The 142,146-nt window shown below is 48.5% G+C and overlaps 1 protein-coding gene across 3 annotated transcripts; it reads left to right on the top strand.

Annotated features, from left to right (window-relative positions):
- Positions 1-48,132: 48,132 nt before the first annotated feature.
- On the top strand, positions 48,133-127,849 carry MMP17 (matrix metallopeptidase 17). Of its 3 annotated transcripts, XM_068157391.1 has the most exons (10): positions 48,133-48,731; positions 95,699-95,831; positions 97,714-97,840; positions 107,894-108,177; positions 111,021-111,197; positions 111,992-112,091; positions 114,919-115,001; positions 120,832-120,984; positions 124,676-124,933; positions 126,519-127,849. In XM_068157391.1, the coding sequence occupies exons 1-10, from the start codon at positions 48,603-48,605 to the stop codon at positions 126,845-126,847; spliced, it is 1,773 nt and encodes a 590-aa protein (XP_068013492.1). In that variant the 5' UTR covers positions 48,133-48,602; the 3' UTR covers positions 126,848-127,849. The 3 variants fall into 3 exon arrangements, with proteins under 3 accessions (XP_068013492.1, XP_068013491.1, XP_068013493.1); XM_068157390.1 differs by lacking the exon at positions 48,133-48,731 and having other exon boundaries at positions 95,470-95,831; XM_068157392.1 differs by lacking the exons at positions 48,133-48,731; positions 95,699-95,831 and adding an exon at positions 96,637-97,057.
- Positions 127,850-142,146: the final 14,297 nt, after the last annotated feature.

Raw genomic sequence — 142,146 nt, 5'->3', positions numbered from 1 at the left:
CCATTTCTGGATCACTGCCATACTCTTCTCGGGGGACGTGCTGTGACATGTTTTTTTCTGATAAGGACAAAATGGCTACACATCTAGATCCATGCTGACAAATTCATTTTTCTCTTTAGACTGAGTATTAAATTGTTGATCTCTAATGGAAAATGTGATGACTTCTTGATGATATTTGACAGTGTTATAAATACAGCTGCCTGGTGTGGGGTAAGAGAAAACCCAGTAGGTGTGTTCTGGGTTAGCACAGCGTGCTCTCACAAGCCCCTCTTCCACAGCACAGACAGGAAGGAAAGCCACACAAACAAACCCTCTGAGCTGAGATAAAGAGTTTTGATATTGATTCACCTCAGCCCATGATGATGCAGTGCTGGAGAGGGGCAAATCAACTTCCCAGACAACACAACAGCAGCAGATATGATCTGTTACTTCAATGAAAATTATATCGTTTGGGCACCCAAGCTTTTCCTTGTCCTGTTTATTGTAAGTCAATTCTAAGCATGTATTCTTCCAAGGAGAAGTCCCATACATACTTTACTTGTATTTCCTCTATTAATCATTTGGGGGGGGTTGGTTAGGATTCAGTCCAAAGATGTTTATCTGGAGGTTTAGACTGGATGTTAGGAAGAAATTCTTCATAGAGAGAGTGATTGCCCATTGGAATGGGCTGCCTGGGGAGGTGGTGGAGTTGCCATCACTGGAGGTGTTTAGGAGGAGACTTGATAGGGTGCTTGGTGCCATGGTTTAGTTGATTAGGTGGTGTTCAATTATGGGTTGGATGCAATGATCTCAAAGGTCTCTTCCAACCTGGTCTGGTCGGGTTTGGTCTGGTCTGGTTTGGTTCTGTTCTGTTCTGTTCTGTTCTATTCTATTCTATTCTATTCTATTCTATTCTATTCTATTCTATTCTATTCTATTCTTTTAGGATACGGCAACCTTGATTGTTGAATTCTTGCTTTCATTTGTTATAACAGCTTTTTTTCTTCAGAAATGGTAAAGCTGGGGGGAAAAAAAATTTAATTCTGATCAAGAAGCAGGTCAGAGGGTTTGCCATCAGAAGGGAGGAAACAAAAGTAGCCTCTAATCTCTGCTCCTCCTTTCTGATAATAATCTAGTTCATTTTCTAAGGAAAAAAAAGGAAAGGAGAAGTTCATTTTTTTTAAGGACTGATGAGTGTTTTTCCACCTTGACTCAGGTGGGAAAGAAGACATTTCAGTCAAATGAAATATACCTCTCAAGTGAGAAGATATTTCAGCCTGCAGATACTGCAACAATCAAAAGGGCACTGTCCCCAGGGTTTTGCCCTAGCTTACACACAGGGAAAATTATAGATCACAATACAAGGGGTAAAAGATTTTATCAAAATCTTAAGGAGTTGCCTTTAAAACATGGTAAGATGGATGGAGCCTGCGTTAAAATGGCATTATTGCAGTCCATTTCCAGTAAGCTGTCTACACTGTAAGAGATGCTAGAAAGTTACTTGGCCTTGACCTCACCTAGAAACCTTCTCCCAGTAGATACTCAACACAAGAATGAAAAAGCAACTGCTCCAGAGCTGTATTTCTAGCAGGAAGCCTCTTATTCCTGTGGATTCTTATGGTAAAATATGTGGGATTTAAGTGTAGTGGTATAATAATGACAGACAGAAGAATAAAGGTTCTTTAGATGCCCCAATCGTTTTATATTCCCAGAACAAAACATCTTCTGTATTTGCATAATAAGAAGCCACCAGTTCACTCAGTTGAATCATGAATTGTGCAAGCCTTTGAGTTTGTGAGTTAATAGTTCCTCAGAATTGCCATTGCAAACAGAGAATAGAGATCATTATGCTTTTGTGTGGGGCCCTTATCTGTTTGCGTTCACACTGTCCCTCTCAGTTGTGCTGCAATTTATCAGCTGGAAGATATTTCCAGCTCATATGTGTTCTCTCTGTCAGAGCCCTGAAAGCAGTGACAGACCTTAATGGATCTGACCAGCCTCGCATAGAACCTTCACCCACAGTCTCTGACTGGAGGCTTCATCTCCGCTTGACACCTTCGCTCTGCTAAACTGGCTCCAGGTATGTCCATCTATAGGTCCAGAACAGCCATGCCTGCACCTGATTGTGGACCCTGCTGACCTCCAGGCTGAATTCCTCAGTCGGCCTCTGAGCTTCCTTGCCATCACACACATCTGGTGATCTGGACTCTCATCTAATCCCAGCTGCTGTTCCTGGGCCTGCCCTATTCACTTGAGTACCATGAAGCTGTGTCCAATACGATGAGGTCTTTACTCTGACACCTGCATTATCTTGACAAGCCCCCATCCTTCAGGGGGCAGTTGGCCCTCGCTGCTCCCTGGCTCTTGTTTGTCAAATCTACCTCACTGGCTAACTCAATGTCCAGAGTGACTATGGAATCTGCATCCCTGGAGACAGTCAGAACCTGAATGCACACAGACATGGACACCCTTTTGAGCCCTGAGGGCTTGGATGCAATTATCTCCAGAGGGCTCTGCTAACCTCAGCTATTCTGTTTCATGTTTGCTGACACTCCAAGACTGCCCATCTTAATCATGGTAGAAATGGTTGGGTTTGCTTCCACTCTGCATACTCCAGGTGAAGTTGTTCCTTGTGCCTCTGGAATAGCTTTGCAGAGCTATACAAAATCCAAAGGTGAATCCCCTTTGTTGTACCACAATAGGCAATAGAAGTTGTCTCAAAGACTAAAAAAGGTACAACTGAAGTATCTTGTATTGAACTCCTTTCCACTGATAAAAGGTACATTTAAAGGTGTGATAAAACACTGCAATCTTGGAAACCTCAGAGCTGAACATTGGCAGCTTCCTGAGCCAATTCAAACAGCCCCCTGAACCCACCACATCCCATTGCCAAAAAATTTCTTAGGCTTTAAACCTTCATACCTCACCTAACAGTTTCTCTTCAGTTGCATGTTCTGTTCTTCTTGAATGGGTGCAATCTCATCTGACAGGTTTTAATCAGGAAATGGTAGAAGTTTACAGCCCCAAGCTGTCATTGTGCACAAAACCATTATATGTATCTGCTAATCCTGCAGAAGGAGCGCGTTAAATTCTGTTTGGAACCAATACTGACTAATGCCTTTAATGGTGGGGCACTTGGCAAACATTAAACACATCTTTCACCCGCTCCTAAAGCTATTTCTATTTTAAAGCATTGTAGATAAGGAGACAAAGTGGACAAAGAGTGATATTGTATGTTGAAGTTAAGAGAACGCTGTAAAAATGAGTGAGCTGTGCTGGCAAACCCCATGGCATTTGTCTGGTGTTCCTTAACTGGCAAAGAGGCATTCGCTCTCTTCTGACAACCTAATGATTTTGGTGACACTCTGATAGGTTTTTGAGCATGGGTGCAATAAGCGGTGGTGCAAAGGATGTTTTTATGCCGTGACCGTGAAAATTTGCTGGATTTTAATGCCAGTGCAACTTTGGCAGTGAATGAAGTCTTCTCTCATCAGAGGCAGAAACAACTCTGCTTTTCCTTCCCAGGATAATGACACTTTACATGGAGATGGTAGGCTGAACATGAGCCAGCAGTGTGCCCAGGCAGCCAGGAGGGCCAATGGCATCCTGGCCTGCATCAGGAACAGTGTGGCCAGCAGGAGCAGGGAGGTCATTCTGCCCCTGTACACTGCACTGGTTAGGCCACACCTCGAGTACTGCGTCCAGTTCTGGGCCTCTCAGTTTAGGAAGGATGTTAAATTGCTGGAGTGTGTCCAGAGAAGGGCGACAAAGTTGGTGAGGGGCTTGGAACACAAGCCCTATGAGGAGCGACTGAGGGAAGTGGGGTTGATTAGCCTGGAGAAGAGGAGACTCGGGGTGACCTTATTGTTCTCTACAACTACCTGAAGGGTGGTGTAGACAGGCAGAGGTTGGTCTCTTCTCCCAGGCAACCAGTAGCAGAACAAGAGGACACAGTCTCAGGCTGCGCCAGGGGAGGTTTAGGCTGGAGGTCAGGAGGAAGTTTTACACAGAGAGAGTGATTGCCCATTGGAATGGGCTGCCCGAGGAGGTGGTGGAGTCACCATCACTGGAGGTGTTCATGAGGAGACTTGATAGGGTGCTTGGTTGCATGGTGTAGTTGATTAGGTGGTGTTGGGTGATAGGTTGGACACGATGATCTTGAAGGTCTCTTCCAACCTGGTCTATTCTATTCTATTCTATTCTATTCTATTCTATTCTATTCTATTCTATTCTATTCTCGGCAGTGTGCAGTCAGAGTGCTGCTTGCTTTACAGGAATGATTGAGCTACAGGCCTTCAGAATCCTTGAACTTGCCCCCTTTTTGACAATCATCCAAGCTAAAAGCAGAAGTTATGGCTTGGAAAAGCTCAGAATATGCTTTCTGTAACACCTAAGGTCCTTTTCTTTGCAGAGGGCAAATAGGTTGAATCCCATTTTGCAAGTAGGGGCTTGGTTTAATTGTCTGTGTCTCTGTTTGCAGCAATGAGCAGTTTATTCCTCCTATGGATAAGTGGGTGACATCTCACAGTGAGACAGAAATAGAAACAGCTATTGAGGATGTGCATGGGTGAGAGACCTCTGCTCTATGGGCTGGATGCTCATCATGAGGCAGGGGAGTGCTCCACTTTCCTGCAGCTCAGTTGAGCCTTGCTGTCTTGCCGCACACAGCTTGCTGAAGTTTGCACCATCAGAGGCACTCTGAAATATCCCTGAAAGTTAAGTTTTGTATCTTGCTGACTTCTTAGTGTTTTGCACAAACAGGGTGGACATATTCCAGCCACAAGCAAACACAAGATTTCAGCTGTTCTATAAAGAAAGAATATTCTTTGTCTTTATGCTTTAAGAATATGCAGATACAGTGAATGCTATTATTTATGTTGTGGGAAATCTCCTCCTGTTTGCACAGGAAAAAGAGAAGAGAATATATTCTAAATGCCAATTAAAATAGCGTGCAGAGCTTAAAATGGCACGAGAAGATTCAAATGGGTGTTACAAACTGCTTGTTCAGGTTTGGACAAATGCAGCTTAGATCCCACAGCTGGCATCTTTTGGGAAGTCAGACCACAGTTACATTGGAACCAAGCAGAATAATGTCCAGGTTTGAGAACTGAGTTGTGAAAAAAAAACTGAGTCATAAGAAATTAACAACTTGGCTGAGCCATCATCTAAACAAGGACAGGTGATTCACTTCTCTTGCCACTGGGCTGTAGCTGTGGCTGAAGGTAATGCACATGGCTGCTATTTTTCATGCTTCAAAGTTTACCCTTCCCATTTCACCTTGCTGGAGATCTGCAGAACATATTGTGAAGTCTGAAAATAATAACAAGTTTGGGCAGCCATCAACTGATACCATCAGCTCAGGGAAATGTCTTTGCCTCTTAAAAGGCTGGTGGCCAGGTGTCTCCATACAGCCTCTCTAATTTATTGTTCTATTTCATAGAATCATAGAATGCTTTGGGCTGGGATCTGCTGGATGAAAGCAGCTAGTCCTTGGATGCTTATAAACACTTTTTTTCTTCTGGTGCATGCTTTCTGCTTGATTAGTGACTCATTTATGGCTGGTCCAGTTTCATCTCAGGCCTCTTGAAAGTCCCTGTCTCATGCCAAAATTCACATCATCCTCTGAGGAAAGAGGTAAGCAGCTGTGACCCTGAAGTGCTAAATTTTTTTGTGTTTCTAATAATGAGTATCTCAAAGCTCACTTTGAACTTGATGGCCCACTCAAAACCTATCTTTTCCCAAGATCTCTCATCATGTGAACACTGGAACTTTCCAAACCAAAGTTTTATACCTTTTAGGCCCTTGCTAGTAATGAGTTTTACACTTTAATAAAAGCTCCAGCAATGCAGGGTCTGTCTGCAATTTCTTTATAAAGTCACTGAAGAGTCACTGATTTCATTCAAGCATTGTCAGCAGTACAAAGGCAGCTTCTCAACAGTCTGTATAAAAGAACTGTTACCTTAAGAAACAGCTTCCCATTACTTGTTCTTATATAGTTGCCTTTTCTATCCATGTCACATCCTTTGAGTTCAGCTGAAATCTTGTTCACTCTGTTATAAAAAAGCTTTCAATGCCATTTCCATTGCCTAGACAGAAATTAGCAGTGAGGGAGAAATTGCAGAACCTCCCTGAAAATGCATGATCTTTGCAGAATGGGCTGCTTGTAAATGCCTTCCAAATCCTCCTGTTGTTCATAGCATGGAGGCCAGGGCTGTGAATGATCTGCCAGTAAACAAAAATATGTCAATCACATTTGTTTTTTCCCCACCTTCTTGGAGGGGTATTTCAGTGTTCAGCACATAGCTGAACTCCCTGGAAAGCATTCCAGATGATCACTCATTGTGTCAGATCATGCTGTGGTACACAGACAGGTGGCTATTTGCTGGTGTGCAGCTGTAATTCGAGTTGCATATGCAGGTTTCTCAGGCATGCCTTCAGCCAACGGCAAGAGAAGAGGGAAGTGTTCCATATGTAACAGCCCAAGCAGCATGAAGATAGTGGTTAAGAGGCACCTGCTGGGATGGGGCCACTGGCTGCGCTGCACAGGGCTGGGAGAAGAGGATACGGTGTGGTGCTGTCCTGCTGGCAAGATGCATTGCACAGGTTTTGCCTTCCACTGGAGGTGCTACTGGAGCACGTCTGCTGGTTCCCGTGGCACTAAGCTCTTACATGACTGATGGGACAAATAACTTCAGGACCGTTTGGAGAAAGCAATGCTGACAACCAAAAGATTCAGGAGACTAATTCTTTTAAGAGGGGAGAAAAAGGTAAGGGTTGGATCTTAAAATACTTGAGCCCTGTTCAAAAGGGTGGCTGTAACCACAGCTATCTGGAGACCTGTTTTTATGAAGAAAATGGAACACTGTCGCAGCGAGGTAACATGTCCCTTTCTGGAAAGTCAGCAGCCTCTAAGCAGGGAGGAAGTCAGCCCATGAATAACAAATCAAATGGAGTGGGGTTTATTCTGCCAACTGTTCATGTTATGAAATAACAAGGAAAAATGCTGTAAACAGTGCTGTATCGGAACACTGAATCACCAAATCGAACTTTTCTTTTAATTGGGCTGTCTGGAGGATGAGCCTTTGCAGTGTCTAGAAGTAGCCATGAAAACTCAAAAGGGAGAGAAGGGATATATTAAAGCAGCTGATTTGTAGTGTGGTGCCAGCCTGCCCTTTCCATTCTCCCTATCAACAGAAATCATATAATCTAATTCCTTGCTCTAAAATGGTCTTTGTTATTTGTACATCCAAAGCTAATGGCTTCAGAGTAGAGAGGGGAAAAAAAGGAAGGGGTTGGTGCTCCCACAGAAAATAACCATCTCTTTCCCTCAGAACAGCACAGGGAATTGCTCTGCAAAAATGCCCACCTTCACCAAAAGGAGGGGGAAAGCTCTCTGCTGCCACAGCAAAGAAGGAATTTACCTTTTCTTTAATATTTTAAATTACCTTGCTTAGAGGTTTAGTAACAAAACCTGGTGAGAAGAGGAGCTCTACATTTCAGCATCTCTTATTACCTTGCATAAACCCACGTTCATAGCAAAGTGCAGGAGCTTGATTAGGGGGGACCCTAGGGAACCGGAGCTGGTGTTCACGCATGTGGGCTCAGGGCAATTGCTGCTGCAGGGGGGCTGGAGAATCCTGGGAGTGCTTCCCCTTACTCCCAGCTGGCTGGGCTGTAGCTTTGTTGTTGATTCACATGATGAGGTGTCCAGCTATTTGTGTCATTCAACCCACATCCTGCAACCCCCTTGATGAGGTGTGTGAAGTCCATGTGTCCTTGCAGGAGCACTGCTGGTGGCTGGACAATTTGTGCTGGGAGGCCATAGTGAGCAACAGGGATGTGAAAATGAGAACTAAAGACATTAAGAGGGAGGTTTGGAGATGTCCTGTTGCTCCTCTGTTGGCTGCTAAAGAATTCAAAAGTCTTTCAGGTTTTGAACATGCTGCTGGTCACAGAGATCTGCAGGGAGTGCCTTTAGCAGTGCATTATAGCTTCAGGTTTAATTTATACTCATTATCATTTCTATCTGTGTACAATTTAGCCTAGCATTGTGAATGTTGTTAGCTGCTGGCTTTAATTGTCGTTATTTGTACAAAAATGTTGCTGTTTGATTAATTAAAGCCTGGGCAAGTGCACAGCATCAGGCCTTGGGCTCTTCTACTAATTGCACTGAGCCTTCTCCCTTTTGTTTAATTTGTTGGGCCGAATATTATCAAAAGGCTTTGATAATCAACAGCTGTTCATGAATGTGCCTATCACCTGTCACCATCTTCTCAGCCTGTGTGTTTGCAGACCAGGGGGCTGAAGCATTATCCCCTGTAACACCACATTAATGTGCCAAGCAGGACATCTGAGAGAGGGAAAAAATGTCCTGAAAAACCACTAAGTGGTGTGGTCAGAGCACCAGGCTGGCACTTGGGGGAGTGTGTTCAGATCTCAGCTCTCCAACTGTCCTCTTACATGATCTTATATAGATCAGTTCCATGTGAGAAAAATGGAGGTAATTTTACTTCTTTGCTTTGTTCAGTGGAGCATACCCATGGGCTTAAGGGCACTGTGTTGTTTCTGAGACCTTTGAGCATAGCTCAGAGACGACGAGAAAGCAAAGCTTAAACTGAGCCGAAGAGAGAGAACAAAGTGTGATACTGTGGTTTTAATGCAGGGTTGGTGACTGCTGCTTTCGCCTCTGAGCCCTCTGCATTTGTTGTACGGTACAATGAGGCTAGAACATTCTGCAGGGCACACTGTGATGCAGGCAGTGATCCTACACTGGGGTGTCTGCACCCTTCTTCTGCCAGCACATTGCTCTGTGTTTGGTAAGAGCTTCACAGTATCACTTAGGTTGGAAAGGACCTCGAGGATCATCGAGTCCAACCTATCAACACAGACCCCATGACTAGACCATGGCACCAAGTGCCACGTCCAATCTCCCCTTGAACGCCTCCAGGGTCGATGACTCAGCCACCTCCCTGGGCAACCCGTTCCAATGCCGAATGACTCGCTCGGTGAAGAACTTCCTCCTCACCTCGAGTCTAAACCTCCCCAGGCGCAGCTTGAGACTGTGTCCTCTTGTTCTGGTGCTGGTTGCCTGGGAGAAGAGGCCAACCCCTTCCTGGCTACAACCACCCTTCAGGTAGTTGTAGAGGGCAATGAGGTCACCCCTGAGCCTCCTCTTCTCCAGGCTAAACAATCCCAGCTCCCTCAGCCTCTCCTCATAGGGCTTGTGTTCAAGGCCTCTCCCCAGCCTTGTTGCCCTTCTCTGGACACGCTCAAGTGTTTCAATGTCCTTCTTAAACTGAGGGGCCCAGAACTGGACACAGTACTCAAGGTGCGGCCTAACCAAAGCAGAGTACAGGGGCACTATGACCTCCCTGCTCCTGCTGGCCACACTATTCCTAATGCAGGCCAGGATGCTATTGGCCCTCCTGGCCACCTGGGCACACTGCTGGCTCATATTCAGGCAGCTGTCGATCTGCACCCCCAGGTCCCTCTCTGTTTGGGAGCTCTCCAGCCACTCCGACCCCAGCCTGTAGCTCTGCATGGGATTGCCGTAGCCAAAGTGCAGCACTCGGCACTTGGACTTGTTGAATGCCATCCCATTGGACTCTGCCCATCAGAGGTAGTACTTCCAGTAGTGTGGAGATGGGCTGGGACCTGCTCATGACAGAGATGCTAAGACTTCTCTAACTTTACAAACTGCATTTCCCCCTTTTCTAGACCTTAGAGCTTACTCAAAGTTGCAGCTGCACCAGAGCATTAAAACTGGCTTGGGAGTTAATTTAAGATAGATTAAGTTCTTGACTATTAGAATCTTAACTGTAAATGCACATAATGTAGCACAGCAATTTTCTTTGGGTTGGTGCCTTAAATACCTTCACGTTTAGGCGGTAGCCGAATAACTAATGACTGAAAACTCAAACTTCTGTTTAATAAAACAAGCTCAGGGATGGCATGAAGAAATGTTTCTTGCCTGCTTCCTCCTGATGTGTGTGCTTTTTCTTCTTCCTAGCAGCAAGAGCACTGAAGCCTTCCTTGACTGATGGGTTCATTCAGGACATCTCAGAGGTAGGTAGGCAAGATAACTGTTGACTTAACAGATGATTGTGGTTGATGTGAACTGAAAAGATGAATGCAGAGCTAAAAATTACTTCTCAGATCTTGAAACGTGGAGTTTTCTAGGCTGTAAATAGCCTTAATTTAATACCCACCCACCCCCCCCACCCCCCCAAAAAAAGACCTCCAAAAAAACAGTGAAGCTGAACCTTAGTAATATCTCTTTCTTCAGCAGCAATCAGTCTGTGCTGGGATATTTTTATAATCCTAGCTATTGATCTCCTGAAGAGCTGTTGTGTTTGAAATAATTACTTCAAAGCAAGATTGAAGAAAAAGCCAGATCGTCTTTGCACAAGAGGTTTTTATTTCATCACTTAAATATATGCATTGTAGAAATATCTCCCTCAAAAGAGGTGAAGAGCATTCCCAGCATTCAGGGCTGCCTTTTTTTTTTTTTTCCTTCCCTTGCTCCATCTGCCAGAAGTTTTGCAGCTGGCACAACTCATTAATTCTGTTCAATCTGTGTTCTCTTAAACCAGCAATGAATTTGATCATCAGCGTGCTGGGTTTTGAACATACGGTTTTCTTTTTAATCTGTGCTACTCATTGAGTATTACCCTGCAACACAACCAGCTTTTTCCAGGGCTTTCTCTGGAGGGGCAGTGTAGAAACCACAGCATCTGGATGATGTGGTGGGATCTCCATCTCCTTGGTAGGAAACCGGCTAGCATCAGTAGCACATTGGAGCCTGGTGTTGTGTTTAGCCATTACAGTATCACAGTATCGCCAAGGTTGGAAGAGACCTCAAGGATCATCAAGTCCAACCTGTCACCACAGACCTCATGGCACCAAGTGCCACGTCCAATCTCCACTTGAACACCTCCAGGAACGGTGACTCCACCACCTCCCCGGGCAGCACATTCCAATGACAAATGACTCTCTCAGTGAAGAACTTTCTCCTCACCTCAAGCCTAAACTTCCCCTGGTGCAGCTTGAGGCTGTGTCCTCTTGTTCTGGTGCTGGTTGCCTGGGAGGAGAGACCAATCCCTTCCTGGCTACAACCACCTTTCAGGTAGTTGTAGAGGGCAATGAGGTCACCCCTGAGCCTCCTCTTCTCCAGGCTAAAAAATTCCAGCTCACTCAGCCTCTCCTCATAGGGCTCCTCATTGTTACTAACATCAGCACAAAATCTCTGGTTGTCCTCCAAGCTGCAAGTCTGCCAGGTAGATCAGCAGAAGTAACAGTGGTCTGGTTTTGCAGACTCTTGACTCATGAGAAGCCTGTTAGCATCCAGAAAGCCAGTACTGGGAGATATTGGCCCTAAGAGGGGACAGAAGGAGATGATGCTGTGTGTGAGACACTTGTCAAGCAAGGAACTTGAGTAACCCAGCTCTGTTCTTGGTTGCTGAGTTGTTTTGGTTTTGGTCAAATAGCACTAGGAAGGGACTAGCTCTATCAGCTTCCCAAAGGGAAAATCCTACACTTAGCAAGATGGCCCAGGGCATCAGAACAGACTGGGAAAGAGATTGAATGAGGGAATAATGTGTAACAGGACAGCTAGGAAGTCCAGGAAACACAGACAGGGGTGCAGGGATGGAGAAAAGTTGGAGGGGCAGTAAGAATGAGCAGGAATAGGGAAATCCACCCACTCCTTTGCCTACACTGTGCAAATATTTCTGTAAATGCTAATGAACCAAGAGCAGCTTGCCAGGACCGAACCCCAGTCTTGCAGTCTTAGGTAAACCATGGCTTCTCATGGGGCAATGTGTCTGGATGTGCAACAAGGACTGCAAGGACAGAGATGTCCATGCACAGCCATGGGTGCCAACTCCATGTCATCCTTCCACCCTCCTCTGCCCCATCCTCACTTGCCCACACATGTGTGCACTTGCCTGCTGCAGACTTCTCAGGGAAGCAATTTTCAGTGTGAAATGAAATCCTTGCCTCAAATCACTGCAGACATCTCCATGATCCTTGCCTTCGTGGAAAGCCAGCAGGACACCACATCCACACTACTCCATGCAGCCCTGGTCCATCCTTTGTGTTGTGCTCTCCACTGCTGCAGGAGGAGCCTTCTATGCAGGTGGATTGTTAATGCATTTATTTTACCTGTGCCCTTTTCACACACTCGCCTTATTTTCTGTGTAGCATGGGAAACCAAAGAGGTTCCTTTAAATAATTGTATTCTTTTCTCTCCTAAATGTAGATTAGCTTTTTCTGATGGTTATTATCAAAAGTCATCCTAATTTACATTGCTAATGGCAGGTTTAGTGGCATTTATGCAGCTCTTACTGTCAATGGAGTTAAAAAATGACTGCATGTATGTTATTTCAGAAGCTAGCCCTACCAGGTTCAATTTGCAGCCAGTGGATGCCCTTCTCTTGCCTTCATTGCCAGCTACTCCAGTGGTGTCCCCCAGGGATCAGTGCTGGGCCCTGTCCTCTTCAACATATTCGTTGATGATCTGGATGAAGGGGTAGAGTCAGTCATCAGCAAGTTTGCAGATGACACAAAGTTAGGGGCAGATGTTAGTCAGAGGGTAGAAAGGCTCTGCAGAGGGACCTCGACCGACTGGACAGATGGGCAGAGTCCAATGGGATGGCATTCAACAAGTCCAAGTGCCGAGTGCTGCACTTTGGCTACGGCAATCCCATGCAGAGCTACAGGCTGGGGTCAGAGTGGCTGGAGAGCTCCCAAACAGAGAGGGACCTGGGTGTGCTGATCGACAGCCACCTGAATATGAGCCAGCAGTGTGCCCAGGTGGCCAGGAGGGCCAATAGCATTCTGGCCTGCATTAGGAATAGTGTGGCCAGCAGGAGCAGGGAGGTCATAGTGCCCCTGTACTCTGCTTTGGTTAGGCCGCACCTCGAGTACTGTGTCCAGTTCTGGGCCCCTCAGTTTAAGAAGGACATTGAAACACTTGAGCGTGTCCAGAGATGGGCAACAAGGCTGGGGAGAGGCCTTGAACACAAGCCCTATGAGGAGAGGCTGAGGGAGCTGGGATTGTTTATCCTGGAGAAGAGGAGGCTCAGGGGTGACCTCATTGCCCTCTACAACTACCTGAAAGGTGGTTGTAGCCAAGGAGGGGGTTGGTGTCTTCTCCCAGGCAACCAGCACCAGAACAAGGGGACACAGTCTCAAGCTGCGCCTGGGGAGGTTTAGACTCGAGGTGAGGAGGAAGTTCTTCACCGAGCGAGTCATTCGTCATTGGAACGGGTTGCCCAGGGAGGTGGCTGAGTCATTGAACCTGGAGGCGTTCAAGGGGAGATTGGACGTGGCACTTGGTGCCATGGTCTAGTCATGGGGCCTGTGTTGATAGGTTGGACTCGATGATCCCTGAGGTCCTTTCCAAACTAAGTGATACTGTGATACTGTGATACTCTGTGGCAGCTGGTTAAACCCATGTGCTGCTGGTGATGGTCTTCTTGTTCCAGAACCATTTCAGGAAATCTGAATTGAGTTCTGAGGTTCCACTTCAACAGATTTCCAAAGTACTTTGGGCAAAGCAATCTCTTTGCCCAGCTCCTGTCTGCAAATATGGACTAGTAGGGACTCCTGTCCCATGGCCTTAGCCATGGTAGGTTGACCCTGACCAGCAGGTAAGACCCCCAACTTCCCTTTTTTTCCCTTTCTTTCTTTTTGTTTGTGGGTTTGTTTGATTGGTTGGGTTTGTGGTTTTGTTTGTTTGTTTGCTTACATTTTCTGCATACACAAAGGTCCCTTCATCAATTCCTTTTTACCTAGAGGCACGACCAGCTGGGCAGGATGCAGAGTACATCCTTTTTGTTGCTGGCTGTTGAACAGTTTGTTGTGTTTCCACTTTAAAATCCCAGATAATTAGCTGGAAACTCTGATAATTAGCAAGGAAACTCTAATTTACACAAGATTGCTGAAAAAATGTTACAGTCATTTAAAATTAGATCAGAGCATTTTCTGTCTGGCCTTTCCTGATACCCCCTGGAAATAGTGGAGCCCTGGCTGTTTGCTGAAGACAAGGACCTCTGAGGCTGGTAGAGCATGACCTTTATGCTGCTGGGGCATGTCCTCTTGCCTCAACACACTGGCAATATCTGCACAGCAGGGAAGGGAGGTGGTGGGGGGTGGGGGGTGGAATATGGGAAGTTTTTGATCATATAATTGACTTCTTCATCCTCCCTCTGTGCTAAAACACCTGTGAAAGTGCCTTACATCCTGCTAAAAATAAATAAAAGAGGCAGTCTCTAACACCCAATTATCTGAGGCTGAGGGAAACAGTTGTGATCAAGGTTTTAAAGCAGGCTTCAAATAGGCATCTGAAAATATGTCCAAACTGCAAGTGTCTGCATATGTAGGGTAGAAGGGAATATGGATCACAGTCATTGACTTGAGAGGTGCCCAGGATAATAAAAGAAGTGTTAGCAGATGGGAGATACAAAGGAGGGATGTGGGAAGACCAGATCCTGTGAAGTAGCTGTTGATGGAAATGGAGAAGTGAAAAGTTGTTCTTGGATGGAGATGTGCAAAGGAGTTGCCTAAGGCCACCAGCTTTTAAGCAGGGAAACTGGCATGGCTGGCTGTGAGAGTGGCTTTGCTGTCTCTTGGGGAGGCAGAGAAGGAAACAGGGTGGCTGAAAAGCTTTTTTGTGAAGAAAATTTGGAATTCTCCAAATGTGTTTTTGTTTTCCTCTAGAGCAAACCCAAAACCTTTTTTGCAGCCTCTGTGCTGTGGTAAAGGCAGCCCTGCAGCATGCCCAGCTGCAGCAGAGCCTGGCCCTGTGGGGAAGCCCTTCTTGCTGCAATTGCTATGCATTTGATCAGGAGAAGGCTGATGATGTCTTAGTGATAAAGGTGTTCATCTGATGGGCAATAACCTATCCTGAGCAGAGCTGGGGATCCTAAACCTCCATCTCCTCCCTTGCTGCCTCCCTGCCCTCCCTCCCTGTGCCACCCACCATGGCCAACCTGCCAAGACAGAGGGGTTTTGTTTTGTCAACAACATCTCAGGCAGCCCTTGATATGCTGCAGCAGAAGTGTCTTCAGTGCATCTACACTGTGTGCTGAGATCTGAACCCAAACCTGGGTCTCTCTTTCCTTGACTGTTCCAATGCTTGTGTTTGATTCTGGATGGTGTAGAAGAGACCTCGGCAGGGAACAGTGATGCTTGCAGAGGGCTCTGTGCCAGCAATCACAGGTAAGGGACCTGATGCAGAAAGAGGGTGAGGACACTAAGCTGATGTGCATTCTAACCCAGCATGTCACAGAGAGAGGTTGGGGAGGGAGGGGTTGCTGGTGCTTAATGGACTGTCCTTCAGGAACGTGGTGCTTGCCTCTGGGAGTGCTTGAAGTGAATTAGGCTGTGTGATTTCAGGTTGCTTTTGAGTCAAAGGAAGGTTTTTTGGAGATTCATTCTTTATTTATTGATGTGTTTTCTTTTGCTTCAGAGAAAGCAAAGGAAATTTCCTTTCAGATGGGGGGGGAAAAAGAAACAAACTAATAGAAAAAGAAACCACTTTCCATCTTGCCTGTAAAAAGTGCCTCAGGACTTTTATGAATTCCTTGTTACAAATTGCCAACAAAGTTAATTGGAAGACTGGACAAAGCCCCAGATTTTGTTTTGTTGTTGTTTTCTTTACATGAATTCTTGCTTTTTCTTTGCCTAAGTGCACTCAGAGCCTGTGATATTGAATGTGTCCATGTGCAGAATGAAAATAGATTGTTTCTGGTAAGTCTGGGGGTTTTAAAGAAAAGGAAAATAAAATAACAACAGAAGGCAACCCTGAGTTGCTCAGAATAATTCTGGCATTATAACTTCTTGGCTTAAGGCTGACAGTATCTCAGAGGCAGAAAGAAGATGAAGCATCCCTCCTTCCTCTAGCAAAGCAAATTGGAGTGATAAGCAAAGGCCAGGCTTTGTTGTGTCCTCGACCCCAGCTGGGACTGGAAGTGCCCAGTATTTCATGCTTCCCCCTTGCTAACTGAGGTGAAACTATCCAGGTGCTAGGGATCTATCTCACACTAGCACTGGAAAGCCTTGGTGCCTTTCTGGCATCCAGCACCAGAACAAGAGGGCACAGTCTCAAGCTGTGCCAGGGGAGGTTTAGGCTGGATGTTAGGAAGAAATTCTTCACAGAGAGAGTCATTGGCCATTGGAATGGGCTGCCCAGGGAGGTGGTGGAGTCTCTATCATTGGAGGTGTTTAGGAGGAGACTTGTTGGGGTGCTTGGTGCCATGGTTTAATTGATTAGATGGTGTTGGATGATAGGTTGGATGCGATGATCTTGAAGGTCTCTTCCAATCTGGTCTGGTCTGGTCTGGTCTATTCTATTCTATCCTATTCTATTCTATTCTTTCAGAGCTTCCTGTGCCTGTTTGTGTCTTCACCTCCCCACAGCTGTGTGGTGAATGTATTAACACCTCTGCTGGGAGACCACTGGTTCGTCTTTTGGTCTGACTCTCCCAGTGGTGGAAGATGCAATGATCCATGCTGAGAACAAGCAGGAGGCACCAGGTTTCACCATGTTTTACTGCACAGGAATTGCAAAGGCATGGCAGCTATTATCATTCATTTAGGGGCATGGAGGCTGACTGGATGGAAGTAAGGCACTGAGGTGAAATCTACTCCGTTATTTTCAATAAGGGACATGCAGAGCACAAGCAGGTTGGTATCTTCCACATGATCAGCAAAACAGTGCTGGAATAGCTACTGTAAAATGCCTTGCTTTATTTACAGCAGCTCTGGATGTGCACTCATATAACAAACGCTCCATGTTTAACAAGTGTCCCCACCTGCAGCAAGGCTGATGGCCACAAGCTGCTCACACCACGTCTGGAGGGCTGCAGATGGGGCATAAATTGGTGTTACTCCTCAGCTCTTTCCCTGGCCCAGCCCAAGGATTGTGTAATTTATTTCTTCCTTTGGCAACCAGCTTCCACATAAATAAACCACAGCAAAAATTATCCCTGTCTCCTTCCTGTTACCTGATTAAGGTTCTTAGGGTCAGGATTCTCTCCTAGTAGCCATGTCCTGAATCTGCTGCTGTATGGTCTGGCCTCAGCCAAGCCCTTTCAGGGCTGTTTGTGCAACAATAAATTCAGTCATATGCAGGTTGGCTTGGGGCTGGGTGGTACCATTATATCCCAGTCACATTCCTGAATGGCAGCCAAGGTTCCCTGTCTGGTAAGGAAAAAAAAATATATAGCAGCAAGTTTTATGACTTACTGAGACTCTGGTGAGGGAAGCAAAGTGGAAAGTCTTTCTTAGGGCACGTTCATTTTCATGTGAGTGCATGGCATTTGAAAATCAAAAGGTTATCCATTTTCCTTATCTGCTGGAAAGCATATTGGGTGTGTTTTCTAGCACGAGGGACTCTCTATCTCATCTGCTGCTGTGAACATCGCTGACTGGGCTGACAGCTCACTGACTTGGAGCTGCAGTTCAACAACCAGACCCTACTAATGTGCCCAGCTTGCCCTGAGGTGCTCCTCGCTCCCTCTGCAGAGGTGATGCTGGTGGCAGGGCCTGGATGGGAAAATGCATTTGGAGGGTGAGGGAAAAGAGGAGAAGGACACATGGCAGTAGAAAGGGAGGCAGAGGGTAGGTACCACAGTCCAGCAGCTGAAGGGTTAATGCTCAGCTGCTTTTGTTTTTCATGAAATACCCAAGAAATGAGGAGTTAAAGGAACCAAGCAGTGACTGTACAGTGAGTAGCACTGGCACAGCCAAGTCAGTCGTGCCCCTGGGTTTTTGACTGAGTATGACCACAGCTGTCAGCCAGATGCCAGCAAATGGGAAGAAACATGGGTCTGGTTCTGCCCCTTGAGATGCTGCCCTGAGCCCTGAACTGATGTGGGTGGGGAGCGGGAGCTGGGATGTTGGCAACACAGTGGGATCCAGTGGGACTGGCACAGCTGCTGGCATAAGTGGCATCAGAGAGCATGGGGACAAGATTTCCCAACAGCTGAAAACCTCACAGCAGGGAGCACACCAACTTGTCTTCTCACAGTCTTGAAGAGAGCAGATTCCACCTGCCTTTGCCCACCCTAGGGCTGCAGATCTGAGCAGAGCTGCCTGGGGCACTGCTGTGCACCATCAGCCTCTCATCCTGCTCCCCTCACTAACTGTTATTTAGTTAAACAAAACCTTATACTACAATCTTCCATTAAAAATCCAAGTGCTGACTTCCTCTGCTCTTTGGCTGCTGGGGAAGGAGAAATAGCAGCACCCAGCTTATCTCCCCTCTGCCATCCACTAGACTGGAATGCTCATGCTGGAGAGGGAAGGGAATGGGTCCAACTCTGGTCACACACAGCACTGATGTGTCCTCTTATGGATCTGCTCCTTTATGTCTGGTCTTATGTATCTGGGACAGCTCGACCTGAACTGGACACACCACATTAGCTGTATCGCCTTGTTTGGCATCAGCACGGTTGGATTTTGGTATAACTTCTGCCAGGGCTCTATCATCTGCATGTTCATTACTGGTATTCACCTCCCTGCCACCCAAGCAAGGTGCAAGAGTCCTGTAATCCTTTTCTCTCAGCACATTAGTGTAAAGCCTCATGAATCTCTATTAAATTTGAGAGAGAACATGAAGCTAGTTTGCAGCTGCCTTGTTGATTTTATATTTCCTTTCCTTGTAGTGCTTTGCCATGAAGCTGCAGATTAAATGGCTAATAAGGCATCTGCTCCAAGCAGGAGTCTCAAGATCGTGACAAAACCAGCTTGCATCAGAGTTCAGGTTATTGGCTTTTTTTGCCATCATATAATCATGTTATTAAAATCTTTAGAGATACCTGATTAGAAGTAGTGACTGTTAAAGCCAGCTTAGCTGGCAGAGCACAGGAGCAGGCAGCAGCCAGGACATTGGAGGTACCTCCACAGCTTGGCTGGGTGCTGAAACTCTCCCTGGAAGGTGGCTGGAGCTGTGGGGCTGGGCAACATCTGCAGGTAGAGGACTGCAGAGGAGCAGGTGCCCAGCTGGCTGCTGCTCTTTGCCTAGCATGTGACTGAGCTGAAATCCTTGAAGAAACAGACACTAAAAGGAATGTGAGAGTGCTCCATTCTGGGGTGCCACCTGCAAAAGGCATTGAAACACCTCCTAGTGGCCATTAGGATGAGCAGCTCCCACAGGGAAAGGAACTGCCTCTGGAAGTAGGAGGGAGGCAATGGCTGGGCCAAGGTCAGACTGGTATGCACTGATGAGGTAGCTTTGGGCTTGGGAAGTGGCCGCAGTCCTCTGGCATACTGCATGCTTGAGTGGGAGCATCCAGCAAGGACCTCAGAGCTCTGCACACACATGAGCCCATCTGCCCAGGAGGAGGATGGGGCTCAGTAAGATGAGCTAAGGGCAGAGCTATTACACCAAAAAGGGGGTGACGGGGTTGTTCCAAGCCCCGAGTGCCTCAGCTGTGCACGGAGGCATCGGCAGGAGCAGGCTGGGGCTGTTTGAGGAGGAGCCATCAACAAGCTTCTCGAAGAACAGAAGATGGTCTTATTTTGACTTGGGTGTGGATAATTGATTCTATATTCTTCAATTTTTATTTTTTTTTAATATAGTCCCAGACTTGTCATTTTTACATTAATTTGAAGCCCAAGTTCACACTAATTCAATTAATTCCAGCTATAGCTTGATGGAAGGGCTCTTATCTCCTGTGACTGTGGCCCTCGTTGCTGTGATTAGCAATGCCTTGAAGATAAATTATGGGGTTGTTTTTTTTTCAGTCACTCTGGGCATTTCTTCTGTTGTTCCCAGCTAGAAAGTGTTGCTTATTTGAGGAGGCACAAAATCCCTGCGACCGCTGCCTCGGCTTGCCCAGGAAAAAAAATATGACTTTAAAAAAAGCAGATCTTTTTTTTTCCTTATTAATGAAATGCCCCCCATTTTCAGTAAAACAGCTCTGGCCCACTTTAAGACATTTTCATAATTTTTATTATTATTCTTTTTTTTTTTGTGTTGCTTTCTTTCTAAATGGGAATTTGCTGCAGGTAACAGGCGTCTGGAATGAGGAGGTTGGAGGTACTAATGCACTGAACTGCCATTACAGGCAGAAAGGAGCTCAGCTCAGCTCAGCGCTTCCAGAAATGAGGCCACTTTGGCTTTGCAAGTTAAAAAACCACTGGCAGCAGAGTGGTGATCATCCCATGTGTGCCACAGAGCCTGATTCCGTTCTGCATCGCTGGCAGCTTTGCACAAACCCCTCGTCTTCTGGGCACGTCTGAACTTGGGGGTCCCGTGTGGTGTCCAGCTTTCTCACAGAACCACCAAGGTTGGAAGAGACCTCAAAGATCAGCAAGTCCAACCTGTCACCACAGACCTCATGACTAAACCATGGCACCAAGTGCCACATCCAATCCCCTTCTGAGCACCTCCAGGGATGGTGACTCCACCACCTCCCTGGGCAGCCCATTCCAATGCCTAACAACTCTCTCAGTGAAGAACTTTCTCCTCACCTCAAGCCTAAACTTCCCCTGGCACAGCTTGAGACTGTGTCCTCTTGTTCTGGTGCTGGTTGCCTGGGAGAAGAGACCAACCCCCTCCTGGCCACAACCTCCCTTCAGGTAGTTGTAGACAGCAATAAGGTCTCCTCTGAGCCTCCTCTTCTCCAGGATAAACAATCCCAGCTCACTCAGCCGCTCCTCGTAGGGCTTGTGCTTGAGGCCTCTCCCCAGCCTTGTTGCCCTTCTCTGGACACGTTCAAGTGTTTCAATGCCCTTCCTAAACTGAGGGGCCCAGAACTGGACACAGTACTCAAGGTGTGGCCTAACCAGTGCAGAGTACAGGGGCACAATGACTTCTCTGCTCCTGCCAGCCACACTATTCCTGATGCCTGCCAGGATGCCATTGGCCTTCTTGGCCACTTGGGCACACTGCTGGCTCATGTTCAGGTGGCTACCTGAACCTGTGGAGGTGGTGGAGTCACCATCATTGGAGGTGTTCAGGAGGAGACTTGATGGGGTGCTTGGTGCCATGGTTTAGTTGTTAGGTGGGTTGGATTGGTTGGTGGGTTGGATGTGATGATCTTGAAAGTCTCTTCCAACCTGGTCTGGTCTATTCTATTCTATTCTGTTCTGTTCTGTTCTAACATCCTGGGGATGCTGCTGCAGAGGGCATACAAACGAAAGTACTTCATGGTCGTTCTGGTGATCAAACCTTCATTAGAGTTCACCTTTACCATCTTTTCCCTCTAAATTTTTCAGTATGGTATTCATTAACTGTGATAGATTTAGGCTGTACCTTTAAAATTTTCCACAGATCTTGAACAGAAAGTGTTAGTATATAAGTAAATCACTATTGGGTGTAAAAAAGGAAAATAATGGTAAGTTCTAAACAATCTCATTGGATAGATCATAAACATAAGGCTGGTGTTGTAAGCTAACTCTCTTTGAGGCTTCCTGGCTCTGGGAGACACCAACTTGCTTCAGCTTGGCTTTGCTGACCTTGGCTGCATTCTTTGTTTCGGCTGATGTGGTGGTTTGAGCCTTAACTGGGACTTAAGAGCTCAGATGGGGGCAAGGCTGAGAATCCCTCCCCTGCTCTCTCCTCCTCATTCCCAACAGAGAGGTAAAACAAAAAGAAAGGGAAGGAGCAGATTCACCAAGAAATAATTTGGAGTCGGCTTGGAAGTAGAGAGGTGAAGAGTTTTTCTTTAAAAAATATATATATAAAACAATAACAGGTAAGGTTCACAAGGGCAAGGAACAAGGATGGATGGGAAGGGAAAAAAAAAAAACAAGAATACAAAACCAGTCTCTCTGAGGAGGCACAGAAGCAGTGGGGAGAAGGATCAGGCCCAACCACGTGGCAGAGAAACAGGAAGGCAGCTGCAGTAGCTCTGGTCCAGGGAAGGCAGGAGCCAAGAAGCAAGCTAATGGCTGCAGTGTCCTCCCTTTTATACCCAAGCTGGGCAGGGAGGAAGTGGAACAGACTCAGTTTCCCGGGGGAAAAACACCCTGCAGGGAGGGCAAAGCACTCGCAAGCCCTTCCCACCCTGCTTCCAGAATGGGCGTGAACCCATCACAGCTGAGTATCCTAACAAAACAATTTTCTGCTCTTTCTCTTGTTCCTTTGTGTACAGGGAGGTAAGGACAGGGACAGGGAAGGGGAAGTTATTAGCTCCCCTGTTTTTTGGCCGGGGGGGGCGGTTCTAGTGCTGTTTACAGATTGCAAATACCTGTAAATATATTTAAATATGGTATATTTTGTACGGATTCATTGCATTTCATTGTAGATTGTAGTTTTGCTTGTAAATGCAGCTTTCATTTGCTTCCAGATGAGCTGGGCTGGCAATTTAATGTTGGGGGGTATTTTCAAGTCACCACATGAACTTTTGAATGATCTTTAATAAGCACCCGTGTTTGCTGGGTCTTTGGCTGCGCTGAAATCAAGCTGAAGCGTACGGATCTTTCGCTTCTTTCCTTCCCCACCTCCTCAGGCTTAACGGGCAGCCTCACCTCAAATGTAATGTCGCCAATTTCAGGGATTCATTAGACCCACATTTTTGTAGTAAAGTTAAAATACCATCCAAAGAACTCTGCAAGAGGTTTTGCTGCTCAGTCCTGAGCCTCTAGCACTGCATAAATGAGAAAGACACACGTTTGTACCAGCAAAGACAATTTTGACAGCTCCTGATGGATTGGTGTGATTTGGCACTTTATACTTTTCTCTTTCCTTTTTTTATTCTTTCTTTTCCTTTTTCCCCCAGCAGATGAAATTCACTCTTAGAATTGGGATTTGCTGCGTTAGAAATCATTCCAATGCATAACCATAGCTCCTGCTTTTCAATTTCTCACATAAACACTGAGAGGAGAAGGCTGGTGGGGATGGATTTTTAGGGAGACTTGCCTGCACAGGGGGTCAATCCCTTCTGCTCCACGGCTTTCTACACCTCTTACTCCACTCCAGTTGCTACCACAGATGTCTTCAGACTGATTGTCAGGCCCTGGGTGGGTCAGACAGGTGTATTTTACTCCTGTAAAACTCAGGATAGAAAGGACAGTACTCTTGTTCTCTCAAAGCTAGTCAAACATTCCTGTCTCTGCTTGCTGCATGCCTGAACTCCTCCTCCAGGCTTTTCTTTCCTCTCTTCTTGGAAAGGGAGAGGATTGTTTCCAGGGCATAGGAAATTGTAGGATCATTTCTGAGGATGGGGTTTCTGTTTGCTTTGCCAAGCAACATGGATGTTGGCACCAGGTTCAGAGCCACATCCAACCTGGCCTTAAAATCCTCCAGGGATGAGGCTTCTACAGGGATGAGGCTTCTACCACCTCCCTGGGCAACCTGTTCCAGTGTCTCACCACCCTCATGGTGAAGAATTTCTTCCCAACATCCAATCTGAATTTGCCCATTTCTAGTTTTGTTCCATTCCCCCAAGGCCTATCATTACCTGACACCCTAAAAAGTCCTTCACCAACTTTCTTGTAGCCTCCTTGAGATACTGGAAGGCCACAATTAGGTCTCCTCAGAGCCTTCTCTTCTCCAGACTGAACAGCCCCAACAGACTGAGGGTCTGTCCTCATAGGAGAGGTGCTCCAGCCCTCTGATCATCCTCATGGCCCTTCTCTAGACACACTCCAGCACCTCCAGATGATCCCTCCTCTAATAGGGGCTCCAGAACTGGACGTAGTGCTCCAGAACTGGACGTAGTACTCCAGGTGGGGGTCTCACCAGAGCAGAGTAGAGGGGGAGAATCACCTCCCTTGACCTGCTGGTATGCTTCTCTTGATGCAGCCCAGGATGTGATTTGCTTTACTGGTGGCTCATATTGAGCTTCTCATCCATCAGCTCTTGCAATGTTTTCACTGTGCTCTGACTGTTGTGCTCTGCAAATGCTGTGCATCTGCTTTTGCTGCTTTCTTACTCTGGCTCTCCCAGTTTTACCCATGTGAACACATGCCCATGTTTCTCATGCTGTCCTTAACTCCATGAGACCATTGGTTCCCTGGCTGTCCTCAGTCAAGAGTCTTTGTGCCATAGTCATGTCTCTCCTGAAGCAGGGGTAGATACAAAGTCCAAGATGGAGAGTCACTGCCCTTCCATTCTGCCTTCAAGAAGATTGGTCTTCACCCCTTCCCCTTTGCTCCCATCACGTTAGTGTTAACCACCTTCCACGTCTTGTCCCTTTTGGTTTTAACATGCTCAGATTAACAATGACCATGTGCAGTGAGAGGGAAAGAATACATATATTCCACCTGACTTTGCTAGTGCTGTTCAGGTCAATGGGAAGAAATTTTCCCAGTGATAAAGGAAAAGGCCATTTAAAAATAAAGCTGTGACAGTCCATGCTGCTAGCACATGAACTGAAAGGATGAGTTCATTCTGGGAGTGTTAACTCCCCTCTCAGAATACTTTTTTATCTGCTTCTAGTCACAGCAGGCACATGTTTGGCCCCAGGAGCTCTCAAAGAGGAGGGTGACGTTGGTGACCAAGATGAAGAACAATGGAGGCTGATGGCTGGGTGTGCTCTAAAGCTATTCCAGTTTCCAGGTCTGCCACTGAGCTCTAGGCTGATACCTCATTTTGGGCTAGAGCTGTCCAGATGGGACAAAATGCTCTGAAGGGCTTATCAGGAGCCCCCTTCTCAGCATCAAGAAAAACCACCCACCCAGGCTGGCTGTGTCTCTGAGGTCTGCCTTCAGGTGTGCTGGCCGAGGGAGGGGAGAGCCTTCCTTCACGTTGCAGAAGCAGTTATGAAATGCAGGTGTTAGGAGCCCATCTCTGACACCAGACTTAGGAGAGCAGCTGAATGTTGCAATCTGCTCTCATGCTCCAGCACCAACCAGCTCACTTCTCCCTGCTGGACCAGTGTCTTGTCTGCTCAGGCTCTGCATGGTGGCAATTGCTGGAGCTCTGGGCTTCACAGCAACTAGTGAAGGTCAAGATAAAACCTGTTAGCTCAGTATCTGGTTTGCTTGTCATGACCTGAGCTGACAGGGCTGTCCTGTAGCACAAGGGCTGCTTTGTCACTCCCAGGGTAACGTCCTGGCAGTGTGTGGGAGCAGCGTTGCCTCTGGGCAGCCCAGAGCCTGGACCACTAAGAGCTATAAAACACAGCTCATAAAGCATACTCACCCACCAACTCCCTGGAAAGCCCAGAGAGCAAGAGATTAGATAGACCCTCTCTCACAACTGGACCTGTACAATTAAACTGCACTTTGGCCTCACTACCAGTGCTCAGATTTGCCAGTTAGCTTCCCCAGCTTCACACTGGGAGCAGAGATGCTGCAGTCCCCAGAGCATACACAGGATAACAGAGAATCCAAGAAGATACTTCAGTCTGTGGCCAGCTAGGAATCCTTGAGCTCTCACACAATTAAATGAAACTATACCTGAAGCACCTGAAAGTCTCATCAGGCAGAACCTGTTCACACAGGATTTGCAATTTATGTTACAGTCTTTGAATGTAGCCCATAAACTTTTGGGTATCAGACTGATGATGTATCTGCTCTGAAGATGGTTCAGAAACAACACCATTACATACCATCTCGTCTCTTGCTGCTTTACAGTGGCATTCAATGGGATTTAAATTAGCTTCAGCACTCTAATGGTGTTGCTTTTAAAACAGCAGTGAGACAACTCCCAGGCGCTGATTCTGTAGCTCTGAGGGAAAGCTTTTGCCTGTGTTCAGCAGAAATGCACCGTGTGAGCCATGGCTATAATTTCATTAACAGGATGCTACTCAGCTCCTACTGGCAGTGGGAGCGATGCCACTGTCACTCTCTATAGGAGATTAGCATTAGAATGGGGATCAAGCGTCTTGCCCTGTGTTCACAGGGCTCTGCAGCCTGCAGGAGGCTGAGCTGTTGGGACTTAAGGGCTGGACTCGATGATCTTGGAGGTCTTTTCCAATTGAAACAATTCTATGACTTTCTGATCTCTAGTCCTGTATCTGGTCCACATATGAGGCTTCTCAGAAAAGGCTGAATTCTACACAGCCCCCTATGTGGAGGACACAGCACTGCCATCAGCTGGGGTCTGGGACTTTTGCTGATGTCCTTTGCCCAGGCTCTGGCATCCTGTGCTCAGTGAAGGGTTGCTGCCACTGGAGGGTGTTTTTAATAGGGCATCAATGGGATGCTGTGTGGCAGGTGAGGAGTACCAATGTGCAGTCCATGGCTCATGAGCTTTCCTGAAACCACTGTCCTGTGCAGGGACTTTGCTCGGCAATGCCTGAGGCACGGCTCTTGCAGAACTCAGGAATTCTCCAGCTGGATTTGGGTTGCTTAGAGAGCCAAGAAGCCTAGATTTGCTGTCTGGACTCTTCCAGCATCCTGGAGACTCCCAGGTCCCCTCCAGCCACTTCCTGCCCATGTCTGAGGACTGACTGTGATGTCTGTCACTCAGAGAGGGCAGGAGAGCATCCTGAAGAAAGAGAAGTGGGGTGGTTTCCATACAGAGAAAGCCCTGGATGCTTGCAAAGGAGACTCACAGGTATTGACATTTAACTCCCTGCCTGCTCTGTAGACAGAGAAATGCAGCCCTGGAACACTGGAGCTGTACAAGGCTGACATTTTCAAGAGCTCTGGACACTTCTTGCTCAAATTATCTCTGGCCATGAACACCATGCTGAACACCCGCAGTGTGCATCCTGTGAGAAATCCCAAAGTTTACATTAGCATCACTGATTATTGCAAGTGGGAAAGATGCACAAAGCCTTTGCTCAGCAGGCAGGAGAACTGGGACAGCCTGACCAGAGTGACTCCTTCTCCACAGCCATCAGACCAACAGCTTCCCACAGTCCTGCCAGTGCCAACAGCCAGATCCCAGCCCTGCCACCAGCCTGAGGATACTGAGGACAGCAGTGGGAAGAACAGGTATTGACATCTTCTCTAGCACAACTGCACCAAAACTGCCATGAACCCATCAACAGCAATTGCCACAGGTGCATTTAACCTTCATGTCACTCAAGTGATGGGCACCAGCCCTGCTACTGCAGTGCAGGCTGGAGTATTCTTCTACAATCAAGCATCACCTGAGCATTTTTAGAGAAGCAGCCTGGTCTGTGCATATATCTGTACAAATGTAAGCCCTGTGGGAGCAACAGAACCCCAAGAAGAGATGAGAACACATATGGGTGACAGCAGACCCCAGGCACAAAGCTTTCTGCTCCAGTTTTCTGATTGCTTTTTCAAGCACTCCAAGTTTGAACAAAGTTTCTCTGGGATTTCTCCTGGAACTCCACCGTTTCTCCATCGCTCTGGCACCATTTCAAGTACTTTCATGTGCAGGAAGCCCCAAGGCAGTTGGTTTTACTGAGCAGATTTCTCACCTTACCATTTACTCTCATGGTTCATTTTCTTCAGCTGGTTTTATGCATTTCAGCTCGAAGCACAAGATTTAGCTAAACCTGTTGGTGCCAAGATCCTCACCAGCAGGTTCACCCCAGGCTGAGACTCTCACTGGGGGTGGTTTCTCGGGCTGCAAAACCAGGGCTGAGCTGTCCCTGGACACATTTGCTAACTCAGAATCATAGAACCATAGAATGATTTGGGTTGGAAGGGACCTTTAAAGGTCACCTAGTCCAGTGCCCTCTGCAGTGAGCAGGGACATGCTCCACTCAATCAAGTTGCTATACCAAGTCCAAGAAGCATTCTGGCACCCTGCAAAGGTATTCCTAATATTGCTAAAATAGAGCAGAATATGTGAAAAATAATAGATAATTTCTTGCATGGTCTATTGCCAGACTACAAAAGACATAAATGAAATAGTTCATGTTGTACCTCGTAGAATCATAGAATGGCTTAGGTTGGAAGGGAGCCCAGAGACACAGAATACAGAATTAACCAGGTTGGAAAAGACCTTCGAGATCATTCAGTCCAACTGATCACCCAACACCATCTAATCAACTAAACCATGGCACCAAGTGCCTCATCCAGTCTCTTCTTAAACACTTCTAATGATGGTGACTCCACCACCTCCCTGGGCAGCACATTCCAATGGGCAATCATGCTCTCTGTGAAGGATTTCTTCCTAGCATCCAGCCTAAACCTCCCCTGGAGCAGCTTGAGACTGTGTCCTCTTGTTCTGGTGCTGGTTGCCTGGGAGAAGAGACCAAACCCCACCTGGCTACAACCTCCCTTCAGGTAGTTGTAGACAGCAATAAGGTCTCCTCTTCTCCAGGCTAAGCAACCCCAGCTCCCTCAGCCTCCCCTCATAAGGCTTGTGCTCCAAACCCCTCCCCAGCTTTGTTGCCCTTCTCTGGACACATTCTAGCAACTCAACATCTTTCCTAAACTTAGGGGCCCAGAAATGGACACAGGACTCAAGGTGTGGCCTAACCAGTGCTGAGTACAGGGGCAGAATGACTTCCCTGCTCCTGCTGGCCACACTATTCCCGATCAAGACCAGGATGCTATTGGCCTTCTTGGCCACCTGGGCACACTGCTGCCTCATTTTCAACCAGTACCCCCAGGTCCCTTTCTGCCTGGCCACTCTCCAGCCACTCTGAACCCAGCCTGTAGCATTTTTACTTTCTCCATCCATAAACCACAGTGACCATCCCTTCCCCTCCCACCCACCACACAGTCAGGAGGTCTGCACAGGGAGAATGTAGCCCCAAAAGGATCAGGTTTTAGCCTCATGTGGCCAAGGTGTGCTGCTAAGCATGAGGCCAGCAGAGACCTTGCTCATATTTTTAAGTAATAGAGCCATACATTTGAGCAGAAAATTCCAACTGGTTTAAAGCCTTTGTTGTTGTTGTTGTTGGGTTAGTTTGATTTGGGGTTTTGGTTGATTTGTTTCTTTGTTGGTTGGTTGGGGATTTTTAATTAACAACTCCAAGGATGTTGAAAAGCAGAAGGAAAGAAATTTAGGCCCTTTTACAGCTTCATACAAATTTCAGCAATTTTCTCTAAACACAGCACCAGTCTCTTAATACTCTGCAGGCGAGGACCTGTGCCCTCAGTTAAGGTCTTTCTTAAGCTACATCTGTGGTTTGCATGGCCAGAGGACAAATTTGTGAAGTCTGGGATGTCTGCTTAATATGGAGGAGCTGGGGCTGGGAGGGAGCTCAAGAAGTGTGATGGGGTCCAGCTGCTCAGGAGTAGAGGGAAAAGCTGTGGAGAGATCACAAAAAGGCTCACAGCAAGTGGGATGGCTGCTGTTCTTACAGCATCTCTATCTTGACTGGCTGGATCTTGCCCAAGAGGAGAGAGAAGGCATAAAGGAAACATAGCTTGGAGTTATGGGAGAGCGTGTCTGAGGGACACGGTGCAGGTAAGACTGAACTGTAGGTGTACTGAGTGTGAGGGCTGAGGTGAGAATGAGATGGAAAAGGGTAGAAGTGACCTGGAAGTGCAGTTAGCAAAGAGACCAGAAAGTGAAGTGTCCCTGCTCTTTTAGGGTGGAAATATTTTTTTTCTGGAGCCTCCCTTTAAAGGGAATGACCAATGTTCAAACCAGCATTGCTTTTACAAAAGAAGGTCCTTAAGCACCTAACTCTTTCAGAGAAGCTAAGACCTTTGATGAGTGGTAATGTTTCTCTGTGAACTCTGAACTGGGTTGCAGTGATGTGTTTCTTGTTGTTATCATTTGGTTCTTTCTGGGGTTTGGTTCACTGGATGCTGTAGTGCCTGCAGACCTGCCCCCTGCCCTTTCCCTTGAGCGTTCCAGAGAGGAGTCTCTTCCCTCTCTTGGGCATTCAGGATGCTTCAAATGATATGGATTCTGATTGGGAAGTGGGCAGAAGCGTGCCCTAGGCTGAGGCAACTGGGGCACAGCTCTGTCCAAGCCCAGGGACACTTGGGTGCTGAGAAGTTGCAGAAGCCTCCATGTTTTACCACCATCTCCTTGATCAGTTCTGACTAAACTAGAAAAATCTTATCAAAGCAGCTCTAACTTCTGCCACTGGGTGACTTGCTGCTGCTGCTGTGGGGTCACCCTGGCTGTGTAACTCATTTACTTCCTTCAGCTGCCTTGGAACAGCAAGTGCTATGTCCTGTGTACCAGCCTGGAGTAATTCCCATTCTTTTGCCTTAGGGTGGTAAAGCTCTTGCAGGCTGCTGGGAAATGCTGGGGGGGGGAAGTCAGGCTGGGTTGAGTGCTGGTGGCTCTGGGAGAGCCAGGCTGGAAGCTCTGGAGCAGAGCTGGAGGACTCTTCAGGCTATTCCCTGAGCAGAGCTGAGCAGTGAGGCTGTTGCTGTGTCTGTGCAATTCCTGTGCATAAATCTAGAACAGGATCTGTTTTCCTCTTGTTGGTTACCGGCATGAATAAAAGGAGATTGCTGCTTTTGAAAGAATTTCCAGCCCTTACAAGATGGCAAAGTTGTTCTGTCTCCTTGATTGTGGCTGTAAAGGTGATGGGGGCTGTGAGGAAAAGGAAAAGCCTTGAAGGGGGGAGTGGGAACAGGGGTCGGAAATCAACAGCAGTGAAGCTCTGCAGTTCTTGGTATAGAGCAGGTCTGAGCCTGTCCTGGGATGGGGAATAATCCTGTGCCCCTGGCTTGGTATCCTGGCCAGGGTGAAGATGAAGAGACCCATGTGGAACAGTGCCTTGATAAATCTTTAAGTGGCTTTCTGTATGAGGTGGTGAAAGGTGCTGTAAATCTGTGGTGGCGTTAGTCTGTGAGCACAGACTTGCTGTTTGTTTTCTGATCCTCATAAAGGGCATAAGGCTGGCCTGGAACATCACTTACTGACTTTAAACACTGGTAGGCTCACAACAGGTTCTACAGCAAGTTAGTTCAGAGAGCCTCTCCTTTTTATGGCTTGCACAAGTAAGTGCTGGAACTTCATCTCCCTCTTCTCCCGGTTGCTTCCTGGAAAGAGAACCTGAGTTTTCCTCTGGCTCCATCCCTTCCAGAACAACAGCCCCCAACCTGGGCATGTCCCCAGCCATGAGGAAAAAGCCCTCCTGTGTTCAACCTCTCCTGATGCTGCTCCTGTGTTTCCCGCAGCTGTGTTTCCCATGCTGTCGCTTATTTTTCTGGGAAGCTGTCACCTTCACACCCTGTCTCCTTTCTTCCTTCCTACCTACATAGATTTACTTTTTTTTCTTCTGAGGGGGTCCAGCTAAAGCCAAAGAAGCCTACCCAGGTGGGTCTGATGTGTATGCCTGCCCTCCCCTTCTCTGCTACAACGGTTTGAGACGAGAGAACTTCTGGTGTTGGGACTAGCAATGACTAAACAGGCTGCAGCTGTGTCACTCCTCATCCCAAATTCACAAGAGCTGTGAAGTGGTCTCAAGAGCATCACCTGATGAACTTCAGCCCTGTGGCATTTGAGAAGGCATGAAACCTTTTCTCAGAATGCTTTTGGTTACCTGGCTATAAACCAACCCTGATTCCATTGCTGGGACAGGCTGTCCCTTCTCCTTCCTCTGCAATGCTGCCCATCCTGCCTTCTGGCCACCCTTTTGGTGTGTGCTGGCTAATGGCACAACTTAACGTTGTGGTGTGAGGGTGCAAGCTCTGCTCATGGTTGCTCTTTCCAAGTGCTTCACTTGCTGTCTAGCTGGGAGCAAGGCTGCTGTGACAGATGCAGGTGCCTGGGAGCTCATGGGCTCAGGTGGACACCAGGAAACCTGCTGATCAGCTGGTCCAGAGTATCTGGACACCCCATATTTGCTAGTGTGTGATTTAAGAAGGGGGAAATGACTGTCAGTGGCTAGTTATGGGGCAAACTGTTGGGGGCTGGGTGTTCAGAGATTTCAATTTACCAAGACAGCACTGCCAAAGGAGGCCAATGCTCGCCCTGGTGTTCAGCTCCCAGTATGGGGCTAATCGATCTGACTGGTGAGCAGAACTGCACTGCTCCTTGCATTAAGCAGCACTTCCAAAGCACTGCTCTTCTGAAGCATCCTCAGGGCTCCAGCCAGCCTCCTGCTTGTTATTGTGATGCACAATGGAAATATTCTTGCTTTCTAGTTGGCTGCAGTCAGCCATTTGTGTTTATGGCCCATTTGGGAGGGTGGATGTCTTCTCCCAGCTCGCCTCTTTAACCTCTCTTCAATCTCTTTGGCACATTCAGCAGCTTTTTCCACTACTCACAGGCAATTGCTGCTAAAATTATATATCTTCTACTATAACCTTTTGAAATAAATGGTTCTATTTTAACTGTTAAATCTTCGTAGCTGTCCTTTAAGCGTCAGAATGAAGGAAAAGTGGTTTGTTTTGCAAAATTAATTAAAAGCAGGGGGGGGGAGCACAAGAAATTATGCTTTCTCTGGTTATTGTGGACAGTGGGTTGAATGTTTTTTCTTTTTGCTGGTTTCTATGAATAAAACACTTTATCTGTCAAATTCCCTGTTGATAACAGTGCTGTTTCTTTCTCCCTCCAAGGGAGCACTCTTGGTGCCAAAAGGGTCTTTCCTATCTTTAAAGTCTCTGCAGCAGCCCTTGATGCTCTATTCTTGAAGCAAATATCAGAGCAAAACAGATAGGCAGGACAAGGATAAGTTCAAAAATAGTTTGCTGTGTTGTGAAATACCTGTCCTTAGGCATGTCTCTAGAGCAGGAGGTGTGAGGATGTGATGAATTGCAAATCAGACCTCTTTGGGTCTCTTCTTTTCCAGATAGAGGGTATTTTGAAAGCTAAGGAAATGCTACCTTTCTTTTTCTTTTTATTCCATTGGAAAAGCTTGTCAGAGATACAATGGATTTCCCACATCTAGTATCTGTGTGCAGAGCATAGGATGTGAATGACAAATGTCAGGTCAGCAGCTTATCTTCCCACGGTACCCAGGATGCTCCTGATCCCACAAGAGAGGTATAAAGATCAGTGAAGCTTCAGGGGCACGAGCAAATACTGATTTGAATTAATTGTATTCTGATTCCTGCTTCTTGGATCTTTTTCCTTCAGTGAAGCACAATGTTATCACAGTATATTAGTCGTTGGAAGAGATTGAGTCCAACCCCCCTGCTAAAGCAGGATTGCTTAGGGTAACCCACACAGGAATGCATCCAGGCAGGTTTTGAAAGTCTCCAGAGAAGGAGACTCCATAACCAATTTGGCTAGCCTGTTCCAGTGCTCTGTCACCCTCACTGCAAAGAAGTTTCTCCTCATGTTGAGGTGAGATCTTCTATGTTCAAGCCTGTACATATTGCTCCTTGTCTTATTAGTATGCACCACCAAAAAGAGCTTGGCCCCCTCCGCTTGACACCCACCCCTCAGATATTCAAGTTGAGAATACAGAATTTATATACATTGATGAGATCCCCGCTCAGTCTTCTCTTCTCAAGACTAAACAGCCCCAGGGATGTCAGTCTCTCTTCACAGGGGAGATGCTCAAGTCCCCTAATCATTGTCGTGGCTCTCTGTTGGATTGTCTTCAGCAGTTCTCTGTCTCTCTTGAACTGGGGAGCCCAAAAGTGGATGCAGTATTCCAGGTGTGGTCTCACCAGGACAGAGTAGAGATGCAGAAGAACCTCCCTAGACCTGCTGGACACACTTTTCTAGGCTTATCTAGGTTTGGCTGGTGGTCTTGGTGAAGCAAATGTCCTTTTGGAGTCACTTGAAGCTCATGGAAAGGTGGTCCTTGGCCATAGCGTTGTGTATGTCAGGATTCTTTCAGCAGCTGTTTTGGTTTGGTTTAGTTTGGGGGGTTTTTGTTGTTGTTGCTTTTGTTGGTTGTTTTGGATTTGTTTGTTTGCTTTGGTTTGGGGAGTTGTTTGGTGGTTTATTTTTAAATATTTGTTATGTTTGTTTAGTTCTTCCTATTTGTCCTTTCTGTTGCACAGATCTCTAGCTGCCCTGGCTGTAAGAGACACAAGAGGGCTCCTGGTTAGAATCTTAGAATCAATAATGTTGGAAAAGACCTCAGATATCATCAAGTCCAGCCTGTCACCCAACACCTCCTGACTAACTAAGCCATGGCTTCAAGTGCCATGTCCAGTCCTTTCTTGAACACCTCCAGGGATGGTGACTGCAGCACATTCCAATGGCCAACAACTCTCTCTGTGAAGAACTTTCTCCTCACCTCACTCCTAAACTTCCCCTGCCACAGCTTGAGACTGTGTCCTCTTTTTCTGGTGCTGGTTGCCTGGGAGAAAAGACCAACCCCCACCTGGCTACAACCTCCCTTTAGGTAGCTATAGACAGCAATAAGGTCTCCCCTGAGCCTCCTCTTCTCCAGGCTAAGCAACCCCAGCTCCCTCAGCCTCTCCTCATAGGACATAGGTTGGTGACCCCTGCTGCCATGCAGGATCATGGCAAGGTTGGCTCATCCCAGATGTCCTGCCCTGATCCATTACAGTGAGCAGGTCCCCTCCAGGGGCAAAGCTGGACATGTCTCTGCCCCAGGGCCTGCTGCCCTCTGAGCATCACTCCAGGAGGAAAAAGCCAAGGCCCTGTCTCAGTCATTGTCAGAGTCTACAAAGTGCTGCTGACTTTGGAGCCACAAAGCACATAAACTCCTGTGCTGAACCCCCATTCTGGTACAAATTAAATTACAAATAGTAATAAGCCTAATTGCACCAGACAGCAATTAGTATGGCTTCACCATCAGCAGACAGCCGGCTGGTGCTGGGCAGGGGGAAGCTGCTTCTGTCCCCTGCGAGGGGACTTGTGTGCACTGAGAGCTCCTGGGGAGTGACTATGATGGGATGGAGCGGGGTATTTGGGACAATGTGCATCACTCTGAGGCAGGAGGTGGGTGTTTAAGGTGCTCTGATGCAGCACACCCACCACAGAGCCCCCACACCTGTGTGCATGCTGCTAAGTGGAGGATGATCAAGCACTGGTGTGGATCAGAGCCAGGGTATTTCTTGGAAACGAGTGGATCTGAGCCCCCAGACCTTTAATGCAGCATTCTAAATTCTTTCCCCAGGCACATTACCACATTAACTAAACTCATCTTTTGTCATTTGTCTTTCTCAAGAAGTCTCAGAGAAAGCTGCTGCTGCTGGTAGATCTGGGTGACAGGGGGCTGCTGGCGGTGCCCAATTTCAGCTCAAAGCGGCACCTCCTTATCCACTGCTTTCATCCTGCTCCCAAGCAATGTAGCTGCCCATGCCCAGGACACAACAGGGACGATAATGAGTGGAGTGGGGCAGTTGTGAGCCTCCTGTCCCCTGACAGCTGTCTTCTGAGAGTTCAACGCAAAGAGTTCAAGTCTGAATCATTCAGCTCTGAGGCTTTAGAAACCCCAAACTCAATTGACTGAGGATTTGCAAGAGCTAGACCCTAGCCTCCTCACTCAGGCTTTAATAATGCAGGGAATTAGTGGTAAGGTATTAGACAATTTAAAAATAATAAAACTTCCTCTAGTGAAGCTTAAAAAAAAAAAGTCATTTGATTGTACTTTGATTAAGCACAGAGAGAGGTTGTGTATAAAACATCCCTTTGGACATCTTGCTGCTATAACCACCATAATAAAACTTTGGTTTATGTAACAGCTTGCAATCCATGTAATGCACTTTAGTCTGCAGTGTGGTCACACAGCTGAGCTGTGCTATGATTGCCAGGAGCTGTGGTAATCTGTTATTCTGAGGACACAAGGGGTAAATAAGAGCTTTACAGAAAAGCAGGGAGTCTTTGCAGTAAGACCTTTAATAGAGCAGTGAGATCTTTTGCCTTATATACCTGGGCATCATTGCAAACAGGAAGATTTACTGGTAGCTTCAAGCCAGGAGGTTCATAAGCAATTTATTTCCAAAGCACTGTGCTACTGCATATGTTTGTTCTTGGAGAAGCCCTGAAAGGTTTGTCCTATTTTCTTTATATATATATATTTTAATTTCCAGTTTTGATGCTGCTCTGTCTGCTGCAGCTTCAGCTTCTAATGCAACATGACATGCTTAGGAGCCAGGGAGTAAAAAGGAGTTGTTAGACTTGAATCCTGAGAAATAATTAAGTTGCAAAAGCTGCTCCACAAACCGTGCCTATTTCCCACGCCTCTGATGTACAGAAACATAATCCTGCCAGTCGGAATGGGGCTTTCATTCATCTTTCATCAGTCTGGGCAAGAGTGGAGTAAGAGAAGGATGTTCTGCCTGGGTCTGAGATGTGGAATTGCCTCCTTCCTTCAGGTCTGTGCCTTGAGTTGTCTTCCTCTTCCAACAGCAATGCCTTGCTTTTGGCTTTGATGGAAGTTACCAGGGGAGGGAATAGCCAAAGAAGCAAAAGATGAGTTTTGCCACCAAGATGATGTTTCATAAGAAACATTTGCCTTATTTGCCTGACACTCCCCAGACTATCTTCAAGCAGGGAGGACTGATCAAGCAAGTTAAACTTCCTCAGCAAAACTACATCCAAAGTAAAGTCTAGAGGTGGCTGTGGAGAAAGAAGCCTTGCAAGTATGGATCTGATGCACTGGAATAGCTTTGCTGGAGAGAGGCAGGGTTTTCCCATTAGGGCACTAGCAGGGTAGCTGAGCAGCACTGGCAGCTGTCATTTGGTTGTGCTTAGTTCTGCTAAGGGCCATGTTAACTCTGTGGGCAATGTATTTCCAAGAGATGAATTGTTCCTAGCAAGAAAAAGGCCTGAATTTGCAACACTAGCTCCAAAAATATCCTTGGGCTTTGCTGACATTCCAGAACAGGTTCTGTCGTTGCCAGCTGGATTTTGTGACTAACTGGACCAGAGAAAACTCCTGCACGTGCAGTTTGGTAGGTGTCCAGCTGTGAATTCAAACATGTGGCTCAAACACCCCTTAAAGGTTCTTTGCTTACTGAAGGAAAAGTTGAATTTGAAAATTCAGTCTCCAATCCCATTATATAGGGTAAGCATCTGGGACTGCATCTCTGTGGATGCAACAATGGCCATAGGCTAACAGCTGATTTGCCCTCAGCTCCTGAACCTCATGAAGATCTTAAAGGCAAGAAGATCCAGGTCAGATGAGGAACAGAAGAAATAAAACATGAAAAGACTAGGAAGACCATCAGGAGACTGTTAACTATCCTTTTTCACTAAGGTGGTCAGCCATGTCTGACCTGGTGCTGAGTCTCTTGGTCTGATGGTGGGAACCCCACAGCCTTCCCACATTTACTTCATTATCATCACAGCTTCCCATAATGTTCATCTTGCATCTTCTGTTTTCATGTCCTTTCTGCTTGTCCTGTCTTTACAACCAGTTTCTTTCCTGTCTCCTTTTCAAGGGAAAATGATACCAGAAAAGATGGATAGGTCAGTCTTAAGCCATTTCCCATGATTTCTAGCTCTACAAGAAGTGAGACTCCCAGAACTGGAGGGTGAAGGACACCTGGATTTATCCAGAGTTCAAACTCAAGATTCTCAACGCCTTAAATAGTTGTTGCCCTTCAAGAGGAGCAGCCAGGACTGAGAAGAGAAAACTGAACTTGGCAGGGAACAGGAGATAGCACTACAGTCCAGCCCCATTTCAAGGGACTTCACGGAACTGGCAGGATGCCCATAAGAAGGGTTTGGCAGAAGAAGGAATTTGGGTTAAACCATGAAAAGGAACAGCACAGAGAGCAAAGCAAGGACCACAGATCAGGGCAAGCATCCCTGATGCAACCTGTGGTGTTTGCAGGTGGGGCTACTGCAGCACAGCCTGCAGCTGTGGGCTGCTGAATCGTCACTCACGACTCCCTGATGGAAAAGCATTGCATTAAAAGCCTTTACTGACCTTGCCAGCAAAATCCCCCAGGTGACTGAGCCACAGCTCTAGAAAGGTTGCCAATCAACATGTCAACTGCTGAAAGAAGATTTATGGCTAGATTTAATTGATGAGATGTTATGGCATTATTGAAGTGCCTATCTGCCTCGGTAGGGTGCAGAGTGTGTGTGCCTGTAGAACGGACTGCTGGCTTTTGATGTATGCCTGCAGTGGTCTAACCCCACCCAGCCCAGGGGGAAAGTGAGAAAATAAGTTGGTTGGATAAAGACAGTTTAATAGAACAAGCAAAAGCTGTGTGCACAAGCAAAGCAAGGAATTCATTCACCACTTCCATGGGCAGGCAGGTGTTCAGCCATCTCCAGGACAGCCAGGCAGCACTGTGTGTAGTGGTTACTGGGGAAGACAAAGGCCATTGCTCCAAACATTCCTCTCCAGACTGAGAATCATAGAATGCATCTGCTTGGAAGTGACCCTTGAAGGTCACCTTGTCCAATTCCCCCCTCCCCCTACTGGAATCAGCAGGGACATTCTTAATGAGATTGACTGAGTGGGTTGGGGCTGTTCAGTCTGGAGAATAAAAGGCTCTGAGGAGACCTTATTGTGGCCTTCCAGTATCTGAAGGGAGCCTACAAGAAAGCTGGTGAGGGAGTTTCTAGGGTGTCAGGTAATGATAGGACTAGGGGGAATGGGATAAAAAGTAGAAATGGGTAGATTCAGATTGGATGTTAGGAAGAAGTTCTTCACTATGAGGGTGAGGAGACACTGGAACAGGTTGCCCAGGGAGTGGTGGAATCCTCATCCCTGGAGGTTTTGAAGGCCAGGCTAGATGTGGCTTTGAGCAACCTGATCTAGTGTGAGGTGTCCCTGCCCATGGCAGGGGGTTGGAACTAGATGATCCTTGAGGTCACTTCCAACTCTAACAATTCTATAATTCTAAGATCAGATTGCTCAGGGCCCCATCAAGTTGGACCTTGAATGTCTACAGGGATGAGGCTTCCACCACCTTTCTGGGCAACCTGTTCCAGTATTTCACTATCTTTGCTGTGAAGAACACCCTCCTATGGTATCACCCAAACCCACCCTGTTCTAGTTTAAAACCAATTCCCCTTGTCCTATCATCACAAGCCCTTCTAAACAGTCCTTCACCAGCTTTCTTGTAGTCCCTCTCCAGACATTGAAATGCTGCTATAAGGTCTCCCTGAAGCCATCTCTTCTCCAGGATGAACAACCTCAACTCTCTCAGCCTGTCATTCTAAGAAAGGTGCTTCAGCCCTCTGATCATTTTTGTGGCCTTTGGACTTGTTCATCAGGTCCATATCATTCCTGTGTGGAGGACCCCATAGCCGTGTGACAGGTTAGGCTGTGCCGTTAAGAAAAGGACAGCTGCAGAATTCTCTAGCTGGATGCAGCATTCCAGGTGAGGTCTCACCAGAATAGAGTGGCAGAATCACCTCCCTTGACCTTCTGGCCACACTTCTTTTGATGCAACCCAGAATGCCTTTGGCCTTCTGGAGTGCAAGTGCACACTGCTGGCTCATGTCCAGCATTTGTCACCAGCACCCACCCCTGAACCGTTTTCTGTGAGGCTGCTCTTGCTCTCACCATCCCCCAGCCAGGTTTGGTAACTAATGAGCATGGTGTCATATGCTATAGAATATCCCTTAGGACAGTTGGGTTCAGCTGCCCCTGTTGTGTCCCTTCCCAGCTAGCTGTGCACCCCTAGCCATGAGGGGCAGAAAAGGCCTTGACTCTGTGCAAGCACTGCTCAGCAACAACAAAAACATCCCTGTGCTATCAACACATTTTAAGAGCACAAATCCAAAACACAGCCCATACTGCCTACCCTGAAGAAAATGAACTCCATCCTAGCAAGAACTAGCAGAATGCCACAATCTGCTGTTTTCCTGATTGACAGAAAGCAGCATGTAAGAGCAGGTCAAAGGTTTCATAGCTTTCCTAAGCCAGAGGACAGTGCATTGTGTTTAAATAGTATTAACATGATTTGGTTTCTTTCCTCACTGGAAAGCTCCATCAAATGCTTGTTTGTCGCTTTTAATAGAGGGTTTTTTGGTTTATGTTTGTTTGTTGGGCTGCTTTTTATTAAAGCTACTATGTGCTATTTCTCATTAATTAACCTCTTGACTTCCTGTTGTTGCTTAAACAAGACAGTACATGAAAGGATGTCGATGCTATTAAAAAGCAGATCAAGGATGGGAATGATGCTAGAGAAGAGCCAATTACACTCCAGTTTGCTCTAACACAGCAGTCTGGCCTGTCCCTCTGCCTGCTTCCTTGTTACAAGACCTTGATTGAGGCATTTCTGTGCTGGGGAAGCTTGCAGAAAAGCCAAGTCTGGAGAACATCTGCCTCTTTTGTACTGTTTTATAATTCATGGGTGTTAATGCCTTCAACACTGCTCTGCAAGGAGTATGTGGTGCAGTGGGGAGGCAGCTGTGGCCAGAGTGCAATATGGTGTGTCCTTGTGTTTGTTTGGTGGTAATGTACCTGAAGGGGTTGGTCTCTTCTCCCAGGCAGCCTGTGACAGAGCACAACAAGGACACAGTCTCAAGCTGTGCCAGGGAGGTTTAGGCTGAATGTTAGGAAGAAGTTCTTCACAGAAAGAGTGATTGGCCATTGGAATGGGCTGCCCAGGGAGCTGGTGGAGACCATCGCTGGAGTTGTTTAGGAAGAAACTATGGGGTGCTTGGTACCATGGCTTAGTTGATTAGATAGTGTTGGATGATAGGTTGGACTTGATGATCTCAAAGCTTTTTCCAAGCTGGTTATTTCTATTCTATTCTAACGTGTCTGTGATCTGAGCTGTGGATGTTACAGAGTGGTAAGGGTTGGAAGGGACCTCAGGAGATCACATCCTTCAATGTCTCTGCTCAAAGAGGTTGGTTCAGGTCAGGTTGTGCAGGAACACATCCAGGTGGGCTTTGAAAGACTCCACAAAACAAGACTCCACAACCTGCCCAGGTATCCTTTTGCAGTGCTCCAGCACCCTCAAAGTAAAGTTTTTCTTTAAGTTCAAGTGAAACCTCCTGTGTTCTAATTTGTAGCTGCTGCCTCATGTCCTAGCACTGGGTACCAAAGTCCAAGCTCATCATTGCCGTTACTTCAGTGCCAAGGGACTCCAGCAGCAGATTAAGATGATCTTGTGTTAGGTGCCTTACAAATGTGTAAAAACCAGCTCTCTTACCTAGAAGAACAAAAACTGGGGGGAGAAAAAAGAGCTGTCTTACCCAGGAGAAGATCCAAACCAACGTATGACTGCAGGTAAGGGAGATGAAGGAAACTACAAAATAACATTGCTCAACTTCTTGCAGCATAGTTCATTGGGAAAAATACCCTGGGGAGGATCTTGATCCTAAACAGTACATAGGAGAAGGGAGGATAGGTAGCACGGCTGGCTTGGGTTTGCTTAGGAGGCAAAATCCCCAGGCAGAAGTGGCAGCGTGGAAGAAAGCCTGAGTCTGATTGTTTGAGAGCCTAGCAAACAAAGAGCAGGGCTGGTTTCACTTGGTGCTAAATGAGTAATAAAAGACAAAGCAGGGCCGTCTGTGGAAGCCTTTAAAACTGAGACAAGCAGTTTGTGTCTGATGGGGTACACAGAACTCAGCAGAGCTGCTCACAGAGGAGCAGTCAAAGCAGTGGGCTTGGGAAACAGCCTTTGACAGAGGTACCCGCAGGAGCGTGACTGGCAGGGGAGATAAAAGGGGTTTACAGCAGAGAAACAGCAAGGTGGGGAGAGCTGCAGCTGTGTGGGAAGCCGAGGAAGGCTTCATTTCTCAGGTGTGAAATCAGCACGTTCTAAAACTCAGAGAAGTTAGAGAGGTCTCAACTGTGTTAGTGGACTCAAGTGGGATGAGCTCCGAGGGGAGATGATTAGTTTTGTCTGAGCCTGTGGAGCTGGAGCTGGCACACAGACGTCCAAGAGATGCTGGAGATCATTTGTGCCACTGTGTGATTATGCAGAGAACAAGACTCCTGTGGCCAAAAGCTCTGCAAGCATCTGGAGCTTGCCTCTCTGGAGCCCTGGCCTGAAGGAAAATACTGCTTTCCCCATTCCTTCTAAATTTGGCTTTCCTCCTTTCATAGAATCAATAAGGTTGGAAAAGACCTTCGAGATCATCAAATCCAACCTGTCACCCAACACCTCATGACTACTAGACCATGGCACCAAGTGTCACATCCAATCCCCTCTTGAACACCTCCAGAAACGGTGACTCCACCACCTCCCTGGGCAGCACATTCCAATGGCTAATGACTCTCTCTGTGTAGAACTTTCTTCTCACCTCGAGCCTAAATTTCGCCCGGCACAGCTTGAGACTGTGTCCTCTTGTTCTGGTGCTGGTTGCCTGGGAGAAGAGACCAATCCCCACCTGGCTACAACCTCCTTTCAGGTAGTTGTAGACAGCAATAAGGTCTCCCCTGAGCCTCCTCTTCAGTCTAAACAATCCCAGCTCACTCAGCCTCTCCTCATAGGGCTTAGTGAAGAAATGTCAGCAGGTTGGTTTTTCAACAGCAGAATAGGGGAGCAAAAAAAAAAGCTGTGTAGTCCCAAATCATCTGTAAATGCCCTGCTCCTCTTCTTTTTTACTCTTGAAAAACTATGTAAGGACCTATGAATGTGCTGCCCAGGGAGGTGGTGGAGTCACCACCGTCCCTGGAGGTGTTCAAGAGGGGATTGGAGGTGGCACTTGGTGCCATGGTTTAGTCGTGAGGTCTGTGGTGACAGGTTGGACTTGATGATCTTTGAGGTCACTTCCAACCTGGGTGATTCTGTGAGTCACATACATGTGACAAGGTGTCCTCTACTGGTCCTGCAAAAAGAACTATTTCTTTGTTGTTCATTTGTTAGGGTTGGGGTTTTGTTTGTTTGTTTGTTTGATGGGTTTTGTGGGTTGTGGTTTTTTTCATTTTGTTTTGGGGTTTGTTTGGGGTTTTTTTTTGGGGGGGGGAGCTGTTTGGGGTTCTTTTGTTGTTGGTTGGCTTTTTTATTGTTGTTTGTGGGGGGTTTATTTGTGTGGTTCTGGTTTTGTTATCATTGGCCACTCGTCATTACGTAAAGGAGGCAAGGAAATAAGGAGTTTAAGTTGTGTCAGGAGCAGTTTAGGTTGGACATTAGGAAACAAATATTTCCTGAAAGAGCGCTCAGACGTTGGAACAGGCTGCCCAGGGAGGTGGTGGAATCACCATCCCTGGAGGTGTCAAAAAAAATGAGTAGACATGGCATTTCAGGACATGGTTTAGTGGGAATGGTGGTGTTGGATTGACAGTCAGACTTGATTTATCTCAGAGGTAGTTTCCAACCTTAATTATTTTATGATTTTATGCTATGAATTGCAAGTAAGAAAATTAGATTCTAATAACTGGTTTTCCCATGGCTACCAAAGCTTCTAGGAGAGCAGCAGTATAATATCACAAATGCCCTCATTGCCACACTTCACAGCATAAATTGATACACCACTTGAGCTCAGCAAGAAGCTTGTGCTGTGTCTGTCCCTGGGGAATGCTGCCTGTGCCACCAGAGCAATTGCTCCTGGAGAGAGGCCACCACATCAGCCCAGGCACCCGCCTGCTGCAGCACCACAACTTCTATCTCCATGGCTAATAGGGAAGCAAATTATCATTTCTCAACTTGGCAACCCATGAGCATCTGCAGTGATAAAACAAGGCAGAAGAGATTCTAGAGGATCCACTGATAGGATTCACTGCATATTTAATGCAAAGGGTATTTTCAGTATAGCTGTGTAATTGGGAAATTAAAGTGTCTGAATGTTGTCATACATGCTAATTATACTACACCAAGAGGGGGGAAAAAAAAGTCTTCATCTTGCACACAGCATATACAGTTAGAAGATAACGACATTTTAAATTCATGTTCACCATCTTGCTGCACAAAGGTGAAAATATTTTAAGGAGGTGTTTGGGGATTTTTGTTGTTTGGAATGCACGTGGAAAGAAAACAAACTGAGTTTGTGGGGGGTTGCCAAACACTGACAGTAACAGGAGGGTCAGGGAAATGTGAGCTGAGGAATCAGCTTTATGAGCATTATTTGTTTTGCATCAAAGTTTTGTGCTACAAAGGACTATAGGTACCACAGTAAACAGCTGTCTGCTATGTGTGTCTGATTGCTCTTGCAGCTGATCACAGTTATCTGTATTTTGGTGTAGTGCAAAGCAAATATTTTGGCTAAAACATGTCGAAATGCTGTTTTAACTGAGTCATTCATTTGCAGCAAATGAAGCATAAGAAATGCATTTTGGAAGCTACACTTAACAGAATTAAATTCATCATGCTCTTCCTTCCTTAAATAAATTCTATTCAGCAGCTCACCATGTAACGAATGGCACAAAAACTCCATCGACCCCCGCTATTGCTCTTACAAAATGAGCATGGAGTTAAACCTGTGCCATCAAGGTGGTTTATTTATTTATTGACTGAAAAGGAAAGGGGAGGGGGGGAAATATTTGCAGTTTAGTTTGGTCTAACTAGGTTGTTCATATTGCCTGACTCTGCTCTCTGTAGCTGTAAGGACCACATGGTAGCCATTCGATCTGCCCCGCTATGTTGTGCACAGCTCCCACCTTCCCAGGAAGAGATCTGCTTTTATGACATTCATTTGGTTAGAATGATGTCATTATGATTACTCATATGATTAAAGTTGAGTATACAACAGTCTGAGTTTCAGAGCTTCTCTCATATCTCTTTGGGCCTGGATGATCAAGCAGTGTTGTTTTTTTGAGGAGGAAGTCTCATGCAGTAAAACTAAACTATGAAAGAATCTCTCCCTGCTCTTTGAACATGGTGTGGTTGCAGAGACTTTGGAATTGTAATTTGTGACAGCTTTTGATTAATGTGTGGAAAACTGCCACCTTGTCTTTCAGAAGTGCTTGCTAAAAACACTTATAAATATGTTGGGAATTACTTTGAATAGCTTTAGGGTACAGAAAAAGCATCTACTGCTCCAGTGTATGTTATCATTCACATTGCAGGTTCTTGTAGTGTAAGACTGGCTCTGAGGTGCTGTCACTACCCAGATGCTAGTAACTAATGCCTGGGCAGATGGTAGAACAGAGCAGCCATTGACAACAGCAAAAGCAAAAGGCTGGAAAATTCAGTGGGACCTGGCCACCTAAAAACTCTGATGCTTTTGTGGGGCTGTTTGTTTTCTTTTGAAAATCTCAGACAGATCTGCTAAACTGTTCAACTCCTGCCCTACATGTGGCTCTGCTTCAGTTCCAGTCAGAGGAAGGTGCACAGGCCACAGCCCTGGACTCCAGCCCACAACAAAGCAGTTGAGATGTGAGTGGGGATCCTGAACTGTGAGCTCAGGAGCTTCGTTGAGCAGGACCAAGGATGCTGCCCACCTAAAGCTGTCCCCTAAAGCTGATTGTTCAGGGTCCTGTGTCACCAGGGGAAAGCAACCTGGGAGTGCCCCTGTGCACACCTCTACTTTTGCTACATGTGGAGGGATCAGGGCAGCACCTGGGCATTTAAAGTTACAGACAAAACTGTCCTGACCACCCATGCATTCGAAGGTCCTCTGTGCAGGCAGCAAATTGAGCCCTTGCTAAGTGAGCTCAGTGTTAAAAGCCCCTCTCCAGGGTACCTGCTACCATCTGTCAGGAAGCAACTGGTTCTGAAGGACATTTAAAATTTTGATTTGGGCAGTGCTGCTTTTGAGTCTTGGCTCTCATAATATCTACAGCTACCCTAACATTGCAGTCCTCCCCATTAGGGATTGTTACCAGGAGTGGATGATACAAGACAGTAATGCTTTCTTGTTCCATTAATTTTTGTTTATTTTGTTGGGGTTTTTATGTTGCTTGGGACCATCTGCTCCACCAAAAGCTAATCTACCACAAAGCAGGGTGAAACTCATTCCCGGGATGCTAGAGGCAGGAGGCTATGCAAAGGGGAGCTGGTAGGAATCTGGTCTTCTGCGTGGTGTTCCTCAGTGGGGGATGGAGCTGGCAGCTTTGGTCAAGTCTGCTGCAGCAAAACGTTCTCCAAACGCCCAAAATCACAGCCCTGCCTGTATGTAACACATGGATGTGAGAAACAGCTCTGGGAAAATTATTCTCTTGCAATAGGCAAGTTTTAGTAAATTCTACACTTGGTTAAGATGGGTACAATCAGATTTAATGCCACAGGAAAGAATCGAAAAGGATTAAAGTACATTTGACATGGAACAGCATCTTCCATTTGCCCTGCTGTCAATCTGCTTAAAACACCTGGTCTGACAGAAAACTCTGAAGATTTTGTCCCTGATGTGCTGCTGTGAGAGGATAACCTAGGAGGTGAAGATAGAATAGTAGCATGTGCCCTAAAATCTTGACCCCCCCTGAAGTAAAGAACAAAATTTTTCCACCTGGAATGGGCTCAGCCTTTATCTATGGTCTGACAGCTCACAGGTTGCTGAATCTTTATCCTTTGTTGCCCTCATCTGCAGAATGGGATTAAAGGTCAGAATGGAGCCTGCAACATCTTCCAGAAACACGAGGAAGGTAGCTGAGGTAGCTTTGTTGCTACAGGATGATGTGGCCAGGGCAGGAGAGGTGGAATTGTGGAGGTGGGGTAGGATCAAGCCCAGGAGATGCAGGCTATCCAACACAGGGTCCAGGCTAGTGTGCAAACTGTGCTATGTAGTGTGCCAGAGGGTTTGGGGGGTTTGTTTGGTTTGTGCTGAACAGTTATAAGTGAGTGCAAAACCCCTAGAAAGCATTCCTAGGTGCGGAAGTATTTACGAGTGATAGCCCCAACCCCTTTTCATGTCCTTTTCCGAGGTCATTGAACTTGCAGTGGCAGTTTTCACCACGTCAAGGCTGTCACAGCAGAAGCTGCTCACCCTGCAGGCTTGTCCTAAACTCTGGGATTTTCAGTTGCTGCTGCATGCTCCTCCTAGCCTTGTGCGGCTGTGCTGCCTCTGCCTTCCTCCCGAGGATCGCTTTGATCTGCCCACAGTCATGTCAACTGCCAAGGGAAATGACCCCTAATAAGAAGAGATTCTGGAGGTGCTTAGCAGGAAATTACAAAGTGTGATGTTGCTAAGCAATGCCGGGCTGGCCTGAGTGCCCGGGACAACGCTTCTCCGCTGGAAAACCCGGGGAAGGTCGAGGGGTGTTGAGTGTCTGCTGCTTTCTGCTTAGAGCAGTGGCTCTGAGAGTAAATAACAGTCCTCATCTCATCGAGGCTGGTGTGACGGTTATCAGCAGTGAGTAAGAGATCTCCCCCGAGTGCAGCAGCAGCTGCGGGTCGGGCAGAACAAGGCGTGGGCAGGGGGAGATGTACAAAGGAGGAGCGACTCCTGCAAACAGGAGTTGTATACATGGAGAGAGGGAACCACCCCCCGGGAGCTGGGGGCTCTGCGAGCAGGTGGTCGTGGGTATCTGTCTAAAATTAAATTCGATGGTGAGCAGGAGCTGCCTGGGCGCAGGAGCTCCTGCGTTTCGGACACCTGCTCATTTGGAACCAGTGAATAATTTTTGCTGGGCTTCTTAAGAAACTGAGCTCTGCTTTAGTGAGGCGAAAAGCTCTCCAGCTAACAGTTCCCGAGCTACAACAGGTAGCTGTTGTTGGTGAGGCACTGAGCCCTTTTATCCAGGGCTTTTTTTCCATTCGATTTCTCTGCCGTCAGAGCAGTAATTTCAGCCCAGCTCAAGGGGACACTGCGTAGTGCAAAGTCGCCTGCAGGAAGTGAGGTCTCCCAGTCAATTCTCTTTAACCAGCTCTTCTGAACAAAGATTTTTTTTTCTTTCCTCTTCCACTGCTTTCCTCTAGTCCTGTCTAATATCAAACCTCTCCAGAAGCAGCTACGATTCATTGCAGAAGGTGTCATACCAATGTCCATTGCGATTTTGCCCCAGTAGCATCTAGAAGCAGTTTTTCATCTCTGCCAGTTCCTCATTAATTCCGTGTCTTGTAGACCACTTTTTTTTCTCCTCTCTCTAAAAAGAGAAGAGTATCTTTACAGTTTCCGTATTAAAACTTCTGTAAAGATAATTTCCAAAGCTATTGAGTGTATTAATGTGCTAATAGGAAGTGGGGAACACAGATGCTAAGTATGAAGTACATTTTTATCGTGAACCGGCAGGAGCTGGAGATGTCAGGGTTGTCCCCTGCCATCTGGTCCGTCAGAGCGTGTGGCAGATTCACAGCTCTCATGGGAGGACACGCTGCAGAGGCCATAGGAACCCATTACGCTGTTTATGGGGACAAGCCAGACATTAGTCTGGCTGAGGCTGGCTATCAGTCAGAGATGCACCAAACAGTCTTTTCTACAGCACATTAAAAAACTCGGGAGGATGAGGCTGGTACTTAAAGAAATCGTGATGCTCAGAAAGAAGCGTATCGGAAACTTGAGGCGTTTCGGCTAGACACAGATACCAAGCCGAGAGGGAACACAACCAGCTCAAGGACCGAGTCGCCGCTACGAACCGCGGACGCGCGGGGAGCGGGGCCAGCGCTCGGCGCTGCGCAACGCAGCGGACAGACCGCGCTGTGCCACCCCCTCCCCGCTGGAGCTCTGACACCGCCTCCCTCATTAGCATCCTTTCCTCCTCCTCCTCCGCCGCCGCCGGCCGGGCGCAGAGGGGTGCACGGCAAGAGCGAGGGAGCCGCGGCAGCGCCGGGCAGCAGCCGCTACCGAGCCGCGCTTTACTCCGCGGCGGTGCCCGAAGCAACTTTCTTGCTCCGCGGGGTGCGGGAAAGGGGCTATGTAATCGTGCATTCGCCCCCCCCCCCGCAGCTACCCCGACAGCGCGGACAAGGAGCAGCGCAGAGCGGTGCCTGCCTAGGAGTGTGGACGCGGAACGGAACCTCTCTTGCGGAGCGGCGCGGATTGGAGCGGAGCTTCCCAGGCAGCGCAGCGCGGAGTAGAACGGAGGCTTCCCGGGGGAGCGGGACCAGGAGCGGAGCTCTCCCCATCTCGCCTTAACTACCCCCCCGGCGGGGCCGCAGCCCGGGGCGGGAGCGCGGATGCGGCGCGGAGCTGGGAGGCCCGGCGGAGCCCAGTGCGGGGCCGGGCCCGGGCCCTGCCGGGGCAGGCGGCGGGAGGCGCTGGGCGCGGGGGGATGCTGAGCCCCGCCGCCCGGCACCGCGCCCGCCGCCGGGAGATGCTCCTCGTGGTCGCCCTGTGGCTGGCGTGGCAAGAAGCGCCCGCGGCGCCCACCCCCGCGGCGGACGACATCACCCGGGGAGTTGTGAGTTATCCGCGACCCTCTCCCCACCGTCTTCTCTCCTCTTCCACCCCACCCGATAACCGCCCCTCTGGATCATCTACCCCCTCCACCTCCGCACATCGCCGGCCCCGCGGTGCTGGGCGAGACCCGGCAGCTTGAAATGTCCCCAGTAGCCCTCGCATTGCAGCCCGTGCTCGCCAGCTTGTACCCGCTGCTCGTTGCCCCGTCCCCCCATCACTGTGTGTGGTGCTTTCGTTGCACCTGCTGACCGGTTTACCCGCGCTGCTCCCAGTGCCCTCCTTCCCTTACCCACTGGTCGGAGCCCTTTGGAAGCCCGCGTTCTCTCCCTCCTTTACACCCGGTGTACAATGCGACCCCTCGCAGTCACTGCACGCACCTCTGCACCCAGTGCGTGGTGCCCTCCCCGATCCACTATATTGTGCCCCCCTGCATCCTGGCGCGGTGGTCCAACTTTCCCTCAGCCCAGCATCCGCGGGGTGACGGTCCCAGCAGTGCACACACATGGCTGGCGGTTTCTCAGGCGCCGAGAAAGGGCTGGCCTCTCTCCAGGGCTCTCTGCCTGCGGTGGAGCCACACAAGCTCCTGCCAGCCAGCGGGGGTACAATGGCACGTTTGGAGTAGGAGAGATCCCTGAGGACAGGAACGCGCTCGGGGATGCGGTAGGGGATTCTCCGTGTCGGTGGCAGGCCGAGGATTGACTTCATTGCGGTGATGTGCTGAGCATCCTTGTGGTCCTGCTTCTTTGCTCACAGGTGTCTGCTCCGTTTGCAAGGAGATGACAGGTTTTAGCAGGCAGTGAGGGCTTAGGTCATGTCTCTGCCAGGTCACAGTGCCAGCATGTCTGGGCAGCTTCACATTAGCTCTTCTGAGTGGGGAGAGATGGAGGTTTTTCTCTTGGAGGGGTAAAAGTTTATCGTAGCTGGTAGCAGCCATACCTCCAGAGAAGCCCCACGGATACATCAAATCTGAGCGTTGTAAAGCTGTCTGTGTCTGGGCACGAGTGAGCAGTCCCGGGTGAGCCCGCCAATTTGGACAGATTTCCTGAAATTCAGCGAATTTCAAAATGCCACCCATAAGCTGCTGTGAGGAGGCAGGAGGGAGGAGGATGTGCAGGGTTACCTGAGGAGCAAGGCTTGCACGCAGCAGTGTGCCAGGACACTGCTACCCAGCCTTGGCTGCCAAGCTTTTGCTCCAGCTCCGTTCTCAAACACCTGCCGGGAAGGACAAAACCTGCCTTTCTCCATCAGCTCGTGGCAGAATAGAAAATGTGGGGAAGATGAGGCACATCTGCATCAATATGGTGAATTTGCTTTCCTCTGGAACTAAATGTTGAAGCTAGGATTAATATTTCATGCAAACAGCACAGGAATTGATGTATTCTGCCCCAATCAATTTGACTCAAACTTCATCTTTGACCTGCTTTTACCCTTGCTACCATACCGGCTGCACTTGACTTTTACAGGTTAAATGTTAATACTCAGGGGGGCTTATTAGTTATCCCTGACATCTTTGAGGCATTAAGGTACCTTTTCTGTGTCCTGGGCTGGATTTGAGCAGTAGCTCAAAAACCATGCAGAAGAGCTGTGGCTGCCTTGCAAAGCAAACAGGGGATGGTGAGAACAGTGAAGGAGAATGGAATTAACAGTGTCCTATATTGAGATGAAGTATGATGTAGGCTGGGAAGTACGGAGTAGATGATACCAGATGGGATCTGGGTGATTTCTCCCCTCAAGCTGATGCTCTTGCTGGGGCAAATCCATCTCTCTGGCTTGAGATGGTGCTGGTGGGATGGTAAAGCAGGTTTGTGCTTCTGCCCTCTAATGAGCATCAGGCAGCAGAAAATACCAGGTATTTTCAGAGGTCTTTTGGCAGGAAAATACCCCTGAGTGGGAAGTGTGAGCTTTAAGAAGAATTATTTGACATCCACTTTATGAAGCAACTAAGAAATTAAAGATCTGTGGTGCATTTCAACCAAATATTTGAAAACTAGGAGGCATGAAACCATGGCGATAGAAAGCTCCACTAACCTTTGGAAATTATATCCAGCAATTCTCTGTAGTAAATAGAGCACAATGTCAACAGAGCTCTTACATCCCAAATACCCCCTCTTGCAGCTGAGAGGCTTTCAGTGCTGAGCAGGACCATGCCTCTGAGCTGCATCCTCCGCTCCAGTCCTGCTGGAGGTTCGTTTTAAATGAAACAGTGGTGCTGGGCCAAATTAAAGTTCAGCAAAATGAGGGAGGGCTATAATTCAAAGGCAGCTCTTGTTAGAGTGCTGCCCAAAGCAATATAATATAGAATGATTCTCCAGATTTCATTACTAGTGGAATATCCTGCCCAGTTTATAAATCTAACTTGATTATTAATGTTTTTATTGTTCTCCATTAGCTGCCCTAACAAAGAGGGAGCATAAAACAGCAGATGAAACAGAGCTTGACTTGAGTGTTTGCCTTGAGTTTTAGTGTGTGACTTTTTGAGATTTACTGCTTTGCATTTTGCACTGCTGCCTGTACAGTAACCCTCTCCCCGCCCAACCCCTCCTCACCACGGTGCCCGGTGTTCGCAAACTGCATCTTTTTATGGCTGTTGGGCTTGAGAGTCTCATGGGTGCCAGCAGCAAAAACTTCCTATACATTAGTAGCAACTGAATAGTGAGAGCTCTCACTTTGCTGGGCTTTGAACGAGGTCTGAAGGGAGGTCTACCTTCAAGCTTTATTTTGCAGAAGAGATGGCACAGTGGTGTCTATACACTGAAGGTGTTGACCTGGGGACCTGCTGGTTTGTAATGGAGCTGTCTGTTAAGCAGGCAGCTCCTGCCCACGGGGCTGTGTTGCTGCCCACTGCAAGTGTGACAGCTCTGCAGTGGGACATGGGGCACTGGGCAAAACTGTGCCTTGGGGATGGACTGGTGCCCAGCACTGGGCAAACATGGACCTGAGGCAGATGCTTTGCCCTGGCACTGGGGTTGCAGGACAGGTGCTAACTGCAGGATGGTGCAGGATGCATCATAGAATCATAGAATTGTTAGGGTTGGAAGGGACCTCAAGGGTCATCTAGTTCCAACTCCCCTGCCGTGGGCAGGGACACCTCGCACTAGATCAGCTTGCTCACAGCCACATCCAGCCTGGCCTTCAAAACCTCCAGGGATGAGGCTTCTACCACCTCCCTGGGCAACCTGTTCCAGTGTCTCACCACCATCATGGTGATCACCAAGATCATCCCTTCTGGGCTCTGGTGTCAGTGGCCAAGGGATGCAGGAATGCCAGGAAAGTTTGACTGCAAGAGTGTGGACACAAAAGGCTGTGAGCTGCTTTTTCTTGACTATGTGGTCAGGGGTGATGAGGAAGGTCTGTGCATGCCCCCCAGGCTTTTCTCCAGCTGGGGCTGCTGGGCATTCCTGGGGGCTTGCGTATAAGCGATGCTTCTCTCGGCCTCCTGCTCACAAAGCCTGTCTGTGTTATTCCCAGAGAAGTTGCTCCCAGGGGATGGATGCATTTGCATTCATCGGTGGAGACCACAGACCCACACCCCCTCTGCCGCCGTCCCAAGCGGCTCTTTGTTCAGGGCAGGGCCCTGTCTTTGTGGCAGCTTCTCATTTGAATGACAAGGATGCGCTTGTGGGGAGAAGCGGGGTGGCACAGAGCCCTGTGACACTGTGTCCCACTCCCACCCCCCCCTCCGGCTGGTTGCGGTGGGCCAGGGGGATAGACAGAGGTTCCTCTGTGTCCCCACATCAGGAAGCAGAGTGACAAGTCCGTGCCCTGCATCTCTCAGGTGCCGAATTTCCAAGCAGAAGCCTGCCCATGCCTGGGGAACGTGCTCCTTCTTGCTGTTCTTGGGGTGCTTTTCCTGCATGCAGGAGGGTGGGAGCCTTCTGCTGCTGTCATTTCCAGATGCCTATGTGTAGCTACACATCATAGTTCAGTTGCCCTCCCGCTTCCACCTGCTTGGGTGTCAATCAGGAGCTCTTCTAAATTGCTGCATTTAATCACCTGGGATTGGGCAGGTGTCCCTGAGACATGGTTTAGCTCCTGGTTCAAGGCTTGTGATAATTAGCCCTCTGAAAGTAAAATCCCCTTGTATGGAAATAGCCAGTTCCTTCTACCAGGAGAAACTACCAAACTTGTAACCTTCTGTTTCTGCTAATGGGGGAATTAAAAATTGATAAACCCAGTTGGAGTTTCATTCAGCCTTCTAAAATGGTAAGTCTTCCAGAACAAAATGCTCAATAGATTTCCCTAAACAATTAAGGCATTCAGGCCAACAGCTTTGGAGAGGAGCTTTGCTTGGCCCCTCTGTCATTAAAGCCCTCATTCCCTTCCTGTATGGAGCATCCCATATTCATAATTTCCCTCCAAGAAAGTTAAGATACCATTAAAAAAAAAAATAGAAAAGAAAAGAAAATTAAGTGCTGCTGGTTACGTTTTAGGGTACCTCTTGAAGCCAAAGTACAATGCAAACTAAACTGGATTGTCAAAAGGCTGGCTGGCAGCTTTGAAATAGGCTGCTGTGAAAGCATTTAATCTGGTATTAAAGCTTTGGCTGGTTTGAACCACCACTTCCCTTTCAGATTTGAGCACCTCAGCCCTCCAGATACTGTAATGCAATTTCCGTCTGGCTTGGCTGCTATTGTGGACCTCGTGTGAATTACCCAGGGTAGTTAAGCTAAATTTCCTGCTTTAATGAGCTTATGCCTTCTGGAAGGGTTCAGAACAGGTGGGTGAACCCTGTTGTCACTGGGGACTTCCCCATGGTTGGCACTGGGGATTGAGCAGATAACCTCCCACCATGGCCTTGCTCTTCATCCTTGTGTGCTGCAGCAAAGCACTGGGGGAGTCAAAGAAGCTCCCCCAGCTTGGGGCAGAACCCTCCCAGCCAGACCCTACCATCTGTGGTGGTAGTGTGCTGTGGAGCTGTACCTCAACACCCTCCTCTTTCCCCTAAAAACCCCTGGGGGCTGACAAGGTTGCTGCCTGTGTGCACCTACCTGACTCATCCTGCCATGTCTCATTATTCTCTTTCATTCAACTCAACTTGTAGCGTGGCGTGGGGAATTCAGCATGTCCCATCCCCTGCCTGGCTTTGGATGGGGCTCTCCAGTTTGGCATCTTGGTAGGACCATACACATTAGCCCCACTGAGGATACAAGGGTGATGCAGATGTGGTGTTGCCACAAAACCAGGGCAGAGGGGGGAAGACTTGGATCTCCCTAGGTCCCTGTTTTGTCCCTGCAGGTTCACTAGTGCCAGTGGTGGCTTGCTATGATTCATCACCAGGGCCATGTGCTAATGTCTGGTTATTTACTCATTGGCAAAAGTGCCGCAGGAATGGGCTGTGTAGCTCTGGGAAAGGTCATGCTGTGGCTGAAGGAACTTCTATTTCTGTATGCTGTGGGAGCAGGCATGCACCCTGCATGGGTCTTGGGTCCTAGCTGGCCTTGTGGAGATGACAGCATGGGAGGGACAAGTCCTCGCATCTCAGCTACGAATCGCCGGGGGGACAGTAAACGTGGCCATCGTGTCGTCGTTCTTTAAAGTGTCTTGTTCAGAATACAGCTGCATTTGAAAGCCAAGGATTTGCTTTCAAAATAACCTGAGATCTGACAGCAACAGTTCTCTCAAAATGCTTTCTTTAATCAAAATCACTTTAAATGGGCAGATTTGGGAGTTTTGGAAGCTGTTGCTGCTGCGCGCGTGCAGCTGCATCTTCTTTGTCCCAGATTTTTATGAGGATTGTCTCTGATTTCTGGGTCAGAGAATTAAGAGATTTGATGTTATATTAAAAAAAAAAACCAACAAAACCCACACCAAACCACATATGCAAAGTTAAATCCAGTGCAAAACAAAGCAGACGTGCGGGGGCGAGGCAAGAAGCCTGCTGAAGGACTGGAGAGTTTTTAGATGGGCGTAGAGAGAAAGTGCCTTTGACAATGGGGTTTGCGTAGAGGGAAGTCCTGGTGCGGAGTAAACACCGACAGGCACCTAGGAGTGTGGTCTTCAGATGGGTCTCTTGGCAGTTTGATCAGCCACGACAGTATCACAGAAAAGAACCCCATCAAATCTGAGGAATTTCCTGCCTACAGAATAAAGCATGTGCACTTTAATACCTTCATTGATAATCTGGATGAGGGCATTGAGTCAGTCATCAGTAAATTTGCAGACAGCACCAAGCTGGGGGCAGGAGTTGATCTGCTGGAGGGTAGAGAGGCTCTGCAGAGGGACCTCGACAGGCTGGACAGATGGGCAGAATCCAAGGGCATGAGATTTAACACATCCAAGTGCCAGGTTCTGTACATTGGCCACAGCAACCCCATGCAGTGCTACAGGCTGGGGTCACAGTGGCTGGAGAGCAGCCAGGCAGAAAGGGACCTGGGGGTACTGGTTGATGGTAGGTTGAACGTGAGCCTGCAGTGTGCCCAGGCAGCCAAGAGGGCCAATGGCATCCTGGCCTGTATCAGGAATAGTATGGCCAGCAGGAGCAGGGAGGTCATTCTGCCCCTGTACACTGCACTGGTTAGGCCACACCTTGAGTACTGTGTCCAGTTCTGGGCCCCTCAGTTTAGGAAGGATGTTGATTTGCTGGAACATTTCCAGAGAAGGGCAACAAAGTTGGTGAGGGGCTTGGAACACAAGCCCTATGAGGAGAGGCTGAGGGAGTTGGGGTTGATTAGCCTGGAGAAGAGGAGGCTCAGGGGAGACCTTATTGCTCTCTACAACTACCTGGAGGGAGGTTGTAGACGGCAGGGGCTGGTCTCTTCTCCCAGGCAACCAGTACCAGAACAAGAGTACACAGTCTCAGGGTGTGCCACAGGAAGTTTAGGCTGGAGGTTAGAATGAAGTTTTACACAGAGAGAGTGATTGCCCGTTGGAATGTGCTGCCTGGGGAGGTGGTGGAGTCACCATCATTGAAGGTTTTTAGGAGGAGGCCTGATAGGGTGCTTGGTTTAGTTGATTAGGTGATGTTGGATGATAGGTTGGACACGATGATCTTGAAGGTCTCTTCCAACCTGGTCTGGTCTATTCTATTCTATTCTATTCTATTCTATTCTATTCTATTCTATTCTATTCTATTCTATTTTTATTCCAAATTGTTCTTCCAAGAAATCTGGAGATGATCTGCAGTTCCTGGTGAGAAGGGTCTGAATACAGTGAGTTGGAAAGTGGCAGTGTATTCAGGAGCTTAATATTATTTTTTTTAAAGAGAGAGTTCTGAACTGTCAGTGGTCAGATGGAGTTCTTCACACCAGCTGACATGTTATTTCATCCTGACAATATTGATCTTTTGGATGAACAAAAGCAATTTTACCTGTGTCACCAGGTCCTTGCTTGCAGCTGATGGACGTTTGGATTTTATTGTCTTGTCGTTTAACAAACCCCAACTGGCATCTCCTGTGGTTCAGCTCCCAGCTGCTGGAGATCACCTGACAGCCCTGACACTGCCATTGCATCCTGAGTGTGCTCTGCATTTCCAGTATGTCTCACACATACCTCTGTGAGGACTCAGGACAAAAGATTCCATCATCCAAAATATCAGTGGGTGATAAGTGATCTGGACTGCCTCATCCACAGCTTTGTCTTCATTTGCAGAGGCTGCCTGTCCTACACCATGGTGGTGGCATTGAAAATGCATACAGTTTCCCCAGGGCTCCCATTCCAAACCACCTGGCTCTGGATTTTTCCACTTGCACCAACTGTGCCTAGCTGGAGATGGCAGACTACCAAGAGATCCAGAGGAAACTTTATGGGTTGTTGCTAGACTTTCGGAACCTCACTGCGCAAGGCTGTTTTGAGAGCCATGCTGGGATCAAGTGAGCAGCTGGACCCTGGAGGGGACCTAAATGGGGTAAAAAGATAGAAAAGACTGGAAGGGATTCCCATGGGATCCCTGGTGAGAGAAAAGCCTGGAAACACTCATCTGAGGAAGCATGCACTTGGTTGGCAGCTGTAGACTTTCCAAAATACCGCAAGCTATAGGCTATACTGTTTGTTCTCAGGCTTTGAGTGTCTATGTATCTGCCAACCCTTAAAGAAGATTTGCTTTTCCCACTGAGCTGTTGACACGTGCAGAGGCCCTACTGCTGGTTGTGGCTGAAGTACATCTCAAGAGATGGATTTTCATGCTTCTCACCAAGCCGAAGCTGTGGCTGAAACACTGGGTGTCTCTGTTGGCTCCCCGCAGCCACCCTTGAGGCAGTGCTTTCTCAAGGACCTGTAATTACCAAAGCCTTGGAAGTCTGTTTGGCTGAAGCATGTAACACAAGAAAACACTCCTTTTGTCCTACCATAGCTCCTGGGAAGTTTGGTTATAAGATCCCAAGGAACAAAACGATGCCATGAATGCCAGAGACAATCCCACCATGACTCCAGATCTAATTACCTGTAAGCTCTGGAGCTGATGAATTCAGCCTTCGGGAAAGGGTGTCAGATCTCATTTGTCACTGAACCAGAGGAAAAACAAAGCAGTCTCTTCTGTTTTACTCGAGCCCACCATGCAGGATCTCCTCCAGAAATACTACATCCACTCAATACTGTGTCCTCACTGGTGTTTGCTTGAGGCTGCACCTTTGACAAGGCACATTCTGAGGAGCTCTCACCGGTCCCTAGGCTTCTTCCCACCTGGTGGCTTGTGTTTACTTTGTTGTTGTTGTTCCTTCTTCATGCTTATAGTGTCACTCTGGCACATCCACCGACAGAAGGGCAGTCAGTGATACTGCTTGAGGAGCATCTTTATGCCCTTTGATAAATTCCCTGCATTAAATTGGCTTTTATTTGTCTTGTTTCTTTCCCATTTTTCCTTACTGCTTGACAAATCCCCCATTGCTCTTTACCGAGCCGTGCTGTCTCTACCTTTGCATCCCTCATGTCAGAGATGCATTTTTGCTCAAAAGTGAGAGGAAATTGGGTTCACAAAAGGGAAATCCCTCATGAGATGGCAACATATTCTGCAGAAAGGCTCAGCAGAAGTGGGGTAGGTGGTTGGGGATTTTTTGCCATATATTTCTTTATGCTGCAGAAATGTATCCTTCAGGTCTGATGAATGAGACTCTGCAATGAGGAATAATCTGGCATGGGTGCAGCCAGCACTGAAGTGTACAGCAATCTAGTTCTTGCTCCCAGGCTGGATGCATGTCATATTTCATGACAGAATGACAGCCCTGTCAGACAATGTGTTGCTGTTTTGGTGTTTCCAATATACCTCATCCTTTGGTGCGTGCTCACTTGGTGTCCAGCAAGATCAAGATAATCTAGAGGAAATCAGCTGTCACATTCCAGGGACTCCTGTGGGCACTGAACAGGGTAAACACTGATTTTGATAGTCTTCTACAAACTGGTCTGGGTTAAAAATACACACTCAAGAAGATGCTGAAGTTGTCTTTCTCTGCCTAAAATTCAGAGCACCAAGTGCCTGATCCACCAGGCTCTGAGGCATGAGATGTTGACCAAGCAACTACATCACTCTATTAAATGTGAACTGGCTTTAAGCACTGGACCTCTAGTGATCGAAGGCTTTCCTTCATGAAGGCTATCCAATCCAGCCTGGAGGTGAGTGGCTTTGGAGGGGTGCTCTCCTTTGACCATTTCTGCAGCTCCCTGGGGTTCAGTACAGCTTGAGTGGCTTAATTTGAGTGGTGGTTGCTGGATCAGCCCTGGTCAGCATTTGGCTCCTAAGAGCTGTTTTGTTTCCCATCCAGCCCTGGCAGTATGCAGGATGGTGTGGTTGTGGTATGAGCGTGAATGCTGATGCAGAGTGTCCTGGTTTGAGTGTCCTGCTGGTGTTGGTTTGCATGTGGTTAGGCTGTACCTTGGTGAGGTCCTGGCAGTACCGATTCCTGTTGCTGTTTGTGACGCTGCTGGCAGTAAGTCATTGAAGGGGAGCATTTCAGGGAGCTGGGCTTGTCCTGCCTGCAGCTGCAGCATGCAGCTCTTGTGGGTGATGCCCTGGAGTGATTTCTGCCTTCTGGACACTTAAGAGTCCTGTTGGCTGAGCCCTAGGTTGAGAGAGAGATGTGTGAGGTAGAGAAAAGAGCTGATCCAGCTTTTGTCATCCACGCTTCTGTTACTGGGAGGGGATGTTATTTTAACTGGTTTGTCTCTTTCCAGCTGGGTCTTCCCTTGCATCAGGGTTTGCCTGGAGCCCAACAGCACCCAGAGGAGCAGCTTCAGAGGATTCATGCTCTTTGCCTGGGCTCTGGGTGGGGATACAGAGGTTGCAGGAGATGGGTGATGGTTGGTGCCCCTCTGCCCTCACCAGCGAAGGCTCATTCCCCTCTCTACAGTGTTAGCAGAACTATTCCAGCAAATCACCTTTTTGAGCAAAAGGGATTTCTTTCTGCAATACTCAAAGTCTTTGTGAGCCAGGGCTCCAGACCTGAGATCTCCCCACTCCCAGCCTTGCAGAGACCTCTCCTGAACCATTTTTCTTCCGTGGACAAAGCCCCAAGGTGAAATGTGGTTCCTGAGCCCAGGTGGTGCGTGGACCTTGCTGGCAGGTGGAAGGCACCGGGCAGGCGCTGCTCGGGGACACCCTTGTGTGCCCATCGGTGTCGTGCCAGTGCCCTCTTGTGGAAACTGGGAATATATCGGAGAAAATAGGGTGCTGCACTGGGGGCAGAAATTGAACACCCACCCGTGAGAGCAGGTGAGATGCTGGACTCTCCCCCCAGCTCTGCACCATGCCCAGACCCCCAGACTGCTTCCCCAGTGCCTTTTTTTCTTGCTGTTTGTGTTAATAGAGGGAGAGGAATGGAGTGCGCTTAACCAGGGGCTTCCCAGCCTTCAAATCCTGCCCCTTTGGTCACTGAATACCTGTGTGGTGACAAAGCTCCCTGCTTCAAGTGGATGAAGACTGCCAAGCGCCCTCTGCGCCTCCTCCTATTACTCTGCAGTAATTGCCGCTTGCCTCCTAGCAAGTGCCCTCATTGACAGCTGCACAAACTTTGACTCTCCTCTTGACGTGGACTGAGCTTGCCCAGGTATTTCCTTTAACCACAGAGCAGGCACAGAACCATCATCACTCTGCTGCTCTCCTCAGAAAGGTTTGAACCACCTGCTGGAAATGTCAGCAACTGAGTGCACCCAGGGGACAGCAGTACCAACGTGCTGCCTCTTGTCTTCACAGCCCAGCATCACCCTTCCATGCACTCAGGCAGCTCTGACTACTAAGGGCAGTGATTAATAGCTGCCCTGGAGCAAATGTGCTGGTGCCAAGTGTCTTCTGACCTCACCAACCATTTTGCTTCCAGGCCCCATTGTAACAGCTGGCACAAATCATGCTATGCTGTGTAGGAAATGCCAGCCTGGCACCAGCAGGCTGTTTTCCATCCTCTGCTCTGGTTTCCCAGCCCTTCAGGATTCTGGTGAGCCACATGCCCATTTTCTCTCTCTGCCACAGTAACAGCTGAGGCAGTGGATCTAGCTTTGCTGCTTAGGAAGCCCCAGTTTTACAGCTTCCCTGAGTTAAAGTTCTTATCTTCTCCACATTTCCCTCCTCTCTCATTTATTAATATCTTCTTCCTGAACAAACAGCCTCTCTTTTAATAGTTAAAGTTCTTCAGAAATTTAAGAGCAGCCTGTCTCCTGCACTTCCTGGAGAGCTCATTTTCCTTCCATGCTTTCCTGGAAAGCAGTGTCTACAAAAGCCAAGCCACATTGGTGGAGGTCATTGGTGTCAGCCCAATGCAAGAGAAAGAGCTGGAGTTGTAGGAGCTTTGTGTTGAATTCATCCAGAATCCTTGGGGTGACTTGCTGTCCTTGCTATATTGTGCCTGTCTGTCTGCTCACAGACGCTCATTTTTCTTGTCTGTTCAGAGGAATTGATTCTCCGGGCAAGGACATCTGAGGTTTTTTGTAGCTCTGGGATCATCTCTCAGCCTCTAGGTTATCTAGATCCACGCCATGTCTGAACACTAGCAGTCTTGAATTCATTTCCTTTTTGGTGAGGGCCAGTATTGTAATTCTGATGTTGCATCCTAGGAATTCAGTCTTGGGAGCCAGGCTTGTTCAGAGCCAGGTTTGAACGGGGACAAGGAGCTGAGCCCTTCTCACGTGCTCACGGAGGCTTGGATCTTATTCAGAGCCAAGAGATACAACTGCAGAAATTTAATTAACATTGCAAAAACCCCTTTAAAGCAGAGTTTCTGGCAAAACTGGCAGCTCTGCCATGCGAGCGGGTAGGATGCCTGAGCGGCCTCCACAGGGATCTGTCACAACATAACAAATGTTCCCTTGCGCGGCTGCTTGCGAGGACAAGGGAGGAAATCAATATGGCAAGCTCTCCTCTGCTGGGGTAGCCTTGAACCCTAAAGAGAAAATTAATTGGCAGCCAGCTCCCAGTGCACCACTTCAAGATGCTCCAAAGAGCTGGAAGTTCTGGGTAGGAGTTGGAAGTGTGGCAGTGTGCTGGGTTGGACCAGCTGGGGAAAGATGTTCCTCCTTTAAGAAGGACATTGAGACACTTGAGCGTGTCCAGAGAAGGGCAAGGAGGCTGGTGAGAGGTCTGGAGCACATGCCCTATGGGGAGAGGCTGAGGGAGCTGGGATTGTTTAGCCTGGAGAAGTAGAGGCTCCTGGGAGACCTTATTGCTGTCTACAACTACCTGAAAGGAGGCTGTAGACAGGTGGGGGTTGATCTCTTCTCCCAGGCAACCAGCACCAGAACAAGAAGACACAGTCTCAATCTGTGCCAGGGAAATTTTAGGCTTGATCTTAGAAAGAAGATGCTCCGAGAAAGAGAGATTTGGCCATTGGAATGTGCTGCCCAGGGAGGTGGCGGAGTCACTGTCTTAGAGTCATAGAATCAATAAGGTTGGAAAAGACCTCAAAGATCATCAAGTCCAACCTGTCACCCAACACCTCATGACTACTAAACCATGGCACCACGTGCCACATCCAATCCCCTCTTGAACACCTCCAGGGATGGTGACTCCACCACTTCCCTGGGCAGCACATTCCAATGCCTAACAACTCTCTCTGTGAAGAACTTTCTCCTCACCTTGAGCCTAAACTTCCCCTGGTGCAGCTTGAGACTGTGTCCTCTTGTTCTGGTGCTGGTTGCCTGGGAGAAGAGACCAATCCCCTCCTGGCTACAACTTCCCTTCAGGTAGTTGTAGACAGCAATAAGGTCTCCTCTGAGCCTCCTCTTCTCCAGGCTAAACAATCCCAGCTCCCTCAGCCTCTCCTTGTAGGGCTTGTGCTCGAGGCCTCTCACCAGCCTTGTTGTCCTTCTCTGTCCCTGAAGGTGTTCAAAAAAGGATTGGATGTGGCTCTTGGGGGTGTGGTTTAGTTGTCAGGAGGTGTTAGGTATTAGGTAATAGGTTGGACTTAATGATCTCTGAGGTCTTTTCCAACCTGGTTGATTCTGTGATTCTATAAACCAGGTCTGGTGTGGAGCCCTGAGACAGGGGCTGGTGCAGAGAAGGTTGTCTCAGTCTGTAGGTTGGTCATATATTGTTTACAGGGGAAAAGGGGAAAATAAGTGACCACCTACAGCCATGACTGAGCATGGAGAAATTATAAAATCAGTGGCAGGTGGAGTAAATTTGCACCCAGTTTGTTCTTCCACAAGGATGAGAGGGAGAGAGGGAATAGCTCTGTTGAGGTAATCCCAATGCCTCAGTTTTTCAAGGGCTTACAGGTCTCCATTTACATTGGCCTGGAGAAATTCATTCCTGGGGGAGATCACACACCAGGGAAGCAAAATTGGTTGCTGCTGTGATCCTGTCATCAAAGTCTCAATGGAACATGCTCAAGCAATCCAAAAAGGAGGTGACCAGAACTGGTGCTTCTGTGACGACTGGAGGTGTTTGACCTGGAGAATCACTGCTGATTTCCAGCTTGCCTTACCTTCAAGGAGTGTAAGGGCATATTAGCCATAAGAAAGATGATTCTGCTCCTCATTAAGAAGCATAAAGGAAATTACTTGTTTCCACAGCATCAAAACAACTGAAGGAAGCTGCCAGACTCCAGCTCTCCTAAGGTCTGACTTGCTGGCATGCTGCAGGGCAAGAGGTAACCTCGGCAAGAGCAGTGACCAAAACAGCTGCAAACAAATCCTTTAAGAACTCTCCTGACATAAATAAACACAGAAAATAAATGATGTCCCTGGCACTCTGCCCTCAGCTGATGGGAAACAAACTGCATTAACATAGTAGCTCAATAACCTGGAAGAGGTTCAAAAGGCACCTGCTCATCAGCCCCAGGAGAAGGGGGAGCGCTGCCTGCGAGCTTGCAAAACAAGGCTGTGAAATGTGGCAGAGCACAAAATGATGGGGTGAGAAAGTGCTTGCAAGTTGAATTACGAGTGATGATGGTTTTCCTATTGGGAAGAGCAGAATGGAGGGAGGATGCTTGTAGCTGGTGGTGGACATGCAAGGTGAGGGAAACGGTGCTAGGTTTATACCTTGTACTTTGGAGCTGTGACCTGGGAAAGTCGCCTTGGGTCTCTGTCTGTTACACCAGTAGTAACCAAGCTTTCTGCCGAGTAACTTGCTGAGACTTAAGATGAGGGCACAAAAAGTCTCTTAGAGGACTTAGTGATGTCATTCCCATCCCCAAAGGTGCAGAAGTAGGTGCCTAGTCAGGGGGGCTGCCAGAGTGGCTGCTCCCACCATCATGGACAGCTGCCGAGGTTCTTTGTGGCACAGAAAACCTTGAACTTCATTCCCAGCCCACCCTGCTCCTTCCTGCTTCCCACCCCTTCAGCCCATCTCCTGCTTCATCCTTTAATTAGAGAGGACGGGGCGTTCCCCCTGCATTCAGCACTCCCTGAAAGCTTCTCTCTTCTGGATGCAGCGGAGGGGTTGCTGCTGATTTTATTCACTGTTGCATGTCTCCGGCTTCTCTAGAAAATTCCCTTTGTTCATTGAACGACCTGTCTGCTAGGGCCCAGATGGTTGCTTTTCTCTGCGCTTTAGAAATCGCCTGCTTAATTTCCCTGGTGCCCTGCCAGCCCCGCGCCGGGAGTCTGCCGGGAGAAACCGACGTGCGTCGGCCAGAGCCTCCCGCAAGGCTTCCCCGGCACCAGCCCTGCCCGCGGGCACAGCTCTAGGCAGGAGAAGGAGGACCCAAAACTGCCATGGTCTGGTGGAATGCTAGCCGGAGGACCCTTCCCATCCACTCAGGGTCTCCTGATGACCCTGTTTGTCCCCACCCTGCCCTACCAAAACGGCACCCACAGGGGCTCAGTCCCGATGCCCACATCTTTTGACAGCCTTTACCTGTTTGCAGCCTTGTGCTAGTGCCACTCCCTTGTGTTTTGGACTGGACTCTCAGTATTAACTCACGATTTCAGTGCCCTGTACTTGTGATGCCTATGACCTGTGCCTGTGGCATCTCTGGGCGTTGCTGCCTGCGTGTGCCAGCAAAGGGCAGAGTACTCCAAAAACCCTGCTCCATCGAAGTCCAGGACAAGAAAACCAGACATGGATGCTTTCACCCAGTGCATTCCACCAGTTTTAAGTGGGGGTGGAGTGCTGTGACCTGGGCTGGATTTGAGGGGCCAGGAGGAGGCTTTGCAGGGACCTGCCCTGCTCTGCATTCAAGAGCAAGAAAGCCAGGCTGAGAACTTCCTTGGTGCTTGAGGGAAGGTGTGTTATGGTCAGGCAAAGCCCACACGTGTTATGTGTGCTGACTTGTAACATGCAGCTCCATTCTAGAGAAAATGTTGTTTGGAGGAGGAGTGCTGTGTGAAAGCAGCACTCCATCAAGGCAGCTGACAGCAGTGCCCTGCCACAGAGGCAATGCCGTGGGGCTTTGCTCGCTCGTGCGTTCTGCAGCCCATTCTACACTCCTAAAGCTGCTTTCACAGGAGAACTCCCTCCAGGAAGGCAAGCCTGCAAAAGTTAGCTCACTGATGCGTGCCAGTGTTGATGTCTTAACTGCAGATGGAGGCTCAGGACCTGCTAGAGGAGATCACATCCTCGCTTTGTTGAAGTTCTGTGTTCTTTTGCTGCAGGTAGCAGCCTATGCTGGGCAAACCTGGCTGTTGCCACCCAAAGCAGGGCGCTGACCCCAGCTCTGGCAGCAAAAGGCCTGTCAGGTCTTCATTAAGCAGCCATCACCAGCGATGTGATGTTGCTGATAGGTGAGCAGCTAATGACTTCTGCCATGTGACAAATGTTTCCTGACACTGCCAGGGAGGTCATCGCATCTCCCCCGCAGCCATTTGTCTTTGTGTTTGCATTCAAACCGCTTCCTGCCTTCCCTGGCTTTGCACAGCAACCTGTCCCTGGGAGATGATTGGATATTAGGAAATATTTATTTCCTGAAAGAGTGGTCAGACATTGGAGTAGGCTGCCCAAGGAGGTGGTGGAGTCACCCTCCCTGGAGGTGTTCAAGAAACCAGTGGATGTGGCACTTTGGGATATGGTTTAGTGGTCATGGTGGTCTTATTATGATGTTTTGGACTTGATGAGCTTGGAGGTCTTTTGCAACCAGAACAATTCTATGATTCTGTGCTGGCCATAGTTGGATGCTGAGGGAGGGCTGGAGTCAGCTCTGTGCATGCCGGTTTTGGTGCTGTCAAATGTCCTCTGAGTGCAGGCACCTGAGAGAAGGCATCTGTGGGAGTAATGCTTCTGCCTGTGTTAAAGAAGAGCCGTGGGGATGGCAGAGCATGGGAGGAAACCCACCTTGGTGCATGCCCAGATCCCTTTGCTGCCATTGCTGGAAACCTCCCCTGTATTTTCCAAGTTGCTGCATGGGTCCAGCATCCTGGGGGATGCATCTGGCAGCTCCCATCAGTGATGTGGCTGTTGTTGAAGCCCCTGCCATGCTGTCATGGGACCTGGCTCCTTCTCCTGCCTGTGCTTCTTCCACTCAGGGCAGCTGCTGCTGCGCTGCATAAATTACAAAATAGCTGCCTGGCTGTGAGGAGCTGCTGCTGCTCACTGCACCCATGCCAGGCTGACTGGTACAGATCCTGTGGGACAGGGCATATGCTGGGAAGCTTTTGCCCGCTTCCAATAGCAGGACAGGGGGACAGGGAGCAAGCCAGCAGTCCAGGCAAGGTGCAACCAGGAAACCAGTCACCCTATGCCTGGGGGATGAGCCAGGGCTGGAACCTGCTGCTTCTCTCTAGAGTAGCTGAACTACCCAGCTGGGAGTCAGTACTGCTGGAGTTTTACTGGTATGAGCTTGGGACTTGGCTTCCTGGGGTGGATCCCTCATCCTGAGGAGAAACCTTGGCTTTGTGTAACACATCTGGAGCTGCTGCACGATGGCACACATAAGGAGAATTAGCTTTCTAAGATCTCCTGGTGACCATCAATAGCATGCTGCTGCCCATCCATGGAGCCTGACAGAGTGTTGCAAGCTGAAGAAATTTGCAGAGATGCATAAAATCCAGATCCAGTGAGCATCTTCCCTCACTAACACTAGAAACACACAGCCTTGCTCTGCTGATGTCTCTTGCCCCGAGTCAGGGTTCCACACTGGAAGGGGCATTCAGTGCACAGTGCTGTGCCTGCCAGGCTCTGCACAGGGCCCCGGGTTCCATGTCAGAGGTGTCTTTAGCAAAAGATGGAAACTGCAGCCAGCTCCAGGCAGTTTTGCCTGGGAATCGATATTTTTGGCATCCTTCTCTGTTAAAACACTAACTTCAACCATTTAAAACAAAAGCAAAACAAGGCAATAAACAAAAGTCTCCAAGCGACTGAATAGCAGAGCCTCACAAACCAGATCAAGTGAGACAGAGGAGTCTGGAATGTTAATGTTGGAGGAAATGCTTTTTCTCCCGAATTTATTTACCCTTGAAAGAGTGAAGCTGCTTCCAGACAGCACAGAGGCTCCTTTCCTCGGGTGAGGACCCTGTGGTGCCAGTACCCATGTGGAGGGCAGCAGAGAAAGACAGGCGGTAGCCAAAGCTTAGGGAGGAAGGGCTGGATCCAGCCCCACTGCAGATGAAGCAGTGCTGGGTGGGTGCCCAAAGGCATCAATCCTGCTTTCCCTGGGCTTCGCCACCGAAGGAGCAGAGCATGGTGATGCCAAACAGTGAGTCACGGTAGAAGTTTAGCAGGATACAAACGCTCTGCTAGGGAGAGCATCCTCTCTTGGGAAGCTGGTGTGTGTTGGAAACCATTTCCTTTGTTATTCTTTCCTTTCTCCTCCCTGTGCCCTGAGGTGGTTGGGCTTTTTCCAAATGGCTCCTGTGCAGGTGGAGAGCTGGGGGTGGGGGGAGAGGAGTAGGAGGGGGCTGCATTTCATATTTTGTAGTTGTGTGGCTTGATTAATTCAGCTGTTTGGTAAACCCTCCTGAAATTGGCCAGTTTTGCAGAGGTTTAAAATAGATTCCATCTATCTGTCTCCTAATGTCAGTTTTGCAAATAACCATTTGGCAGCTTCTTACATTGCTAGATAGGGGATAGGCTGCACACAGCCAAGGAGAAGACATATTTAAAAGACATAATATGTCTTCTGTGCGAGCTCAAATGAGTAAAGAGATGCTTGTGAAGCTCCTTAAAGCATGGTTATGTCAAGAACAAGATGATCACACTTGTTTTTCATTTGTATGCAAGGTGAAGGAGGGACAAGTTCTTGGTGTTGGGTCTTTTTTCTTTATCCTCTTCTGAACTCTCACAGTTTTTCACTGTAGAAATGGTGATCACTGCTGCAAAATGACCCAGCTGGGTCAAGGTGTCATTTGGAACCTTGAGTATCTTTCACCCAGAGGGAAACTCAAATCATTTGCTTTTGACACCTTGGCAACCCATCACTGGAACAAATAGAAATATGGAGAGTGGATGCGAGCCACAGGGGTGAAGCAAAAGGGTCTTGGGTGGTGGGAAGGGCAGTGGCTGGCCTTTCCCAGGGCTGGGAACAGCTCAGATCAATGCTGCTTTAGACTGGGAAGTGCTTCAGAAGCTGCTTCTTTAATTATTGTTTTTTTTCCCTTCTTTTGGAATATTGTCTTAGTTTTGATGAAACAAAAGGTAAGTTTTTTGTTGTGGGGTGAGAATCACAGAATGGTTTGGGTTGGAAGGGACCTTTAAGGATCATCTAGTTCCAAATCTTCTGCCATGGGCAGGGACACCTTCCACTAGACCAGGTTGTTCAAAGCCCCATCCAATCTGACCTTGATGAGGTACCCACAGTTTCAATGGGCAGCCTCTCGAGTGTCTCACATCCTCAGGATGCACTTGCAGGTGGGTGCAAGATGTGGCTCAGCAGCTTGGTGCCCCCTGCTGCTGGGTCTGACCACAGCCAGACCCGGGTTTGGTGGGGTTGATGCAGTGTGCTGTGGAGCAGGATAGGACACAACCTGATATCCTTGCTCACAAATACTGCTCTGCCAACCACCTCTTTGGGACAGAGGAAACTCCTGCTTAATTACTGCAGCTTTGATTTGACAGAATAAATTTCCCTTGCTGCCTTTTCAACCTTCAAGGTTTCCTGCTAGCAAAGATAAAGCCCCTTTGCAAAGGCTGGCTGCTCCTGGGAAGGTCCTAGCAATCCCATGCCAGTGTGTGGGCAGGAGCAGAGGGTGATGTGTGACATGGCTGTGGGACCTTCATCTAATGAGCTCAGACTGCTTCAAAAATGGGCATTAATGCAACTTGCAGCAACACCTTATAGTCATGTGGAATGAGGGCTGTGATTTGGGCTGTGCTTGGCAAGCAACCAACCCTTTGGTTTTTGGGGCTGGGAAGGAGCCAGCAGGATGGGGCAGAAATTGCTAACAGCAGCTGCCAAAATGAGCAGCCAGCAGGAGCCTGTCTGCACAAAGCTCTGGTGGGTCCTTCATGGAGCTGGTTGGTGCAGGCAGGACAGGGGCAATCCTGAGCATCTCCCACCCCAGAATCAGCTAATGCTCTGGGTTTGTCTGTAGGAGGGATTTGGAGGAAACTCCTGCAGGTGATCATTCAGATGAAGCATTGCTTGCAAGCTGTCAGCTGCAAATGTTGTGTCACGCTGTCACTGCACCAGTTCAGACTGCTGTCAGCACCCAGAATCACTGCCAGTCTAATGCCAGCTGTAGTTTCACTAGCATTACTGATAAAATCTTGTTACCTTGCAATATGACTTAGTTTCCTGTAGGGCTGAAGGCTAGTGCAGTGCCCACGCTGCCTCCACATGGAACCTGCAAAAGTCTCAAATCCAGCCTGGAATCCCACAGCACTCAGCTCCCCTTTGCAGTACAATGGAGTTGTCTGCCTAGAAGCTGCTCCTCCATCTCCCACTTACTTGAGCTGAAGACACAACACAGGTGCCCTGTGGGAAGGGCTGGTGGATGGGGGTGGGGTGGGGGGTGTGTGTCAAGGGAGCTCCCTGCATCTCTGTCCTTCCACCAAGTAATACAAAAATAATCCAGTTAAGAAGGTCTTGCCTCAGTGGTGGGGTAGCAAAAGGTTGCTGTGATGGCAATCAGGCTGATCCAATTTGATAGCTTGAAAGCCCTGATTCAGCAATCAGTGAAATATGCACACGTGTACTCTCTTCACTAACGATTCATTTATTCACAAGCCTCAAACTTGAGCACCTGCTCATTTCCCATTGACCTCATTGGGTCTTAGGCACAAATGCTTACCAGCAGGACCAAAAGAGAGAGGGAAAAAACGCTTCCATCTCCAGGTATCTCTTGTTTTGACTTATATATTTTATATCCATCTACACTGGGGGAATAAAGCCATTGAAGAAACTTAAGCTACAAGCCTGGCTGCGTGGATGCCTGAGGTGAAAGCCCTCTTAGTGTGACAGGGGTCGAGATTGCATGGGTGGATTTGTCTTTAAATTCATTTTATTGGAAGGAAAAAGGGAGGCAGTACATGAAAAATGAAAGTGCTGTGGTGCATATCTTGTGTAATTAGAAAAGCTGACAAACCTCATTAGAAATTATTAAGCAAATACTCATTGTGGACTAGGGTAGCTAGCAGTGTCTTCTGGTACAGCTGGGAGGTGAGCATCCTGTGCTGATTCTCCTGGGTTTGTTTTGTGGGAATGCTGGTGCTAAGCAGCTGCTCTCAGAGCTTGAGACCTCCAGGTGGTTTGAGATGCTGTAATGACTCTTCTGCATCCTACATGTGGCGTTGTGGTGCCAAAAGATATCGGTAGGGGAATGCTCTTGGCCAGCCCAATCTGTGTAGCTGGCTATGGGTCTCCAGGGCAGCGAGGACTGTGCAGCTGAAAGTTTCTTTTCTTTCTCTTTATGCAGCTCTTAGGATGGTGTGGCAAACTCACTGGCAGGCTCTCCTGCCTTGGTGCATGCCAGAGACATCTCTTGTGTATTGATGATCACCTAGAGATGCTCTTCTTGCCCCAAGCTCCTTGGCTACAGGTTCTAAGTGAGCGTGTGTAGCTTGGAAGAGCCATGTATTGCTGCCTTCTGGGTGCTCTGATATGGCATTTAAGTGTCAGATACTGAGAGCTTCCAAAAGCTTCATTCCAGGATTGCAGCTTTTGGAGGCATTGGTGCCTTATTGTGCATTAAATTATGCAGAACAAGTTTTCCTGGTGGCTGGATTTGAGAGTTAAAATTGTATACAGGAAATAAAGGGGTTTAATAATGAAATAAGGCAACAAAAAGATAAAACCACTGTATGCATAATTAAAATGATCCATAACTATATGTGCTTTATGTAGCTGCTTCAGCTTCTCAACCAGCTTATTAGGCTGAGTAATCAGCCCCTGAAGTTTTGCTTCTTACTCTTACTAAGGATGCTGCAGAATTGCCTGGAGCAGGGCTCTGGCCAATCTCTTAGGGACAGTGGTCCCACCTTTCCCCTTCTCTAATTTCTGGGCTTGGAGAGTGTGACATCATATGCCAAGGCAGAAAGGTTAACTCCTGAAACTTCTTTTCACATCCTTTCATTAGTGTATTCCTGGTCCCATGTTTCAGAGTGCTCACAGCCTTCTGCAGGTGCACAGGGGGAATTTCATACATTCCCTCATGAGAAGCAGTAAATATTTCCTCCTTGTCTATTAACTAATCTGTTCCTTGGCACAGAGTGGAGATCAGACATGGTACTGCAGTAGGCCAGACTGGGAATGCTTCCTTCAGGACAAGAATCTCTCCCTTCAGGCATGTAGCATTTGAAATGTTGATGGGCAGGTTAGAAGTGGCTGTTGAGAGAAGCTGGACCACAAGCTCCTTAAACACTATACTGCCTGTGATGGAAAATGTCATGTTGTACTGCTGTGGGGCATATCTCTTGCAAGGGGTGCTGGATGAGGGGATGATGGCTCTGTAGGTGCCTTTCTTGGGTAGAGAGCCTCAGGTAGCGTCTGGCCTTGTTGGACCTGCCCAGTTCTTCTAACCAAGGTGACAGGGAAGGGCAGCATTTGAGGATGCTGCTTTGGTTTTTCCTGAGGAGACTCCTGGTCAAAACAGCCACAAAATGAGCTCCAACAACAGCTCACTCAGCTAGCTCTTCAATTAAAAGTGTTTTTTCACTACTTCTCTAGTTAGTCCCAGCTGGAGCCCATGCTGTGGTAAGTGCACAAATGAAAGGAGAGATGATCTCCTGCAAACTTTTTGTTTTCCCTTGAAACCTGAAGTCACTGCAGCAGCCAGACCCCGTATGGGGCTGCACTTCCAGCTTCCAGGACTTTAAGCAGCATGAAAGATGTCCCTCCTGAGCCCCTGAGTTCAGAGAGAATAATTTAAGCTTCTTTAACCTTTCCTTACAAGGAGTCTTGCTGTAAAATCCACCCTTATGTAACATTAAAATGCACTTAGGCATTTGGGCTCTGGGGGAGGCTCCCACCCACAACTGTTCCCCACTTGCCCCCCAGCTTCATCTGCCTGAGCAGCAGGAGATTTTGGCTTTGTCTCTGCTGTCCTTCTGTCCCTGGTGTCAAGGTGGTTAGGAGCTGCCCACTGTGAGCCAGCATCAAGCCTGTACTGGCCAGAGGAATGCTCAGCCCTGCTTGCTGGGGCTGTGTGTGGGGAGCCAGAGGAGCTCCCAGCAGATCTCTGAGATGATTTTTTATTTTCTTGCCATTCAGGTCAAGTACATCTTGAATTTACTCTGCTTATAGCTGTTCAGCTGAAGTTTTCCCACCCAAAGAGCATGCTTGCTTTCTCTTAGTAGTTTGGATTTACTGTGTGGTGGGGGATGTATTGTTGGTAATGCTTTCTTGCCAGGTTGCTCAGGATGGCAGGGTTCATCCCCAGGTCTTTGGGAGCTGGCAGGAGGATAGGCACAGTGGGTGCAAAGGCAGAGGAGCAGGGAGCCACATCCCTGTTCATTGGTACCTAATGCCCAGGAGGGAACAGGGATGGTTTTGTGGGCAACATCACTCTGGACTGCTTGGCAAGGCAGGTGGGCATGCTGGTGCTGCACATATGGCATTGCTGGTGGGGGGGAATAACTGCACATGCAGTGCTCCTGGCTGTCCCAGTGCACTGTGGAGAAGCTAGCCATGCCTCTTGCAAGGTGCCTGTCTGCCTCAGGCTTGAGGTATCTGGGAGTGGCAGGAGGTGATGGGCCATGCTTACACAGCCTTGGCACATGCATGGGAGTGAACCTTTTCCAACACCAGTTCCTTCCTGAACCTGCCTTTGCTTGAGAACTACTCTCTGTTATGAAGCTTGCTGCTGCAGATTTGTTCAGCCAGACCTTCATCAAGGTCTGTCTTATTTCTGCTCTTGGCTGGCATTTGCCTTCTCTTACCAAGCAGTCTGTGATGTTCTTTGTCAATGTGTGCAATGCTTTCTTCTTGCCCTCTTTTTCCATTTTGCAGCCCACCTCTCATGCTGATTTTTCCACAGGAGGTGACCTGGTGGAGCTTGCCCACTCCAGCCCTAAGCTGTCTTATCTATCACTCACACCCTCAAAGCTGAGAAGCTGCTTTAATGTTCTTAGTAGAACACAACAATGTACAATATACTCACTTAAACACAGAGTGATCAAAAAGTCCATTAAAATCAGCCCTGCTGAGCTGATGGGCTGGGGTTACTCTGGGCATTCACCTTCTGCTGCCTTTGTGGTCATGGCTTTTAGAGAGATTAAATTGTGTCAGAGCAATTGGAATGGATTTTCTTCTGTTCCTCCCTCTCCATCCATCTATCTATCCATCTGAGGATGCTGTTCACTGACATTCATACTCCCACCTGGTGCATCTTGTGGCTGTGGTAGAGGCTGGGTCTCACTGGAGTGATATGTAGTGGAGGAGGAAAGTGGCTTCTCAGACCTCCTTGCCTAGGTGATCAGACATACAGGAGAAATCCTGACTCCTTTCAAGCTGCAGGAGTCTTGTTCTGGTTTCTGAGATTCCACCCTTCTTTCTCCTCCCCAAGCCTACCAGCCCGTGAAGTGGCAAACTGGGAATAAAATGAAGTAAGATTCTGCATCAGTGGAGGTGCCAGATTGCACTCAGTGTTAATCCTCCAGAGAAAGACACTTTACATCCATGGAACTGAAAGAAAAAATACAATCTGTTAACTTTTGCTATCCTTGCTATGGCAAGAACTTGGTTTTCAGCTGTCCCTCTGCGGGGACAGGCAGGGAGGAGATCCTGGCACCCCCATCCCTGTTAAGTGTGGTGCTTCTTCCCACCCACCCAGCAAGGGCTCCTGTTCAATTCTTTAGGCTCTCCAGACTATCAATTAGCTGCCTTTTTTTAATTGGTTGCCAAGAAACTGGCTCCTGTGTATTTTGACACGGTATTTTCTCCCCACTTTCCTTTGGAACTCTGTGCCAGTGGCTTTCCCTCTTTTTTTGGGCAAAACCATGTCTTTCTATCCAGCACACAGCTGGGCTTGTGCGTCCAATGCGTCAGCTGGTGGTCGAGAGGAGGGTTGGCTTGACAACGAAGGACACTGGGTCAGGCTTGGCAGGATGCTGATGTGCTGATGGGAGCACAGATCTCTCAGCTCCATCTCCAAGCCCATCCCATGAAGGCCAAATGTGCTCTCAGCTCCTGCCAGCCCTAACAGTGTATGAAACGCTGCTTCTCAAAGGAAAAGTTCCTGATTGTTGTCAGTCAGTAATTAAGGCTTGATATATACAAACTGATTGGATTTCTTTTTCCCCTGCCCCCATGCCATTATCTGCCTTTGTATAGCTTGAAATCTTCTTGATGGTCATAAAATTATCTTGGCCTTTTCAAGTCAATACTTGCTACTTAGTAAAACCCCAAGCCTACAGGCTGGGAAAGATGCAAGTCTTCCTATCTTAGCTAAGTGCCATTAATTTACAGAATATCTTCATAACAATGCTGGCCTGACTTGTAGTGAGTCCTGCCTACAAGATTTCTTCCCTTGTCTAAAAGATGGACTTTGGACATCTTCTTTTATGGCTTTGAAAGCTCATTCTGGTTGCTAGATGGGCCAAAGCCAAGAGAGGCCTTTGTATTAAAGGAAGAACAGAGGCAGATCAAAACCAAGCATTGGAATGACTGAGATCAGTATGAGCTGGGTGAAGCTGTCCTTCTCCAGGTTGTCTGTCAAAGAGCAACAACAGAGGAAGAGGTTGATACCCTTCCTCTGACAGGCTGATACCCTACTGCCATGCAGTATCTTTCCTCTACTTTCCTACTGCCATCTTTCCTCTTGCAGTAGGACAGTTGATTCTTCTCCTGTGTTTGTGTTGCTCCTGCTCTACCTGGCTCAAAGAGGAGCCTTGTGCTGCCTGTGGTTGGGTTTAATCCAGGGGAGGAAGGAGAAGCCAAAGATGGAGCAGATACCCCTTTTATTTTCAGGTGTACATGCAGGGGAAGGGGAGCCACACACCACAGGAATTTTTTGCTGCAGTAAGCCATAGTCTTCCTGCCAAGCACCTACCACTGCTGAGCACCCTGCTACCATTCTGTGCTAACTGCAATGCCTCAGAGGATCAGAAATGCATTTGTTATCCATGCACCTTCCCCTGTGTTCTCTTGGTGCAACACTGCCTCATTTGACAGGGGTGGTTCTGCAAGATTCCAGACATGATCCCAGCCCAGCAGCTGTGCTTTCCCTCTTGCTGGAGCTTAGAGTAGCAAGGAAATAAAAGACATCAACTGGCAATGAGAGGACAGCTGTGCCACGGGCCAGGAATTGCGGTGTGCTCCAGCCCCTCCAAGAGATGCGCAGCAAATGTTCCTGCTGGCTCTGTTCCCCTCCTTATTGAGCTAGGTTGGGTTTTGTCTCCCTGCAATGAGTGATATCCCCACATCTGCAGGGAATTGGATAAAATAGCCCTCAATGTCAAAGTCCAATCCAGTTCCCCACTCTGTAGTTTAATTCTATCAGGAGCACAAATGCTTTAATTTGGGGATCCTCAGGGGGATCCCACGTGCCTCAGTTTCTCTGTTCAGAGCCACTCACCACACCAGGCCAGGGTCACCGAGCCAGGCTAACAGCTTGTTTGCAAAGCAGAAAGGAGAGGGAAAAGATGACAAAAGGCATTGATTGAAGGACATAAAGGAGAGAGATAAAAAGGAAAGGCTCTTGCAACCCCCTGACTCTTCCCACACAGCTAGCTCGGATAGAACCTCATTAAGGGCAGGTGCTGGGCTGCATCCATATTCACAGAAACCTGGTTTCTTGCAGGAAATTCACAGGACACTCACATGCAGGCCCAGGGGTGTTATAAATGATGGTGTTAGATACAGAAATGGGAGCAAAACAAGGGCTCCAAGCGTTTGTTAACTGTTCTGGACTGATGTGTGCTGGTGGGGAGCCTGTTGACAACATCCCCAGCAATGCTCCCTCACTTGCAGGTACTTCTTCAAACCTAGCAAGTGACAGCAACAACAACAAGAGGACAAATAGAAAAGGAGTGAGATTTTTCAGGAAAACCTTTTTATTTTTAACCTGAGGCTTTAACCAGAGAAAGAAATAAATAACTAACTAAATTTAGAAGACTTGACAATGATGCACACAGTGTAAAGTGCTGCTCTGAATAATTGCTGGCTGGCACTGAGGTTCAGTGGCTGGGGCATCTGCCTGGCAAGCAGGGGGATACATTTTACTCCCCATGGTGTGACTTTCAGCTCACACCTCCTCCTCCTCCTCTCCCCCCATTTTTCTTTTGTTATTTCTCTTGCTGACATGGACAAATCTCTTGGGGGACAGAATGGCTCTGCCTGGCCGTGTGTGGCCTCTGTGCATCCTTGCAGGACAGCAGCTTTGGAGCCAGAAGTGTTTTGCTCCTTGAAAGGCTCTGAGGTTTATTATTTGTACCATTGCTAGAAGGATGTTAATTTTGGTGCTGCTAGATTAAGCAATGACATAAATAAGTGATGGGCAATCAATGTGAAAGCTTAAATTTGCATTAACTTGGGGGCTTACATTTGATTTCTTTGGTTATTTGACCAAGGACAAGATTAACTCAGTTTAATGGCTTGATTCCTGAAACTGGTCTAATTGTGCTTGGAAAGTGTCATCCCTTTGAAGAAGGGGATGTGTCCTGCTTCCCTGGCTGCTGCTGTGGTTTTGCTCAGGGACAGCTGCCTGCCAAAGTGGGTTAACTGCATGGCAGCAGCAGATCTGCTAGCTTCAAGATGTCTGTGTCCTTGCTGTGGAAGAAAAGAAAGGATAGTGTCTACAATAGTGGCTCTGGGATGGGAAGAGGGAGGGAAGGGGAAGGGGGGAAAGAAGGAGGAAAAAACCCCAACAACCAGCTGAACAAAACCCAGCTAGTTTATTGCTGCAGCAAGGCAGGTCTCAGCATCTAACCTGCTTAAAGCTGTGTGAAAGCTCTCTGTGCTACCTTTGCATACTGGGGGCTAGATGTACCTCTTCTAAAAGGCAAGGCTGGAGCTGTAGAAAGCTGCAAGTGTCTGGAAAGGTCAAACTGTCTCCTTCCCTGTGTTAAAGAGGAAATAACACTTATTTACTGAAATTTTTATGGGGCTCCTGTGCTCACTGCTGCTTGAGCACAGCAGTATCCTTCCATTCCCAAGCAAAGCAGGAATGTTGATAAGGAAGAATGAAGGATTCACTGGCTCTCTATGAAAAGGAAACACATCACCTGACTCTGAACAGGCTTCTTGGTTGGTCAAGGCAAAACCCTCAGTGATGCAGTCAGCAGAAGCTAGTGCTTTGCCTTAGTGTCCCCAAGGACATGCATGTCCTATCTTCATCAACCATTCTGGCAGCGTTTGTTGGCTTTTCTCCATAACAGTGTCTGTTGTAGCATCTTCTCTCTAAGTCCTTGAGCCCCCAGGGTGCTGCAGCTGTGGCAGGGAATAGGAAGATGTTTGGTTCCTTCTGGGGTATTGCCCAGCTTTGTGAGCTTTGGAATTGGCTATGTCGGCAAATTGTGGATAGTTTGTGTAGTCCAACCTAATGAGGTTCAACAGGGATAAGTGCAGAGTCCTTCATCTGCACCAGTACAAGTTAGGAGGTGATCTGCTAGAGAGCAGCCCTGTGGAGAACAACCTGGGAGTCCTGGTGGGTAACAAGTTCTCCATGGGTCAACAATGTGCCCTTGTGGCCAAGAAGGCCAATGGGATCCTGGGGTGCATTAAGAGGATTGTGTCTAGCAGAGCGAGGGAGATTCTTCTCCCCCTCTATTCTGTCCTGGTGAGACCTCACCTGGAATATTGCATCCAGGTTTGGGCTCCCCAGAGGTCTACTCAAGAGAATCCAATGGAGAGCTATGAGGATGATTAAAGGACTGAAACACTGCCCTGTGAGGAGAGGCTGAGAGAGCCCTGGGGCTTTTTATTCTGGAGAAGAGAAGGCTGAGAGGGGACTTAATAAATGTTTATAAATAATACCAGGGGGCTGGGTGTCAAGAGGGAGGGGACAGGTTCTGCTCAGTTGCACCCTGTCATAGGACAAGGGGTAAGGGATATAAAGTACAGCGCAGGAGGATCCACCTCAACATGAGGAGGAACTTCTTCACTGTGAGGGTGACAGAGCACTGGAACAGGCTCCCTAGAGAGGTTGTGGAGTCTCCTTCTCTGGAGACTATCAAGACCCATCTGAATGCATTCCTGTGCAACCTGTGCTAGATCCTATGGTCCTGCTCTGGCAGGGGGGTTGGTCTCAATGATCTCCAGAGGTCCCTTCCAACCCCTAACATCCTGTGAGCCTGTGAACCACAGTACCTATACGCTCGGTGGTTGCAGGACAGTGTGGAGTAACTTTATGCAGTGGGTTCAGCAGGAGATCAGTCTTGTTGTATTTGGGGTAGGAGACAGCAGGACTGGAAGGTTGGCTTCTATCTAGTTAAGAAATGGTAGTTGATAGATATGGACAAAGAGAAGGGCAGGCCACTCAGCATGCTGAGGCATGTCTCTGCTCCTGATGGAGAGCCATCCTGGTGTGGCAAGGAGAGTGATACTGCTTGTGACGTGATACAGATGGTCACTTTGACATTTTCAATCAAATGTGTTGACAGTGCTTGTGTCCTGAAGCTGAAGGAGTCAAAATATATGGACCTTGGGGGGGGGGGGGGGAGGGGGGAGAAAAAAAAGGCAAAAGAAACTCATTGTGATTAAATGGATCCAATTTGCCAGATGGATTTCTGCTCTGCAGGAAGGGCTGTTCCAGGAGTTTCTCTGCATTTCATATTTTGCTTATGTAGAGGGACCTCCCCATTTAATGAGTGTGATTGGTATGAAAAGTTAGGCTCTGTCATTCCTGCTGGAGCAGGTGTTGGGAAGGGGCCAGGGGATGAATTTCTGTATAAACCTTGCTTGTAAGCACAAGAGCAGTGGGTGCTCACAATGGGAGCCTTCAGCTTTGTCCTGCCATGGTGGTCTTATTTTGATGGCTGGACTTGATGATCTTCGAAGTCTTTCCAACTGAAACAATTTGGTGCTTCTATCACCACCAACACACACAGCCCTCAGAGCAGAAACAGACTTTTAGCAAAGATTCAACAAGATATGAACATCCATCTCCCTTTATTGCTTAGCCTATAAGGGTTACTGTGCAAGAGGCAAACCAAGCCTTGACGGCAGGGAAGTGTGGCTCAGGGTTAAGGAGACCAGCAATGACTGGAGTAGCGAGAGGGGATCCTTTTACCTGTGTCTCTCCATGGGGTAGGAGGCTAGGAATTTGAAATCCCTTAATCTCAATATCTGTCTGTGCTGCAAATAGACCTAACAGGTATATAAAGTCTGGCTGCTTATGCCTAGAAAGGTGAAAGCTGCCTCCAGCTGTGTCAAGCTGTATCAACACCATAGAGAGGCCACAGCAGATCAGGGATATTTTCCCATTAGAGCTTACTTTGAATATGTTAGTTTTATAATCTTTTTATTTCATCATTTGCTGCCCAGTGGGAGAGAGATGATCTTTGTGCATAAATGTGTCTGTTGCCAGCCGTGCTGGGAAGAGGAGGGGCTTTTGATGTGTAAAATCCCAGGCTCTGGCTGTAATTTGTGCATCCCACGTTGGTGCGGCCGGGCCCGTGGTGAGCGAGGAGATGCAGTTGTAATTAAAATCAAGATTGGATCCGAGGCGCTGTGGTCACGCAGATGGCTGTCACACTGGGGGAAGGTTTGTCCCTGCCTGATGGCTTCAAAGCTCCACTGCCCCCCTCCCTGCCCCCCCTTCATCCAATACCATGTGAAAAAATATGCAGGGTTTTGAGGTGCGCAGGCTGGCGAGAAGGCAGTGGCAGCAGCCTGACCCAGTGGCCACGGACATCTGGCACTGAGACCCCCAGCAGAAACCCAGAGTTGTGGTGCCCAGTAGGTGTCCCAGGGGTGCCAGTGCCTGTGGGGAGCCAGCTTCCTGAAGGGGTTAGCTGAAGCAGAAACCCAGAGTTGTGGTGCCCAGCAGGTGCCCCAGGGGTGCCAGTGCCTGTGGGGAGCCAGCTTCCTGAAGGGGTTAGCTGAAGCAGAAGCCCAGAGTTGTGGTGCCCAGCAGGTGCCCCAGGGGTGCCAGTGCCTATGGGGAACCAGCTTCCTGAAGGGGTTAGTTGGGGCTGTGTGGGGGTACCTCAGGACAGTCCGTCCTTCAGGGCATAGCTACCCAGTCCCCTGTCCTTTCACAAAGATATGAGTCACAGCAGCAACATTTTGTACCTGTGCTCTTCAAGGGAACCTTAAAAGCCACCCAAATGTTATTTATTATCTGCAGCCTGTGCATAAAGCATCGCTGCTGAGCAAATGATTGCTGCACTGCCGCCGCCGGTGCCATCACTCATGGCAGGCACCTCCAATGCTTCTTGCTGCTCCCCATCAGAGCCAGGAATGAGGCCTCTCCTAATTAGGGACATGCTTGTTCACAGGTGATGCTCAGTCAAGCCTGGCCCCCACCTGTCAAGCCTTGAGTTTGAGGGACACTGTGCAGAATGGGGAGGCACTTTCCCTCGCACCTCCCTGAAGCCACCTGGCTTCAATGCCCTAGGATTGGTTTGGAGCCAGCTGACCAGTCTCTTGTTGTGAAATGGGTAAAGTCAGATTGGATGTGAGGAAGAAATGCTTCACCATGAGGGTGGTGAGACACTGGAACAGGTTGCCCAGGAAGGTGGTAGAAGCCCCATCCCTGGAGGGTTTTAAGACCAGGCTGGATGTGGCTCTGAGCAACCTGATCTAGTGTGAAGTGTGTCCCTGTCCATGGCAGGGGGGTTGGAACTAGTTGAACCTTGAGGTCCCTTACAACCCTGACAATTCTATGATTCTATGAAATACTCCAAAGCAGGTGGGACCTTTTGGGCATGTTTCCAAAGCCATACCATGGTGTGTGCTTGGAGACAGAAGTTCTCATTACTGCAAGTGGGATGTAGTATTTGGATCTTGTTTTCCTCTGAGCTACCTGGGTAGGACCTAGATGACAGCCCTCTCATCCTTCCATCTGCAGGATGCCTATAGCCCAAGGACAAGTAGTGTGGGAACAGCATCCAAAAGCTCCTCGCAATGCTGTTTGCAAAGCACAGGTGTGTGCTGCAGCTGGTGGCCCAGCACTCACCTCCTTTTACTGCCCCTGCCTCAGTTTCCCCATTGGTAAAACTAGACCTGTCTGAAGTTCCTGTGGTATGAAAATGCTCCCACTAGTAGCTGTGGGATGTGTGTCCTGAATGCCTGAGTTTTCCCCTTGTCTGCCATGTGAACAAGAGCAGTTGTGTGCAGACTGCTGACTCTTACACAGACCTGGCAGCGTGCAGGTGCAGTGGGGGAGCACTGAGTATCCCCAGTCCTGGCAGGGCAGGAAAGGCAGTTCTCCCTGCCAGCCACAGCAAACAGCAGCATCTCTCCTAGCAAGAAGGGAAAATAACCTCTGCTTTTCCAATGTCCCATTGGCTTGCACTTGACTGGGATGAAGCTGTTCACAACTGGCCTAGGGCAAAACCTTGGAAGCAGCTGGGAGGGAGTGAGCAAAGGCAAATAAAACTGGTACCACAAGCACCAACCACAGCCTGTCCCTGTGGTTCTGTTGGATAAAATGTTGTGGAAGCTGTGTTCTCAGCCTGTCATTCCATGTGGCAGAGCCACAGGTGTGAGCAGCAGCCACGAGACCCAGTCCTCCCAGAGGGGTGGTGGGCAGAAGGGCATGTCAGTTGAGCAAGGCTGGAGGGAAGGAGAGGTCCTTGGTAAGAGGAGGGGTCAGCACCCTCATCTTTGGCTCTTGCTTTTGTGCTAGTCATTGCTGTTTGCCCAGCCACTGTGATCTGGTCTGCACACAGGTGGTGCAGCATAATTACAGCTTGTTGTGCCATAGCAGCTAACAGTGTGCATAGAAGTGCAGATTTATTATTATTTAAATCAGCATTTGGGGCATGGAGAGACCTGGTAAAATCAAGTTCTGCCTTGCATGGGTACTGAATAATTGGAATCCCTCTGATGCAAAGAATAATCTGTAGGTTTGCTTGGTTTCTGCTTTGTTCTGGTTGTTTTCTGCAGCGCTGCTTTGGTCTCAGGTCATGATTAATACTAGTTCTCGCTGCAAGCAGAGTCATCCTGGTAGCCACAGGAAAATGCCCCGGACTAGTCAGAGCAGGTTAAATTACTCATTTCAGTTGGTTTGTTTTAATAATTAAAGAGTTTTTGTCATGTTTTGCAAAGTGTCCAATGCTGTGTGGTGATGCAGGGGCTTTTACTCGTTGTTGGTGTTCAGTGGGCAATTTCTTCCAGCTCGCCAGCCTGTGGGGTACTGAAGAACTTCCACAGGGTTCCCAGTGTCTGCACTGAGGGCTGGTCACCCGAGAGCTCTGGGTTTATTGCTTCCTTTGAATTAATAGCCTTGCTTGTGAACAGAAAGCTCCTTTTTTCTCCTGTTCACCAGCTGCCCACAGCATCAATAATTGTTCCGAGACACTTGTACAGCTAATAGAAAGGACCTGTCAACAAGAAAAGCTCATTGTAATACTGCTGCTTTAAAGAGATTGGGGGAAGCAGCAAAGCCAAGCAGGTAGCAAATGTGTTGTTCCTGCAGTCACATAGATCCAGAGGCAGGAGACATAAGTGGGGCTTAATTCTCTCCCAAATGGATGCTCTATTTCACACCACAGCATGGCTTCTGATTTATGGATTTCTTAACTCCACAATATTTTCATTGCTAAACCTAAATGGGAAGATTCAGCTAAGACCTGATCTGACAGCTGCTGAGGTAAACAGAGGGACTGTGGCTGTTGTGAGCAACCCTTGGACCAGTCCTAGCACAGAGCAGGGTGGTAACAGTGTTTGAATTCCCAGTTTGCAGAGTGCTAGAGAATTTCTACAATGTTTTGAAAGGGATATATTGAGCCATGCTGTGAACATATTTAAACAGGCAGTCTCTTTCCTGAGGTTGTCTTGATAACCAAGCCTACCTAGCTGGAGGGAAGTGTGATGCTATAAAGGGGATGAAGAAAGCCACTGATCTCCCAGCTAGTGAGCAGAGGAAAGATGTGCAGCTGAGCTGATTTATCAAGGGTCAGTGTTGTTGGTTGCTTTAGGTAGACGAATAGTTCAGCTGTGCTGGAGGATCAACTCTGAAGCCTGGAAGGGAGTCTGAGAGCTGTGAGTGAGGACATGGACAGGCCAAGGTAAACTTGGTGTCAGTGGTCATGCTGCAGAGAGGAAGTCAGGTCTGGAGTCCATCCTGGAGAAGACACTGTCCTATTAAAAGATCCAGTAAATGAAGTTAGGGAGATTTGTTTTGATGTATAGCAGTCTGTTCAGTTAGCTGCCAGCCATGGTTTGTTTAATGACTGAAACAGAGAGTAGGAGCTCATCTCAGAGAGGCCAGGAGAGAATATAGATTACCGCCGGTGTGCTCTCAATGCGCCATTGACTTTCCCTGCGTACCGTGAGCAAACGTGCTGGGGGGGTCCAATATGAGGGGCAGGCTCATTAGACAAAGCCAGGACCTCTGAAGTCACACCCTAGGAGAGCCTTGCTGTGTATTCTCACTTTGGTAAAGAGCAATTTGTACCTCTTTTAAAAGAACTCATCATTTTCTTGCTCATCTTGGTTCCAGTCCAGCTGGAAGACAGGAGGATTTGGAAGTCCTCTGCATAGTCTGCTTGGGTGATGTCAGCAGCCCCATCGTGGATACTCAGGAGGCTCAAAGATTGTAATAAGATGTCCAAACATCTGTGTGTTGAGATGAACCTAACCCCCAGAGACCCATCTTGCAGACTTTCCCCACTGTGTGTGGGGCAGGAATCCCAGCTCCCATGGTGGAGGGGATTCAGGGAGCCTCCTGACTCAGGATTCCCCTTGGGCAAGGGACAGTAACTGCCTTCCCTGTCTATCCTTCTGCTGTAAGGATGAGGCAAGGTAGAGGAGTGGTGGGAGAGGAGAGTCAAGGCACATTCTGTTCCCTCTGTCCATCTTCAGCAGATGTTTCCTGAGGATCACTGCCCAGCTGGCTCTGCACGCAGCAGCCCCCAGCAGCTTTGGAGTCCGATGTGCCTTGTGCAAAATCAGCCAGGAAACCATGGTCATTCCTGTGTCCTGTGCCCAGAAAACCCTGGATTTGCAAAGTCTTGGCTTTGATTTTTTCTTCATACAGAGAGGATGTGATTTCAGGGATGAGGCAACTTCTCACCATGATTTACTGTGCTTGCTGAGCAGGGAAACCTCTTCCCTGGCTACGTGTGGACAGTGGTTGGGTACACAGGGAGGAGAGTTCTCCTGGGCTTAAAATGCTGCAAGAACTGTATCTGGTAACATATATTTAACCCTTTCACACCAGATCAGAGGTTAGATTTGATCCAATCATGCCTGCAGGTGTACTCAGAGCACAGCAGTGGGCAGGAGGTGTGTGAGGGGATGTGCTCCCTGGGTCTAGGCACCCATCAGCTACCAGGCTCCAGCACAAAGGGGAATCAGCACCCAGGAGAAATACCAGCGTGGAGTTTTGTGTAGGCTATGAACTCTGCAGATCATCAAGTGCAGACTCTTCAAGAACAGGGGGTGGCAGGTCTCATGGTTTGCTTTCCAGTTGCTCCATCTCTCATACTGGGGTTGGGCTTTTTTCCTCCACCCAGCTTGGCCACTGTCAGTCCTACCTGGACTCATCAGCTGAGGCTGCACTCTGGTTCATTCTATGTAAATAGAGCTAGAGCAAGCCTATGAATTAACTCAACAGCAGCCATGCTCCATCATGCAGATGAATCTGGGCACAGCCTAGGGACCAGCAGCACAGATGCTCTAAAGTGGATTTTAAAGCAGATCCAAACGCCGCTGCCGGTATTTATGTGCCATATGTTGCAGTGGTAATTACTTACTATGCTTCTCAATGGACTAGAGTATTGGGGTTGTTTAGGGCCCCCCAGTGATGTTGTTGGCCTCCAGGCCCACCAGAGGACTTAAACTTGTCGCATTTTTATATCTTGTGCAGACGTCGGCACTTTTCTTTGTAGTGAGCAGAGCTGGGAGTGTTCAGGGAGAGCCAAATCCCATGTTTGGTGTTCAGCGCAGGATCCAGCTGGTGGCATCCATCAGCGGGACCCAGTGCTGTCGGGGCAGAGCCTCCTGTACCTGCCACAACAGCCTTCAACCACACCTGCATGAAAAGAGCAGGATTGTTTTCGTTTAGCAGTGAGTTACATGGTTTAGCACTGTTTGCAGCAGGATAAAAAAAGCTAATTCAGCCATTTAGCTACCTTCCCATCACAGTTCACCAGGCTGTTACACACCAGGACTTCCTTCTTCCCCTTCCTAAATAACTCACTGATGAAAAAGGATGTTTTGCCATGACAGGCAGCATTATGCAAAACTTAAACCAAAAATCTGCTGCTGCTGAAGCTCCCTTTTGTTGGTGGTCATGGGGAGTTTCAATTACACAGACATTTTTTGCATTGTTCCTTGCCTTTGAGTGGAAATTTGTAGGATGTGCTGAAAAGCCTCCAGTGATTGAAGACCTCCCTAAAGCCCTGATGTGTTAAATCTGCACCAAGAAAACTAACACATTTCTGTTGAAAATACAGAGTAAACTGAGCTTTGTTTATGTGTTTTGTCACTTTTTCTCACTCTGAGAAGAAACTCAAACCAGCTGTAGGAAGCATTGAGCACTGCTCTGTTCTGCCTGCCTTCTATGAGCAGGAATTGGTTCTTTGATCTTCAGTTCAAAGAGGTTGAAAAGGCTGTTTCTGTGGTCTGCAGAGAATTTCCTTCTGCTTCTGCATCACATCTTGATTAACTCTGTGTTTGAGGAAGGTTTTTGGTACCCATCCAACCAAAGAGATGCTTATGCCTTGTGTAACATCTGCTGCAGAGTGGGTGAAGTTTGCCACCAAATCAACACCACCTTCTCCTCCAACACCCAGGAGAGCAGTAACAAGAGCCCTGCCATTGAGTGTTTGAGGCTACAAGCAAGACATGGTCACATCCAAGAAGACCTGTGTACAGCCAAGCTGGCATTCAGTTGCTGGCTGGCAAGTGAGCTGCACTGGAGCAAAGGTTTTCTATCCACTGGTTCCTTAATGACCTGGATGTCCCAGGTCTAATGTCATCAAGGGGTATGATTTATTCCTTACCCAAGGGACCTGCAGTCTTCAGGATATGTAGGTTGTGACCTTTTACAGTGCCACTGTTGCTAACCTAATCAAGAAAATTATTTGGAGCTCCATGAAGAGGAGGGCAACAAAGCTGGTGAGGGGTCTGGAGCACAAGCCCTGTGATGAGTGGCTGAGGGAGCTGGGGTTGTTTAGCTTGGAGAAGAGGATGCTCAGGGGAGACCCTATTGCTCTCTGAAGGGAGGTTGCAGCCAGGTGGGGATTGGTCTCTTCTCCCAAGCAACCAGCAAAAGAACAAGAGGTCACAGTCTCAAACTGTGCAGGGGGAAGTTTAGGCTTGAACTTAGAAATAAGTTCTTCACAGAAGAGCGTTTGGCCATTGGAATGTGCTGTCCAGGGGGGTGGGGGGGTTGACATCCCTGGAGGTGTTTAAGAAAGGACTGGATGAGGCGCTTAGTGCCATGGTCTAGTTGATTAGGTAGGGCTGGGTGATGGGTTGGACTTGATGATCTCTGAGGTCTCTTCCAACCTGGGTGATTCTGCAAAGGTCCTAGCCTGGATTCTGTGCACAGTGCTCACTCCAATTAAGTCGCTGCTTGGATTCGAGCGACTCCTCCAGCGGCAGCTAACGAAACCGGTTCAGCGTCAACCCAAATGCTGCTTGTAAGCCAAGCTGCAGTGTTTACTCCTAATGAATTAATCAGTTGATTACTTGCTTGTGATAGCTCATTAGAGAGGTGCGTGGCAACCTCGGGAAGGCACTGGTTGGCTTTGGTGGCCCGGAGGCTGTTCCATGGCAGGAGCGCGTTCCTTGGAGTACTGCAGCACCATATGGGTTGCTCTAATTAATGGGTGCTGCTCCTTTGATCTCAGGAAAATGACTGCAAAACTCTGAATGCTGTAAACCTTGGAAAACTCAGAAGGAAAACTCAAACCAACCAAAAGCAATTTCCCTTTCATCTGATTTGTGGTGGCAATGATTAATATTTTTTAACTTTTTTTTGGGGGGGTGGGGTGTAATTTTTTTTCTTTAATTTGCAAAGCTTCCACCCTATTTAGTGGTAGCTGCAGAGATAAAGTGAAATGTAATTTGGAAATTAGTTCCAGCTGTTTGAGTTGGAGCTTTATTTTAGTAATCTGGGTCATGAATTTTTCTTCCCCTGCGTGTGCAAAGCACGACTGCACCCAGCACTCGGGGTTTGAAGGGGCTTCCAGCTGAAAGGCAGCTTTCAAAGACCTTTCCTCCCTGGCTGACTCTGCAAATACAAAGCCTGTTTCTCTGTGGTTAGCTGGCGTGGAGGGCAGGAGTTGAGCGGTGGAGGTGAGTGCTGCGGTGGCTTGCTGCATCTGGAATATTGATTGTGTCCAGTTCTGGGCCCCTCAGTTCAAGAAAGACAGTGAGCTGCTTGAGAGAGTTCAGCTCAGAGCCATGAGGACATTGAGACACTTGAATGTGGCCAGCGAAGGGCAACGAGGCTGGGGAGAGGCTTCAAGCAAGGGCTTCTGTGTGGAGAGGCTGAGGGAGCTGGGATTGTTTAGCCTGGAGAAGAGGAGGCTCAGGGGAGATCTCATTGCTGTCTACAACTACCTGAAGGGTGGTTGTAGCCAGGAGGGGGTTGGTGTCTTCTCCCAGGCAACCAGCACCAGAACAAGAGGACACAGTGTCAAGCTGCACCAGGGGAAGTTTAGACTCGAGGTGAGGAGAAAGTTCTTCACTGAGAGAGTTGTTAGCCATTGGAATGTGCTGCCCAGGGAGGTGGTGGAGTCACCATCCCTGAAGGTGTTCAAGAGGGGATTGGATGTGGCACTTGGTGCCATGGTTTAGTCATGAGGTGTTGGGTGACAGGTTGGATTTGATGATCCTCGAGGTCTCTTCCAACCTTGGTGATTCTGTGATAGGGGAATGGAACATCTTCCATACAAGGAGAGACTGAGGGAGCTGAGGGCTCTTTAGCTTAGAGAAGAGGAAACTGAAAGGTGACCTCATCAATGTTTATAAATTTGTACAGGGTGAGTGCCAAGAGGGTGGAGCCAGGCTCTGCTCTGTGGTGCCCAACGATGGCACAAGGGGCAATGGGTGGAAGTTGAGGCATAGAAGTTTCACATGAATATGAGAACAAACTTTTTCACTGTGAGGGTGACAGAGCACTGGAACAGGCTGCCCAGGGGGGTTGTGGAGTCTTGGACTGTCCTGAAAATTTGGAAATTTTAATATACCTACAGTCAAAAAGTCTCTGGAGGTGTGTTGTAAGTCTCTGTGAGTGTAGCTCCTCCATGCAAAGAGGCATCTGTAGCAGTGCAGCGGCTGTGGCATGGGCCAAGGAGAGGTCCCACAGGAATCACAACTGATAGCCCTTACAGGCTGTGTGGATGCTAGTTGCACCCCTGTCAACAGGAGCATGAATTTAAACCCAGTTTCTTCCACTGGTGTGGATAGAGTGGGGATGGAGCAAATCTGGGAGTCTGGGCTGCTGGTGCAAACCCCAAGGTCCAGTCTAGGGACCTGCAGAGGAGTTGGGGTAAACCTCTGCTCCTCTCCGCTTGGCAATGTGTCAGGAACACAGAGATCTATATCCCTGAGCTGAAGGAGTGGAGTGCTACAGACTCTGCAGGATTAAGGCTGGGTTTTCCCCCTGTATGTTTATGCAACATCAAGCTAAAAAAAAAAAAGTACCCTGATTTTGTTGGTGCTAAGCTTTAGAAACATGGTCATTACAATAATGCAAGAGCAGGCAGAAGCATGGAACTGGCTGGGCAGAGTTTTTCTGCTTATCCTGATTTCTGTTCTGCTGTTTATCCTCTCCTTGTTATCCTGAACTAGTTTGTCTTCTTGTAAATGCCAACCCATGACCCTTAAAAAGAAATCATTAGGAAGAAAACTTGCTGACTGAGTCTTCTTTCTTTGCCTGTGGCAGTTGAATAAGCCCATCAGCTTATATAATATTAATATTTGTAAAAGCAAACCTACAGAGCTCATAAATCTTCCATAAAAGAGGGACAATATCTATATCTATTTTAAAATGAAGCAGGTAAGTAGCTTCTAGGACAAAAGGGTATGGATACAAAGGAAGTGGATAGATGAAAGAAATGAAATTGCCATTTTAATCTGAAAATTAGCTCTGCAAAAGTGATACCAGAGACTTCACTGCTGCTGGAACCAGCCTTTTGTTCTGGGTCATCACTTTGCCCTCGAAAGCCCCAGTCCCTGGCTGCAGCATCATTCTCTGGTATTCCATTCCACTGGCTTAAGGAGTGAAAAAAGAGTCTGAAACTGAAGTAAGTTTGCAGAGGAAACGACTTCATTGCCATTCTTCCTAATTTTGTGCCTTCTCCTAAAGTGGGGGGGGGGAACAACAAAAAAGATTCTGCAATTTTGGATTCTCTTAACCATTTTTTAAGGCAAGAAGCTGCCTTTCCCTCATTATGCCTCAGTGGTATGGGAACTCAGACAAGAGAAAAATAATATTAGCTTATTTTTAGCTAACCAAGTGAGCAATCTGTCCCCAAACACACATGTGGAGCAGCTCCATGGAGGGACAACACTGCTGCATCACCATTAACACAGTTCCCTTTGAAAGGGAAGCTGGGCTTTGACGTGTTTGCTTTAAGACATCTTTTATTTGATACCAACCATGGTGAAGATTGTAGAGTTACATGGGAGGAAAAACTCTTTTCGGTTTTTCCTCAGTTTTTGGGATGTGTGGTCTTGGCTGGTCTGATGAGATCATGGGGGATGGGACATGGGGAGCACCCAGAGAGCCTCTGTTCCTGGTGCCTCAGTCCCAGGAGTTGAGCATGTTGCTTTTCCTCACTGGCTAGGACACAAGTCCCGGCATCCAGAGTGGGGAAGGGTGGGATTTCCAGTCCCACAGAGGGACAATGCTTTGTCAGTAAACCTCCTGACTGTATATTATAAGGGGCATATCCATGCCTCTGCTCGGTGCTGAGCAGCCTGAGGGCTCTTGCTGGCAGCTGTGTTTATCTGGTGCAGTGGAGGGGAGGTGCAGATGGGTGGATGTCTGTGGATGTTTTTGCATTCCTTTTTTTCTTTCTTCTTTCCTTTTAATTTTTTGTTGTTGTTGTTTTTGTTTTCCATGGCCCTGACCACAATTGGAAAGCTTTAATTCTATATTGCAAAGTGATGCAGCTGGATCAGAATACTCGCTGGCTTGGACCAGTGGACTGGGCTTGGACCCTCCAGCTCCCCCCACCACCATCTCCCAGCACTGGAGAAGTCCACGATTTAGTCCACTTTTGGTGATGGCAGGAAAGCACTTTGGCTAGGTGACAGTGTTGAGCAGACAAGACCAATAGATGGGATACTAGGAAATACCATTACAAGTTACCACCAGTGGAAGTGTTTAAAAAGAGACTGGATGAAGCACTTAGTACCATTGTTTAGTTGATTAGATGGTGTTGAGTGATAGGTTGGACTTGATGATCTCAAAGATCTTTTCCAACCTGGTTAATTCTGCATCAGAAATACTGTGGCCAGCAGGAGCAGGGAAGGCATTGTGCCCCTGTACTCAGCACTGGTTAAGCCATACCTTGAGTCCTGTGTCCAGTTCTGGGCCTCTCAATTTAAGAAGGACCTTGAGACTCTTGAATGTGTCCAGAGAAGGGCAACGAGGCTGGTGAGAGGCCTTGAGCACAAGCCCTACAAGGAGAGGCTGAGGGAGCTGGGATTGTTTAGCCTGGAGAAGAGGAGGCTTGGGGGAGACCTTCTTGCTGTCTACAACTACCTGAAGGGAGGTTGTAGCCAGGAGGGGGTTGGTGTCTTCTCCCAGGCAACCAGCACCAGAACAAGAGGACACAGTCTCAAGCTGCACCAGGGGAAGTTTAGGCTCAAGGTGAGGAGAAAGTTCTTCACATAGAGAGTTGTTAGCCATTGGAATATGCTGCCCAGGGAGGTGGTGGAGTCACCATCCCTGAAGGTGTTCAAGAGGGGATTGGACTTGGGCATTTGGTGCCATGGTTTAGTAGTCATGAGGTGTTGGGTGACAGGTTGGGCTTGATGATCTTTGAGGTCTTTTCCAACCTTACTGATTCTCTGATTCTATGAATTCTGTAAGTATTTTATAGGTGGGGAACTGAGGGCCAGAGACACAATGAGATGTGATTCCTACAAAAACCCAGCTGGGATCCCATGAGCCCCAGAACAAGGTACATCCCCCAGGCCATGACGTGAGTCATGTAGTGCAGCCACGCTCATTCTTACCTCATCTCAGAGCAGGAAGATTGGCTCAATCTGAATTTTTTACTGAAGCAATACTTATTTATCTTGTTTGCCTTTTAAAATGGGGAGTTGCTGAAGCTGGATCTTCTCATGGGATTAGGTCAATTCATTTAGCACAGCACATTTTTCGAGGGAAAGTTTTTATCGTGCCAGCTCAGGCAAGAAATATGTTCTAAGAATTTTAGCATTCAGCTCAAACCACTATCTCATTTAAACATTTTAAGCTAATGAGAGTTGGCCCCCCTGAAAAAAAGAAAAGGTACTTTTTTATTCAAAAGAGAGGAAAAAAAAATGACAGGAAGGGAATGTGTCAAAGTGAACTCAGTGGAAAATGTTTTCATATCTTTCATGGATGGAAGTTTGTAAGTTTAGATTCTGTTCTAATTAGGACAAAAAAAAATCTGAAAAGCTTTCACAGGGTACATGGATAATTAGCCAGACAATTCCTGATGATCTTTCTCATCTCCAAGTCCAGCTGCATTTTCCCTAATGAAATTTTCTGCCACGGCAAAGGTGGGATGTGAAAGTTCAATATTACAGATCAGCTTTGTTTACCAGGAGAGAGGAAACCATCCAGAACATGGGCACTGGAGAAGAGGTGAACATGAGCAATATCACAGCTGTCCACAAAATTATGGAGCAAGGCCTGAGAAACCTGATGGTCTACCTGAAAAATCATGTGCAGGAAAATCAGTGCTTGCAAGGTGGATCGGGTGAAGGGCTTGTGGTATCTGCCAGTTCCTTCCATCTTTTCTTTAGGGAGTCCTTCCAATTGCTCTGGGGTGTCCAGCTGTGTTTGTGCTTTTTCTGATGGTTAAGGAGGAGAGAGGAGATCTGCCCCTGGCTGCAGCCAGAGCAGCAGGACCTTTGCTAGACCTCACCCTCCCTTTGCTTTCCCCATCCTTTTGCAGCCACCTCCAACTCCAGGAGAACCTGAGCAAAGCTGAGTTCTGTACACCTGTGGTGTAGCATCAGCCTCCCTGTCATTAGAGAATAAATGACACTGTCTCTATGGCTGGGGAAGAAACCAAATTAAATCCCCCCATGCTCAGCAATTGATGGGCCAGCTGCTGAGCTCCGTGTCACAGCTGATTTCTCATGAACCATCAAGGGCCAATTGTATCTCTAATTTCTGTCACAAATGTTTTTGCTGTGCAAAGGGACACACAGGAGAAGGGAAAGGAGGAGAGAGCACTTGGCCTGGCCTTCAGCCTGATGGTGCAGGAGGGCTGCATCCGGAATGGTGTGGCCAGCAGGACCAGGGACATGATCGTGCCCCTGTACTCAGCTCTGGTGAGGCTGCAGCTCAAGTACTGGCTTCAGTTTTGGCCCCCCACTAAAAGAAGGACACTGAGGTGCTGGAGTGTGTCCAGAGAAGGGCAGTGAGGCTGGGAAGGAGTCTTGAACACAAGTCCTTTAAGGAGCAGCTGAGGGAACTGGGATTCATTAGCCTGGAGGAGGCTGAGGGGAGACCTCATTGCTGTCTACAACTCCCTGAAAAGAAGTTGGAGCCAGGTGGGGTTGGTCTCTTCTCCAAGGTAACAAGTGATAGGATGAGAGGAAATAGCCTCAGCCTGCACCAGGGGAGGTTGAAATTTGGTATTAGCAAAAATTTCATCACCAAAAGAGTTATCAGACATTGGACCAGGGTGCCCAGGGAAGTGGTGGAGTCACCATCCCTGGAGGTGTTTAAAAGATATTTGAATGAGGAGCTTAGGGACAGTTGCATACAGGGAGATGTTTGGTTAAGGTTGAACTCGATGATCTTAAGGTCTTTTTCAGCCAGGTGATTCTTTGATTCTGTGATGCTACCATGCTCCTAGCAAGGTGGTACTTAATGGGGTTGTATTAAGCAACAAGAAATGGCCAGAGAACCTAAAAGAAGGCAACTATGAGGGAGGGTCAGTAGGGAAGCAAATTCTCAGTGGGAAACCTGGCACAGAAGACCACATTCCCCAATAGGCATCCATACCAAGCTTGGAGGGGTCTGTTGTAAAGCTCTGTAAGTGTGAAATTGTTTGCTTTGGCTTGCCAAAGCAGGGCTGGGGGTGCTGTGGCATGCAAGGTGGCTGCTGCAGGTGACACCAACCTGTGAGGCACTCAGTTTGTAGCCATGGGCAGGTACCAACTTCTGCCACTAATCTATGATAAATTTGTGGTGTATTGACCGTGGTGGAAGTCTAGATCAATACCAGTCTTGAAGAGGCTCAACAGATCAATGTTTCTTAGATACAGATGGAGGAAATAGAGGGTAGGTATTTATGGCGTTCCCTGCATGTGGCATTATCATTCTTCGCTGAGCCTTCTGCTGAGGGAGGGGAGTGAGTGGGAAGGTAAGAAAGGATTTAGAAAGATAATTCAGCAGGCATTTAAAAAGCACTTGTAAGGAGGAGATCTGTGGTGCTTTATGAAGAGAGAGATCTTCAGAAAAATGTATTGTTCTTCGGGAGACAAATTCCTATCAAATAGTGGTCTTGGGTTTAGTGAGGCTACCATGGTAGGAGCTGTGCTTGCTCAGGCTTTCCCAAAGAGGGACACATGGGGTGTTTCCCAGGTCCCCACTGCTTTCTGGTGGTGGAGTTACCCACACCTGACTAAATGCTTTAAGGCAAGGAGATGGTTAAACCAAGGCATGTGGAAATGTTGGAGAGGAGGGCACAGATTAAAAACCACTTCTTTCTCTTAAGTAGATCAGGCAGCCCTGTCCAGGGGCTGCGAGTGACAGGTTTCAGCTTCACCAGCAGCCAGTCCTGGCACCTCTGCTGCTGCTGCTGGGGTGAGCACAGTTCTGCTGATTCATCCTCTTGAACAAAACAATCCACACTTAAGAAACTTGTCATTGTCATCAATGGGAATTTCTTATGGTGTTTTATTTTCTGATCCATATTTTTGTCTTTTTGAGGCCTTCAATCACCAGTCACCAGTGGTGTCCCCCAGGGATCAGTGCTGGGCCCTGTCCTCTTCAACATATTCGTTGATGATCTGGATGAAGGGGTAGAGTCAGTCATCAGCAAGTTTGCAGATGACACAAAGTTAGGGGCAGATGTTAGTCAGTTGGAGGGTAGAAAGGCTCTGCAGAGGGACCTTGACCGACTGGACAGATGGGCAGAGTCCAATGGGATGACTTTCAACAAGTCCAAGTGCCGAGTGCTGCACTTTGGCTACGGCAATCCCATGCAGAGCTACAGGCTGGGGTTGGAGTGGCTGGAGAGCTCCCAAACAGAGAGGGACCTGGGTGTGCTGATCGACAGCCACCTGAATATGAGCCAGCAGTGTGCCCAGGTGGCCAGGAGGACCAATAGCATACTGGCCTGCATTAGGAATAGTGTGGCCAGCAGGAGCAGGGAGGTCATAGTGCCCCTGTACTCTGCTTTGGTTAGGCCACACCTTGAGTACTGTGTCCAGTTCTGGGCTCCTCAGTTTAAGAAGGACATTGAAACACTTGAGCGTGTCCAGAGAAGGGCAACAAGGCTGGTGAGAGGCCTTGAACACAAGCCCTATGAGGAGAGGCTGAGGGAGCTGGGATTGTTTAGCCTGGAGAAGAGGAGGCTCAGGGGTGACCTCATTGCCCTCTACAACTACCTGAAAGGTGGTTGTAGCCAGGAGGGGGTTGGCCTCTTCTCCCAGGCAACCAGCACCAGAACAAGGGGACACAGTCTCAAGCTGCGCCAGGGGAGGTTCAGACTCGAGGTGAGGAGAAAGTTCTTCACCGAGCGAGTCATTCGGCATTGGAACGGGTTGCCCAGGGAGGTGGTTGAGTCATCGACCCTGGAGGCATTCAAGGGGAGATTGGACGTGGCACTTGGTGCCATGGTCTAGTCATGGGGTCTGCGTTGATAGGTTGGACTCGATGATCCTCGAGGTCCTTTCCAACCTAAGTGATACTGTGATACTGTGATACTGCAATCACTTTGGCCAAATTTTAGGAGAAGACTATTGCAGGGGTTTCCTGTGCTCCCCGTCCCCATATCTTTCCCTGCCATGGTGGAAAGGCAATGGCACCACTGGGAACCCACCAGGTCTTGCTGGGATGGCATTTTGGTTCCTGGAAACCAAGAATTTGTACTGGCAGTGCTCATGTTTCCTGGGAACTGGTGGGAAGGTACCAAGCCAAGGTCTCACTGAATGCAGTGGCCTCTGAGGAAGTAGCTTGGCATGGAATGGATCCATGGTGTTTTTCCTCAGAGGGTTTAGTTTTGTGTCTTCATTTCCATGCCCTAGCTTGTCTGCACTGGATGAGTGGAACCTCTGCCAAGGTTTGCATCCTTAACATACTACATTCCCAAAGCTTGGCCATCCCAAGAGTGCACAGACTGGAAAACAGCAGGAGTTTGCAGCAGGTCCATTAATGTTACAGCAGGATGATGGCATTGTGACAGATCAGCTGAAGGGGTCCAGAGAGCAGGCACAGCCCTTGTGCCAGCATGAGGACGTGGGAGGACTTGCACAGGATTTGGCCACAGAGGTGTTCCCTGCACCAGACAAAGATGGGCAAACCCAGCCTTGGCTGGAGATCAGGGAGACAACAGACAGGGCTCCCACTGGAAGTGAGGTCCTGAGAGGAGTGGCATTGCCTGGCCCTTGTGAGGGGCAGTTTTCCTCCTCTCACTGTGCTCAGCCCTGTAACTGGTTTGCAGTAGGAGCTGCCCGTGTCCACAGGGAGAATCCTAGGTGCCTGTGTAACCACTGGGTTGGAGCTGTGCTGCCACTGCTGTCAGCAGAGGGTCAGCAGCTGGGTGGGGACACTGATGTCACCTTTGGAAGGCTTGAAGGTGATGGAGTCCACTACCAAAGTGCTGTTTACAGTTCCATTCATTAGCAGGGATCACGTCATTGGATGGGGCAGTGGGCAGAAACATCAATGGGAAGGAGATTTCCAAGTGGAACAGATGGGACCTTCAGAATGTCCTTCCCTGCAGAGGTATTTCCTTTGTTTTCTTTTCTCATCCCTCTGCTTCTCCTTGTTCCGCAGGACTGGCTGACAAAATTTGGGTACCTGCCTCCTCCGGATCCTGCCACAGGACAACTGCAGACGCAGGAGGAGCTCACCAAGGCCATCACTGCCATGCAGCGATTTGGGGGGCTCGAGGCAACCGGGGTCCTAGGTCAGTGGCCTGTGATCCTTCCCCTTTTCAGTGCAGGGGGGTTCAGGGGCAGCTCCTTGCAGGCCTGGGGAGGAGCAGGGCTGTGGTCCTGAGTTGTGGAGTAGCAGCATCTCCAGGAAAAGCTCATGTAGGGCTAACATATGGCCCAGTTTGCAGCTGTAAGAGTAATTACATGGCTCAGGTGCTTTGTTGCCTTGTGCTTTCAAGAACCTGAGGCAAGCAATTATTTCACCAGACCCACACCCCCTTGGGGTTCCTGCTGTGCTTAAAATAACTCTTGGTGTGTTCAGAAAAATAAAAAACTTACAAAAATAAATAAAAAAAAAAGAGGAAAAAAGACAGAGAAACTGAAGCTGATAGGTTGTCCTGTTCACAGCCTTAACTGCAGCCTCACACTGAGTTGACCAAAAGTCTTGATTAAGCCTCCTAATTGGTATGCGTAGTCTGGTTTCTTCACCAGCAGGGCACAGCACAGGGGAGGGAGGAAGGTGGTGTCCCATCACCCCAGTGCTGCTCACTCCTGCCCATGACACACAGAACCATGAGGTATCTGTGGGGATGATGAGGCTCTCCTTGGCTCTCACCAAGCCACGGCAGTTCCAGACACCCCCTTGTTGCCTCTGGACAGCTGAGAGCCTGTCACCCTCCCTGACACCTCTGGTGGCCAGCGGGACAGGGCAGCGGGAGGCTTCTGCCTGGTGTGGCAGTCACAGCTGAAGTGACACAAGATTCCCTGGCATGGCTGGGGTCATTCCTCTCAATGTCCTCATTGAGAGAAGAAGAAAGGCAGTATTATCCTAGCCCTCAGAAGGGTGCCTGTCTTGTTCTCCTCCCCTCCCTGATGCATGGCCACAATCTCCCGCTGCATGGCCAGCTTGCTTCCGCTGCTCAGGACAGAATTGAGGAGAAGCTGCTAATTAGCAGGTTGGTATCCAGCCATCCAACCATCCCCAGGGCCCCTGGCAGCCCTTCCTAATCCACTGGAGCTGGCTGTATCCCATTGCTGGGATTTTTCCTCTCCACTCTGACTTGAGCACCTGCAATTATTTCTCTTCCACCTTCCCACAAGCTGCAGGAGGCTCAGGAGCAAGGATCACCTTTCAACCTTTCAAATGCGTCTGCATTTTCCATTTGTGGAAGGGGTGTTTGAAACACACCTGGGGAGCTGCCCTGGGCAGGCCATGGACGTGGATTTGCATCTGACACCCAAGTGTTTAAGTAAAGAGGTAACACCAGCATGGAAAACAGGTGGATGAGCAACTCTCCATCTTTCAGCAGACGAGAATGGGAGCTTTAAACTTTCATTCAGCCTTAAAAATAAATAAGTAGGAACATGAGGATTTTCCAAATGAGCTCCTAGCTGAATAGATATCGATTATTTACATGCAAACATCTCTCTGCTTTGCCAGGGGAGCCATGGGGAATTCAGCAGAAGAGAACAATGAAAAAATTGCATTTTAAAATCTACCCAAAGTTGGCCACAGGTGGTTTTCCACACAAGGTTTTGGGATCTGTGAAGTGTCTGGTGAGAGGTGACCTGCTATGTTTTCTCCTGAAATCCAGAGAACTGACCACTGATGCCAAGAGCAGAGCTCCTGGCTGTGGGGTGTTCTCCCTCACCTCCTGGCAGCCCCAGCTGCTGGGTGCTTTCAAGAAATGAGCTTTCAGCAGGAATTGCTGCTCTTTGTGGGTGCAACTGCAAGGAGGGGGCCCAGGGCCTCCAGGCTAGCACCACGGGTAGATGCTGGGGCCAGGACCTAATAGCTCTCAGGCACTGCCTTTCACTCTGCTGCCCACCCTCAGCACTTTCCTGCCCTGTTCCTCTCCAGAGATTTCTTAACCCACCATTCCCAAGATTTCCATGAATTTTTGTTCCCCCCAGACGAAGCCACATTGGAGCTAATGAAGACCCCTCGCTGCTCCCTGCCCGACCTTGCCACTGTGGAGACCAGGAGGAAGCGATTCGTGCAGGCTGTCACCAAGTGGAGCAAAAGGAACTTGTCCTGGAGGTAGGAATTGATCCTCCCCTACTGACATCCCACAGTGAAAGGGTGACCCCGGACCTGGGGTGAGTTTCGGGGTGAGTTTCAGGGTGATGTGTTCAAACATGTCCTTCTGTGCTCCCAGAACCTCACAGACTATTTATTTAAACTCTTCTTTCCATGGTCCCAGCCTTGACTTCTTGAACCCACTCAGCCACTAGCTGGGAAAGGTGTGGATCTTGCAGGTGGATTGTCTGGGAGCTTTTGCTGCATTTCAGGGGTTATTGGAACATTGCTCTTGAGCTCACTGGGACATTGTGATTTTTCAGTTTCAAGCAGCTGCCACAGACCTGGCTTGGCACAGGAGGGGCTTCTTCTCTTGCCCCATCTGAGTCAGAGGGTTGGAAACATTTTCTGAGTAATGGAGTCACTTTTTTTTTCACTCCTAGTCCTTGCCAAAGGGGATTACTTTTCCTTTGACATCAAGGAGTGACATGTGTGAGTCACTCTGAACCTATGACACATAGAAAGAAGTTCAGGTCCCACTTCAGGTCCCAACTCTTCCAGGGTTGTCAGGCAAGCTGGTCCCTGTCCCACCAAGGCTTGTGCCTCTCAGGATTCATTTTTCCTCCCCCAAACAGCATGTCCTGCAGTGATTTTCCTCTAAGAAAGGCAAGCACCATGAGGCACTTGTGCTCTCCTGAAAACACAAGTGGATGCTATGGAGAGATCTCATTAACAAATAAGCTTCTCTTTGATCCTGACATAGTCCCTAGAGCAAGTCCACCTCCCACTTCAGTAACTAATCTCATCTTGGCTCTTGCTGTTGAAACGTGCTGAAACTGTGGCCTTACCAGGGATTTGATCTGTGTTCCAGCACATTCCTCTGAGATCTTGTTTTCAGAATAGATAAACATGATTCAGCTTCAGTAAGAAACAATTTTGGCTTATGGATGGCTTCTTATGAAGTTCAGCCTGTCCCCATGTCAACCAGCCTTGTCTTGATGGACAAGAGGAACTAACTTGGTATTTCAGAGACAAAAATTTCCTTTGGATGAAGCAATCAAACCTGCCCTGCTGTCCTATGAGCTGCTGGAGCCAGTGCAGTGGGCATGACTTCTGCACAGCCCTGACCTCAGCAGCTCCTCTGAGCAAAGCTGGGCTAGACAAACCCAAGCCATGTCCCATGTGAGCCAGGGAGTGAGGTTGAGCCCAGCTCTGAAGGTACAACCATGACTCCCGACATGCTAGCACAATGTCCTCAATCCCGGAGGGAGAAAAGCATGGAGAGGAAATGGGGTCAGGCTGCTCTGGTGAACACAGCCCTGGGATACCCTCTGCCTCCACCCCTTTGGAAACTGTGATGCTGCAGCAAAGATTGCCATAAAAAGGGGTATAGGTCCGAGATGATTTTATATGTATGACATCAAAAAATCCGTCTCCTGACAAACTCATTTCTACTTTTTATTCTCTCATCCTTTCCAAGCTCTTGGCTTTTGTTCAGGGAAAGGCTGTATTTTATTACTGAGGGTTATCCAAGCCAACAGAAGGCTGTAGCATTAGAGCAACTCACAAGTCTTTACATCCAGCACTTGAGATTAAAATAGCCTTTTGGAAACTGCCACGAAATCCTGCCAAGAGAGACAAAAAGGTTTGAATAGAATTAGAATAGAATAGAATAGAATAGAATAGAATTAGAATAGACTAGAATTAGAATAGACTAGAATTAGAATAGACTAGAATTAGAATAGAATAGAAATAGAATTAGAATAGAAATAGAATTAGAATTAGAATAGAATAGAATTAGAATTAGAATAGAATAGAATTGAATAGAATTAGAATAGAATTGAATAGAATTAGAATAGAATTAGAATTGGAATAGACCAGGTTGGAAGAGACCTTTAAGATCATCGCATCCAACCTCTCATCCAACACCACCTAATCAACTACACCATGCAACCAAGCACCCTATCAAGTCTCCTAATAAACACCTCCAGTGATGGTGACTCCACCACCTCCCTGGGCAGCCCATTCCAATGGGCAATCACTCCCTCTATGAAGAATTTCTTCCTAGCATCCAGTCTGAACCCCCCCTGGTGCAGTTTGAGACTGTGTCCTCTTGTTCTGGTGCTGGTTGCCTGGGAGAAAAGACCAACCCCCTCCTGTCTACAGCCTCCCTGCAGGTAGTTGTAGAGAGCAATAAGGTCTCCCCCGAGCCTCCTCTTCTCCAGGCTAAGCAACCCCAGCTCCCTCAGTCTCTCCTCATAGGGCTTGTGTTCCAAACCCCTCCCCAGCTTTGTTGCCCTTCTCTGGACACGTTCCAGCAACTCAACCTCCTTCCTAAACTGAGGGGCCCAGAACTGGACACAGGACTCAAGGTGTGACCTAACCAGTGCAGTGTGCATGGGCAGAATAGCCTCCCTGCTTACCTTTCACACGTTGATTGAAGACTTTAAAAAAGGCAAACCAACCCAAATTTTAGGATGCCATGCATTTAAAAAACATTGATGAAAACCCCAAATGGTTGTGAGGCTGGAATAAATGGTTAAGCAGAGCTGTAGGAAAGGATGATCCTGGGATAGGCACTGGCACTGATGGAGGAGACGGTGTGTGGCAAACAGAATTTTATAGGCATGCAGGCTGCTCAGATTTCTTCTTTTTACCCTGGAGTACAGCCAGCCTGTGGGTCTGGAGTCAAAACAGGGCAGGCTGCATCCTGCACAGCCCAAGGTACAGCACCAAAACATCCTTAGCCTGGAGAAGACGAGGCTCAGGGGAGACCTTATTGCTGTCTGCAACTACCTGAAGGGAGGTTGTAGCCAGGTGGGGGTTGGTCTCTTCTCCCAGGCACCCAGCACCAGAACAAGAGGACACAGTCTCAAGCTGCTCCAGGGGAGGTTTAGGCTGGATGTTAGGGTGAAGTTCTTCATAGAAAAAGTGATTGGCCATTGGAATGTGCTGCCCAGGGAGGTGGTGGAGTCATCATCACTGGAGGTGTTTAAGAAGAGACTGGATGGGGTGCTCGGTGCCATGGTTTAGGTGATTAGATGGTGTTGGATGATAGGTTGGACTCCATGATCTCAAAGGTCTTTTCCAACCTGGTCTGGTCTAATCCTATCCTATCCTATCCCACCCTATCCTATCCCACCCTATCCCAGCACAGCCTCGGACACACACACTCTTCTGTGCCTCATCTCCGTGGGAAGTTTCCAGGATATTGCAGCATATAAATCTTCCTCTCGTGGGGTTTATTATGATTTTAATTTGTTTCTGCGTTGTACACAGGTAGCAGGGCACTGGGAGCCGAGGAGGTGGCAGTGGGATGGATTTGGGATGCAGCCGGAGCTGCATGCTGTGGATGCCCTCTGCTGGCGTCAGTGCTGGGAGCTGCCCGCAGCCAGTTCCCCCACACTGGCAGCCTGGGTTTTGTTTTGCTAATTTCGCCTCACTGCTTCTGGCTATGCCCCGCAGAAGGGGAATTCACAGCTCTGTCTTTTCCCAGGCACTCACCGTCGCACCGTGAAGGCAGGCAGCATCAGGGCCATGCCCCCTCTGCATGCTCTGAATTCCCTGGGGCAGGGAGAAGCCACTGAGCTCAGCTTCCTAAATTGCTCAGGATTTTCTGTGCTGAAATCTCAGTGCAATGCTGAACTGAGCTGACTTCATCCCTCTTTAGTTAAGGATAAATCCCTGGTGCCCATCCATCCAAGCTACAGTTTGAAACTGCAGTGCTCAGGATGCGAGGTGCTGGAGCCAGAGCAAACACAGGTGGCAGGGGAGCGGTGACATCTGTCAGTTGCTGCCCACCATTACCTGCACACTGCCTGAGCTGTGGATTTACCAAGGCATGGTAGGGCAGCTGCCAGGCAGGTATATGGGATAAAGGTGTGCAGCAGGGTTAATCCCCAGTACCACACTCCCATCCCCATGAGGGACCCAACCCTCCCACTTTCCTCCTCTAATCAGTGACGTCCCACCATGGGGACCTCCCAGCCCAACTGGTCACAAGCAACTGTGCCACTCATTGCCTGGGGTTGATGGATGCCTGAGGGTGGCAGTACTGTGCCTTCAGGTGTAAAGCTACCTTAGGGCTGTCCTAACATGCCCACAGCAGGCAACTGGGGACCCTTGTAGGCAAAGCCCCAAGTGGCTGGAGCAGAGCACAGACTGCTGCCACCTTGGCATCCATGGCCAGAGCAGGTGGCATTGGTGGGGGGTTTGATGGTTTGGGGTGGGCAGCAAAGTAGTGACTCCAGCGGGCAGCCCACAGGAGCAGCTGCTCTTCTCAGAGCCTGAGAATGTGGCTGTGAAGTTTGCTTTCACCCATCTCTTCTCCCTAGGATTGCTTATTGCTGTGCTGGCACTGACTGGGGCCATGTGCATGTTAAAGGGCAGGGAAAGGGTTAGCACCCCAAAGTCCTTGGTCATTTTTGCAAAGTGTTGGGAGAGATGCAGTGGAGGGTGTAAACAGCCCCGTTGCTTTCCTCTTGTGGCACTGGGGTGTTGAGGTAGCACTGAATTAGGGCTTCTGTGCCAGAGCTTGTGCCCAAGGGTGGCTGCAGGTGCTGGGAAGGTGTCTTGGTCACATCAGCAAACTTCCACCCTTTCAACTGCCCCCTTTTCCCTCTCCCCCACCCAGAAAAAATACAATTTGGGTTTATCAGGCAATCCTTCACCTGCTGTGTTTGGTAGCAACCAGCATTTGTTTTATTTCTCTGTGGTTTCAGGGCTGCAGAAGGGGAAGGAGAGCTTTCATCAACCAATTGATTTCTCATGCATCACTGATACTCTTCCACTTTTGTCTCTGGAAGGATGAAAACCAGAAAAGAACCTAGAAATCAAAAGAACCATTGGTGAGGGTGGCCCTCAATAGCAAACAGAGGGTAGATCACTCCTCTCTGGCCTCTGCTTATTAACCAGCCTGAACCCATAATCTATTTGGCATGGGACAAGTGAAGGAGAGGGACTCAAGGGACATGTGAAGGACTGTCAGGAGCCAGGGGAAGTCAGCTTTCATTTGTCTGTGTGGTGGTGCTGCTGCCTGGGTGAGCTCTAAAAGCAGAGCAGAAGTGCCCTCAGCATCTAGTTGTGCCACCTACAACCAGGTACCACTTGGCAGTCACCACTTCAAGTAGTGTGGCTGATGTTGCCTTGTGCAGCAGGGACAGGTCCTCTCTGGGGTGTCCCAGCACCTGGGTGGCTTTGCAGAGGGATGTGACTGACCCCACAGCTCTAGGTAGTTTTGGTAGGGTGGCTGGAGTGGGACTGAGCAGCTCTGCCCTCACCACCTTCTCAGTGGCTTGTCAGGGACTGTCTGGAGGACAGAGCTTTCTCTCCAATTAGTCACATCAGAGTTTTGCTCAGTGTGGGGAGTCTCAGCAGGGATTAACATCCAAGAGAACAAGAGCTGCTCTCCACTGAGTACCTAACCACCCTTCACTACAAATAATAACAGTGATAATCAAGGTAGGAGGAAGCTTATTTAATCCTGTCTGCAGCTACAGGACGTTCCTCCTTTTCTGTGGAACTGGGTAATGCAATGCTGATGAACATCCTATCAGCATAATAGTCTTCTCCTAATCTCATTGAAAACAATTAGCAGAGCTCTGGCAATCAAATCAGATGCTGAACTGAAAAACCCTGATGGGATTCTCTTGAAAAATAACCCTGGTAATGAATAAAGGGTGGGGGATTTTTCACTTACACCTGCAGCATGTTAATAAAATGCAGGTCAGCTCAGAGGTGCAGGACCTTTTATGAGACAGAAAATAAGTATTGATGCTCTTTCTGCCTTAATCTAACGTTTCTGGAGTCAGGGGGTGGCATGAATGTTAATAATGTTTGTCTCTTTAGGCAGTGCTTTTCATCCCCTGTCCTCTTACGAGGGAGATCAGCTTTATTGTCCTCATTCTGCAGCTGGAAAAGGAGGGAGAGAAAAGGAAAGCAGCTCACATGGGCTCAAGGAGGGAAGAGTCAAGAGTGTCCCCAGTTCTGAGTCCATGCCTGAGGCACCAAGAGAACACAGGTTGTAATTCCTGAGCTTTAGAATACGATGTGTTCTGCACAGGTAATGACTTGCTCAGTAGAGATTAAAGCAGCAAAGGGTTTACCTAAGTCCTGAGCAGTGCTGTGGAAGATGAAGACTCCTAGTTATAGAATATCTGGAAACCAGGTGGCCTTTCTTTTTGTACTGTTGAGGTTTGCATCAAGCCACAGTCTCTTCTATGCATTAAAAATCACCTGAAAATTGTCTTTTCTGAAGCCATGCTTGGACTGTTTGTACCTTTGTGCTGTCTTCTTTACAAATGGGGTGGGGGTGTTTGAAGTCCTGTAATTGTCTGATGCTACCTTATTTAGTTTAGTAATTAAGGGCTTTCTTTGCCTAGAATAGCTTAGAGACAGCAAAAGCATAGATATCAGTAACTTAAGCTTATCTGGCTGTGATATTTTACCTGATGCACCCAGGATGGGGTTTCCAAGCTCTTCAGAGAGATTAGTTGTTAGATTTCTGCTTGTTCTGATGAGCCATTTTTTGTTTTGTCCTGGATTTAATCTTCACTAGTTTTGCCCAAGTCAGGAGGTGATACCTACTTTGGGTAGCATGTCTCTGAGGGCATGGGATTTACACAGGTATTTGTGAAAGCAAGAGCATCCAAACTCAATCAGCAGGTCATTCTTACTCCCCTTCTCTGACCATGAAGAGCTTGAGTGACCAGAGGTCCTCTTCTGACACCTGTAATTAACATCTAGAGGTTTAGTTGGGTCATTACTTCACAGTGGTGTAATACCCAGCAATGCTCTCCTAGCTGTGTTGCTCAGGAGGGTAAGCAAGGTGATCACAATTGTTGCTTCAGCCTTTAAAAATCTGTCAAGCCATGAATATTTCATGATGAACACTTGGGTTGGTGTGCTGGTGCACAAGAAATAAAGTACCCATTGTTGCCAGGGTAGGGCTGGCCAGAAATTTTCCAGCAGAATTGCTTTTTTGTCAATAATCACTCAGTCAACAGGACACTTCCCTGGAGGGTGTTTATTTTGGTCAGAACTGTCAATGAAAGATTATCTAAACATAGTCTTCTAGAAGCCAAGGTGCCTTGGTGCATCCCTGCCTTTTCACCTCCTCTATTAAATCAACAATATTAGGCATTCTTTCTCAAGGTTTGGTTACAGATGGAAGCATTGGTTTGGTTTTGTGGGGTTTTTCTCTCGCTTTTTTTTTCCTCTCTCTCTCTCTCAATTTTAGCTCTGAAGGGAGGTTTGAATCATGCAGCTGCAGGGCAAATGCCAGCACGTGGCTGGTCCCACCAGGCTTCTCAGGCAGGGTAGAGCTGGGGGCTGTTACAGTTTGAAGGGGGAACTTTAGCCCAGATACAGCTTGAAGGGGGAACTTTAGCCCAGATCCTGACTGCAAAGACTGGAAATAAATTACCATTGGATACAAAAGGAAAAATAATGCTAAGGTCTATGTAATTCCTTGGATTGCTAATGGAAATATAGAGCAGAGGCATAAACTCTTCTTTCTTCTCTTCTTCTGTCACTTCTGCTTTCAACTTCTCTCTCTTTTTCCCTTCCATGGCCTTTCTGGGGTATCTCTCTTTTGTCTACTGTGTGAGCTTCAACAAGGCCAAATGCCAGGTCCTGCACTTGGGTCACAACAACCCCAAGCAACACTACAGGGTTGGGGCAGTGTAGCTGGAGAGCTGTCTGGCAGAAATGGACCTGGGTGTTCTGATCAACAAGTAACAAGCTGTGTGCCCAGGTAGCCAAGAAAGCCAATGGCATCCTGGCTTGTATCAAAAGTGCTGTGTCCAGCAGGACTAGGGAGGTGACTGTCCTCTTGCACTCAGCTCTGGTGAGGCCACACCTTGAGTGTTGTGTCCAGTTTTGGGAACCTCCATACAGGAGAGATGCAGAGGTGCTGGAGTGAGTGCAGAGAAGGGCAAGGAAGCTGTGAAGGGCCTGGAGAATAAATCTTACAAGGAGAGGCTGAAGGAGCTGGGGATGGTTAATTTGGAAAAGAGGAGGCTGAGAGGAGACCTCATTGCTTTCTACAACTACCTGAAAGGATGTTGTGGAGAGGCTGGTGCTGGTCTCTTCTCACAGATAATCAGTGATAAAACAAGAGGAAGTGGCCTCAAGCTGCAACTGAGTAGGTTTAGACTGGAAATTAGGGGAAAAAATTTCACAGCAAGAGTGGTCAGGCATTGGAATGTGCTGCCCAGGGAGGTGGTTGAGTCACCAACCCTGGATGTGTTAATGGTGGTTTGGATGTGGTGCTTGGGGATATGGTTTAGGGGTGAACCTTGTAGAGTAGGGTTGTCAGTTGGGCTTGGTGATCCTGAGGATCTTTTCCAACCTGAATGTTTCTGTTATTCTGTAATGGGAAGGAGGGAGGGAGTGGGGGAGGAGGTGAAGGGGTCCCCTGGATCTGTCCAGTGGGGTCTGAGGAGTTTCTGTACTGTCTATAAATTGTCAGTATATATATATTGTACAAATATTGTATATTTTGTACATATACTGTATATTTGGTACATCTTCATTGCATTTCGTGTTTCTAGCTTGTAGTTAACATAATTTTCTTCCAAAACCTTCTGAGCTAGTCTGCCAGATATTATTTTGGGGGTAGTTTCTCTCAAATTAGTTGGAGTGGTAATTTCAACCCACCACAGGGGCCAAGCAGTGCTGATACAGCTGTAACAGCCCTAGGATAGGTGCAGCAGTGTCCTCAGCCCCTGCTCATCAAATCAATGCATTTTCTACCAATAAGCAAGGCAAGAGCTTCTTGCCTACAGTGCTCCATCAGCTAGCCTGTCTCCTGCAAGCAATGGGCTGAAGGCATTTGGAATGTGATTTACATAAAATACATCCTTTCCTCTTCCTCTTTATGGATTGTAGGCTCAGAGACTGCTGGCAGTGTACTGGTGTCAGAGTGTAATTTATATCTCCAGCAGACAGAGTGGGAAATATATGGAGGCAGCAAATCCATACCGGATATCTCTGTGCATGCAGTAAGAGTTATTGTCCTGCTGTTTGTTGCAGGAGAACTGATGGGTCTGAGTGTGGTGTGAAGGCTTCAGAAGTCAATTTGCATATTTGGGTTGCTCTTGGAATGAAGAAGTGCTGAGAAAATGATTGTCAGTGTGAAGTGAGGTGTGGGAAAAAACAAACAAAAGGGCAAGGTCTGGAAAGAGACTTCCAGCACTGTCATCCCCAGGGCTGGGCAAGGGTCATAGTCACAGGCATTAACAGCAGGTTGTGCTTGAAGTGTGGCCCTAAAACTGACTGCCACTTGGGATGGTTCTAAGCTGAGGGAGAGTAAGTTTAAGACTGGATTTTAGGAAGAAGTTCTTCAATACCAGAGTGGTGTGACTCTGGAATAGGTTTCCTAGGAAGGTTGTGGCTGCCTCCTCCCTGGGGATGTTGGATGAGACCTTGAGCAACCACCTCTAGTTGAGAGGTGTCCCTCTCCAGGGTGGGGGGGGTTGGAGTAGATGATCTCTGTGGTCATATTCAGCCTAGTCCATTCTCAAACTGTGCCAGGGGAAGTTTAGGCTCGAGGTGAGGAGAAAGTTCTTCACAGAGAGAGTTGTTAGCCATTGGAATGGGCTGCCCAGGGAGGTGGTTGAGCCACCGTCCCTGGAGGAGTTCGAGAGGATTGGACATAGCACTTGGTGCCATGGTCTAGTGGTCATGAAGTGTTGGCTGGCAAGTTGGACTTGATGATCTCTGAGGTCTTTTTCAACCTTATTGATTCTATGATTCTGTGAGAGGTATCAGGGTTCAGTCCCTGACTGTGTTTCAAACACTTGGGATGTTTCACATTGGTGGGCAAGAGTGCCTTGGCAGAGGACCTAAACTCAGTCTCTGAAATCCTTACAGCTCTGGAACCGATGTGATTCAGAGACTTAAAGATGCATCTCTAAAGACTGTCAGTGCCCTTTGGAGGAGCACTAACAGCTCTGGACGCCTTAGTGAGGCTCTGTGATGCACCAGGCATCTGCAGAGCCCTTCCTGGTGGTCCTCAAGGAAGGTTCTTCATGCTGCTGACCTATCCTGGGTTTTTTGACCTCTTGCTTTCAGAGTTCGCACCTTCCCGAAAGAGTCCCAGCTGGGCCACGACACAGTGCGAGCCCTGATGTACTACGCCCTGAAGGTCTGGAGTGACATTACCCCACTGAATTTCCATGAAGTAGCAGGCAACAATGCAGACATCCAGATAGACTTCTCCAAAGCAGATCACAACGATGGCTACCCCTTTGATGGGCCTGGAGGAACAGTGGCACACGCTTTCTTCCCCGGAGACCACTACACTGCAGGAGACACTCATTTTGATGATGATGAGTACTGGACGTTCCGATCATCAGGTAGGTCACAGTGGGAGGGCTGCTGTCTAATGCAAGGGCTCTCAGTTTCCCTCTTCTGCCCTGGTGGTTAGAGTGATTTAGCCTCTGCTACACCTTCACCCTGGGGGTGGGGATCCCAGCACCTTCTTCTGGTTCCCCCCCCCCTCAGCCTTGTGACACCAGCCAAAGTGACAACAGTCACCTTTGAAGATCTTCTTCTGTGTTCCTGGGAGCCTCAATGGCATCTCTGTGTTTCCTCCCATAGTATTTGCAGTTGCAGAGCTCCCCATTGCCCTCTCCCAGTCTCCATCTCTTGTGGAACCTGGAGAGTCACAGGTTGGACATGCATCTGTTGAAACCCTTGGATGGGGACTGCATTCTCTGACTTGGGCATCTTTTGGGTGGCTTTGCTACCGTGTGTCCTGCCTGGAAAAGGGTTCTGTGGCCTGCAAGGAGGAAGTTGTTCCCTGTCATTCCACATCCATTACCTGGCATCAGGATGGTTACAGTTACAGTTTGGTATTGTTTTTTTCTTTCATTTCATCTCTCCTGGCTAAAGCAGAGTTTTAATAAGCAGAAGTACTTTCAGAAGCAAGCGTTACTCAGCTGCCTGAGCTGTCCATGGGGATCAGGTCCCCAGCCTTCATGTCAGGCCTGTTTTGAGAGAGTGCATCCTCTGCAGTCACCAGCTGTTAATTTGCTTGTCATGCCACCTCCTCCGCTAGCCTCCCAGTGGGCTCCTGCTGCTTCAGCTTAATGATTTCGTTTAGATCTAATCATCTTATCTGAAACCAGCTAATCCTTCTTTCTCCCCATCCCTCTCCTCCATGACCACCAGTTGACCTCTGTCCAGCACTGCTGAGTGTTCATGGGCAGGAGTGTTCACCAGAAATGCTGGAGAAGGTCTGAGCTTAAGGCTAAAGGTCTGGACAGGCTGATTCTCCAGGATTCAGCCTGCTCCTGGGTTCCTGCCGCTGTGCAACCCCAGCCGATGTGAAGGAAAACAAGCAGCATCTCTGCTCTGTGTACATACAGGGCAGAGGCAAGCACTGAGCTCTGGTAGCTTGCCATAGCAGTTGTGTTAAGATGATGAAGGAAGAAGTGATGCCTAGTTGGTGGTGTTTTGAGGTTGATGTGGGCTGGTGGCCCCCCAGGGAGGATCCCTTCAAGCACCAAGGAGTGAAGGGCTGAGCCTGATGGTGAGAGAGCTGCCCTTTGTTTTGAAGGTCTCAGAGATATTCAAGCTTCATCTTTTATTTATTTTGTTCTCTCTAGTGATTGGTAGGTGATATAAAAATATCCCCAAGGTTGTCAGTTTGGCATTAAAATGTCAGAAAGCATATGTCTTCGTCTGCCCTCGTGCTGGGGAAAACAGCACAGTTTATAAAAATCCTGGCTGTTTACAGGTACTGCAAATAATATTCATCAAGGAAAAAGCAGAATTCAGCCAAAAAAAATCTTACATCCCCCCTCCAAACCCCAAGGCCAGTGGGGATTGCTAAGAACTGTGCAGGATGAGCCACAGCTGCTTCTGTGCAACATCTCCTTCGGTGTCAACCACAGCTCAGGGAACGTGGGACTGCCCTCAGCTCTGTGGAGACCTTTCTGACCTCACTGCCTTTTCCTTGCAATACTTGTAGTTGTGACCTTTGTAAGAATCATACTCGAAGTAATTGCCACCCTCTGGTATTGCTCTGCAAGGCATTGCTGTGCAGTAAGGAGCAGCAGCTGTATGGGTGTTTGGCTGAGCTGGTCTGGAGCTGGGCAGCGAGAATGCACTCGGCAGGATCAGTCCTATATGGCTCCAGGGAGCAGTTCCTCCTTTGCTTTGGCAGTGGTGATGCAGGCTTGGAAGTGGATATTAACCTCTGTTGAGATCTGACCTGAGTGTCTGAGGATGTGGAGAGTATGGGATGGATCTGTGTGTGGGTATGCTGTGAGACACTGGGGCCTGGACTGCAAACAAGGACATTTGGGGAAAGAGAGTAGAATTGAGCTAGCCCAGACTGAGGAATAGAGGTGTCAACGCTCAAAGTCTTTTTGATGCTTGGTGTGTGAGGATCCAAGTGTTTGCCTGAGGGAGCAGAGCCTGAAGCTGCAGCCCCACCAGTATAAGGTGTGGAAGAGGAGTCCTCTGGAAACAAGCTGGATGTTGCACCTGCCCCTTCTGCCATGTCCTGTCAGGACAGCAGTTAGGTGAGCAGGGTTGGTGGCCGATAAGCTCTGTGGTTGTGTGTGTGCAGGAAGGAGTTTGCAAGTGGCTTTGACCAGGGCAGGAGCGTTGCTCAGGCAGGGAAAACCCCGCAGAGCACTGTAGGCAGGGGGCCCTGCCAGGCACTCACTAGCTCCTTGGCACATAGCTTTGCTTGTTATCTCAGGCTTTGAGAGCTTCTGGCTGGTGGCTGTAGAAATTCGGTGTTCTGGACATCGCAAAGCCTGTGTCAGCAGCTGCTGCAAGGCAGGCATGAGATACAGGAGAGAGCTGCTCTGGCCCAGCTCCTGCAGCACCAGTTAGCAAGGACGACAGACACTTGTGCCAGGGTCACTGTCTCAGTCATTTGTCCAGCTCTTTCTCAGGTGGCAGTGATCTGGAAATAAGAGGAGTAATCTCCAGGCTTGTGTGGGGCTGAAGACTTGTTCTGTGGGCTGCTGTCTGGCTTGCTTTCCATTTTTATTTGATACCCTTCATTCTACTTTTCCCCACTGGAGAAAAATGCCTGCTTCAAACCTCACCTGCTCCAAAGCTTTGCTTTCCATTCATCCAACATACAGCTCTACCCTCTTACAGCCCTCACAGCCCACCCAAGCCCCCAAAACACAACCAGCTTGCAGTGACTTTCATTCAATGTTGTCTATATTTCCAGATGCTCATGGGATGGACCTGTTTGCTGTAGCTGTCCATGAGTTTGGCCATGCCATTGGCTTGACCCATATCTCTGCTATAGAGTCTATCATGAGACCCTACTACCAAGGTCCAGTGGGGGATCCTCTGAAGTATGACCTACCTTATGAGGACAAAGTCAGAATCTGGCAGCTCTATGGTAAGTTTGTGTCCCTCACTTGGCTACCACAAGACATGCAAATAGGATCCTGGGGATACTGGTTGACAGCCAGCTGAACATGAGCCAGCAGTGTGCCCAGGGAGCCAAGAAGGCCAATGGCATCCTGGCCTGGATCAGGAATAATGTGGCTAGCAGGAGCAGGGAGGTCATTCTGCCTCTGTACTCAGCACTGGTTAGGCCACACCTTGAGTACTGTGCCCAATTCTGGGCCCCTCAGTTTAGGAAAGATGTTGAGTTACTAGAATGTGTCCAGAGAAGGGTAACAAGGCTGGGGAGGGGTCTGGAGCACAAGCCCCATTAAGAGAGGCTGAGGGAGCTGGGGTTGATTAGCCTGGAGAAGAGGAGGCTCAGGGGAGCCTACCTGAAGGGAGGTTGTAGCCAGGTGGGAATTGGTCTCTTCTCCCAGGCAATCAGCAACCAAACAAGAGGCCATAGTCTCAAGCTGTGTAGGGGGAAGTTCTTCACAGAAAGAGTAATTGCCCATTGGAATGTGCTGCCCAGGGAGGTGGTGGGGTTGACATCCAGAGAGGTGTTTAAGAAAGGACTGGATGAGGCACTTAGTGCCAGGGTCTAGTTGATTAGGTAGGGCTGGTTGATGGGTTGGACTTGATGATCTCTGAGGTCTCTTCCAACCTGGTTGGTTCTGTGACTCTGTGAGTGGAGCTGGTTAGGAGGATGTGCCTGCTTACAGCAGGGGGCTCAGACTGGATGACCTTTAAAGGTCCATTCTGTGATGGTGTACCCCTCTAATGCTTCTCTGTCTTTACACATAGGAGTCAGGGAATCTGTGTCCCCCACAGCCAAGCCTGAAGTAAGCAAAACTGAAGACCATCCTATCCTGCCAGAGCTGCCAGAGAACCGCTCTACTGTCCCGTAAGTCAAGTTTGTTTCTTTTCAGCTGTCACTGATGTTCCCGCAAATGTCATCTAGTAGTAAACCTTCACTCAAGCATCAGCATCTTGCCTGCAAACTGTGGCTTCAATATTTCCCTCTGGACCTCTTGCCTTCTGGAAAACACACAGAAGCTCCCCTTCTTCCTGATGTCTCCTGATCCTCTCCTGCCCACACTGTTGGTTTTTTTCAGGCAGCCTGGGTGGAGACTGGCCAGCCAGCCTGCAACTGAAATGCTTAAGAGCAGGAGCAAGTGACAGGTGCTGTCTATCCCTTTGCTAATTTTTATCCTTGAAGGCATATCCAGCAATTGTGTTTTGTCTTGGAATGCTTTTGCATTTCCCTAAGACTCAAAATTTTGCTTGTGTTAATGGAAATTTGTCCCCATCACCCTTAAGTGAACTCGTCCTTGCTGAAATGTTAATCAGCCTTCCTCTGCAGTATCCTGGGTTCTGCAAGCATGACTTACCTCAATCTTTCCATGGTGAGCAACTCCTTAATATACCTGTGGGGGGGAATATTGGAACAAGTGGACCGATAGCCTGACTCCAACACAGGTTTGAATTGGCAAAGGACCACTCACACCGAGTGTCATGAAGCATCAGCATGCCCTCATTAAGGGAGGTTCTGGATCTAGCTCATTAATAAATGCTGGCATTATCAAATTGTTCCCCCACCAGGGCAGTATGACATTAAAAGAGGAAGGGAAACTGAACACAAAGTCAGGAGTTCATGGTCACACACATTTTTGCAGCAGCCTTAGGTGAGAACAGCAGAGATGGAGCAAGACACCTTCACCTCCTGATCTGACCTCATCTCGGGTTTGACCTTGAGGCATTCACTTCATCTCTCTGTGCCCCACTTGCAAAGAGGGGATAACAACACTGAAGCATGAAGAAATAGATAATTCCTACAGTAAAGGGACCAAGAAGAATATAATCTTGAAAAAAAATCTCTGTGCTGCAGTTACCTTTCTCACCTCAGCACCTTCTTCACCCTGCTTTGCCCTGCTTGGTGTGATGCCCATAGTACAGAGGTGCTGGTGGAGGTGTCCCAACTGCCAGAGGTCGCAGAAGGATCCTAAAGGACCCTTTTACTTGAGCATGCTGAATGTCATTAATTATCTTTCTTCCCATGGAGCTTCTAATGGAGCTTGTCCACAAGACTGCATGGATGTGTTTTGACCTAGAGATGAGAACATTCTTCCCTGCTGCTGAAGGAGATCATTGTCTTCCATCAGCAGCAGGAGGAGCAGCACACTTGTTCATGCCAACCCCTCCTTCCTGTCCCATGTATGACTGGGAGAGTGGATGGGGTTCACCTCCTCATCTGCCATTTTGTGCCTGAAGAAATCTGTGAAGCTGGTGCTGTGAGCCCAGCACAAACTCTTGTGTCAGCTTCCCTGTAGTGACATAGCAGCTTCAGTGTGCATATTCCCAGCATCCTCTCCTTGACCTTCACCAACCATCATTTCTCACATGGGCTTCATGGCATTTTTGCTCCTTCATACTCTGTGCCTTTCCCACCCACCTGGTTAAAAGCAGCTCAGTATCTCACCTGTGGCTTGCCACTTGGCTTTCACCAGGTCTCACACATGGCATTGTCTCACACGTGGCATTGTCTCCCTCTTCTTCATCATCTCTTCTGCTTTTTGCTCTGCAGCTCTGTTACATCTCAGTGGCATTTGGGAGCTCAGCCTGGGAGCAGCAACATCCCTGGCCACTGGAGCGAGATGCTGCTTGGCTCTTATCCACCACACGTCCTGCTGCCCAGGGGCTGCCAGCTGAGCTGTGCTGTGGTGCAGCAGCCAGCTCTGACCTCACCAGTTACACTAGCTAGTAGATGTAGAGCCTGTCCCCACTTGACTCCCAGGGATGGTCTCTGGTGGCCCACAGAGCATTACAAAGCTGTCTTCAGGCTGAGGGTTGCCCAAGCTAAGCTTCACAGAATCAACCAGGTTGGAAAAGACCTCAGAGGTCATCAAGTCCAACCTAATACCTAACACCCCATGACAACTAAACCATGGCTCCAAGTGCCACATCCAGTCCTCTTTTGAACACCTCCAGGGATGGTGACTCCCTGGGCAGCACATTCCAATGGCAAATTACTCTTTCTACAAAGAACTTTCTCCTCATCTCCAGCCTAAACTTCCCTTGACACAGCTTGAGACTGTGTCCTCTTGTTCTGGTGCTGGTTGCCTGGGAGAAGAGACCAATCCCCACCTGGCTACTACCTCCTTTCAGGAAGTTGTAGACAGCAATAAGGTCTCCCCTGAGCCTCCTCTTCTCCAGGCTAAACAATCCCAGCTCCCTCAGTCTCTCCTCCTTGTGCTCCAGACCTCTCCACAGCCTCGTTGCCCTTCTCTGGACACATTCAAGCATCTCAATGTCCTTCAATTGAGGAGCCCAGAACTGGACACAGTACTCAAGGTGTGGCCTAACCAGTGATGAGTGTAGGGGCAGAATGACTTCCTTGCTCCTGCTGGATGCACTATTCCTGATGCAGGCCAGGATGCCATTGGCCTTCTTGGCTCCCTGGGCACACTGCTGGCTCATGTTCAGCCTACTGCCAGCCAGTACATACAGGTCCTCTTCTGCCTGGCTGCTCTCCAGCCACTCTGACCCCAGCCTTGGAATTCCCTATGCACATGTCTGGGTTTGAGCATGAGGAATGTCAGATGGGTGCAGCCTGTGCCCTTCTTCTGAGGGCTCTGGAGGCAGGGAAGATGTGGTCCATGGGATGGGGCCACAGGGAGGAGCCAGCCTCTCGCTGCCCACCTGGGTGTGCTTACTTAGGCATCTCTCCACAGGCTCAGGCGGGATGTGCCCAACAGATGCAACACTCACTTTGATGCAGTGGCCCAGATCAGGGGAGAGGCTTTCTTCTTCAAAGGTAAGTGCCTGCTGCCATGGTCTTTGCATGTGTCACCCTGAGGTGATGTTGGTGTGACAGTGCAATTCTGTGGCAGGAGTGTTGGACAGGCTGGGGTGGGTGATGAAGATAAGCTGACCCCAGGTTTGGAAGCTGCAGGACCTGCAGACCCAGAGAGGTGTCTTACAAGCTGCTGACTCCTCCTAGCTCAAGTCAAAGGGCTTGGACCTTTAATCAGCCCACTAAGGCTGAGGATGGATGTTAAGGAAATGTTAATGTCAATGTGAATCCTGCCTCCAGTGCAGCAGGAGACATCCCAGCTGGTGCCTGCTCTTTCACAGTCCAGCAGGGAAGAGACCCATGTGGCTGGGGACATGCTGAGGGACAGACAGAGATCCCAGAGGATAAGCTGGTTCCAGGTTTGGAGGATCCCTAAATGGTGACTGAGAGGAAGGAGGAGAGATATCCAAAAGGCTGTGCAGTAAACTGCCCATTTCTTTACCCCAAACCAAGGGAAAGTCAGTGAGACTGAAACACAATTTATTTAAAAATTATAAAAATGGGCATTTTTAAACCCAACACATAAGGAACCTGTGGGGCCTGCAGCCAAGAGCAGTTGAGTGGTATGAGACAGGCTGGGGGCCTGGCAGATGGTTAGGAAGGAGAGACCAGAGAATGGATGGTTAGGAAGGAAGAGAACAGAGGCACATCTTCAAGCTGTGCCAGTGGCAGCAAACCCTCCTGGTCACTGCACTGCACAGCTGGTGCCAGCAGCCAGCACCTAACACCAGGGCAGATGCATGTCCCAGGGTTTAACACCTCCCTGTGAAGTGCCCAGGCTGGTGACAATCCAGTGTGACACTTTGTACTGTGCCCTTGCCCATCATGTTGCACTGCCCCAGTGACGAACTCAGTTGTGATATGCACGCTCTTCAAGTTGAAGTCTGGGTGGAACTAAGGATGAGCAGAGCAACAGCAGCTCTCCACTCCTTTCCTCCAAATTTCCTTCCACACTTCACCTGATACTTCTTGCTGTGCATCACTCAAAGCCACCATGTGTGCACCAGCAGAGCTGCCTGGTTCCGTGTCAGCGAGCTGCCCCTGGCTGTGGGTCTCTGGGGTGCCCATCTGTTGACAAGGATTCCATCGGTGCCTCCTCAGCTCTACGGGATGCACTGTGTGCCTTTCCTTCTCATCTTTCCAAGATGGAAAAATGCCCACTGGGCACTTTACATCCCTGGCCACCATTTGGCCACTCCAAAGCCATCTGGCAGAGAAGCAGAAGTGTCTCCTCCCGGGATGAGGAGCAGCGTTCAGCTGTGTATAACCCATCACAGTGCCAGGCTTGGGTCACAGGCAAGAAAGACACAAGGGCTCCAGACAATTCAACATTGTTTGTGCCCTTGTGGGAGAACAATATGGAGGCTGTTCCCTTGTGGTATTTGTTCAGATGCCAGCTCCAAAAGGTCACAATGAAGGAGGGAAAATACAAGGCAAGAACTGGTGTCCAGGATAAATGGCTGGCTGTGTCTCAGAGGGATAAAAAAAGAGATGAAAAGTGAAGAGAAATCTGTCTCCGTGTCTATTTTGGGGTACATTTATTGTGGGCCAAAATGCAAATGAGGAATGAGCACAGTGTCAGCGGGTGCCAGCTGTATGGCTGCCTCTGGAGCCCAGCATGTCCCTCGAAGCTCCCATCACTGTCACCAAACAGTCTTGGGCACCAAGGAGTGAGGATGGCGACATGGACAATGGCATTGAATGCACCCTCAGCAAGTTTGCTGACAACACCAAGCTGTGTGGTGCAGCAGACACACTGAAGGAAAGGGATCTGTCCAGGGGGACCTTGACAGGCTGGAGAGGTGAGCCCATGACAACCTCATGAGGTTCAACAAGACCAAGTGCAAGGTCCTGCATCTGGGTCTGGGCAGTCCCAAGCACCAATAGAGGCTGGGCAGTGACTGGCTTGAAAGCAGCCCTGAAGAAAAGGACTTGGGGCTCCTGGTATATGAGAAGCTCAATATGAGCCAGCAGTGTGCACTTGCATCCCAGAAAGCCAAACACATCCTGGGCTGCATGAAGAGAGGCATAGCCAGCAGGTCAAGGGAGGTGATTCTCCCCCTCTACTCCATTCTGGTGAGACCCAGGGCCAAGATGGACGTGGCTCTGAGCAACCTGATCTAGTGAGAGATGTCCCTGCCAGTGGCAGGGGGGTTGGAATTAGATGATCCTTGAGGTCCCTTCCAATCCTAACAATTCTATGATTCTATGTCACATCTGGATTTCCATGACCTCAAGTGATGGGCTGACTTCATTGTTGGACATTTTGTTCTGAGCTGGTCTGGCTGGTTCCCCAGCCAGAGAGAAGCTTCTCCCACCACAAAGGCACCTGGACTGGATCTCCTCAGGGCTCCCAGATGTGTTGTATTGGAGGCAACATTGGGTTCTGTGCACTTTGGAAACACCACTTGTTTTGATTTAGGTCTCTCACTACAAGCTCCTGAAGTTTTAAAGCACCTTTGGCTGGTGGTGGTGTGTGTCTGCACGGCGTGTGCAGCTGTCTCACCAGAGGCAGGCAAAGTGTGGAGAGCTCAGCACACAGCTGGGATCAAAATCACCTGGTATTAAAGGAAGCAATTTCCTTAACCCATCAGCCACAGAAAAAATGAGAGGCTGGGGACAGCAGGCCTTGACGCTTGGCTTTCATCCTGCTCAGTTTGCCAGCTGGGCAGGTGGTTTTAAATCAAGCTTTTTAAGCAAACATGGGCTTGGGGTGGGGATCTTTTTGTGTTTTTATTTTAACTTTATGGTATTTCTGCATGCTAATGGCAGCAAGTCCCTCAAGGACATGGCTTTTGATGATGATCATCTGAGCAACTGCAGTACTTTGGCAAGCCGGCTTGGCCCATGACAAGACATGAGCATGGGCAGATGAGGGCCATCACATTAAGAATTCCTTGCTGCTCAATTACTGAATGCTTTTGGGGGGTTCCTGACAGCTTGGAAAAAAAGAAAGAAAGGAAAAAACAACCAACCAACCAAATGAACCAAGAGCATAAGCTATACCTTCTGAGAGCAGCCCTGAAGAAAAGGACTTAGGGGTGCTGGTGGATGAGAAGCTCAACATGAGCCAGCAGTGTGCACTTGTAGCCCAGAGAGCCGATCACATCCTGGGCTGCATCAAAAGAAGCACAGCCAGCAGGTCAAGGGAGGTGATTCTCCCCCTCTACTCTGCTCTGGTGAGACCCCACCTGGAGTACTGTGTCCAGTTCTGGAGCCCCTATTACAGGAAGGATCTGGAGGTGCTGGAACATGTCTAGAGAAGGGCCATGAGGATGAGCAGAGGGCTGGAGCACTTCTCCTACAAGGGCAGACTGAGGGAGTTTGGCTGTTCAGTCTGGAGAAGAGAAGGCTCCAAGGAGACCTAATTGCAGCCTCCTAGTGTCTTAAGAGGGCCTTAAGAAAGCTGGTGAGGGACTTTTTAGGGTGTCAGGTAATGATAGGACTAGGGGGGATGGAACAAAACTAGGAATAGGTAGATTCAGATTGGATGTTGGGAAGAAATTCTTCACCATGAGGGTGCTGAGACACTGGAACAGGTTGCCCAGGGAGGTGGTAGAAACCTCATCCCTGGAGGTTTATAAGGCCAGGCTGGATGTGGCTGTGAGCAGCCTGATCTAGAGTGAGGTGTCCATGCCCATGGCAGGGGGGCTGGAACTGGATGATCCTTGAGGTCCCTTCCAACCCTGACAATTCTGTGATTCTATACCTTACCTTGAGGGTGGATTTGAGACATGCTTGGTGCATTTGCTCATCACTGACAAAAGGTTGAAGCATCAACAACACTGGAGCTTCCCATTTTGCCTCAGAGGAGCCCAAGGCACTCAAGTTCAGCTGCTTCTCAGCTAAAGGAGGAGCGATGTTGAGCTGTATGTTCCTCTTTGAAAAGTGGAAATCAGGCTTTGTCCCGTGCCTCACTAGTTAGAGATGCAGAGATCATCTTTATTTAATTACATCTGTTTCCATCAATGTACAATGGCCACCAGATTTAAATCCTGTTTTTCTTGATGTTCTTAAAAGGAATCTGTAATTATGGCAATTCCTGCCACATCTGAATGCATTATTCATTTGTGGGTTTCAGTCGGATAGAGCCGATGTGCAAACTGGAGCAGAAGAACAAGAACATGACATAAATCCTTATAATTAGAATAAAACTCCCTCTCTGCAGATGTTTAAGTGTTAGAGTTTTGCCTCCTGCATTATTAGGGTAAGGTCCAATTTCCATAAAATTTTAAAAGATGGTGTCCCAATCTGCCAGCTCCGGAGGAAGGGCTGAGTGTTGTGAATACAAATCTGAAGCCGTGCCTCTGGTTTCTGTTGCTTATCACCCCTTGGGAATCCGTGCAGGAGCAGATGTAAATAATGGGTAATAATTTACATCAGGCAATAACGAATGTGAGCTGAGGCTGGGAGCTGGGTCTTGGACCTCTTGCTCCAGCTCAGAGCACGCCCTGTGGAGCCCTCTGGGGAAAACCCAGCACAAAGCGCGCTGCGAAAGCTCCGGCTGCGAATCCCAGAGACAGGGCAGAGAGCTGCGTTCTGAGCTGTCTCTGAAATCATGAAGCCTCATCAGGAAATCCCTGCTCCTTCAGCAGGAGAAGGTTTGGCATCCTTCCCACAGAGGACAAACCTGTCTCCTTTCCCATTACCCAAGATATTCCAGGAACAGCCCAAGCCATGCTGGTTTTCAGATGGGGCAGCACTGCTGCAGGGGCTGGAAGTGCTTTTGCTTGCCCACTGCTGCATCTGCAGTTGTTCAGCCTGGAGAAGACATATGATTTTTTTGTGTGTCCTTTCAGTACTTAAAGGGGGCCCATGAGAAAGACTAGGACAATCTTTTTTGCAGGACCTGTTGTGACAGGACAAGAGATAATAGTTTTAAACTACAAGAGGGAGATTCAGACTAGATAGAAGGCAGAATTATTTTTTTGATGGGGAGACACTGGAAGAGCTTGTCCAGAGACATGGTAGATGCCTCCCCATCCCTGGAAACATTCCAGATCAGGTTAGACAGGGCTCTGAGCTGCCTGCTCTTGTTGAAGATGTCCATGCTGACTGCTGGGGGTTGGACTGAATGGCCCTTCAATGTCCCTGCCCACCCAAACCATTCTATGATTCTACCTTTAGTCCATGAGAGCACCACAGCACTGAGGTCCCCTGCTTATCCTACACCTCTAGATGGTACCAGACTCTCAGTTGTGCCTCCTTCCTCACCTCAGCTCCTTACAGGTTTTTTTTAGTAGAGTTTTCTCCTCCTTTATTTTCTTGCTCCCTTTCTTCATTAAAAAAGCCCCTCTGGTATTTCTGTGTTTGATGGTAACCTCATGCACATTTCTCAATATGAAAGCAGCTGGGCACCCTGTGAGCAGGAAGCTGTGGGTGCTGCAGGAGAGGAGAAATAAGGATGTTTCTTCAGAGGCTCTTGCTAAAGATTGCTGCTGTCTGGTGTAGCTTCAGCTGCTGTCTAGTCCTGCTGGCTCCCATGCAGAGCAGGGAGAGATGTGAGGCTCCTTTCACCTTCTCCAGCTCAGTGCTGCAGCTTCACACTGCAGCCAGGAGTGTAACAACTCCAGTGCTATGTCCAGACGATTATTTTGATCCCAAAAAGGGGATTTCTTCTAATGGCTGCCAGAAATAGCACTAGCAGCTGCTGCTGGAAGGCAGGATGCCTCTAATCCAGAGCTCCCGGCTCATGTGCTTTGCTTGCTGCTGCTGCTGTGTGCCTGGCACTCATGTCCCTGGTGATGGTGGGTTGCAGTGTGGTTCAGTAATGTCCAGTCTGTTCCTCCAGGCAAGTACTTCTGGAGACTGACTCGCAATAAGCACTTGGTCTCCCTCCAGCCGGCTCAGATCCACCGTTTCTGGAGGGGCCTACCACTCAACCTGGACAGCCTGGATGCAGTCTATGAAAGAACCAGTGACCACAAGATTGTCTTCTTCAAAGGTGAGAGCAAACATAGTGCTGGAGGTAGCATGTGTGTCTCACCTCCCCAGCCCAGAGCCCCGTTACCTTGGCAGTATTTTGACCTCTCCTGCAGGCAAGAGACACCAATGCCAGCTGTTGAGCATCTCCCAGGGCAGATCCAAGACCTGTTGTCCATGGGCAAGGCCAGGAGAAACCAGCTGACAGGGAGAGCAGGCAAAAAGTACCAGTCATATTCCCCAGAAAATGAGGGAAATGCCAGTGAAGAAAAACTTGTGCCATGTGTAAGGGAAAGCTTAGCTTTTCAAGAATGAAATACAAGTAGGACCCACCCATGCAGACACTTTACACGCTTTCTGTTCCTTCTTTGGCCTTTGCTCTTTTTAGTACTTGTTGCTGAGAAAAGCATCTGCAGAGGGGCCAAAAATGAAACCTGAAGAGCTTGGGTTTGTTGATTATATTTCCAATACTATTTTTTTTTCTCCTAAAATAAGTGGCAGAAGCTTTTTTTTTCTTCACAACTCACAAGTTTCTTTCACTAGAGCTGGAAGAAAGAGATTAGCTCTTAGATCCTACACAGATGTCCAAGTTCCCCACAAGCCATCTGCCTGTACTGGTTAGATATTACCCATGTGCTGAAGGTCACCCAAGTCCCTGGCAGGCACTGGGTCTCGTTCCAGAAAGTTTGTGCACTTGAGCTAAGCACATTTGAACTCTTGGGGCCCCGTGGTTGGAAACGGCTTTTTGTCTCCTGCCTATTCTGCTCCAAGCGTGGTGCAGTTAATGGTTTCAGAGGTGCTGATCCAAGTACCTCTGAAAGCAATTATTTGGTTTCAGTTCCTCCAGCAAGGCTGGAGAAGTGGCTATGTTCTGTGCAAGCCTCTCTGCTTGCAGAAGTGTTTCCAAGCATGGCTGGAGCCCATTCAGGCTGCCTGCATGCAGAGCACCACAGATCTGCTCCAAACTCTCTGCCTTGCCACTGATGTGGAGGGAATGGGGCAGCCCTTACACCTGGCAGTGGAGTGTGGCAGCCCTCACACCTGGCAGCATACCCTCCCAGTCAGGCCTGCAGACCTGAGGGCACTGGATGAGGCACTTGGTGCCATGGTTTAGTTGATGAGATGGTGTTGGGTGATAGGTTGGACTTGATGATCTCAAAGGTCTTTTCCAACCTGGTTAATTCTATTATGTGTTCTAACTCAGCAGCACTCCCTCCCTTCCTCCTCTTATTCCATTCTCTTGCTGCTAGAGATGGACAGACATCCAGCAGCTCAGGGGCTGCTCCTGGCTGCTTGTGAGACCAGAATTACAGCTGTGCCACATCTGGGTCTTGCCCCTGCAGCGCACAGCATTATGCAGTCATACATGATGTTTGCGTTAGCCCTGCCTAGCTTCTAAGATTAAACTCAAGGTTATCTTTCTAGCTGTAAAATACTGTCTTGTTCTCCCCCTCCAGCACTGTTTCATTGATCCCTGGACAGAGACCAAAGCACACAAATTGCCCTGGCCTCTGAGGTGCTGCTGCTGATACATGGGTGTGTGGTTAAGTGCCTCTTCAGGTTTGCTAGAAAAGCCAGGGAGGAAACAGCCTGGGCTTTAAACCAGGTTGTGTAAAAATTAAAGGACACAGTCTCAAGCTGTGCCAGGGGAAGTTTAGGCTCAAGGTGGGAGAGTTCTTCACAGAGAGAGTTGTTAGCCATTGGAATGGACTGCCCACGGGGGTGGTGGAGTCGCCATCCCTGGAGGTGTTCAAAAGGGGATTGGACGTGGCACTTGACGCCATGGTTTAGTCATGAGGTGTTGGGTGACAGGTTGGACTTGATGATCTTTGAGGTCTTTTCCAACCTTGTTGATTCTATGAAAATGATGCTGCAGGTTCCCAAAGAGCCATTGTGCCAACAGACATCTCGGGTGGATTAGAAGGACTGTGACTAGTAGGTCAAGAGAGGTTCTTTTCCCCCTCTACCCTGCACTGGTGAAGCCACATCTGGAATATTGATTGTGTCCAGTTCTGGGCCCTTCAGTTCAAGAAAGGCAGTGAGCTGCTTGAAAGAGTCCAGTGCAGAGCCATGAGGATGATGAGGGGAATGGGACATCTTCCGTACGAGGAGAGACTGAGGGAGCTGAGGGCTCTTTAGCTTAGAGAAGAGGAGACTGAGAGGTGACCTCATCAATGTTTATAAATATGTACAGGGTGAGTGCCAAGAGGGTGGAGCCAGGCTCTGCTCTGTGGTGCCCAATGATGGCACAAGGGGCAATGGGTGGAAGTTGAGGCAAAGAAGTTTCACATAAATATGAGGAAAAAATATTTTCACTGTGAGGGTGACAGAGCACTGGAACAGGCTGCCCAGGGGGGTTGTGGAGTCTCCCTCCCTGGAGATATTCAAAACTTACCTGGATGTATTCCTGTGTAATCTGGTGTAGGTGACCCTGCTCTGGCAGGGGGGTTGGACTGGATGATCTTTTAAGGTTCCTTCCAGCCCCTGAAATATTGTGATTCTGTGATCCCAGGGGTTAGAGGACTGGGTAGGAACTGAGATCTGGGTTCATTTTCTTGTGCCACAGTCCAGTGGCCAGTCATGTTGTGCTTCATTTCGATCACAAATATTTAGTTTATTTATTTTTAATTAAAGCCTATTGACAGTTCTGTCCTGTCCAAGGCATTGCTGCCTTGTTCACTGCGAGCAGTTCACTGCTCACATGGGATTTGTCCAGTCCCTGTGCATCCTCCTTACATCCCATAAAGTCCTTCAGCCTAGCTGGCTGAAGTGTGGTGATTTCTCTTCTAAAGTGGGTCTACACTTTGCTTCTCAGGGGTCAAATAGCAGGCAGAAAGGGCCAAATTTCCCCCCAAAATCTGGGTGTAACTTTCTGTTCCTTGCAGTTGGGTATCAGGGAGAAACTAAAGGGGCAGAAAACCAAATGCCACCACCAAATACATAAAAGTGACAGCCTTAGCAACACTGCTGGTGAGTTTGTGTCCTGGGACTGTCACTCCTGCAGCTATTCCAGTAGAACGGCAACAAGGCTGGAGAGGGGTTTGGAGCACAAGCTCTATGAGGAGAGGCTGAGGGAGCTGAGGGTGTTTACCCTGGAGAAGAAGAGGCTCAGGGGAGACCTTCTTGCTGTCTACAACTACCTGAAGGGAGGTTGTAGCCAGGTGGGGGTTGGTCTCTTCTCCCAGGCAACTGCCAACAGAACAAGAGGACACAGTCTCAAGATGCACCAGGGGAAGTTTAGGCTGGATGTTAGGAAGAGGTTCTTCACAGAAGGAGAGATGGGCCATTGGAATGTGCTGCCCAGGGAGGTGGTGGAGTCACCATCACTGGAAGTGTTTAAGAAGAGACTGGATGAGGTGCTTGGTGCCACGGTTTAGTTGATTAGATGGTGTTGGGTGATAGGTTGGACTTGATGATCTCAAAGGCCTTTTCCAACCTGGTTAATTCTGTACTCATGAGTGAAGGGGGGATATGCTATTCATGAGCGAAGGGGGGATATGCTCCATGGACCGCCTGACACACCACAAAGCAACTGTTCACAGATCCAGGTTTCCCACCAGCCTGCTCCTTTCCCATCCCCATCCTTAGATGGCAAGAGCTCAGTCCTGGGGATTGTCACATGGTGAAACATCAGGTTCCCTGCAGTGGCATTTTAGTTTCAGCTGTGTGAAAGAGAAATGTGATTTTGCTCTGTGCTTCTTTCCTTTCCACAGGGGACAGATATTGGGTCTTCAAAGACAATAATGTGGAGGAAGGATACCCACGGCCGATCTCAGACTTTGGTCTGCCCCTGGGAGGAATTGATGCTGCTTTCTCCTGGGCCCACAATGACAAGACTTATTTCTTTAAGGACAATCTCTACTGGTGCTATGACGACCATGAGAGGAGGATGGATCCTGGCTACCCTTCAGAGACCATCCTATGGAAGGGAATACCAAGCCCTTTAGATGATGCCATGAGGTGGTCAGATGGTGAGTTCCGTATTCTGGTTCAAAGAGCACAAGCTTTTATTTGCACCTCAGCAACTTTACCATGCCCTACATCAAGACTGTCCACTGATGGCTCCTGAGAGATTTGCATGATGCATCCAGCCATGGATTTACAAGGGGTTTAACCCTGCACACCCTCACTACCAGGGGCATGCATCTGCTCTAGGAACCACCACAGAAGAGGCAACATGTCACCACTGACTTCCCATCTGTCTGGTGGCTGCTGGCTGGTGTGAGAGATCCCAGCCAGGTGTAACATCACCTTTTTGAGCATTCCACCAGCAACCACCATGCTTCTGCAGTGAGAGAGGGTATTTGCAACAAGCAGTGGTGTCACATGTGCCATTGCTGCCCTGGGCTCAGCTGGGCTGGGAGTGCTCCTCATAGCCCCTTCTACAGAGCCTGCAACATAAATGGCTAAGCCCCAGATGGGACAAACAGCTCCTGATGTCTGAGAGCTGAAGAGGGAGGTGAGCTTCCAGCTAGAGCTCCCTATAGTGCTTGCTAAAAAGCTTTGTAATTTCAAGCAGGCAACTAAAAATATCTTGGGGGCCTAATAATCTGATTGTATGAAAGGAACACAGCTAATGTTGTTTTGCAGCAATTTCTAGCCTAATATGTGCTGATCTGCTCCTTGCTGAATTTGTTGTCAGTGGATCTTTGGCTGGATGTGTGGGGATGCAGACAGAAAAGATTTTCAATAGAAATGTTTTCCCCAGAGGTACAACTTATTTCCCAGCTATAAGGTTTCTCATTGGTTTCTTCCCCCTGAAAAGACCACAAAAACTTTGTCACAGGAGATATTTACAACCAGCTATTTGATCACAACAGAGTGGCACTTGCATGTTTTATTTACCAGACACCTAACTGTGTAATAGCTACCATTAAACCAGGCAGAGAGGAGGGACATTTCCAGAGGCTTTTCAAGATGAGTTTCTAAAGCTGTTGAGAGCAACCAGCTGTTCACATGGGTAGCAGACCTTCATGAGCACAGGAGTTGCTTAGAGAATTCACAATCTCACAGTTCAGAGTGGAAACAATGCACCCAAGAGCAGAAGGTTTCCAGGGCCCTGCCAGGCTCAGGTTATTTATCTGAGCCTGGAGACAGCAGCTTGCACCCAAGGTCATTTACAGGTAGGTAAAGTCTTCTTGAACTTTACCATTTCCCATTTAAAGACTGTCCACTGATGGCCCCTGAGAGATTTGTATGATGCATCCAGCCATGGATTTACAAGGGGTTTAACCCTGCACACCCTCGCTACCAGGGGCATGCATCTGCTCTAGGAGCCACCACAGAAGAGGCAATGTATCACCACTGACTTCCCATCTGTCTGGTGGCTGCTGGATGGTGTGAGAGATCCCAGCCAGGTGTAGCATCACCTTTTTGAGCATTCCACCAGCAACCACTGTGCTTCTGCAGTGAGAGAGGGTATTTGCAACAAGCAGTGGTGTCACATGTGCCATTGCTGCCCTGGGCTCAGCTGGGCTGGGAGTGCTGCTGTGCCCTGTCCACTGGGAGAGTGCCCATTGCCGCTCATCTTCCCTTGGGGTTTTGGTCTCTTTGCAGGTGCAAGTTACTTCTTCAGAGGCAAGGAGTACTGGAAAGTGCTGGACAGTGAGCTGGAGCCCCAGCCTGGATACCCCCAGTCCATTGCCAGAGACTGGCTGGTGTGCAGCGACATGCAGTCCGACTCCCCCGAAGCAGCAGGGAGCAGCAGGACCGGGGCACGCTCCAAGCCTGGGCAACATGATGAGAGCCGCTCGGAGAATGGCTACGAGGTCTGCTCCTGCACCTCGGCCTCCCCATCCCTCTGGGCTTGCCCTGTGCTCAGACTGTCAGCCAGCCTCCTGCTGACCAGCCTGTGGACAGCAGCACTAATGCGTGCAGCTCTATGACATCTCATCCGTACACGAGACAACACCATGGTGCTCCAGAGAGGGAGGTGGACAGATCCTGCGACGCTAAGTGCTGCAAGCAGAAAAACATTCCTAGGAACATGCTTGTGAAGGGTTTGAATTCTCCATGAGAAATGAACAGTGGGGGGTTGTTTGGGTTTAGTTTGGTTTGGTTTGTTTCTTTCCTTTTAATTTTAGTTTAAAGGTCTAATAACAGATTTTGAGTTCTGTACCTTCTTATTCCCCCATCCGGTTAAAGATAGAGCAGCCTAGCAGTGACTTTAGAGATGTTCCATAGAAATGTTTTGCTTTGGATGTTTAAATGCAGCAAAGGAGGGAGGGGACAGCTCCTGTGATTGAATGGGAACAGAAGAGATGCTGCTGAGACAGATGGCAACATCCTCGGAGGGACGGCGGCAAGGCGAGAGGCGAGGTGGTAGTTTTGTGCCGACACCATCTACACATCCTATTGGATGCACTGGGTAGGAAGGAACTTTGGCTCCACTGAGACTGCCTGCAAGGTGATCGTTTTGTTGTCAGACCTGCTGTGGTCACTGATGTCTGGTAACTTCTACCGGTTTCTACAGATCAGAAACACTGCTGCCTTTCCGAAGGCAGCGCAGCGCTTGTCTTTGTATCTGAGTCGTTTGAGTTTAAGGATTTCTCTAATAAACCTTGGCTGCCTACACACAGATCTCCTGGTCCTCAGCCAGACCAAGCCTGCCACCTGCAGTGAGGTGCTAACTGCTGAGGCTGGGAGCAGCCTCACCTCTACACAAGTAGCAACCTTGCTGACAGGGCAGCCAAGGGAGATGTAATTGCACCCCCTGCCACAGCCTAGTCCGTGCACAGGAACTCCTTCTTCAGGTTGGTTTATGCTTTGGAAGGGATCAAGATGTATCACATTCATTTGTGGGGAGGATGGATGGGAGAGATGCTGCACAGTCAGCCTCAAACTCTTCTTGAAGTCTCTGCCAGGAATTTGGAACAACAGAAGCAAGGTCAAGGGCTGCATTACAATGTTCCTGGGGTTTGAGGTTTTTTTTCTCATGGCTAATCCATATTCTGAAGTAGAATTTGGTCATCTGAGAGTCCTTGAAAGTGGTGAGTGAGAACCTCTGCTAGGAACTGTGATAGAGATGTCAGGAAGGCCAGGCAGAGCCTCCCAGTCTGGTGTTGTCAAGAGTTGTTAATGGAGAGGAAATGGGCAGCAGCTGCTGGGATATGCTTCTCTTTGCCTTGCTTCTGGAAAGCTCCTGCAGAAAGGCCTCTTGCTGCCTCTGCAGGGCCAGCTCCTGGGGGAGAGCTGGCAGCCAGCAGGGAGCTGCAGGCAGTGTCACTGTGGGAGCCAAGGCTGCTCCACTGGCCTTGGTGCTAGCCAGGGATTTTGTCATGGCTAGGCATAATGCAAATCCCTGCATGGCACAGCAGGAAAGGCAAAAGAAGTGCACAGTTGCCTCCTGATAGGAAAAAACACCTTGAGTTTTCTTCTCTGCTGTTTACATTTTTAACTAGTCCAAGTCATTCACAGGGTGCAGCTATTTCAGGACCATGTGTTACAGTGTGATTTTATGGGGCATGAGTCAATGGAAACCTTCCATTAAAACATTCAATTGCCTTAAAAAAAAATACAAACAAAAAATAGTTCACATTCAGCAGCCCCTCTGCTGAACAGATCTGTCTCTGATGTTCTTGCTGTGCTCAGAGCAGCTCCCCACCCCACCCACCTCTGCCCACCAGGCTGAGCAGAGGCTGCAGGGGCAGGGCCTCAGGGGTTGCCATCATAGGAGATGGGGTTTTCTTTCAGTTCACACCACTGTCCTTCCTCTCCAGTCAGGAAGAAATGGATTTTAGTCCTTGCTGGGATGACACTGCATGAATGTCAGCATGCCACAGGTTCCTCTTGGAGATGAGGACAGGTAGGAGCACAGCACCTCAGGGAAGACACCCTCTTGGTTTTCCTTTTTTGACTTCCTCTATAAAAGAACCAACCAGAAGCTGCACTGGAAGGGTCAGAGGTGGGACATGGCTAGTGCTACTGCCACGGTTTTCCAGCCCAACCAAGGAGTCTGCTGTGGTACAAGGACCATGACCCCTTAGCCATGGTGATGTGGGTACAGTGGTGCTGGGACCCACACTACTGGGACATGAAGCTAAGTTTCTTTGACATGGAGGACTGTGATTTATAAATAAAGCCTGTGGAAAGGCTTGCAGTATGCACCCTTCTCTGATGCCAGTTGTGCATACTGATGATCAGAAATGGAGCAGGAACTGGGGCTCTGCTCCTGGCAGACAGCCCTCAAGATGGACCAGGAAATGCTGCTGTCTCCTCCTGATGTGTGGCTTGCTTGGCCATTCCCCTGGCCAATAGCAGAGCTGCTCTGTGGTTAAAGCGGTGTCGATCCATAGGTGAAAGGGGGGAGGGGGAGGCTATGAAGGTCCCAAGGCTCCCATGTGGAGGGTGGTGAGACACTGGCACAGGTTGCCCAGGTAGGTGGTAGAAGCCTCATCCCTGGAGGTCTTTAAGGCCAGGCTGGGTGTAGCTCTGAGCAACCTGCTCCAGTATGAGGTGTCCCTGCCCATGGCAGGGGGGTTGGAACTGGATGATCCTTGAAGTCCTTTCCACCCCTAACAATTCTATGACTCTATGTGGTGCCTCTGCCGCTGCCACCTCAGGCACAGACTATTTGGAAATGCCCAGCCTGTTCCAACTCCAGGGAGGTGGTGGAGTCACCATCCCAGGAGATATTCACATAGACCTGGCACTTTGGGATGTGGTTTAATGGGAGTGGTGTTGTTAGGTTGATGGTTGAACTTGACCATCTCTGAGGATTTTTCCAATCTTAATGATTCTGTAACCCTGTGATTCACCTTTGCAGATCCCTGCTAGGGTAGAGGCAGTAGGGACAAATCCCAGCACAAACCTGATAGTCGAGGAACTTGCTTTCCTGGGTTTCCTCCAGGGCCAGGCTCACTGTGTGCTCTCCAGCGTGTGTGTCAGGGACATCCAGGCACTGTCCCTGCCAGGAGCTGTGCAGGTCCACAGCCAGAGGCAAACGGGCAGGGGCTGCAGATCCCTCCCCAGGGCATAGAGGAGGCTAGGGGCACAGGCTGGTTTTGGGCAAGCGGCAGCGCAGGGCATGGCCGCAGGAGGACAGCAGAGACATGGACAGCAGGGAGAGACAGAGACAGCAGAGAGAGATAGCAGAGACAGCAGAGAGACAGAGAGCAGTGACACCAGCTGCTGCCAGCCCCACAACCCAGCTGCCAGCGCTTAAAGAGAGGAGAACATAGCTGCAGTCCCTGTGCTCCACACCAGTGCCAGTGCCCTCCTGCCGGGCTCCCTGGCACCGTCCCTGGACCAGGATTCCTCTGTCCCTGCCTGGAGTCCCTGAGCCAGCTCTCCTCCACAATGACATGGAATCACAGAATGCTTTGGTTTGGCAGGGACCTTAAAGGTTATCTAGTTCCACCCCCCCCTGCCATGGGCGGGACTTTGCCCAAAGCCCCATCCAGCCTGGCCTCACTGACCTCACTTCCAGAGAGGGGGCATCCACAACTTCTCAGGACAAGAACATCCTTAGTCTTAGCTGGAAGTCTTAGCTCCACCCTCCAAAAAAACAATAAGCTGAGCATCCTATTCCTGTTCTATATTGCCCAGTCTGGAGCTTTCACCATCAGTTGTGACATTGTTTCAGAGTTTAAATCCTTCTCTAATGTAAGAGGAGGGATGGGAATTTCAAGGGGGGGCCACTGTCCATCTGAACCCACAAGTACTGAGAGCTAAAAACCTGAGTTTATGCAGCTATGCTTGCTGAGGCTGGCTCCAAGATTCCAGTCAGGGGTTTTCTTAGCTCTCACTCCCACCTTTCTCTGGGCTCAGGCAGCTCTCCAGGTCTTTTCTGGTTTGCCTCCACAAAAAAAAAAAGGGGGGGAGTGAGGAGGGCAGGAGCAGTTTTCAAATGACATAGCCATGGCAATGCCTGGATTTAAAAACTACATTTGTAACAAGACATCTCAGACAAGACCTGGGATTTAGCAGCTTGAGAAACACGATGAAGTTCTTGAGAAGAGACAGATCTTTACTTGCTGATTCAACTCATGAGACAGGTGGTTGTGGTATGAAAGGCTCCTGCTTCCCACAGCCCACTTATAGCTGAGGGGAAGACCCTCAGCCCTTCCCTAACCCTAGAGGGACTTTCTACAATGGGACTTTCGGCTTTACAATGATGTTTTTCTCCTCAGCCTCTAATTTTATCAGAAAATACCCTTGCAGAGCTGTGGGCTGGGAGAGCAGGTGGTGTGCCTCAGCCCAACAGCCCCACAGCCCTAAGGGATGCCACTTGTCACTGGTCTCCATTTGGACACTGTATCCAGCCAGTGGTCCACCCATCAGGTCCATGTTTTTCCAGTTTGGTGGCCAGCATGCCATGCAGGACAGTGTCAAATGCTTTCCATAAGTCCAGGTAGATGACATTAGTTTCTTTTCCCTTATCCACTGATGCTGTAACTCCATCATAGAAAGCCTCCATGTTCATCAGGCATGATTTGCCTTTGGTGAAGCCATGTTGGTTAACACCACTTCATTTTCTATATGCCTCAGCAAAGCCTTCAGGAGGATCTGCTCCGTGATCTTGCCAGGCCCAGACTGCCTGGCCAAGAATTTCTGGGGTCCTCCTTTTTCCCCTTTTTTGAAGATGGGGAAACTTCCTGCTGAAATCTTCCTGCTTTGCTGCAGTTCCTGAAGATGGAGCTGTCATTTTGCTTCTCAGATGGCTGTTTGGGAGAGAACAAATACCAGGGCTGCCTCCAGCTCTGCTACCTTGCTTTTTCCATCCCCTCTGCCAGGTGACCATGATGTACCAGCCAAGGCTGATCCTGGTGCTGCTGTAAGCAGCAGAAGCAAGCCTAAGGGATGTTTTGTCCAAGGGAAGGGAGTTTGTCCTGGCTCTCTCTGTCCCAGCAGTTCCTGGTAAGCTCAGTGCTGTGGATCACTTACTTGCCTTTCTCTGAAATTTCTAGACAGAGGGAATTGGCTGGCCTCATGGGGCTGGAGCAGGTCAGGGGAGGGCTATAGGGCAGTCAAAACCAGGGAGTACATAGTTGAGTAATAGTCTATAAGAGGACCAGTTTGGGCTAAGAATAGGAGAGAGCCTTAAAGCTGGATGGTATGTGGAGGATTTCTGTAGGCATGTGCTGGGGCTGCAAATGGGGAAGCAAAGGGACTGCCTCTGGGTCCTCTGCAGTACAAGCAGTTACTGACCTCACGACGCTAACAAAATCACTACAAGAGTTGCCAGAGCAGTTCCCTGCCCTCCACCCAAATTTCTGGTCCCTGGTTAAAAAAACAAATCCTAAAGCCCTGGGATTTATGATCCTGTCAGCAGTGAAACTCCTAACTCAGCACTAAGTTGCCAGCTCTGGTAGGTTTATTTCTTAATGATAGGGAAGGATCTGGGTTTCTTGTTTTGTTTGTTTTTGATGTGTGATGGTGTGGGTTTGCTGGGTTGGGGTTTTTTTTTGGGGGGGGGGGGGTGTTTTGGTTTTTTTTCCAAAGGGTTTGAGCTTGGTTGCACATCCAAATCAAGGGGGGGGGGGGGGGGGGAAAGTCCCAGGCTTGCTCTGAGCAGCTTTCAGCAAGCACAGCTTGGCTGGAGTAGAACTGCATTAATAACAGGGCCACTTTGCTGCAGTGAGGAGAAGACCTCATAAGCTTTCCAAAGGAACTGTGTCAAGATTTATGGGTTGTGCTGCTTGGGTTGTGACAGCTTCCCCTTTGGCTTCATGTGAAGAAACATATGTCCTGGGCAGAGGACTTCCCACCCCACAACTGACGAGCCAAACCAAGGCAATGTGTTGTGCAGCTGGAAACCTTGGGAGTAAGAGTGTCTCTTGCCCCCAGATCAGACATTTGGTTTGCTCTTCTGTGTCAGAACAAGAGAAGGGGTTTGGGGGAAGCACAGGTGATGATTCTGGAAATCTGTTTGTGTGCCACTTAACTGCAAAGGATGGAAATGCACTAGTTTTTTCCATCCCCATCTGTGCTGCAAAAACAGCTGAGGCAGGATGGCTTGTGGCATGTTTTCCCTATGGAGTAGGGCATGGAGCTTAGTGGTTACAGGGCAACTCCCTGCACCTGTGTCCTTTCTCTTCCCAGCCTGAGAAATTGATGGTTATTCTGGTTGACAGTAGGCTGAACATGAGCCAGCAGTGTGCCCAGGGGGCCAAAAAGGCCAACGGCATCCTGGCCTGTATCAGGAACAGTGTGGCCAGCAGGAGCAGGGAAGTCATTCTGCCCTGTACTCACTGGTTAGACCACACCTTGAGTCCTGTGTCCAGTTCCGGGCCCCTCAATTCAAGAGAGATTTTGAGTTGCTGGAATGTGTCCAGAGAAGGGCCACAAAGTTGGTGAGGGGTTTGGAGCACAAGCCCTCTGAGGAGAGGCTGAGAGAGCTGGTGTTGTTTAGCCTGGAGAAGAGGAGGCTCAGGGGAGACCTTATTGCCATCTACAACTCCCTGAAGGGAGGTTGTAGCCAGGTGGGGGTTGGTCTCTTCTCCCCGGCACCAGAACAAGAGGATACAGTCTCAAGCTGTGCCAGGGGAGCTTTAGGCTGGAGATGAGGAAGAAATTCTTCATTGAAAGAGTAATTGGCCATTGAAATGAGTGTCACAGGGAGGTGGTGGAGTCACCATCCCTGGAAGTGTTTAAAAAGAGACTGCATGGGGCACTTTGTGCCATGGTTTAAGATGGTGTTGGGTCAAAGGTTGGACTTGATGATCTCAAAGGTCTTTTCCAATGTGGTTAATTCTGTATTCTGTTTCTGAAAGTGGCTTTATCCAGGGAATAGAACATTATGGTGATGAGTGGTCTTCATGTGGCAGTTGTCCACCATCAGCTGTCTTTAAGCGCTATGGCTATCTTGCTTTCTGTAACTCCTCTGCTCCTGGGAACTCATCCCACTACTCCATGTTTACTTGAGTGACAGGTACACACTGCAGGCACCAGCTCCTGCACGTCAGCAGGGAGGAGGCAGCACCGTGGGATGGGTTTGCTTGTTTGCAAAGTTGCCAGGTAATGCAGTAACTGTGGCCAGTGAGGCTGTCTTCTGAGGAAACCACACTCCTGCTTTGAAGCCCTGCCTCTGAGCAAAACTAACAGGGAGGGCTTTCCACAGAAGCAGTGGTAACTCTTTGCCCCACTTGTCTGCGTCACTGTGCTTGAACTTATCTGAAATGTCATCACTAATGCTCAACCTAGGCTCTTAACTGCTCTGATTTCCTGAGCATGAAGAAACAAAAGGTTCTGTGTTTTACAGCCATTATATCTGCTTTCACCCTCCCTTTTTGCACTGCTCCATTCATCTTCCTTTTTTCCTTACCTGCTGCCACAAAGTTCTTCCTCCCCATTGCACAAATGCACAGGTCAAGCTGGAGTAGATGCTTTCTTAGGATAGAAGATCCTAGAGATGTTCAGGCACCTGTGGCTAGGCAGCTTCTCTTATCTCTGTATAATAAATGACCACCACCTGTTAGAGGGTAGCATGACCTCAGCCTAAGGGTCATGAGGATGAGAAACACCACATCATATCTGGTGAATCTCCAATAGTCTGACCTGGGAATATGAAGTTGGCATAAAGCAGGGATGGAGTGACGTGCCAGCACCTGCAAAAGGGAGATTTGCCTGATGGGATTTGACAGATGTCTGTGGTGCTGCTTTGAAACATCTGCCCAGGTGTGCCTGCTGGGCAGCAGCAGAGTTCCCAGCCTGCAGAGAATATGCATGTAAGGAGATCTTGAAGAAGCATGGACAAATTTGGCTGTAACTCTTGGTGCTCACCTGGCTCTTTCTCCTGAGACCCAGCAAGTGCCTGTGCCTCAGAGTAGTGCAGATATTTGACTTCACTGGGAGAAGAGAGGATTTCTGGTGCTTAGCAAGAGGTTCCACAGTGCTCTCATGCCCACTCTTCCTCATATCCTCTCTTCTCTCATGGGGAATGTGGAAGGGGGGATGACACGTGGACTCTGAGGTGTCTTTGTCACATGAGTGCAGTATGCAGTAGGTCTTGTACAGAAACAAGACATGGATCCTGTTGCAGTCTCATGGAAAGCACAATGCCTTGTGTAGGCTGCTGAGCCCTCTCTGAAGGAGAGGGCCCTGACTTGGGAGGGAGCAGCTCATCAGGAATGCATTTCTTTCGTCTCTGTTGGTTCTGGAAGGTTTCATGATCACGTACAACCAGAACAAACAAGTGAGATCAGAAACCCCCTAAGCAAAAGCCATGCTCAGGCAAGTAGAGCTTTGAAGGGCCCATGCTAAACCTTGTCTGCACAGCACATGCCAAGCACTTGGCATCCCTTGTATTTGTAGGAATGAAGGCATGTCCTGACTGGCCTCCATCTCCTTCAGGGGTACTGATGGGCCCTACCCACCAAAGCTCTTCTCTCTGCAAGCCTGCCAGGGACGCAAGCTTGTGGCTGCTTAGGAAGCCTGTCTTTAAATAGTTCAGTGCTGGCAGCATGAGGCAGTGGAGCCTGGTTGTTATTCTTAACCCTTGGGTCAGGCAAGGTAGCAGTGACATAATGGAAGAACTTTGCTCTGTGCACTCTGTCAGTATGGCTCATCCATCATCTGCCCCACTGGGATCTCTACCACAACTTTTGTTCTTCTCTTTGTTGCTGCAAAGGGTCATGGCCCCAGCGCTACTCTTCCACTGGTCTTCCACTGTGGAAGTGTTTCTCATTAGCAAAGTAAAAGGCTCTTCTCTACTCTGCCAAGGGTGAGCTGTTTATTTACCACTGTCCGCCCTGCTGGGAGCCAGAGCAGGCTTCCTTGCCGCCCACGTTACCATCAAGGCAGGGCTTTGTGCTTTTCCCTGTCCTACTCATCTCTTTGCTGTGGGCAGGGTGAGGTGAGCCAGCACTACAGATCCTGAGCAAAGCTGATCTGGGATACTGTTTCTCCTTCCACCAGTGCCCGAAGACTGATACAGGCTGACTCAGCAAGTCCTTGCCAGGAGCTGTTGATCCTTTCAGAATCCCTGTCTCCTTGGCAGGAGGCTGCCAAGAGAAATGGGCTTGACAGATATTTGAGGGGGCTACTTTACCAGCTCGTAAGAGCTCTCTCTCTCTGCTGTACTCTCAAAGCAGAGTGAGTGCTACAATGCTATCAGGAGCCTTGCAAATGTAGTGGTGGAGCTGAGTTGTAATTCAGCTCTGCTTCCTAGCTGCTTGTTGTGTCACTAAGGGAGAGCAAACAAATACTTGCCAACACACTCCACCAAAAGGCACAGCTGTATGACTGCTTGTCTGTCCTTGTAACGTGCCTGTGTTTATGTACCTGTTATCTCCAGCTTTGTTTGGACTGGGCAGGTGTGCCCAGTGGAGCTCCTGGGCTGGAATGGTGCTGCAAATAGCAGAAGGAAAGTGCAGTATTGTTCTCTGAGTGGAGTCAGGGCTCTCACCTCACTTGAACCCGCCTGTGTTGGCATAGATGGATGTGAAGAGCCCTGATACACGTTAAGAAATATTTCAAACATAGATCAGTGAAGATCTATCACAGTTTTCAGGGAAGGCTGCTATTTTGGATTGCTGTTCCCAGCACTGCAGAGGAAAATGAGCTGCAGCAGCAGACCAGTTTGTGCAGCTGCTCTGGCTCATTGAGCCTATCTTCACAAGCAGGGCAAGCAAAGACAGTGTTGCTATTGGACTTTCTCCTTCACTTCTTTCTTCTTGAAGCCCTGAGTGCAGGGATATATTTTTTTTTCAATGTTGAAACAGAAGCTAAATGCAGGATTTAGCAAACTGTGAATTGGGGCAGGGTGAGCAGGAGGAGAAATACTCAAAGATAATTCTAATCTTGCCTTTTATATTGATTACAAGTTACAGCATCAGGGACTCACATCCTAAACGGGACACAAGCAGCCCCTTGTGATCACTGGTGGAATCCAGCCCCTTGAGGATGAGTAGAGCAGCAGCAGCTGGGAACGTGGGGCTCGCACTGATGCTCTTCATCTCAGTCCTTGTTCCCCGTGCAACTGCAGGTCACTGGCCACTAACCACTTCACTGGTGGGTGTTTGATTTAAGATCTGTATCCTGAATCCTTCACTCAGTGCTCTTGAGCTTTCCTTATTGGGCCAAGAGCCAGGGAGCAAAGCCTATCAACTGGAAGGCTGTTTGTTTTTCCATAGGCTGTTTAAATTGTGCCAGTGCTAACAGTGAAACCAAGTCTGCTCATGGCCTCTTGGTCTGCAGCTGATGGAGGCCTCTGATCTTCTCCCCCTCTGATTTTTATTTTTTTTTAAGATGGGAGAACATCTTGCATGAGTTTCCAGAGCACCAAACCAAAGCCAACCACGCTGTCACTACTCGTAAAGACAACTACCCCTTCAACAGCAGTGCTGTGTGTTTGGACTTGTTGCAGATGTAAAAATGGGGGACCCACAGACGTGTTGGTTGTGCAGCTGGGATCACTGAGCTTCCCAGTGGTCCTGCCCTTGCTTTGAAACAATGACAGGAGGATGCTGTTTGACTGGTTAATACTATGCTCTGATCAAGTGGGATGTGACCAGGCTGGAGTAGTTTTGAAGAAGGTTCAAGTTTGGACCACCTGGATTGCTGCTCACATCTGGGGTCTTTCAGCGATTGGTTCAGTTCTGCTCCTACCCAACGAGGTGGAGGATTTCCCTGCTGGAGCTTATTCCCTGTGCTGCTCTTCATGATCAACAACCATGCTTGAGCTATACCCTGATAAGTGCCCAGGAACCAACTCGCCCTGCCTTAATGAAAACTACTCATCCTGGTGCTTCAGCCCTATGCATGTGGGCACACCCCTGGGAACAGCATCTGCCTCTCCTCTATGCTGGATTCAGTTCCTGCCCAGCTCTGTCTCTATTGCTTCTCCCATCCTAGCAAAAACAAATGCAATCTGCTCGCGTGTACACTGCAAGAGCCCTGCCAGGAACAAAGAGGAGTTCAAATATTTGTGTTGGGTTGTTACTCTTTCCATTCAGGCGATAAATGACAGGCCTCAGCAGAGACTTTTGGTGCTGAGTGCAGGATTTCCACCATACCTAGCTCCAGCTTCACAACCTCACCACGTGGAAACACCTGCAATGAACAGCTGGGTTTTAACTTGGGAGGAAAATGACTGAGGGTGATTGAAATATGGCCTTTAAAACAACAACTAAACAAAACAAAACCAAAACAATGACAAAAACTCCCAAAGAAAAACAAACAACAAAACTACACAACAAAACCAAAAAAAGCAAAGCTAAACCCAAGAAACAAACCCAAACCAGAGAAAGTCATCAGGCCCTCCCTGTGTGAAATGAGAAGTGTCTGGCCTTTGTGTGCAGTTTCACACAGAACAGCGTTTTCCCCATGAACCCTGGAGCTCTGTTACTGATTTCTGTCCTAGTGCCTGGGATGCAAGCTGCCAGTTCAGCATGCAAGTATTTCAGAGCTGCCTGCCTTTGGAAAGTCCCAAGCTCAAAACCACATGGAGGCCAGAGTTTCTCTGGGACTGAAGCTCTTATTTCCATTTGGCTGAGTTGTTCAAGGAACCAAAGATGTTTGCTAATGAATTCATAAAAGTTAATGAATTCAACAGAGTTGGTGAGGGGCTTGGAACACAAGCCCTATGAGGAGAGACTGAGAGAGCTGGGGTTGCTTAGCCTGGTGAAGAGGAGACTCAGGGGTGACCTTATTGCTCTCTACAACTACCTGAAGGGAGGTTGTAGACAGGCAGAGATTGGTCTCTTCTCCCAGGCAACCAGCACCAGAACAAGAGGGCACAGTCTCAGGCTGTGCCAGGCGAGGTTTAGGCTGGAGGTTAGGAGGAAGTTCTCCACAGAGAGAGTGATTGCCCAGTGGAATGGGCTGCCCGAGGAGGTGGTGGAATCACCATCATTGGAGGTGTTCAGGAGGAGACTTGATAGGGTGCTTGGTTGTGTGGTTTAGTTGATTAGGTGGTGTTGGGTGATAGGTTGGACATGATGATCTTGAAGGTCTCTTCCAACCTGGTTTATTCTATTCTATAAACTTCAGAGCTCTGCTTCTTGGTATCTGGGAAGCTGCTGCACTTCAGCACTTGGAAAGCCCACCAGAATGTTGAAAGAGCCCCAGGTATGAGCTAGCTCAGAAAACAAGCTGACTTGGTGTCACTGGACCTGTTCAGAATGTGGGGTATAAAGAAAGAAAAGGCATAATCCAGACTTATGGAATTCCACACACCAGCATGGCAGATCAGTAGCAAAGTATCCCAGGGCGTGCAACCATCCAGCATCTGGCTACAGCAATCCAGCAAGGGTATGTAGCTTCAGTAAAGGACAAGGGTAAGCATCCATCAGTGACTGAGATGTTTCTTTCTGTCATATTAAAAGGGATATTACACAAGGTACTCATGAGCTGAATGTCTGCAGTTCAAAGTCAAAAAATCCCAGGGCAGCCAATGCTGCTCTGTCTTACGGGGCCTGCTTGGCTCTGTGCAGCTGGTGGTGTTGGTTCCAGAGCAGGGCTCCATGGCAGAGGAAGCAATAGCAGATGTTTCTGCCCTGGGGCACTTTTCTACTTCTCAGCATGATGTGCTGATGGCACTTTGGCTGTAAAATGAACTGGGAATGCCTCTGGGGTTTTTTTTGGTAGGATATGCAAGCAGGTTTTGCCAATTCTTGCAAAAAAAATGATGTAATTTGTGGCAAGACTTAATCTCTAAGCTGACAGCACTTCTGTTCTCCAGCCCAAGCCTGGAGATCTCCATGAGCTCTTTGTGGTTCTAACCAGTTTTTTAAAATTATTATTATTTTTTAACTCCTCCTTCCCCCTGGTCTTTTTCTCTTCATTACTTTGGAACTTCCCTCATGCCCAGAAAGTCACAGTGCTGCCAGCCTTTCCTAGCATCAGTCTGGACTGGACAACTACCGGTGCTTGACAAATTGTGATTGTCTTCCCAAGTTAATTTGGTGTCTTCCATTAGTCCCACCATGAGTTCTTGGGCTCAGAAATTTCTTTAGACAGGAATTCATTAGTCCTGAAAATTAAAGGACAGGCTCTTCAGGCTTAAATGCCATCTGCAATTGTCTTCTTTCAATGCTGCATTTTGGAAGATATCTCTAGTGTTTCATTTTACAAAGCACATGGTACCGTGCTAATATTATAACATTAAGTTAAATCATTTCTACTTCAGGTAAATGAAAGCCTATCCAAAATCTGACAAGAAAATAGTGTCAGAGATGAAGCTTTTTCCTGGCTGCTTCTTCCCCCTCCCCCCCAGCCCATTCATTATACAAAAAAGACACAAAGTTCTGTTTTAGTCTGCTTTAGCTGCTGTTGTCTGCATGTCCAAAAAGGATCCATCTTGGCAGGCTCTTTAAGCTCCCTCCTTCTTACTTAGGTCACTTTTGAGATCATATAAGAGCTGAGGAATCCCAGTAGCCTGCTTCTCTTAAGTGCTCTGTCCTGTTTTGCTGCCAGGCTCAGCCTGACACTTGGCAGTCATGCCCATCAGGGCTGTAATTAAAGTATGTATTGAAATGTGGATAGTCCATGCAGAGAGTAGAACGTGAGTGGACACTATATCGTCCACACAATAGAAATGCTTACATTCAATTCATTAGCATAGTCTGCCCCCAACATCCACTGACTGACACCTTCTAGGAATGGGTAGCAAAGAGATAAATCCTTTAATTGCCATTTGGTCTTTAGCACCAGCAATAGGTAGAGGTCAAAGACAGGCACAAGGAAATAACTTTGCTAAGCATTTCCTTTTCCAAGATAAATGAAATATAGATTTAGAACAAGCCCTTTGCAAAGGCTGTGTGTGCATCATGGTCAAGTTAAAAACATCTGATTGAGAACAGTTCTTGCAGTCAGCACAAGGAGCTCCATTGGAAACTTCCTGGAAGACACAGGTACACAGCAAACTTACCACAAGGAGCTGCATGATAAGAGATATTGCACTTCAGTGAAGTTAGGGAACAGTGAAGAGGTCTTGGTTTCTTGGAAAACAGGAAAAAGGAAAAGAAAGAAAACCTAAGAGCAGAGGTTATGTAAGGAAGGAGTGTATAAGCCAGTCATGCTGTGTACTTCCAGAACAGGTTTAACGCTGGCTTTAATCATGGCACACTGTGAACCTGCAACACCTTCATTACTTATCTTCTCCTGACAGTTTTTATCTCTTCTCCCCTGGTAGAAGTAATCAGGCAGATATGTTGGTAGCCTTGTAGTCTGGTAGCCCAGTGGCTCTCCATTCCCACTTGGAGGCTTACGGTGAGGAGGCATTTGTATTGAAATAGCCTCTCTATGGCAAGTCTGTCTTTTTAAGCTAAAGATCTGGCAAGAGCACTGTGAACAGAAAGCAAGGAATGGCAAGCCTAAATCCAGGCTATATCCAGAACCTATCAGCAGGGATGGCAAATGACTTGTTGCTGCTGCTCTGATGCAGAGTGATGCCTTTGCATGGCTGATGCTCTGCTGCTAGCCAGGGCCAGGCAGGACATTTCCTGTGTGATGCAGATGGCATGTGCTTCCCTGTATCACCAGAGAATTGGCTAAAGGCTTGTAAGAGTGACACCTGATTCACTGCCTAACAGCTGATTCCCTATGATTCAGATAAGAGGCTACTTATGTTGTTAAAATGGTAGAATTTGCCCCAGGGCCTTTTTGTGCATGGTCTAACTGGATCCAACCACAAACAATTTCTCTAATCAAATTAGGCAGGGCGGTTTGACATGGGTGGATCTGTGGGTGACAATTCTCATCCTCAGTGACAGTGCAGACTTGCAGTGCCTGCTAATGTCTGTGTTTTGATTGGTTCTGGTATACTTCTTGACTTATATTCCTTTAAATGTTGTTGGGGTATCCTATTTAAACATGGGGGACTCTTCCTCTGAAGCTCACTGTATGAAAACCTAAGCCCCCCAACAACAGATAATCCTACCTAATCCTCACTCACATGCAATGATCGTAATGAATGTGCAAGCATGAGAGACAATGAGTGTGCATCTTGCTCTGGCTATTCTTCCTGCTCATGCACAGTGGCTTTTTCAGTGTCAGAGTCACAGGGATAGCCTGTCTGTGCCTTACACAACATTCTCTACCCATACAGGTATCAGCAGTTGGGGTTTCTTTTTATCATGGCCTTAATATGCTGTCCTGTGACACGTTAAACTGATGCCACAGCGATTACACATCTTTCAAGTTGATTCTCTCCCTAAACGTGTTGGCTGGCATTAACCAGCTCCTCTGCTGCACTAAACAGTTAGAATTGTTTCACCTGGTGAGGCTCATGGCTCCCATACAA

This window comes from Melanerpes formicivorus, unplaced genomic scaffold (assembly GCF_026170545.1).
Source record: "Melanerpes formicivorus ecotype bairdi unplaced genomic scaffold, bMelFor1.0.p_v2 SCAF_36, whole genome shotgun sequence".
NCBI classification, from domain to species: domain Eukaryota; kingdom Metazoa; phylum Chordata; class Aves; order Piciformes; family Picidae; genus Melanerpes; species Melanerpes formicivorus.
This window is presented reverse-complemented; position numbering and strand designations above follow the sequence as displayed.

Excerpts from the sequence above, each read along its gene's own strand:
- MMP17 (XM_068157390.1), top strand. The coding sequence starts at position 95,564 with ATGGGGCAGTGGGCAGAAACATCAATGGGAAGGAGATTTCCAAGTGGA. Across the intron at positions 97,841-107,893 it reads AAAAGGAACTTGTCCTGGAG|AGTTCGCACCTTCCCGAAAG; the intron begins GTAGGAATTGAT and ends TCTTGCTTTCAG. Across the intron at positions 115,002-120,831 it reads AGAGGCTTTCTTCTTCAAAG|GCAAGTACTTCTGGAGACTG; the intron begins GTAAGTGCCTGC and ends CTGTTCCTCCAG.